At 41.1% G+C, this 144,179-nt stretch overlaps 2 protein-coding genes across 4 annotated transcripts; both read left to right on the forward strand.

Moving 5' to 3' along the window:
- The first annotated feature begins 44,390 nt into the window (after window positions 1-44,390).
- TOPAZ1 (testis and ovary specific PAZ domain containing 1) lies at window positions 44,391-78,926 on the forward strand. Its single transcript, XM_039713598.1, has 19 exons — window positions 44,391-46,051; window positions 47,445-50,145; window positions 52,521-52,582; window positions 55,073-55,203; window positions 57,176-57,237; window positions 60,382-60,491; window positions 62,665-62,750; window positions 65,144-65,207; window positions 66,338-66,489; window positions 66,696-66,788; window positions 67,074-67,189; window positions 68,059-68,125; window positions 69,087-69,261; window positions 70,805-70,905; window positions 73,885-74,050; window positions 74,868-75,032; window positions 76,046-76,249; window positions 77,314-77,497; window positions 78,151-78,926. Exons 1-19 carry the CDS (start codon window positions 44,890-44,892, stop codon window positions 78,359-78,361), a joined length of 6,012 nt encoding a protein of 2,003 aa, XP_039569532.1. The 5' UTR covers window positions 44,391-44,889; the 3' UTR covers window positions 78,362-78,926.
- A 4,991-nt stretch (window positions 78,927-83,917) lies between these two features.
- Window positions 83,918-104,910, forward strand: TCAIM (T cell activation inhibitor, mitochondrial). Of its 3 annotated transcripts, none has more exons than XM_039711470.1 (11): window positions 83,918-83,973; window positions 85,833-85,908; window positions 89,153-89,288; window positions 89,827-89,980; window positions 90,878-91,124; window positions 92,729-92,851; window positions 95,584-95,681; window positions 97,297-97,388; window positions 99,402-99,634; window positions 100,134-100,265; window positions 103,627-104,910. In XM_039711470.1, exons 2-11 carry the CDS (start codon window positions 85,880-85,882, stop codon window positions 103,850-103,852), a joined length of 1,470 nt encoding a protein of 489 aa, XP_039567404.1. In that variant the 5' UTR covers window positions 83,918-83,973; window positions 85,833-85,879; the 3' UTR covers window positions 103,853-104,910. The 3 variants fall into 3 exon arrangements, with proteins under 3 accessions (XP_039567404.1, XP_039567423.1, XP_039567414.1); XM_039711489.1 differs by having other exon boundaries at window positions 83,924-84,115; XM_039711480.1 differs by having other exon boundaries at window positions 83,924-84,094.
- The last annotated feature ends 39,269 nt before the right edge of the window (window positions 104,911-144,179 follow it).

Genomic DNA, 144,179 nt, shown 5'->3' on the forward strand with positions numbered 1-144,179 from the left:
TTTGTGGATATTTGAGGTCTCTTTTCCTTTGAGGCAAAACTTCTATTTTTGTGGAGATAAAGGATGTTTAAATTAGAAAGGAGCAGTACAAAATAAAAATGATCAGCCTCTGTCCTGAAAGAGGGTATACCACAGCACAGCATTTATCAAGGACTGCATTGTTACCAGATGCAATGGTGGGATATTGATGGGAAGAAGGATGTTTCCAGATCTTCACAGGCCTTGCATATGAGGCTGCAGTGTTGGCAGTCAGGGAGATAATACCACACCTGCATTTTATTCTAAAGTGTGATTATACTGATGCTGTTCTCTATTGCTGTAAATCAGTTTCCTAAAATATATGGATGGCTTTTTCTCTTCTCAGACATGTACAATTCAATATTTCTGAATATTTGGCCATGTAAGCATTTGACCCTGTGAAGCAGCTTGTATGAAGTACCACGGAGTGAGCTTTGTCATTAATGGTAGCAGCTCTGTCCTGCTGCTGTTTGCCTAATGGGGAAGAGGGTGCTGACTTGTCTCAATATTGCACTCAGCAAGCAAATCTTCATATTATTCCTCTATCAAATCAAAATGGGCAGCAGCACCCTAGACTAGTATGGTGCCTATCAGAAGTGTACGTTCCATCTGAACATGTCTCAGAGAGTATTTATTTTCTCATTATAAAGAATATTCTGGCCCAGTGTAAATGTCAGTGAGCTCAGTGCACTTTGTGCAATGAAACAGATGGATCTGAAACAGTAGAAAGAGGCAGGCCTGGGTCCTCAGAACTGCTGAAAAGCACATACTTACCTCTTTTTGTTTTTTAAACATTGTACATTTGATTCCCTCTGCCCACTAATTTGAGTCTTGGTCGGCCTCAGAAGGGCAGTAACTTTGCATATACCTCTTTCTCTGAGAGGGCAGGAAGTTACTCTTCATGAAGAGGATGATCTAGCAGGTTGTGCTGTGGGGGTGTTTGTTGGTTTCTTAATAAATATTTCCTTAGTCTGGATTTTAAACATCCCCACACACATAAGGAAAATGTGAACGAGATGTTGTTCGTGACCAGATTTGTTGGTGGGAAGGAGTCTCCTGTAAGCAAACCAGGCACTGAACACATTGACTGTGTGGTGTTCAGTCTGGTTATCTGCAATCAGTAATGCTTAGCAGGAGACAATGAAGCATCTGGAAGATTATTTTGAAGTACACATGTATTGTTTCAGTGAAAACATCAGAAAAAAAACCAGAAAATCCTTTTGTATTTTGTTGTGATCAAACAGAGTCCCGCCATCAGGACATCCAAAGGCAATCCTACAGTCCTCAATGTTAATGATCAACATTGATTACAAGGTGATTTTTCCAACAAAGAATCAGCTCACCTAAAAAAGCATCTTGCTGTGCATATATAGCATGTACCAGCCTTTATTAGAAATAAGCTGATTATTATTCTGCTACTGGCTTTTATTTTCTTCTACTCCCTCCCTTGCAGGAAGGCTGCATACAAATATAACAATCGATTGAGAGGAGATGTTCTTCCTTCACGAGATTAATTACAAACACAGGGATGCTGTGTCTGGCCCGTGTGTGTATGATTGATCTTGCAGGAGGAAATGCAATAGGAAACTAATGCTTCCTTTTATCCAGTAAGCAAAGTTCAGAGATGTTTGCATTCTGCTAGGTAAGCACAGCTGTCCAAAGATGTGAAGATGGATGGACTGTCCTGTCAGCACAAATTCATGCCGAGGTAACAGGCTATGCTGTCTCTGCGGACCTCTCTCTCTGGCCAGGAGGCTGTAGGGCCAGAATCGTTCATTTAGCAAATAGCTTAATTGTTTCACATATTAATTAGTAGACGCAGGCAGTGTGCTGCGAGGGGCAGCAAGGGGAAAGGTGCTGGTGCACCTCGCTGCCGGGGTCGGGGGTGAGGAGGAAGGCTCCTAGTGACACCGGGCATGGGGCAGCTGTCGCAGGGCAGCTGCTCAGAAATTGCAAGGGTTTGTTCTCTAAAACCTGGCTGGTGTAAGGAGAGATCTGCGTATTCACTCACTGCATGTGGCTGTGGAAGCATCTGCAGAAAGTGCAGCACTTTGCTGCCCTTGTTTCTATTTGTATATAAATATAATCTTAAAACCTCTGGATTTGGCTCAGGGTACTTCTGCAAAGGTTTGTTCTGTTCTTGGGCACAGGCTAGCACTTGTATTTAGGCTGAGAAGCGGTGTCAGAGGTGACAAATCCAGCTTAGTGTGACTCAGCTTTCTTCCTCAGAGTATTTTAAATAATGGATGTGCTGCTGCTGGCATTAAACTCCTGCCACAGCTGCTGAAATATATGGTGTCTTTAAAATACTGCTACAACATCGAATCTCTGCTCAGGCAGGGGAGGAGGCCTCCACCTGGGATTGGTTTTCTCAAAAGGAAAAAGAAATCTGAGGAAGAGGGGAGGAGAGGAGGAAAAAGCCTGAGCCATGATATCTGGTAACTGTGAGGATGCCCTTCACCTGAGGCAGTGAGCAGTCAGCTCCAGCAGCGTGTTGATGGAGAATCCTGAAATCGATGCTGCAGTCTGCGTTATATTTATACAAGCATATGCACTGCGCTGATGACGAGGGAGAGAAAGGGCTGTTCCCTGCGTTAAAATAATTAGTGTAATAAATACAGCCTGGCAAGCGCCAGAGGAAGTAGGGATCCCTTTGTTCACATCTCGCCACTTAGAGCTGGGTAAGCAAGTCTTGTGGAGTTAACCTCAGAATTTACTCACGCTTTTATTCTCTGTCTAGAGGTCTTGAGCAGGTCGTGCTGCTGATGCCAGACTTAACAAGGGACACTGGATCTCTCCTTCTTTACAGTGATGTTGAGGAATTTATGGGGTTCTTTTCTTTTTCTTCTTTCTGTCCACGCAAATCCTGGCTGGTAAACGAGGATCTGTTTGCTGTTTAGCAGTCAGTTTGCTTGACTTGACAAAGGTTATTGCAATAATTGATGTTCCTCTTCTAATAATTAATGTTAATGAGTCCACTAAACAGTAAACAAGACAACAAAGAACTGTTAATGAGACAGTCTTTACTCATTTGTTTAATCTTTTACTAAGATAATGGGCTATAAATATGTCGCTATTCAGCCATCTTCAAGTCCTTAATGCATGGGGAGTGTTTTAAAAGGAGATTTGAGCTGATTTTTTTACACTTGCATTTAGTAAATTCAGCTGACTGGGTAGGTGGGGCGCCTGAAAGAATTGGGAGACCTATATAATTAAGTGCCTTGACATTCTGCTTCTGAAGGACACTGGCAGATATCCAAATGCTATGTTCTGCTCTCAAACTATTTAATTGAAACCATACAAAAGGGAGGGGGGCGGAGGGGCAAAAGAGAGGGAGATCTTGGCAAAAACCTTATGTGCGTTTTTTCGCTATTGGATTGACCAGACAAGGCAACAAAGCTGATAAAACAGGATTAGCAAAATTGCATTGTTGGATATTATATGCTGTGTGACATGTACTACAGCAAGGGAATTTGGCAGGATTAACCTGCAGAGGATAAAGATGTACCAGACAAGAGGGCTGAATTAATAGACTGCTGTGACCAAAGCAAGAAAATCTATTTGCATGGGATATTAGGGGTGATAATAACCTTTCAGGGTGGGGTTGCAGTTAATGCCCCGAGTATAGTGCTGACCCCATGCCCAAGTCCTGCTCACCACCTGCAACTCTGTGTACAAAAACCAGTTCGTTGGCACAGCTTCTTATTACTCTTTCCTGTTTCTAAATATATATATATAAATGTATACACACACAAAAAAAAAAAAAAAGCTAATTCCTAGGCAGGATTATCTGTGTTACCAAGTGGGTTTGTGTTGGTGGATTTTTTTCCCCACAAACTGAGAAGTTTATTTTCCTATTTATAGGAGATGACTTTCCTCTCCTAATGCACTAGTGTTATCCTAAAGTAAATATTTGGGTTTGGTGGTTTTCCTCAGGGCTCCTGGACCCAGCCGGCCATGGGGGAATGCTGCTCCCTCGCTATGTGTTGTTACTCAGCTGTTCAGGAGATTCTACACTTCCCTGCCTGCAATCGTGCTGAAATCATAAAAAAGCTTTCAGACCATGTAGTGCCAAAGAACCTGAATGCTATTGCCAGTAGATGACTAATAAAATCGTACTAAGTAAAAAAGGAAGAATATTAAAATTAAAAAAAATTTAGATGTACGCAAAGACTACATTGGACTATTTGACCAAGGGGATACAGAAGCAGAAAACCAACCTCCGTCTTTGATGTGTTAAGGAGAGAGAGAGTAGATTAAGCGTTCATTTCTCATTTGTACAATATATAATTCTGGGTTTTAACTTGAAAAGGCCTTTAAATTTGCTTCTTCTGAACTACAAGCAATGCATATATGGTAGTGTGCTTTTTTAAAGTAATCTGATATGCTTCAGCGCAGATTGTATTCAAGGATTCAGAAGGATTTCAGCAACCTTGAAAAATGCTTGTATCATTTGCTTTCCCTTTTCCCACCCACAGTACTAGTGGCAGACTTTAGTGTTCCCAGGGAGCAGAGAATGTACTAAAAGTATTTGGCATTGCTCTGTGTGTGACACAGTGTGGCTCACTGAGTGTGCTCAGTGCCACCACAGACAGTGAAGGATCCACTCTGGTGAGATGATTCCCCTTCACCCAGCATTAGCATGTCACTGTTGATCAGCACCAGCCACAACACAAGTTCAGCTTTCTGGTTCTTCCTGTCAGAGTTGAAGGCTGGTGGGAATATTAGATACACTTAAAATGTAAATACTCTTTTTTTTGTTTGTTTCAACATGTTAAAATTTCGAAAACTGCTCTTTAAATAAAACCTCTGTTAGTACAACATTACTGGGACTTTACAAGTGTGCACACATGCACAAATGTCAAGAAATTTATTTCCATTTCCTACAGCAACTAGATTGCATAACCTGTCTCTCTGGAATATTTTTTGCTATTGCATATGTTACTCGTTTCTCTGCCCAGGGACTATACACATCTCCCTTCGCTGCAGGGACATGAAGTTTCCCTTGGATTAAATTGGGCAGTGGGCATGGAGTGGGGGGGATGCTTCCTACTTCCAAATCCAACCCATTTCAGGAGAACTATTAAAAGCAGCACTTCTCCCTGGAGGTGTGTTGGGCTGTATAACACTTTCTTTCTATCCACTGTGCTTAAGGACTTCCTCAATGAGTCCTCATCCCAGGGATAGTCCTGAACTAACTCACAGAAACTCTGCCTTCTTCTGGACATTGGTTGCTGAGGAAGGTCTCTAATACACAAGATCAAGTTTATTATTTGCTTATTTTTCACGAGTGCCTAGATTAGTTAACCCAAAAGGAGTTGTTGGTGACCCCTTAAGAATGACCCAGCCCTGACAATTGAGTCATTGTACCACCAGTGCAGCATTTTGAGGGGAATCAGGACGAACCGCACGTCTGTTTCCACCTCTTTTTGTCTGCTTGAAAAGCTGCAGGAATACCTGGAGCTCTGCTCTCCCCTAGACCAATTCTGTAGTGCTGCAGCATTTGAACCCTGAGCCCTTGTGCTGCTCCAGAGACACACTATGTGCATGCTGTGATGGTTGGCATGCTCACCAGTGTCAGTCCTGCACAGGGAGGGAGATTTCCTTTTCCCTTGAGTCCCAGAATCCTTAACTTCCCCAGTGATTTTACAAGAAGCTCATTTTTCCTGGTCAGCAGTGGGTTGTGTCCTTCAGCTTCTGAGAGCTCCTGCGGGATGGGTGCCTTGGAGGGGAATGAAGAGCCTGCAGGCTGGGACATTTGTGGGGTGGGGAGCACCTTCCTGAATGCCAGTGTGCTGGGAAGCTTCTGGGGATGGACCACACACGTGCTGGTGTCTCACCCACCTCAGAGGAGCAGACAGGGTGCAGGCATGAAGGTTCATGGCCACGGTGCACTCAGGAAGCAAAGCAGTCCCTCGGGCCCTGCTCTCCTTTCGACAACATCCTGGGATCTGTGAAAAAGCAGCCTGCTTCTCCCATGTCTCTGAGGGCTTGGCTGAGTTTCTAGGTTGCTTCCTCCGCCTTCCAGCCTCCGGCTCTCATGAGATGAGCGCAGGGAATGAGTTGCAGGAGTGCAGCTGTACACGTTTGCAGTACTGTGCTGCAATGGCCACCTCTGCAAAGCCTTAGATCTTGAGTGCCAAGCCAGTTTGCCACTTCTATTTCTTTTTTTTTTTCCTTGGAGGCATACACCCTTGACACGTTTGTATTTCAAACAGACAGGGGTATATAGCTGCTGGGGTCGATGGATCTAACCCTGTCACTTTGTTTTCCAGCACTCGATGGTGTAGAAGATGGACACAGAGGAGAAGGACAGAGCACAGAGGAGCCCAGGAGCAGGGAGCCTGGCCAGGGGCCCCCTCAGGTGCTGTGCAGCAGCTGGTGTTGTGAATCAGGCCGTCACCAGTCGGAGAACGGCTACTTCACAACACCAGGGTCGCACCGCACCACGCTTCGACCGCCGGCTGGACAAGAGCAGCTTTCCTGTGGGCAGGCAAGGGACGTGGAGCACCTCCTGGCTGCTTCCACGCGAGCCCAGACCTGCAAAGGTAATCAGGTGCTCAACTCCTATTTAGGCACCAGCCTCCCACTGAAGTCTGAAATAGAAGTTAGGCCCCTAAATATCTCTGTGGGTCTGGCCCCGAAACCCTGCGTCGCTGTGCAGTGCAGAGCTTCAGCAGGCACAGGGCAGCACTGTCAGCAGCATGGCCGCTGCCTGTTCGCATGCCATATGAAAATAAGCTTTTATTAAGCTGTGGAAAACAGGAAAAAAAACTCCTCTGCATGCTCCACATGTGATTCTCCCTGACAGTTGCATCTGTTGTCCTTGCCTGTGACTTGTTCTGATCCCTTCCCTACCTCGACACCCAACCGCGTAGTCTTTGTAAAAGGTCGTGGACGTACCAGGAAAAAATGGGCTCCTTGTTATTGATACTGCACCTGGTCAGCCTCTGCCAACGTGCCTCTATCTAAACCAGCCCTAGGTGTGTTGTGATGAATGAAAAAATAAACGGTGGCATTAGACAGAAGTGGTACCAACAACTGCAGTCCTTAAAATAAAGAAAATGTTGCTAAAGCAGTGCCTCATAAATGCCTAGGTGTAGAGGGACAGTGAACACACTCAAACCAAGTGACCCGCATGTAACATGTGCCCTGCATTTCAGATTTTAAAAACAGGCTCTTCTCTGCCTCCTCCTTTGTACCACACCACCAGTGTGATGCTAGTTTGAGAGGAGTGGGTTACAGAAAAGTGCTTTCCATCCAAATCTGGGTCATGTACATGGAGGGTGGCACACACCTGATGGCTGGGGTATACAATCCCTTAAGTCAAACTGAAATGCTGTTCCATTTTGATCTCAAAAAGCAGGCATGTAGTCTTGGTCTCAGGATGGGGTTTTCTTTGGTGTGTTTTCCTTCCTCCCAGCCCTCAGGATGGCTCTGTGTTCTCAGGTGTGTCTGGCTGTTCCCTTCTATGATATAAACCACTAGATATGTCTAAAGCAAAGAGTGGAGAAGTGCAGAGAGAAATAATTCAGGTAACATAGAACCAATGACAGTTTTTGTGAAAGTTTTCTTCATTATCCTAACTCACCTGATGATGGCTGTAAAAATTATTTAAATTCCATCCTGGATGTACTGTTGCTGATAGGGAGATAGATGTAGGGGAGAGTCAGGATATGCACAAGATCTGAAATAGTATGGGACAATCTGGAAATGCAAATGAAAGATAACAATTGTGGTTTCACTCGACCCATCTAATCTTTCTGTTCAGGTGGACTCCCTGCACAAGTAGCCCTGAACTCCTTTTATAGCAAAAAGTCAAATACCTTGAACAATGTGAGAGGTGTATGGGAGGCTCATTCATACATTAGGAGGGCAACCTGTGGGTTTTTGTCATTGATGGAAAGAAAAACTAGATCATGTTTCTCGTTCATGCACTATGAATGTGTGAATCCAACATGCAAGAACACTGTTTTATTAAACTTGTTCTCTGCTAACACAAACTGTTTTCTCTGTGTGGTAATCTCACTGGTTGTTATAACCTTGTTTTAAAGCTTGAAACTTTTCTCTACAGAGTTTGTTTCTTGGGGCAATGCACAAAATTCTTTATAAACAAGAGGCATCAAGGAAATAGTCCCAGCAACCCTTGCATGCACACACACTGATTTACCTGAGCAGCTATTCATATATGGAACTAAACACCATTTCATCTTTTATTGTGAGCCAGAAACCTGTTTGAGCTATTCAGTTTCTGTCAGCAAATACACATAACATTTGAAATACATTAATGTCTAATATCCATTGTCAGGTGACCTGATAGACTATCTCCATACTTCTCCAACTGTGATATGTAGAGACAGGTCATTTTCAGCTCCTTTTGTTAAAGAATTTCATGGGAAAAGCCCACTTCAGAGGTACCTCTGGAGCACTTACTGTACTACAACTCTAACTCGGATGCATCACCCTTTATGCTCTTCTAAAGTGATTTCCTAGCAAATTAATGCAGGCCATAATGCAGCTCTGCAACTGAAAATCAAGCACTCCTGCTTGCCATCAAGCAGCCTAATCATGTCATCTCATGAGGAGGATTGCTGGTTGAAAACCTGACTGTCAGCTTCAGGTGATGGAACCAATTTCTGTTTGCTCCCTTCAGCAGTTGGCACGTGCTGCAGTCAAAGGTGAATGCACAAAATATAAATAGTTCAGTATAGGTTTTAAATTTGTGGAGTGTTATTCTTAATTAGCACCTACAGTTCATCTTCACGTCAACCCCAGTCCAAGATGCTGAGGTGGAAACACAGGTGCTCACCAGGTTTCTGGACAGCCCCCCAAAAGAGAGGCAGGCCCCTGCAGTGTGGGTACACTCAGAGAGTTTTCTGGTGCTTTACAGATCCTTTCTCCTACTTGTGTATTATCATTTAAAAAAGTGGAACTTTATCCTGCAAAAATACCCCATTAGAATTGTTGAAAGGCTTGATTTTATAACCTTAATAAAACACTGTGCTCAGCAGTGAGGGATAGAAAGAAGAGCAAAGGCTCTCAAACTTGAAATGCTCTTGAAATGCTGGGCTGTATTCTCTTGTGAGATTTTTTTATGGGGTTGTTATTCCAAAAGTGGTTCTTATATCTAAGCAAATGCCATTTAATTTCACCCTTGAACCCTTTGAAATTTGAATGTGATGGGTTTATTTTCCCAGCACATCCACGCTGTTCTTCAATTGTTTTGAATCGGTTTTTTGTTTCCTTCTCGGGCTCACCAGCAGCTCACATACCACTTCAGAGAGCAGCAGCCTTGTAAATTTTGTTCTCTTTTTCCCTGCATACAACAGCCAAGCTGACAGGCACAGTAGGGCTCACCATCTCTCACTTTCTGTGTTCGCATGCACGCTGCTTTGTTACTGTGGTGTTCCTCATGAAAAGTGCCATTAACAGATTTCTTCTTCGTCTCTTTAATTGGGCTTCCTCTTTGGCAAGCAACTAATGCGAAATTAAAATGATATTTCAGGCAGAATTGCAAAGCAAACAGTAGGTGGGGCTGAATTTTGGTACCCACAAACCTGAGTCAGGTTTTATTTCAGTTTCAGCTATAAAAGCTTCACAACAGGAGGGGAAAAATACAGAAACAGTCTTCAGGCATCTTAACATGGTGAGCAAGAGGTGAGATTAAGGAGGAAGAAGAGAGGCTTGTTCACACTTACTGCTTTAAACACAGCATATTAGGTATATTAGATAGGTATTTTTAGAAAAATCAACAGTCCTCACAGTATATAGTCAGGCCCCAAATGTGCACATAAAAGGGTCAGAAACATCCCCATTGTGCAGTGGAGTGGCACCACAAAGAGCATAAAAATCATTAGGCTAAAAAACCAAGGCTAAATAACTTTCACTCAAAGGTTGATGTAAACAACAGAAGGGAGCAAGCAGTCTCTGAAGATCACATAAACTACTTGAAGAAGTTTTATAACCTATCCTCTAAGGAGATTCTCTCTACTTAAAAGCCAAAGCAGCAAAGACTTTGCTATGTCATACTCTTTGTCTTTATGTATATGGGAAATTCCAAAAATTAGGATACTTCTTAGAAAAACAGTTGCCTCCTTCCTTAACAAGACTAACTACGTGTGCCTCAATAAATGAGTTTTTAACGTTGCATTTGATTAGACCTAGTTCTCCAACCATGCATTAGCAGGAAAGCGCTGCCCACGCATGCAAGCTTAATGCACGCAGCTCTTGCTGTCAAAGACCATTTTGGAAAATATGATGTGCAAAGCAATCTAGCCAGCTGCATTCTGATACCCACTTCATGCCAGGAAAACTCAGAGGGACATGGTCTGGGTGTCAGGAGGGAGGCTGGCACCAGGTGGTCACTCTTTTCCCACTGCAGCTTTGCCCCTGCTGCTGCTCTGTCTGCAAAGTCTGGGGCGTGGGCTTGGGATGGTGTGGTTCATTCCAGGTCTGGAATAGTACAAAATAAGCAGAGCTGGGAAGATGTCTGAGGTCTATATTAGTACTTTGAGTATATGGCATCTCCATGATTCAGCTAAAAAATTTGGCAGTTTGGGAAGAAAAGCTCCATTTTAGAGAATTCTGGCATATGTCAAAAACTCAACATCCCAATACGTTGCCTGCCATATGCCTTTAGTGAAGTGGTTATTAAGATAACGAAACCTTAATTCCTTCCCTTGCATTGGGGTGTCATGTCCTGAGCTCTTCCTACCCTGGTCTCTCTGCCTCTGGGGATGTGTAGCTGTGGCAGCATGTGTCCCTGGGCTCTTCAGGACAGCCAGCATCCTCTCTGCTGTGTGAATAGCAGCCGTGGACTAAAACAGCTGTGAACTCTGCAAATGGTGTTTCATTTCCAAATCTCCGTCGGAATCTCACCACTGCAGATGTGAGATCTGGTGGAGGTCTGAGGAGGCAGAGCTTTGTGCTGGGTTTTGTAGGTGCCCACCACCCTCAGCTGATACTGAGCAGGACAGTCTTCTGGAAAAGGTGCTGCTATCCTCATACACCTGGCAGTCCTAGTCCTTGATAAATGGCAAAAGGCTTAAGCCTTTTTTAGGGGGTTTATGTGACTACTCTTTACTATGTTAGAATAATGGTTTCCATAGTAACAGCCATGTGGGTCAGCACATACCCCAACTCTGAAGATATGTTGCTGAAGATTCTTGGAGATTAAAAATCCCCAAATGCCTGGGGAGCCAGGCACATGCACAGGGTGTTAGCAGGGAAAGTACTCCTGCACTCCATAACCTCTCCCTTTGCTGGATTTCAACACATCTAGTTTACTGTTTTGTTGTTCCAAATAAACTTCTTGCTCGACTGTGGGGACCTCCAGAGAGACCTGTCACACAATGACAGCATCTCCCATGTCAGCTGCAGTGTGTGATAAGTCTCTGGTGAGAAGCAGCAGCTCTTTTCCTCTAGGAATGGGTTTTGATCTCTTCCCACTTTCTGCTAGTCTAAACCCAAAAGTATTGAATCACATGCTGGAAGCTGTGTTGCTGTAAGAGCCCTTCTAGTTTTATCACTCGGATTAAAATCATACTGGCTTCGAGCCTTGAATTCAAAATGGCAATGTCTCTGCTGCTTAATGACAAGGTAAGGGAAGCAGAGCTGGTGACTGCTCCCAACAGCACATGCAGAGGAACAGCATCACTCATCCTGTCATGGGGGAGCTGTGTCTGCTGTCAGGAAAAAGAAACACAGAAATCCTCTCTGCCCACAGCAATGCAGCAGCGAGCATGCAGGCAGCTGCCTGCGTGGGAGGTGGTGCGTGCCCCAGGGCCAGGGCAGCCACAGGCTCAGTCCTGGGCAGCTTTGGGTGGAGTTGGCTTGTTTTAACCTGTGAGAAAGACAACCCACATGGTTGGGGTTTTTTTTTTTTCCTTTAGGAGTTAAATTTGTGGTGGGGAAAAGCACACCAAAAAAGCCCCCCTGTCCCTGCCAGGATGAGTAAGCAGATTCCCAATGGCCAAATACTATTAACACTGATGCTTCCATCATGATGAAGCTGAGCTTCCCCCTCAATCCCTGTCCTTGCCTGCCACATCACAAATTCAGGCATCTTCAGCAGGGCTGCAGCTTCATCCAGAAGAAGCTGAAGATTTATTATTTCCAAGGCAAGACCCCAAAAAATACCAGATTGCAAAATACAGATGTTTATAGTGACTGAAATACTCAGTGACCAAGAAAACCCTCACATGAGCTTTCTTTTTTAATAAAGCAAACTGCTCTGCCTTGTCATGTGAATTAATATCCCCACAGCATGGCTTTGTCTACTTACTCCTTGCTGATGTTGTTTTTGATCACTACTAGATGAAAATGAAATCTTGGATGCTTTGGGGCTGCTCTTAGGACAGATCCAATGAGATGAAAACGCATTTCAGTAAATATCACTGAAGCCAGTTTTTGTTTTAATTTCCAGGGACACACAGGGCTCCAATTCCCTGGAGTCAGGAGGGATTGCAACTGAAGAAAGGCACACTGAAAACACATTGGAAGTGTGTCCTTCCAATCCTCCACAGCAAATGTCACCTAGAGGCATTGCTGTTACGCCTCTCTTTCAATCAAACTCTTCTTTAGAAGGCAATGCTTTGGCAGTCCAAGTCCCTTTCTTCACAGGCTTTTTGAATATTAAATGATCCCTGGGCACAGACAGGGGCAAGGCTGTAGCACCCTGGCACACTTGCTACTCGCTGGACCCACAGCATCTGTCCTTCTGTCAGTCTGTTCCATTAGCTCTGTCACCAGGTTGTTCAAAGCCCCGTTTCAGTGGCTGTTTGTCTGGCTTGCTCGTGGCCTCACAGGCAGGTCCCCAGCTGAAGGGGAGCACGGGGACTTCACCCTGCACCGAGGTCCTCTTCTGACTCTGTTATGGGGTAGCCTCTTTTCTCTTCTTGAGCTCGTGTCCCCACATCTCCAGCTGGGAGGTGTACCTGGCTGGGGGGTGGTATGAACATCAGATAACATTCTCTAAGTCAACACTTGTCATTACACAACCAGCCTAAGGCAAAGAGTGCCAGACCAGATGATTCGCACTGTGTAAATCACTGTTTCTCACAATCTGTTTGGTTCAAACCCAAGACAAATCTGACTCTGCATCTGAAGAATTAAGTCTCTGAATTTAAGCACATGACTGGTGTCCACCAGGTCTCATAGCTACATTTGATCAAGGGGAAAAAAAAGTACTTTTTCCCATATGTTTATAGAAGGAAAAATCCATATTTGGAAACAGTTTGATAGAAAAAGTCAGACACTGTTATTGAATATAACCCAGATTAACAGTGACAGGCTCTGGGATTTTCTTAGAGGAAAATAAAAATCCAAACAATTTCTAAATTACACTTTTCTGACAAAAATAAGCATTAAGGCAGAGAGCAAAACTTTTGCCCACACTGACCTTGCTCTGCAGTACAGTGGCAAGGGTCTGGGTGCCCTGAGTTGCCTCCACAAGGGAGCAGGGTGGGCAGCCGTGGGTCTCTCCTTCTGCCACTCCTGTTGCCAAGGGAGCTTAAAAGGCCAAGAAATTTGTCCCCTTTCAGATTTCCTTTCAGCATTTCCCCAGCTTTCTCTGTATATGCATCACACACAACACAGCAGGGTTATGACCCACAGCAGGGTTTCTTTAAACACTCAAAATTAGTAATAATTAAAAGCCCAGACTATCTCCACCTTGCAGAAATGTCTCACAGAAATGGATTTAAGAGAGACTGACCAAGTCCCACCACTGCAAGGGGAAAGTCCCACCACTGCAAGCTGGGGAAGAGACCTATGATGCTCTACAGCCCAAAACTGCCTCTCAGCCACCTGCTTCAGCATTTTGGCCCAGTTTAACTCTTGATGGCTACACCTCTCCAAAGACTTCCAGATTAGAGAAATAAACAAATTAAGTTTGCTGCCACATCACCCCAAAAACCTCGCAGCAAGGAAATGGTGCTTTGACCTAAGATTCTTAGCAAGACCTAATGAAGCTGTCCACCATGTGTGAGGCTTACTGGGTTGTCTTTTTATGTGCAGGTCAGCGCAGTGTAAATACAGTGATGTAAACATATCAGTGAAGTGATTCAGGACCTATGGAGTGAGGACACTTACACTTCCCTCCCATCCAAAACTGTAGGTTGGGAGAGGAGGAGATAGCTGAGCACCTTTGGGAAGCAAAAATATTTATATGGTGTTCATTTCAATTGCCCTGCGATGGAGCACAGCAGCCTGGGTGAGTCTCCTGCTATCCCATGGCACGGTGTTGTTTCAGCATAGTAAAATACAGCAGAACAAATACCAACCCCCACATGGGAGTTTCTGAAACTCTCCAACAAGACTTTCCTCTTTCCCCAGATAACCCAAGTTCTCCTACATGGCCATAGCAATTTCACCTTCATTTAGAACAGAAGATACTGAAATGGAAACTTGGGCGGGGGGGAGGAAAGCCCTTCCAGACTCAAATCAAAACAAGTCACTTTTTTGCATATTAATAAGTCTCCTGATTGAAAGTGTTCTGGCTGTTCAAGGAGGAATATCAACAGTAGATGCTGCTAATTTAAGCCTGGCTAATTAAAAGCAAAATGAAAAAAATTACTCCCGTAGAAACACCCTCATGCAAAATGCACTCACCCAGCACATTTCATCAAGCTGTGCTTATTATATCTGGGTTTAGGGAAACAATCACATTACTTCTTTACTCTCTTTCTGGGTTGGGTTTTCCCACTGCACATTGCTTCCAGCACCCTGCCCCTCTGCAGAGCCAGCAGCAGCAACCAGCAGGGCTTGCAGGACATCCACAGCTGTGACCTGTGTGGGGCCTTGACCAGGCTGTCACCAGTGGCATGGGGCACTGAGTCAGGACCATCCCTGTCTGTAAGAATTGACATCTGCCACAGTGCCATCAGGAGCTTGTCATGGGTGTGCTCGTCTCCTTACCCAGCTCATCAGAAGGAACATTGAACTGGAGCATCCCCAGAAATGACCCCCTAACCACATCTCACCAGTCTGGCTACAAGGGTAGTGTGGGCTGTTGTGGCAAAAATATGCTACAGCAGGGACAAATGGCATTCACCACCACCCCCCGGCCTGGCAACCAGGGTGGTCATCTCAACACAGCAAGTGATCTGGTTGGGAACAATCCTGCTTCCCCCCAAAACTGATTACAAACTACTCATAGAATCATAGAGTCATTAAGGTTGGAAAAGAACTCCAAGACTGAGTCCAACATTTGGTGTAACACCACCATGTCCACTAAACCACAGCACAAAGTGCCACACCCAGCTGTTTCTGAACACTTCCAGGGATGGTGACTCCAGCACTTCCCTGGGCAGCCCATTCCAATGTTTAATCACTTTTTTAGTGAAGTTTTTTTCTTTCTGATGTCCACCCCAAACCTCCCCTGGCACAGCTTGAGGACATTTTACCTTGTCCTGTTGCTTGTCACCTGAGAGTAAGAGGCCAACCTCCACCTTGCTACAACCTCCTTTCAGGTAGTTCTAGGGAGCAATAAGGTCTCACCTGAGTGTCCTCTTGTCCAGGCTAAACAACCCCAGCTCCCTCAGCCACTCCTCACAGGATTCATGCTCCAGACCCTTCCCCAGCTCTGTTGCCCTTCTCTGGACTCACTCCAGCACCTCAATGTCTTTCTTGTCGTGAGAGGCTCAGAACTGGACACAGGATCTGAGGTGTGGCCTCACCAGTGCTGAGTACAGAAGGACAATCCCCACCCTGGTCCTGCTGGCCACACTATTTTTGCTGGAAGCCAGGATGCCATTGGCCTCCTTGGCCACCTGAGCACACTCTGGCTCATGTTCAGCTGGCTGTCAACCAGCACACCCAGGTACTTTTCCACTGGGCTACTTTCCAGCCACTCTTTCCCCAGCCTGTAGCAATTTCATTTGACAGCAGCACATACAAATTATGTAAAAAGTCTGGGGGAAAAAAAAAAGTCAGACACAGTGTAGGAGGAAGGAAGGCTGTATCCCTCCTTCCAGAGCACTGGCAGTGTCCAGCAGGAGTCAGGAGAGTGGGTGGCAGTGAGATGTGCTTTACACAAGCAGCAGTTTTCAAACAGAGCTATTGTAGGAAAAGCTGCTGCTGGGCTCTAAAAAGCCCATCAAGAGCTTTACTTTAACAGCTTGGAAGGCTTGGGCAGCATTGCTACTTATGTTCACTGGTTTGAAATAGATGAGGGGAAGGGTTTGGTCCATAACCATGGGTTCTACACACAGGACGTCCCTGCAGTCAGGCAGTGCCCATCCACAGCTGCTCTTCTCCCTGAACAGGGCGTGTCCTCTGCAGCCCAAGCAGGGAGGAGAAATGTCTCCATGAGTCTGCTGTCGATCAGCAAATTAACACTGAAATGAGAAAAGGGTTTCTGTCCTCCTTCTTTCCTTTTTTGTCTTCCTTTTACAGTTATTTACTGTGTCTCTCTGAATTTACATCCCAAGGGCTCTTGTATGACAGAATGTAATAGTATTAGTCACCGTTATACACATTAGAGACCATAATATTTAGCGTTCATAACAATTTCTAGCTTAAAAGTGCCACACAAACATTAAAATATACTGTATTTTTCCCTGTGTTTTTAAGGGATAACTTGTTCTTGCCTGAAGCTATACAACTTCCCTTTTTATTATCCCTCGCAAGAACTGGGGTGTTTCTGTCACCACCTCTGTCACACAAGAGAATACCAGTTTTGTGGCCTCTCCGTCACAGCAGCTCTGAAGAAAAGGAACTTCCCTGGCTCCTTCTTCTGCTCATCCATTCAGAGTCCCCACACACCTGCCATATTCCCAGCTCCTGAAATCCAAGTCCAGCATTAGACAGCACCAGCAGCAGTCAATCATTCTTTTCTTTGGCAGCTTGTCCTGCTGCCTGTATTATAAAAATGACAAGATATTAAATTTCTTTTTCCTTTTCTGCTGATGCTTTTCTCATGGTGCCAATAAGCTCATTCTCTGTTGAGCACTAGAGATGTGTGCTGTAACCCACCTTACAGCCCCGTGGTTTGAGGCATGGCAGGGTCCAGGAGCTTACAGCTGGTACAATGGAGGTCTGCAGAGCTCCTGGAGGTAATGGTGAGGCTGCCCTGCACCATTCTGGGGAGGAAAAAGACCTTATCCAATAAATCTGCTTTCTGAGAGGAATGCTGAATGCATGTAATGAAAAAGCAGTATCTATCATGTTTATGTGGCAATATCCAACTTGTGATACAGTCTCATAAATTTTATTTGTGTATTTTGGAGGCCAGAAGAAATACAATTTATATAATTAGTAACATAATGTTTTACATCCTATGTTAATGGTATTATATGACTTAGTCCCATAGAGCAGCATATGAAAAGTAGTTAAGAATTTAAAATCTGTCCTCTAAGCATCAGTGATTTTTCTGCCTGCAAGAATCAGAAGTTTTCAGAATCTATAAAGCTACTCCAAGTGTTCTGCAAAGGAGGACTAAGATAAATGAGCTTGTCATTTGTCAGTACATGTCTGCATATCTTACCTTTCCAAAGCACCTCTGCTTTTGGGAACCCCAAATCAAAAAACACCTCTTAATGCTATGCCTCAAAAACCATTTTTTGATCCTGTGCTTAGCAGGTCTTAATCTTGCTTTCAATTTTACTGCCTTTAGACAACCGAGAAAGGAAGATTAAAAATATGTCTCAGTTGGAGACATCACACAGGATTTGTATTCATTCCCCAACTGTGATTTGTAGTATGATGAATTCTCAAGAAATATCATAGCTTGGCAACTGTATTCCTGAAAAAGAATGATTTAAGCTGGATAGAATCTCTCTTGGGTCATCCAGCCCAGTAGTGATAGCTATGCTATGGCCTTCATTGTGCTGGAAGGTCTTCCATGACAGAAAAAACAACAAAAAGTCTGTCATGATATGTATGACACACACACACACCAGATTTGACAAACCAAAATTCCAAATCTAAGAACAATGAAGCATATAAATATGCCAATTCAGGAGTCATAACAATCCACAGTTTCCACAAATTGCACACATTTTTCTTCTACCAGCCCCAGCCTTACACGCTTCATGCATTTTAATGCACACTTGCAATGCAAATGAGTTTCCAATAATTCCTGTTTGTCAGCTGAACAAAAACCAAAAGTCTCAACCAGAAAAAGTTTCTTCAGCCTCAACAGATGATCAGCTGTGCCTTCAGCCTCAGCCTTTGCAGGTGAGTCAGTGCCTGACTGGCTGGAACACTGGTCCTCAAGCATGCTGCTTTGGGAAGGGTGGAAAACTTGAAACAGGAAGTTTTTCTCTCAAATTAAATTTCTTGTCTATGTGCAACTGCCAGGCAAAATTAGTTCTGGAGACCATTTTGAAGTGGAATAAATCATGCTGCCTTTTGAACCACCAAGAAGCCCCTGTAGTTTCTATTGTGTTCAGTGAGCTTGTAGACATCTCAGCTGAACGGGAACCAGAGACCAGGGCTCATACAAGCCCATGGGACCCTGGGCCCTCACCTCCTTCCTTAGTGCAGGCAGCCAGTGGACAGATCCTTCCCTGATGGGGAATCCCTGATGGAATCCCTTCCCTATTTCCTCTGATGTCTTCTGCTACTCCCTTAATCTTATTTCATGATGACTGGGGGAAAAAGAACGCACCATGGCTTATATTTCACCAAGGGCTTTGTAAAATTACTCATTTGCAACAGAGGTAAGCATGGATGGATTCAGTACAGCTTCTCAGCCACACATGAAAATTTCTCCAGTCTGATTATGGAAGCACTGAGTCTCATACATACATGTGCACATCCCTCTTCTTTTCCTGGTTGTCTGCAGGGACAGAGCCCTGTAACATGTTGCCACTACCTTCCTGCATCTCCAGAGCTCAGCTACAAGCCAGAAGGTGCCTGCAATTTAGGCCCAGTAAGGCTGGTACCCACTCTCAAACTCTCTCCTCTCTTGTCAAATTAATATTTGTGTATTTGATTACCTCAAGGGAAAAATAGGGGGATAGGAAAGAAAAGACACCTCTAAGTTAGTTTTGATTGACTACAATGAAGTGCATGTCAGCTGGTCTAAGTCAGCAGCACCTGTCCAGGGTGCAAACCACTTGTGTTGAGGGTCTTCATGGGCTCTGCCTCTAAACCTGTGAAGTCTGAAGCTCTGTTTTGCAAGATAATTGAGCTTAGACCATAGGACAAGTTGAGCTTGATGAGCCTGACATGCTTGAGCAGGGAAGCTGGACTTGGTGACCTGCAGTGGTTCCTTCAAACCTTACCCATTCTGTGACATTGTGATATAAAAACAGTTTGGTGCAAATTATGCGCTGTGGTCTCCCTGTTTAAACTGGATTTTATCACGACCCCTACTACATGGCTGTCTCCAGCCTAACCAGTGGTCTTTGCTCCCAGGCTGGAGGAGATGTGGTGAAGCAAAGTCTCTGTGCAAGCATAATTTCTAAACTCCTCCTAAGCCTTTCTCTTTGCTCCAGTCACCCAGGAAGCTCCCAGGAGGCAATGTGATCACCTCGGCTCCAATTCACTTCTTCAGCAAATAAAAAAATTAATTATACAGAGTACACACATCCCATTGCTGTAAGAGCATAGAGGATCTCCGTGGAGAGGACCTGTGGAGCTTGGATATATGGGATCAGGTCCATTCATATGTGTGCCACGAAAAGATCAGCTGCATGAACCATTCTCATCTTTGGTTACATCTACCAAGTCTATGGAGTATGGACTTCACCAGCGGTCTATCACAGTTTTGAACACTCTTACCAGCTGTGTTTGAAAAATCCTCCCCCAAAGTAGTCATGGGGTCCCTAAGATTTTGCAGGGATAGACAGAACTTGCTGATACTTAGTTGTGTCATAGTTTAACCTCAGATGGCAACCAAGCACCACCCAGCCCCTCACTCGTGTCCTCAGTCCCAGTGGGATAGGAAGGAGAACTGAAAAAAAGTAAAAACTCATGTGTTGAGATAGTAATTGAAATTAATAAGAATTGAAACAAAGTAGAATGTAACAACAACAATAATAATAAAGTGGTGGTGATGATGTTGTTGTTTGTTATTTTATTGTTACTATTTAATGAAAGCAGAAAAACAACCCCAAGAAAAATAAATCCCAAGTAAAACAAGTGATGTTTGATATACTACAGTTGTTCACCACCCACTGACTGATATCCAGCCCCTCCCTCACTGAGCAGAGATTGGTACTTCTTGGCCAGCTTTCCCCAGTTGATATACTGGGCATGATGTTTTGTGGTATGGAATTGCCCTCTGGCCACTTCTGAGCAACAGTCCAGGCTATGCTCCTTCCCAGCTTCTGGTGCACCTCCTCAGCAGCAGAGAATGGAAAACTGAAAAGTCCTTGACTTAGTGTAAGCACTGCTCAGCACCAACCAAAACATCAGCGTGTTATCAACTTTATTCTCAAAATACAGCACTGTACCAGCTACTAAGAAGAAAATGAACTCTCCTGAAACCAGGACAAGATGGAGATCTTTAAAGTATTTATTTCTTTGCAAAATGTCATCATTTCAATAGGGAACACAAATGTAAGACTCCTCCCACTTTGGGACAGACATTTTCTAAAGGCTTAACTGGATGCCTGTACCCCCTGGGTACCCAGCACTCTCCATATTAACATTTGTAAATGATGCTTTGAGGTATTTCAGATCTTTTAGGGCAGAGAGATTTCTCAGAAAGGCAAACCGAGTAGGCTGTGATACACTGCTCTGTCTCCTCCCTCAGCAGCTCTGTAGTACCTGGATATTGCACTGACAGGCAGCTGGTGAACTGCAGGCAGTTAAGAACAGCCCTTTTTTAAGTTGCTGATTCTTGTATGCAAAATATGGGTACACGAGGCACCTAAGATCTAATATGAGGTTAAAACCAGGTCCTGACCTTGTGCTGGCACACAGCAGAAGCAGGTAATTCATGGGTTATTGTCAGGAGGCTTTGCTCCAGTGACACACTTAGAGAGCAGCTGTGAGTAGGTGAATCCTCCCCATTGCAACACAGCATCAGGGCTGTTCGGGTTTACACTGTACCTAGTAAAGAGATGGTAGAAACTGCTCAATTTCTGCCCAACCCACAAACCTAAAATAGACTCTGCAAAAAGCTATAGCCTTGTGACCCCCTCTTGTGCAGACTGAATTAAAGATATAATTGAAGGTGCCCTATTGGCAAAGCTCAATGTCTATACATACTGTGTTTGGACAATGCAAAGAACTCATAAAAGGCATTGAATAGCTTTAAAACTATAGGTGCATGCCACCTGAAGAAGGAGGCATTCAACCAGAGCCTGTTCATTCCCTGTGACCCAGATGCAGGCTACTAACTGAGCAAACCAAACAGGAGAAGTAGGCAACAAAGAGAATTTGGAGTGACTGAAGCTCAGAATGGGTAGAGAGGTCATAAAATAAATAAGGAGATAAGGACCAGCCGTGAAGCAGAGACATCACGCAGAGCATCAAAATGAGCAATCGCCAGTGGGCAGCACATCCATCACAAAGACATGGTGTGTCACAGGGATCTCACAGGTGACATGGGGAAGCAGAAGAAAGCCCTGCACTGCTACAGGACCTGCTCCAGGCAAGGGGTTGTCACTCCTCCAACAGAAAACAGGACTGTTGGTGAGTAAAACAGGGCCATAGGTGAGTATGAGCAGTCTCAGCCTGTTTCTGGGAGACGGTTCATTTAATGCTGCTCACAGCATAACTGCAGCAAGAATGCAGAATTTCAAGTGTCAAGTAAGTAAATTTGTATTAAAGTAACTGCAATTATACACAGCCTGCACTCACTCCCACGGGAGGCTGTGGCAGGTTTGTGATGGACTTCACTGAGAGCAGAATTAGGATGATAATCGATACAAGCACAGCCATCATTTTGCATTTTCTTGTAGCTGCCAAAACCTACCATAGTAAAAGCAAAGGGCTTTTTAGATTACAGAGCAAAGGCCTGCAGAGATTTCAGCTAGTCTCTGAATAATGGCATGTGATCAAGTCCTTTTGTCAACAAAAAAAAAAGAGAATTTCCCAATACGTGAATGTCATTCCAATGCTGTGATAAGTTATTTGTTTCACTGCATAGTGTTCAGTGGCACAGAAGGTTTTGGTCAATCAATGCATTTTTAATTTCTCACCTCTCATCTAAATACTGGTTTGTCCCTTAACTGTGTTAGTGGCACATGTATCTTTGGTCTAATGAAAGAAAAACTAATTTTAGTCCTGTGAATAACCTACTGTGCTCAAAAATTATCCACTTCCTTCAATTACACAAACAACCAGGTAACTGAAAAAGTAATTCAATTTATTACGAATTTGGTTGCTTTTTGAGGTTTTTTTTTTAAAGGTAATAACAGAAAGAACTCATCCAAATGGCAGGAGGCCAAAGGGAATTAATGGGAGGCAACCAGGGCTGCAGGTATCCACCAAAGGTTGCTCCTTTGGTGCACCTGAAGCTGGCTCAGAAGAGAAAGGCTTGCTGAGCACCACTACCAGAGAAAAGCTGAGGCTGTGAGACTGAAGTCATTATTACATCTGTGAGTGGCCAGTGCTAAATACGACCATATCTTCCCAGGTAACTGCAGCAGATCCCATACTTCTGATCTGAAGACTATGCATAAAATAAATCCCCATTTGACTGCTGTGCCTGACTAACCTGAAGAAATAAGTTCTCTAACAGGATTTATTTTCCAAGTAATTACCTTGACCTGCTTCAGGATGTGCCCATGTTTGCCAGGGGGAGCAATACACAGGGCATGCTTGCTCCAGGAGGAGCTGAAGGACATGAAGGAGCTTGAAATGGAGAAGAGGCTCTATCCAGCAGTAGGGCATGCAGAGACCCAGCCCCAGGCAGGGCTGAACTCCCTTTTGCACAGTGCTGAAATTAGAAAAATATTCATACACAAGAAGCATTTCTTGTAGTGCCTGTTGTAGAGATTGGCCAGGAGCAGGTGAAGACAGGGAGAGGACAGTGACAAAGAAAATCTTTACCTTAAGCTGCTATTTGCAAACTATTCAAAAAGAAGAGAAGAAAGGTAATGATGAGGACATGAGACTTTAGGCTGGGGAGTTAGCAGATTTTTTACCTCTGCTGTATGTTGAAGCTCAAGGGAGTTGCCAGCCTGCTGCCTGAACAGAGGTGAGAAATCAGGGAGTGGACCTTCATGGTGGCCATTCGTGACAACAGGGAATGGAAGACAGAAAAGGGTATCCAGCTCCCTAGTTTCTTACCAGTCCCAAGGCAAGCACCCTGCTCTGTAACAAGAAAAATCCTTTCAACAAGAGCTCTCAGGATTTCTGCAGTTTTCACAATCTTTGGGTTCCCTCTATAGTCTTGGGGAGATACTGTCTCCTTTTTCCTAAGCTAACCTCTTCACTGCAACGCCTCCTTCTCCATCGACTCTAGAGCAAACCTTTCCTCTTTCCCCTGCATCCCTACTTAGAGGGGCTCCTTGGTACCAGGGGGCAGAAAGGGATATGCCCCCCCTTGCTCCTGCACGTTCTAGAATTTCTCCCAGAAAGACAGAGATGAACAGAAAGAACTGTTCAGGCTCACTTATTCTCTGACTCTGTGAGGATGCGATACTGAGATGAAGGGCTGAGACACTTCCAAATTGTCCTGGACTTTGTTTCTCTACCAAAAAAATGCCAGTACCTGGAAAGGTGCACTTTTCTCCCCTCCCCACCTGCTTTCACCTGCTTTTCTCCACTCCCCACCTGCATGCAGTCAGGAGGAAGGATATGGCTGAAAAATGGTTGCACAGTTCTCTTGGTAGGAAGTCCTGGTAATATGCCAATTGATCATTGGGATTAAAAGTGTTTCAATTCCCAGCACTTTGCTCTGTATACACACTCTCTTTTGACAACATGATGTCCTATTGAAGCTATTCTGCAAATCTTTTTGCTCTTCGCGTGGGAGGTGTGATGGGCAGATTTGGCTCTTGCCTTGTGCCCTCAGACAGGCACAGGGATAAGGGGGGTCATGGCTGATCTCTGCCTCTCACTGGTTGCCCTGGGGTCAGCTAGATTAATGTTTGCATTTTGTTTGATTCATTCACCATGCTATCAGGGTAACCCAAGACAACACGGGTGACATTTATTGTGAGCTGGCCCCTCTTTCATTAAGAATTGGCCTAAATCCACACACATTTAATGGTAATTGCTAGGCAGGCAGCACAGAGCAAATACCTTTTATTTCAAATCCAAGACAAGTCAGTGCTGGCTGATAGTTTGTTGGCGCTTTCCTACATTAATTAAGTACCTCTCATCTAATATTACATGCGGTCTTTCTGAAAACCTCTAGTGAAAAGTCTATTTGTTAAAAGTGCCAGTTGAAGTCAAAACAACATCCAATATTGCAAATTAGGATTCCAGATTCCAGGATGAGATCTATTAGTCTTTCCCTGCTTAACTAATTAAAAACATGGAGGGACAAAATTTGTTTTGTCATTCTTCCGTCCGTAGGAGTCCTTACAGTAACTAAGAAAAGAAAACAAAATTCCCCTTCATTTATCTTAAGATATCGGCTGGCTTACCCATCTGTGAGCAAAGAATGTTTTTGCTTAGCTTGCTTAGCTAAATGAATCTTGGTTCACTTGCTTGCAGCTGAAGACAAATTAGGCTGATTATACACGAAAGGGCATACAGTACATCTAGGAATTAAACTGCGACTGGGTATTTAGGATGAATGAAATGAATAGGCAGCAACAGCTTTGCGTGGCTCTGAACAATCAGCAGTCCCCTTCTCTTGCAATCTTTTTAAAGCACTTTCAAAATAATCCTCGGTGTTATTCTTGTGTGTAAGTCGCTGGTTTGCAAGTATGGATTTTTAAAGAAACAAAAAAAAAAATCCCCATGCAAACTTTTCCCCCTTTGGAATGGGAAGCATTGCCGAGCTCAGCAGCTTGCTGCGACTGCCTTTCCCACTCAGCGGAGGAATTCCTGACACGCTGCTCCGTGCACACATCGTAGAGGCGAGCAACAGCATCGCCCCCTCCAGCAGTTTTATTTCCCACATCTCTTACCCCGTAGGACTCTGCAGGATGTGTGCTGTATCTGCTGCAAGTGCTTGACAGGTGGTATTTCACATTCACCGCTCTCGCCGGTATCGGGAGCGGGCTGAAATACTGAGTTCTTCACGTGTCGGTGGTTTTCAGTAATTAGCATAATTCAGCCCAAATCACAAACATCCTCCCTTGAAAAGAATGATAATTGGTGACAAAATCCATGGCATGCAGTTACATCAAATGCAAATTTGGGCTAGTAAGATAGATGCTGGGCTGCACTAGGAGAATTAAATGCACCACTCTTAGCAAAAATAATTTTTGCTAACGTTTTGGGCATAATGATTTTTGAGAAGACATTTCTAATTTTAGTGTTTAGGTGATAAAAGGAGGGATCTGAAATACACAGATTAAAAAAGTCTTATTGGACTGTTCTTGTGGCATACCACTGACCATTCCCTGTATGACTGCTTCTCAGTATGACCATGAAAGACCAATAAATCTCAAACAAAATGGAGATTTAGATGTTCAGTTCCTCTTTGAAACACACACCCTCATTTGTTCTATTCCAGATACTTGCTGACATGCAGTAATTCCAGTTTTGTGCTCTCTCCCCTCACTGTGCATGTAAAAGGAAGATTGGAGAGTCTCTCTGGTTTGTTTTTTGGTGGGTTTTTTTTGGTTTGTTTTTTTTTTTTTGAGCCAGCAAGGGCTTAGGTTCATGCTATCTCTTTTGCAGTGCTGGTTTTAGAGCTCCATGACCCAAGAAAGGGTTCAGGAACATATTTGATACTGTGATTGGTGTCAAGAGGGGAGAGAAAAGCAATCCCTCTAGCAAGAGAAAACATACCTTTCTTGAATAGTGGGTGTTTCCCTCTACTGAAATCAGATGAAAACTGAAAGGTAAATATTTGTACCCAGATAGGACAAACGTGTATTTTGAAAGCAAGAGACAACTCCTGGGAAAAGTGGTAGAGGCTTGAACTGTACAGAACCCCAGCAAGGAAATTCCTTCAAACAAAGAACACTACTAAGGTGTTTAGAACTTGCTGACCAGAAGTTTTTCTACATTGTGATCATCTTAAGCCTTGAAAAATTCCTTGGGTGCACATGGGCAACTGAAAGACAGAAATACTGCACTTGTTTTACCCACTATGACACAGGGAGCCCCAGCCAAAGTAAATTGTGAACCCAGGTCCTGGGGGTCTCGCTCACAGTTACAGCCAAAGCCAGCTTTTCTTCCCAGCTCTTGTTTCCAAAGTGTGACTGTTCTTTCCATCTGTACTTGCTTTCCTGCAGCTTGGCCATCCTCTCTCCCCAGCCATCCCCTCCTGTACTGCCATGGCCATCCTCCCTCCCCAACACACGAGGACTCAGTCACAATGGGTGTGATACCTAAAGCCTCCAACACCTGTTATGTTTGCTACACTCTGTTCTAGCAGCATGGACAGTCATGGTAGGCTGACTCTCTGTCTTCTCATCTCAGCTGCCCTAACACATATTAAGGCTCTGGAGATGCAAGAGAGCACTTTCCAGACCACAGGCACAAAAAAATACCCAAAACTACAGCAGCACCTGCAGACCCGGCCACTCCCTGTTGACGGAAATGTGATTCTCATCTCAGTAAGAAATCAGAACAAAAGTTTTCTTTCAAAAACTTTCTGGCTACAAAAACATGGGAAGCAAATATAACAAGTCAAATCCCCAGGCTGAGATAGCATTGTCAACACAAGGCAGGATATGGCATTTGGTGTGAACTCGATGCTATTTTATTAAAAGCTGATAGGTGCTTATGAATACAAGTTAGCAGTTTACTTTTATCTAACAGGGTTTTTTTTTCCTCTGAAATGGCAGGTTCCTATTTTAGTATATAAACTTGGTTTTGATGTACTGATGTAACACAGAATTTATCACCTGTGGAGAAAACAAGACAAACCATCATAATACTGGGGGGTTGTAACACAATTATTGAGCTTTCATGATATAAGCATCATAGCGAAATGATTAACTACATACAGGAGTGCATATCCAGCTTGTTTTTGAAAAATCACATTGCAAACACACACACACACACACACACATTTCTATAACAGCCATATAAATAGACATTCAGTCATATCCTAACTTACAAAACATACACTACTGACAATGGTCGTGATAAACCCTTGTCTAACACTGAACAGCTTTGTCTCTTTCCTCTCTACAACTCTCTACCATGCAGAAAACAATTCTGCATGTGCTGCTGAATCCAGGCTCTGAAATCTGAAGACTGTTAGACCACCATGCTGTACAATCACAAAATGCAAGATTAAAGTGTACAGAGGCACCATATTACTCCATTATCAGTAAAGCACAAAAACATCTTCCTTCAGTTATTATTTATACAGTTTAAGAAGATGGATTTCTTTACAGAAAAGAATGTTTGAGAATTTCCAGCCTTATAACATAGTAATGTTATGGGTATCTAAAGAAAAAAAAAGCATAAATGCAGCAATTCATTTTGTACATATTTTGTATATAATTATAGCTTTTTAAATTTAGGATGAAGTTACACCCATCAGATATGTGAACAATTTGTAAAACAACAGTGCTTTCTTGGTGTCATGAAAGACTTTGAAATTTAATTTAAATCTTACATTACTGCTGAAGTACATTTAATGTAACAACACAAAGGAAAATAGCAATGTTAATAGCTGGCTTGCTTTAACAGCCATCAGTAAGTGATCCTCACAATGACTTCATGTGGCACTGAAAGCTGCAGTATCCCCAGAAGTCTACATGCAGGGAAATATTAAAAAGCAGTCACACAGAGAGAGAGAAACTAGGATCAGAACAGAAGTAATCGCAGAAGCTCCATTTCTTTTCCAGCCCTAGAGACGTGCCAGTCCTCTCATCTTCAGCATCAATGCCATGTCAGTGAGAGCCCGGGGAGCCGATACTCCAGGGGCTCGGCGTGTGTCAGGAAATTCCTCCTCTTTTCCGCAGTCTGGGCTGCACTGACAGTAGGAGCAGCTCAGGGAAGGGAGGAGGGCAATGTGCTGCAGGGGCCTGGGGAGGTGGGAAGCAGCTGGGAATAACCCAAGCCACACTGGCCTTCTGCCTCATAGATGTTTGCAGGAGTTTCTGTGGGGAAATCCAATATACAGACAAAACGGAGTGGCTGTTTTCTACGACATGCAAAACCAGGCTGCATGGCATGCATGTGAAATGAAACCTGCCTACTCATGATGGAACTGCAGTCTCAGTTCAGCTGCATCACTTTCCATTGCTGTTGTATAAAGAATAGCATTTAAAACCTGACATCAGCCCTTTCAGTCATACAGGGCTTCCCCAGACAGATGACTAAACAATCACCCAGGTAAGAGGTTTAATGAGCACTTTGAAGGCTAGCTTCATCTAGAAAAGACCCCTATGCATATATATAAGCTTTGGCCAGAATTTGAAGTGATTCTTAAAAAGCTGGTTGTCAATAATCTAAGATTTCTTATGCAGGGTCTTCTCCTCCACTGGAAAATATGGAGGCATTTACAAATGAAGCATTTTTTTAAAGGTTGAAAACTGTGGAATTGGTATCACTGAGATGTGCTGACAATCAGCAGGGCAGGTCATTGTTATTAGCCAGAAGCACTGGCTGTACCCACTGCTTTCACCATCCCAACCAGTGGGTAACTGGAAAGCTTCCCTGGGAAATCAGCTTATGGAGACACCAGCAGGTGTCTCATGCAGTGAACACAAGCATGTTCCTCATGCAATTACAGAAGGACAAAGATGGATTTTGGGCTTATTTTGACTAACATCTACCTGCATGTTGTGCATTCAGATAATGAAGGGATGCCAAATCATTCCCGAGCCCAGCATTTGTGTGTCCCTAACATTGAGCAAACACAATCTTGCTGACCTGTGAGCCACAACTGACAGCTTGGAAAAGTCCACTGTAAGGAACCGCAAGCCCTCCTGAAAACTTTTCCCAGGATAAAACTGAGTTGCCTACTTTTCTGCAGTGATTTTTGGGTTTGTGCATGCTGGAGCTATTTCCCAGCTGTGTGAAACTCAACATAAATCCTGGGTCTCTTCTGCAGAAGATTGAAAGCACAGACTGCTCACAACACTTGTGACCAAATTTGCAGACTCATTCTTTCCCCAAACCATTAAAAATACTGGGTTGCTAATTCAAATCTAACCAGCAAATCCTTCATCCAGGATTTCCTGGGAATGGCCAAGTGGTTCAGGATTCCCAGCAATCCTATTTTCCACGAGGTTCAAAAGCTAGGAAAAATAAATATGTCAAACAAGGATTTTAAAGTAATAACGACGGTGGTAGAAAACACAAGCCCAAAATGTTGGCTGTACCCACTATCCTGTAATATTTTCGCTTTCATATTATCAAAAGATCAAGTTCTTAAGCCTGCTGAACTCGCATGGCTAGGAAAACCTGAGCTCAAACAGAAGCTGCTAATGAGAGGCATTTCCTAAAGCTGCTTTAGCAGGTGCTTCCTGCTGAAATGGGGAGGGTCACGAATGGAAATCTCATTTGGAAAGTTTCTAACCCCGAGGATAATATTCAGTGGTGCTGCCACTCTCACTGCCATCTGCACTAGAAAGTGGTTCAGACTGAACTAGATAGCACTTGATCCCACTGAGTGAGCCCAATTGTTTGCATTCTTGCACAAATGTGTGAATGGCAGCCTTCCGGCGAAGCAAATGCTGGGTCTGCTCCCTTCAAAGGCTTTGCCAGTGATCCTTGCCCTGCTGGCTTCATCCTTAATTGGCCTACACGGTGGGGAGCAATTAAAAATAAATGGTAGCTTGCTGTGCTGCTGTAAGGGGAAGTTTTGCAGCTCCAGGCATGAGCGCAGCTACCTTAGTCCATGGCGTATGCCATTCACGGGGAATGGCACAAGGGAAAGGGGAGAGACCTGGCTATTCTGAGTAAATATCAAGGGAAAAAAAAACCTCACACTGTAGTCTGCAATAAATCAGCATTAGCTTTACAATTAAAGGTTTGATTGTCTGGGGCCAAAGCATGTTTTCCCTTGTGTGTCTGTGGAATGTGGGAATGGCATTCCCTATCATGCCTGCCATCCAGAAATGGGATTTTTCATACCATCTTCACAAGCCCCCCTCCAATTCAGTCTCACCAGAAGAGAGAAGAATGGCTCTTATCTGCTTGGGAAAAAAATGAGGTTTCTTCAAATGAAATACCCAATACCAGAAGCTGTAAAACTAGTCTTTAATGAAAGACAACTAATCTCAAAGAAAAGCAGTGTCCCATAACTGTGTCATGAGGCTCTCTGAAACTTTAATCATAAGGAGGGAATTTTGAACCAGCAATTAACTTGCTACAGTCATCTGTATCAGGCAATGGTTTCTTAGATAATTTCCTACTACTTATTAACGAAAGTCTGATACAAGGATGAACATGATCATTTATGGAATTAAAACTTGAATTAAAAATACATATTTTTGCTACACAGCAATCCATATTTTCATTACATTTAGAAGTGGATTAAAACACAAAAATAAAAGGTAGAGCTGAGAGTCACTTGATTTTCCTTTACTCCCTGAAGATACTTGACACTGAAGGTGGTCAGCTTCAGGTACTAACCACGAACTCACGTTAGCAACAACCATTTCACAAACATGACATGTATGCAATTTCTTAATGATAGGGTTGCACATCATTTTTTGCATCTTGCTGCTTTACTACAAAGCATCTCTGTGCTTCCTGTATCATAAATGTGTGATACCTTCAGGGATGTCTCTTTGTTTCATGATGGAATAAAAAGGGATAAAGTCTGCCCTAGAAAATCTCCAGGACATCCTTTTCTTTTATCTCTCTTTGTTGATACTAAATAGAGGCTAACAAAAGGCTTTACTCAGCTGATGCCCTGAAAAAATTGTGATGCAGTATATAAGAGCTTAGCATCTCTGGAAAAAGCTACCACTCTTTTTAAGCAGATTCAGTGAGCATGGAACAGAGCTAGTGTAGGACACACACTCCTTGTTGCACTCATTTTTACACACAGTGTTTAGAAAGAAATTCTAGACATACATCTAAAAATTATGTCTCCCACAGCTAACTTGTGATGTTCCACTGTCTCCAACACACATGCTGGAGTGGGACAGAAAGGTTTATTGGCTATGGCAGGGCTACTGGGACTAGATGGCCTTTAAGATCCACTCCAAGCCCTTAACATTCTATGATCCTATGTACCAGTGCAGTTCAAACTCAGTGATATACAGATCTCACTCCTCCCAGGAAATTACCTAAAAAAAGCAGTACAGAAAGATTATTTTTTTTTTGTTTCAGTAGCTTTCACCCTCAGGGGGAACAAGTTATATAAATTGGATTTCTGCATAGAAGTATCTTGTGTCTTGTGCTGCAGTGTAGCAAACCACCTGAACTGCACTGACAGCATATGATTTACTCAGTTGCTGAACTAGGACATTTATGTGCAAGCACATACATTTGCTATGTTGTTTGCAAGCACCTCCAAAACTCACCTTCTCCAAATCTGCAAAATTTCAACAGCAGTAGGATGCTGTGGGGGTGGCAGAGACACTTTTCATGTTCTCTCTATAGATGGCTGGAGAAGAAAGAAATGTCACTCATCCCAGGTACTTTCCTTTTAGTCCATTAATTCCTGATGCAGTTGCTAAAGAGAAAAAGTTAAAAATTAGGCAAATCTCTCTAAACCAGATCTGAGCACAGAAGCAGTGAGGGGCCAGTTGCTTAGTGATAATCACAAAGGCAAAGAAGAAAATACTGCAAGCCCTGCTATAGCTACGTGATCAATGTGAGGAAAAGACCATGGCCTTGCAAGGGAAAAAAACATTGAGCTGGTTTTGTTTTGTTGCTTGTAAAGATTTCTTATATGCTCATTCTACCTGATTACACTCAACACTGACAATCAGGTTTTTTTACTCCAGGATTGATAAAAAAATTACTACTAAATAGTATTAGGGGTTCTAATATATTGCTACCTTTGTAGTAAGGTCTTTAAAAATCAAGTTGTATTCCAAAGCATAGAGTAATTCACAGCTTTTTTGAAAATGCTTTTTCTTCCTCCCATATACTTCAAACACAGCATTTAAGCACTATGAAACATATTTAGATGAGGCACAAAAGATGCCAATCATATGAAGGCTGTCCTAAAAAGTTCATCTGTTCAGACTATTAGACAAAATCTGTAAGAAAACTTTAATATTAAAAAGCTACTTTTGCTAGGGCAGGTCTTGTCAGCCATGAGGTCGCTTATGAGATCCCTTCCCCACTGCTCAGGATCTTTGATTCCCTATTAGCCACTACATGGGTCACAGGCAAACGGTCCTCCACATGGCTGGAAGATATCTCCAAAATAATTTCTGACTGTTGCTAGTCACTTCCTGTTCGAGAAGCACTAGCCAGAGCTTAGTGAAAACTCACCTTTTGTTGTGTTAATTCCTGATTACAGTGCTTTGTGGTTCCAGTGGCAAAAATGTAAATTTTAGAATGCAAACTATAAAAATTGCAGTTTTACTTACCTACCTGCTAAGTGCCTTCCACATTTACAATTTGAAAGAAGGAAGTGAGATGACAATTTTTTTTTCTTTACCAAAAGGTTCTATAATTCTTGAGTCAAGAATGAAAGAGGAGCACTGCCCTGATCCATCTAAGAGGACTGACAGAATGAAGGTGCACATAATTTCTATACCCGGAATAATTTGTGTATTTATACAAATTATGCAAACCTTGAAGGAATACAATACAAAGCCGAAAAAGCAAATGAACTAAAGATTAACAAAAACATAACAAAACACCACAAGGGGAAACTCAGATTGCACAGTACCTATGGGTAAACAGGCCACTTCCACACTGCACAGTGGTGACTTCCAGCGTCCTCTGGATCCCTTTCCCTCCATAAACTTTGCATCTCGAGTTGCATCTCACAAAGGGCTGGAGGAGGGACGGTACTGAACGAGGAGCTGTCAGTCCTGGACACATCCCTCGCTCCTGGCCACCAGTGCAGCACCATCTGCTGGGAGCACACACACTTTGGACAAATCCTTCCAGCACCAGCGTTTGTCCTCACCCGTCCTAAACACGACACACACAGAAAATGTCCACCTCCCTGCTTTTCTGCCCTTCTTTTCCGCAAATATGAAGTGATTAAACACCACAGGCTAATCAGACTATTACACTTGAGCAACTGGCAGCTCAGAGGACTTTGCAGAAAGCAATAGGCTACACAGAAAGCTGGCATTTTAAGGTCCCATTCAAGTTACACAGTTACAGGTTAGTGATGCCAAAATGAAGCCAGGAACAGGAGGAGGCAGGGCCCATGGACTGAGCCATGTTTTTCAGTGTCCAACCCTTGCAAGGAGACTGGCTTCAGACATTCAAAATTGAGACAGAAAAGGTAAGGGTTAATTCAGCTAAAGGAGCTACTAGGTATCTAAGCTACAAGGAGCTACTAGGATCTAAGCTAGTGAGCATAGATCTTGCTGAGTTACTACGTCAGTGTTAAATCTGTGGAAAAATCAGTCACATTTCCACAGTCAAAACTAAGCTTCATTATAAAGTAGGACATCAACATCTTTATTAGCTATGAAAAACACCATGCGTCCTCTCTACGTTAACAACAAGAGCCAGCTGGAAAATTTTGGCAGGCTTTTATTTTTTCTCTCAGAAAAGCATCCATTGGAGGAGTCTGAACCTTTGACAGAAATTAGAAAACTTTTACCCTGAAAGGATACTGCAGGACAGAATTTCTGCAACCTCAGAAGGGCTGGTTAAGGTATAGGCAATACATTGAGACAACCACACTGCTGCAGTTGTGAGAAATACCTCTATTTGTCCTTCCTCAGTAATCTCCTCATCCCATCCTGTTGAGTGGCACAAGCATGGCCAGAAAGACATTAATGAAAAATGTCAAACTTTTTGCTACAGAAGGAAATACAGAGTAATACTCCTGGAGGTTCCACAGTTTTGGGGAGGGACATTTTTTGTGAAACCTTAATTCTTGGATCTCCTTCAAAAGCAACCCAAAACCTCCAAAACCCAAGGATCCCTTAGTATGATGTAGCTTAGAATGAGTTGAACTAAATGGTATCATCTTAAGCTATAAACTTTACATTGAGTAAAAGAGAGGAAAGATGTCCAGGAATTCTCAGTGGAATGGTAGGCATTATCCAGTATCAGCTAACCAGTTATGCATGCTGTAAAGTGGCAAAATAGATTTAAAGACCGGAGACACTCGGAGAGCCAATTCATCTAGTTTGTTTGAAAAACTCTTCCCCTTCTTTTGGTAACCCCATGGACTGAGTTAGCACAGACAAGGCTGCTTGTGTGTTCAGACTTTTGGTGAGAATTAACTTTTTATTCACTGAGAATGTTGTCACAGATTAACAATCAAGAAAGGGTCATCCATCATGCTTTTCAAATGAATGCTCCCTGTTTATCAATGAATCCAAATATTAGTAGGTTTTCATCACTATCTGGCCTCAGACTTACAAATTTGCTACACCACTGTGTCATTTGCTCCACAATTGAATTTGCAAGCAGGGCAGCCATTCGTTCCTGAAAAGTCCAATCTACCAGCCATAGCTTATATTTCTCCTAAAACATTTTATAAATCTGGAAGACAATTTCTATCATGAAGATTTCATAAAATAGCAGAGAAAATTGAGTGTATAAATCTATATAAATACCTAAATAGTAAAAATCTCTGGCATTTTAATTCAACATAATTTCATTTCCTTCTTATAAATATGGTTTCATTTCACAAAAGATACTTTTTAACATAGGCATTAACAGAGTTTGGACTATTGAATTATCCAAATGAATAATTTGGATTATCCAAATTCCTGATAGTCCTGATTAATTTATTTTTCCAACTATTTTTAGTAACAAAAAATGAACAGGAGGGAAGGTCACTGTGGCCAACAGCATTTTCTGAATCCAGCTGGAGACTGCTCACAGCAGCTATGTACAGTTTCAGAAGACAAATCCACGAGCCCCAAATATTTCTCAAATGCTAAATCAATTAGTCAATGTTTAAAGGCCAAATACAACAAAATTCTTTGTTCAGTTGCCCCTGTGAATGTTACCACTGTTATCTCACATGTACAGGGCACAGCAGCAACTTGCACTCTCTCCATCAGCTGATGCCTCACTCTGAGAATCAACACCCAAAATAACTGTGCCTGATCCAAAAGCCTACAGTTTAAGTGACAAGCCTCTCCAAAAGGATGACATGAAGGGTTACCTGGAAGGGCAATAAAATGTATAGGTTGTGTGTCCTAGTGAATACTATTGCAGTGTATATAATTCCTTTTCAGAAGAGTATCTCTGTATCTCCATTTGACTAATGAGGCGTGCTGGTTTAGTTTGGTTTTGATAGCAAAACCAGACTATATACTATAGCCTTTTTATAGGTTATGTAATAATTCATATTATATGGCTTGAAGCCTTCATGCATGGTAGAGCAGCAAGTAGAAAAGGGAAAAGAAATTATAGTGTCCTCACAGAGCATGCCAGAATTTCCCTATCTGTAGTCTCCTGCTTCTCCTGTTTCTTTTTCTTCTCCCAAAATTCAGAGATCTGTACATATGTGAAGCCTGGTTGTGGAGGCAGAGCACACACTCCAGCTCATGGGGCCAGCACACGCTGGTCAAGCAGATTTACCTGTCACCCTGAAAGTGAAAAACAGACACAAAACCCAAACTGAGTGTTCAAACATGAAAAAGGTGAGATTATAGCATGGAGAGATTTGTTGTTTGAATTCCAGTTTTCATTCACATTGGGGTGTGTACTTAGCATCTACTCACACATTAAAGGGCAAGACCAAGAAAACCCATCACAGAACTCTCCACAACCCCATGTGCAGCCTCTTGGCAGTGCAGTAGGTTCAGCTGCACCCACAAATTCCAAAGTGAATGTAAGGACTAGGTGCAGCCCCTGAACTGTTTACAGTAATTTTCCCATCCCACTCCACAGAAAACATTTATTTAGAGAAAGAGGAGGATGAGGGTATCAGAAAACAGGTCTCTGAAAAAGCAAATGCTGTATATAGTGCCTCACTTTTTTAATGAGGAAGCAATTTGTTAATTCACCTTTCTGTTTTAATAAATACAGCCTGTAAAGTTAGGAAACATATTGTATTCACAGAAGCCTGTAACTACTCCAAAGAAAAAAATGTTAGTTAAAAACATCTAAACAGATTCCTGATTGGAAATAACTCTTTGTCTTTGGTACACGTACTAATTTCCTCAGCAGACAGAAAAAAAAACCAAGCTAACAGCCCCCAGAAAGACCACAATGCAGATTTATGTGACAAACCACCACTACCTGAAGATGAAGTGTAAATGTTATGGGTGAGTGGGGAAAAGACAAGGTACTGAGTGTATCCTGCAGCACAAGCAGAGGTTTCGGCTCAGCATTCACCCAGCCCTGATCACCTGAATCTCTGCCAGCATCATTCTGAGCCCACATAAGGCAACTGACTGATTTCAGTTGTCTCTTTTCAGACTGTTGAGCTTGTGAAATGAATACAAATACCTGGCTTCTTTCACGGTTCAAAACAGAGTAGGAAACTCAAACATAAGCTGCAAAGATAAATAAATACCTATTTGCATGTCTACAAAAACAACTTATATCAGTCTAATGCAAATAAATATATTGTTTACATTTATTTGAAATTTCACTACACAATATAAACTACATATATAAATTATTTTCCTTTAAATTCCCAAGGACCAAGGAACAGACCTGAAAAACATTCAGACGTGCCATGTAAGGAAACATATTATTCCACAGAGGGATTAATACTGATTTACAGCTTGTGTGCCCCAACTTTAGGAAGCTGTTCCCTCAGGGACAACATTTAGGGTCTTCTCGTCATAAAGCTCTGCCAACAATTTTAACTCCTGTGGAAGCTCTCTCCCCTCACAAGCATATGGCCCCCGCCACGCAGTCTGGCCTCAAACCCTGTTCAAGATCTTATAATCTGCAGCTTTGTAAGCAGTGGGACAAGACTGGTGTTTGACATCTCTCTTTTCTGTGGATTCACTCATATCTAATAAAGAGTGAGCCTTTTTTTTTCACGGATGATTTCTCATCTCCATGTATGTCCATCTTCCTGAAATATGCACGAACTTAACAGCCCTGGTCTCTATACCATGACAGCCAAATTTAGACAAAATTACCCAATACTTACTCAGAGACCAGGAAGGAATGACTGACATAAGCAGGCACACAAATAGTGAATGTAACACAATTGCTGCAGCCAAAAAGGAAATTGATTGCCTTGCAGTTCTGACTTGTGTTGGACTGTGACAACAACATTGCTATTCATTGAAAATTATCACTTATTGCCAGTCTTCTTACAGGTGAAAGAAATTACAGCATTTGAAAGAAAGGCTCCTGAGGTGCAAGGAAGGTACTGCGTAGATACTGTAACATCAGAGAAGACCTACTCTTCTTCGTTTCTGTACCCTGTGCTGTGTGAATATGTAACCTCATTTCCTCATTATTAATGCAAAACACCCCAGTTTTCATCTCGAGCAACATGCCAAACGTTGTGAATGTGAAACTACAGTTTTAATTACCATCATGAATTAAAGTCTTTAAACTACCCCATGTACAGTCTCTGCTCAGAAAGTCTTCATATCTTCATGAAACTAGCACTTGAGATGGCTCATTCAGTTGTCCTCAGCTGACTGACCTGAGGACCAGGAATATAACTACTCACTTAAGAATTCTACCAATGTGATAGTAATGTTAGTAATAGTAACAGGAATATTATGCAGAAAACCTACAGTGGAGTCATGACTCATAATGGGATTTCAGAGCTGTTGTGTTATATTATTAAATAATGTTTTCTCTATGTTGTGTCAAAGAAATTGCTCTAGAAAGTGGCAAGGCTGTCCAGCAAATAATTCCTCCTATCACAGTGAAACATCTAATTTCTTCAGTAATTACATATTTGTCTACACCAGCAAGCACAGCGACATTCTGATCAGCTCTCCTCAGTAAGAGAGTCACTCAGTAACTTGCTTGCAGGGCAATGACTGCAGAAATCATACTTTCCACAATTACTGTGCTCAGTCTGACCCACCAAATGACAGCCAAGCCAAAGAGTGGAAAGACACTCTTGCAGTTAGCACAGCATGGAACTTGGGCCATCACAAACACATCAACAATCCTCATGCTGATAAGAAAAATACTTATCTAGGTGAAGAGGTGAAAAAGAAATTGTCTGTCCCAAATTCTTTCTGGGGACAAAATTCTCTCAGTTCTCTCCCCTTTTCTGTCCCCTACAGAAGAGGAGTAATTTAGATTTTAAATGAAACTGTCTTCTCATACACAGAATGCAGATAGCTGAGATACCACTCAGAGGTTATGACCCAGCCACTCAGCCCACTAGACTATGAAGATATGCAAGTGATGTCAGTATTAAGCAAATAATCTAGGCTGGATGCATCTCCATGTTGAATGGGTGCCTTGGTTTGACTTAACATTGATGAATTTTACCTCCAACCCTCACTACAGCACCTAGTATGTGCCTGGTTTATCTGAAGATCATTTTCATTGTTTTCAAACAGCATAATTAATAACATGTGAAGAAGTAAGCAGATGAATGCAAATGTAGGTAAATCTCTGATCTACTATGCTCTTTCCTACACAGCAAGCTGTTGCACTCTTGTATATGTGAACCAATAATGTCATCTTTCATGCAACTCCTCCCATAGATTACCCTGGATATGTCAGTGGGAAAATGTTCAGTGGTAAAATCAGTATACATTCCAAAATGGTTGCATGCTGCTTTGGTTAGGGAAGCTATATAATTAGTGCACTGCACAATAGTCAGCATGGTTTCATCAACTCTAGAAAGTACTTCCATTGCTACAGAGCAATACTACCTCAAAAAAATTATAAAAATGTAAGACATTTCCTAGATCTGCAGTTCTAAAAACACAGAGTACAAACACACTCCTCAGGTTCGAAACTATATACACAAACTGTGTAATATACTGGTGGATGTGGAGCAACCTGATGCTTATGGATGAATCACCCAAGAAAGAAAAGACACAGCAGGTTGTTCTGAGGCTTCACACTCAGCACGTCAGCCACTTTGACACTGCTAAGCAGACAAAGATGTAAGCTCATCCTTAATGGATGACCATGGCACAAGAAACTGAATGTAGAAGCCAGTCTCTTTCAATGCCTAACAGCAAGATGAATTAGGTCTCAGATTAGGGTCCCAGCTTGCGATTGATCACTGTCACTTTTCAAAGTTCAGGCTCTCTTTACTTTTCTTAGGAACACTGCTAAAGACAATCCCCCACTGTTTCTTCAGTCAGTCTAAACCACAGGAAAGTTTTCTATCACTGTGTTTAGTCTTTACCACTCCGTTCTGTTTGTTAAGAGTGGTTTTCTGAAGCCATTTGGGGTTGTTTTTTTTTTGTCTGTGTTCTGTCTAGCACTGTCTTCCCTGATTATCTACTAGTTTACTGCATTCTATCTATACCTTACTGCACCCCTACCATTTGTAATCCAATGCCTTTTCTAGCTCTGATGTACTCAACTTTAATTTCCTCTTTTCCTTTTTTTTAACTTTCTCATCAAGAAATCACATTTTATAATCTTTTTTTGGCAGCAAGATGGAGGTGTCACGTACTTGCTGTGTGCAGATGCTTTCCTCCTAACTCCATCTTTTTCATCCAGCTACTAGAAGGTGTTGATTCTAAAGGCAGACTTAGTGGTAGGTGCATGGTATGTATTATCTACGTGAAAGCAAAGATATGTTTTATTTAGAGAATTATAAAAATAAATCAATACTGAATGTGTAGTTCTCTACTTGACTAGTTAATCCCATATTGCTTGTGTATTTTTTTTATTTCTAATTCCAGATAGGTAGGTAGCTTATTCTTAAACTTCTAAAGATACATGAATGAAAGGGAGTAAAACAGAATACAAACTTTACAAAGGAGCTCCCTTGTGGAGCCTTAAAACCTATTACTGCCACTTTCTGTAAGGTTCAGATCAGATGTGATCATCTGGAAAGTCAGTCTTCCAGAATAAATGTCAAGCAGAATAGTTACCAAAAAAAAAAAAAAAAAAAGGCAAATTATACAGATGACTTTCAAGGCTTGCAAAACCCAGTGTGACAGGTTCTTATCCCGCCTATGACTATCCTTTGACAGAAACAGAATTGCCAGAGGGAAATACTGATTCCATACAATCAATAATTTTGATTTTCTTGCTGTCACAATTCAGTAGCAAATTAGGAATCAGAGGATCTACCAAGAAATGCCAGATGGTTCATTACAAAATATAGCAGCTGTCCTTTTTCCTCCAATGACTCATTTTAAACTGGTGGAAAATGAAGTTACTTTAATCTGCCTTGTACAGCTGTATAATAAAAACAGACATGAAAATAAAGATTGAGGTATTCAGCTACTCACTGGATTCACCTAGCCTGCCACGTAGTGTAATCACTCAGCAGTTGCACAAAACAGACCATGCATTTCCACCAAGGTGTCTTTACTCTCCCCACCCTACTGGCCCTTGTCTGATGGAGTTCACAGTGTCAGGGCAGACAAGGAAAGAGCTGTCAGTATGAACTGGGTCAACACCCACACAGGGGAGACACCAAGGACATGAGCTGACCATGAACACTGTACCTCAAACCAATACAGGGGCAGTTAGCAGCATTCTCATTAGATGCCATGTCACAGGTGGCTCCTGACTTAGGAGCCTGGTAGTGAAAAGCAAAAGCAATTTTAGAGAGATATACATGAATGGCTTGAGAGAAAGAGCAACTTCTTACTTCAACAGTTTAGCAATACATCTATTTCCAAAGCACCCCTGTATTTGAACAGAAAACAAGGGATAAAGAAGTTACTTAAAAATCGTATCAATGTTTACTATCTTTGGGTTCTAACTTTGCAAAACCAATAGCTCAGAACTGTTAATAAATCCATGGGGTTATAAAAGGATAGTTTCTTAGACATACCAGACTGAAAATCTTATCTTTTTCTTTTTAGTTGTATCACTTAAGACCTTAATTTGGTGTGTTTTAAGAACGCAACAGACTAGACACACTCTTCAGAGCTCAGTCTCAGTTATTACAGCACAGCCAAACTCTTTTCACCATGGTTTGCTAGACATAACAACTCTATCCCTCAGCCAAGCATAAAGATGCGAGCAGTGTAAAAAGAAGTGGTCCAAGGGGACATTTTTCACATTGCTTCACTAAAAAAAGGTTCATTTTCAAGTTAATTCTTTCCAGTTCCCTAGCTAAAAAAAAAGACAGTTTAATTCCTGTTGCTAGGTGAGTATATTAGCAAAGCCTAAAATACAGCCCAATAAAAAATTTATATGATCGTCTCACCTATGCAGCTGGATTATGTGTTTATAAATTTCAATCTTTCAAAAACTTTTGGAAGATTGCTCAAATGTATCATTGTTAGATCTGCAGCCACAATTTCTCCACAGCAGCAATGTAAATTACATCAGTTGGAGAGATAAGTGCACACACTCCTCTGAGAAAACAAAAAAGAAAAAAATTTATGGGTTTTACATAAATGTAGCCACACAAGTTCCTTTTTCCCACTTGAAAATTCCCACTTGAAATTGCCATCTCTAAGTATACTGGTAATTCTGGGGGAGAAAATATTTTGGGCACCACAATTGCCTTTTTGTTTTCAGACACCTGGTACCTCATCTTTCTGTTACTGTCTTGAAGTGTCTAGAATGAACAAGAAATCAGTGAAACAAAGGAATGGATCAGCAAAAGTTGAATTAGTTCTAAAATTTAGATATGGCATTGGGATAACTATAAAACTGAAGAAGAACAAGAATTTATCTTTATTTCTAAACAAGATATAATTTTAAAATGAAGTTTAAACATTTCCTTGCAATATTAGTAATTCAAATGTTGTTGGAATGTGAAAATAACTAATTTTTCATCCTTAAGCTGTTTATATTATTTTTTCCAAAGTTTTTTCCATGTTAATAACCTACAGTTTTAATAAACACTTGACACAGGATTTCTTTAAATATGCCTATATATTAAAATTCTCTTATCTTTCAAGTATTTTTAAAAGATGGTTAAATTGATCCACTTTGCAAGACAATGTTTATACCACCTCTTTTTAGCAGTATTGTAAATTGAATGCAATCTGTTTTTTTAACATAATCCACAGCTGCTTCAAAATGTCCTTTCTGAAGCTCTAGTGCTTTTTTCAAAGTACTTTAATGAAGAATGCCTTTAATTAGTATTCATTTCAAGTAGATTTTTATTCATTTCAAAAAATCTGGTCTGAGGAGATTTCTCATCATTGCAAATAACTGACTAAATACTAACATCCTAAAAATTAGAGCTAGCAGTAAGATCATTCATATGCCATTTTTTCCAGATTTCCTTTACTACAGCTTTTCAGCATATCTTCATCATGCTATAAAACTTAAAAGACTGTTACACACTGAACAAAGTTTGAAATGAAAGGTTAAATGGTTAAATGTCACCAGAGCTGAATGTTTTATGTAATAGCAGCCGTGCAGAACACTGACAATCTTAAATATTGTGCAGTTACCTCCCTTTTATTGGGTCCCTTCTGTCCCAAGGACCAGAAGCACAATACTGATCTGCAGGAGAAAATGCCTAAGAAATCTGTATTTTCTGCTTTAATTAGCTTTAATTAGTAATTTTCTGACTTTTTGTACTTCAGCATGTATGTGCAATCTAAAAAGACCATAAGAAAATTAAAGCTAACAGTTTCCCAGCCTCCCTGTTGTTCTTTCTTCATCTGTGGAGAGATTTTAGCAAAAATGCAATGTTCTCTGTCTTTATTTGGACTGAAATGTCTTATCTCTACCTCTGGATGGAGAAACAGAGATTAAGTGAGTTACGTGGGCTGAAGTCATATAGTGAGCCAATGCCAATTAGTAAATACACCTTTCCAACTACTCTTTTAACTTCACAGTACTGCACTTCTAGCAAGTTGTGATATAAAGCACCTTATTTCTTTGCATGGATCTTAAACTAGGATGTATGAAATGGGAACACCAGAAGGCACTAAGCCACGGTGAAATGAATTTGAGTGAGGTATTTCATCCCTCAGAGACCAGCTGAGGCAAACACAAGGGAACTGCTTGTAGGACACAGTCATTTACCAACCATGTGCAATTTTGCTGATGGCATTATTGGCATTAGAGTACCACTTTATTAGGTTTAGTAATTCAGGATTTCCATAGCACCTGTCACTTAGATTCAGACTTTGTACAAAATTGGTTTTTTAAGCTAAGTTCTACTTGTTCACATTATCATGCAGTGGATGGTTCTGAAGCTTTGTTGTTCTCCACCTGTGTTGAAACTATCACTGCCATTCAGAGCCCAAACACCAACTTCTACTGTTTTCTGACTATATAATCTTTTTGAGTGATTTTCTCCCCCTAACTCAAGGCCTAAGAAACTGTGTTATTTGAAATACAAAGCTGATGTCCTCAGAACAAGAGAGACATGGAGCTCTTAGGTCCAGTGGAGAGCTTTAAAGTTGATCACAGAACTAGAAATCCCTCTTACAAGAAAAAACTGAGAGAGCTGGGTCTATTTAGCCTCCAGAAAAGATGGCTGAGAGGGGCCCTCATCAATGTCTGCCAGTATCCAAAGGAGGGGTGCCAAGAGGATGGAGCCAGGCTCTTCTTGGTGGTGCCCAGCAATAGGACAAGAGGCAACAGCCAGAAAGTGATGCACAGGAAGCTCCATTGGCACGTGAGGAAGAACATCTTTGCTGTGCAGGTAACTATGCACTGGAACAGCTTGCCCTGAGAGGTTGTGGAGTCTCCCTCACTGGAGATACTCAAGAACTGCCTGGACACAATCCTGTGCCATGTGCTCTGGGATGGCCCTGCTTGAGCAGGGATGTTGGACCAGGTGACCCCACTCTGGTCTCTCCCAACCTGACCCATTCTGCCATTCCATGAAACAACCGCATGGCCTCTCAGTGCTGGCGACCTTCTGAAGCGCTGTGCCGAAAGAAGGAATCACTGAGAGGGATGGAACACCCGACAAAATGGGCGAACCTGGGTGTTTACCCACGCTACTCCGAGCTCGGGGCGAGCTGGGCGTTTGCTCACAGGCTCTGGCAGTTCCACACCGAAGCCCGGTACCCTGGGCGGCCGTGGGCCCACGGCCGGGCCCGCAGCCCCGCGGGGCACCTCGGGCACCATGCGGGCAGCACGACGGCTGCGCAGCGCAACCCAAGGCGCTCCCGCCCGGCCGGGGCTGCCGACACGGGAGCACGGCCGCCCGGAGGAGCCGCGCTCGCCACCCCCAGCGCTGGGGTTTCACCGCGCAGGCGGCACCGCTGATCCGGCGAGAGAGCGAGCGCAGCCCGGCGGGTGTTCCCGCCGCCCCCCGCCTCGCCTCGCCTCGCCCGGAGCCGCCCTCACGCCGCCGCACCACCGCTGCTCCCCGGCGCGGCAGCAGCTCGGCTCTTTGGGCGGGCTGGCGGCGCTTGGACGAGGGGAACGGATCGGTAGACGAGGGCAGATAGCGAAGGAGCGAGAGAGGGTGGGAAAGCGGCGCGGGAGGCTGCAGGCAGCGGCCTTCTTGAGTATGAAGAGGCGCGGGGCCGCTTCCTTCAGCGCCCTGGTCTGTGAGAGGTTGCTCGGGGTGTGCGTTCGGGGGCGGGGGCAGTGAGGGTGTGAGGAAGGGCTTCTCGGTGGCCGTGGTTTTTCTCTGGGCGGCCTGGGCTTCCTTTCTGTCGGTGTGGGCGCCCCGGGGTGTCCCCGCCTGGGCGGAGTTGTGCCGCTGCCCGGTCGGGCCTGCACCCACCGTGCGTGCCGGGCTAGCGAGGCTGCAGCGAAAGGTGCGCTGGCCAGCGGGATTTTGGGCTCTGTCGCTGTCTCTGCGCCACCGAGATGCCGCAGTTGAGGTCAGGGAAGGTGGTGAGAAGCAGCGAGGTGAAGCTGGTTGAGCCGGAGGTCGGCAGCCCCGCCTCTCCGCCGGCAGGGTGCGAGCCGGAGGGAGAGCTGGTGGTCCTGCGGAGTCGTCGTCTGGCACCAAAGAGAAAGCCTGAGCAGCCCTTGCCTTCCTTTCCGCAACCTGCCAGGCTCTCTTGCGCTTCCTTTAAGTGTCGTGCTTTTCCTGTGCCCATGCAGAGGGAGCAAGGTGAGAACAGACAGAAATTCCCACGTAAAAAAACCAAGGGAATCCAGCACAGGAAGTCTCCCCGAAGAAGCAAGGGTGTAGCTTCACTAGTTTCAGACGCAGCTGAGTGTGAAGATTGGCAAGCAGCAGCCCCGGGTGCAGCAATGTGCTGGGAAGTGACTCTGAGAGGGACAGGTCAAAGTCAGCAGCCGTTCCAGTTCTCAGGAACTACTTTGCAGAAAAAGTTCTCAGGAGGGATTGAAAGGAATGAATGTTGCTCAGAAGACCTGAACTTCTCAGGTTTCCACAAGGGTTCAGGGAGCTCAGGAACAGAAGGCAAACATTCCTGTATGGAAATAAAATTACAAGTCCCAAACTTGAAGAGGGAATTTGAGAGCACAGAGAGACACGGAATATCCGGTTTTCCAGAGCCAGAAGTTCTTCAACCCAAAAAGGTCACATGGAGTACTGAAGTGAGATGTACTGACTCTACGATGATGCAGAATATGCAAATCCCAGATTTTAGGAAGAATTTGGGTGCTCAGGAAGTTGTCCTTGAACCAAAACCTCAGGAAGAGGTTGATATACTAGAGAAGTTGAATGGCTGTCTGTTAGTTGGATCAAGAGCGCTAGGGACACAGGAAAAAGAAGGGAGATGCTTGGGCAAGAAAGGCAGATCAGTGAGGAAACCAAAAGTACATGGTCCCAAGGAGAGGGGTTGTTCTGCCTTGCTTAAACAGCGTGCACCATGTCCAGAGTCCAGGAAAGGAGCTCAGAGTATGAGGAACAGAAATGCCTTGCTGTCACAGCAGCTGCAGGATCTGAGTGGACAAGAACAACCAACAACCAGAAGAAAGACTCAGAAGCATTGCCTGAAAGAAGAGCAGCAGAGCTCAAGCCCTCAGAAGCGACCAGACAGCCCAGGAGAAAGTGGTAAGCACATTGTAGAAGTACAGGTACAGAATTTGGGCTCCCAAATTGGTCCTGCAGTAAGATCCCTTTAAAAACTGGCTGCTGACTTAGTTTGAGAAAAGCTAGGGTGTGTTTCACAGTGCTGTGAATACCACCAGTCTTAGAAGAAGACAGATTTTCAGAAAGAGGAAAGGCTTTTCCTGAAGGAGAAAAGCAGCCTGTTTTAACATGAAGGAGAGGAGACCAGTTAGCCTTTCAAGGGGGTGTGGGGAGGGAGAGAGAGAGGAAGGGGTATGGATAGCAACAGGCGTTGGGAGGGAGTGCTGGGAGTTTATGTCTCTCAAAAGCATTCCCTGTTTCTGCAGAGGTGGTCAGCCACTAGCAAGAAAGGGGGCAGTAGTTTCAGCAATGCCAGAATAAAGGACAGTTAATTCCTCATTCATCTGTTTATTTTTGATGATGTATGATGATATCTTGTTTCAGTGTCTGCCTTTATAGGATGCTGGGGTTTGCTCTCTAAAAAACAGCATTTTTTAGTTGCTGTTTTCTGAAAAATCCCCAAAGATGTAGAAGAACACAAACAATGATTGTGTTTTGATGAATTTAAGAGAATGTTGAGTCAAACTGGAACAATTCTGAAAGAGGAGTTTTTAAGGTCTCTTTCTTTTCAGGATGACTGTCTAAAACCATTCTTTTTACTTTTGAAGTGGATACATTCAAATGACATATACTTACTGTAGATCATTAATACTTTATCTAAAAAACATATTCTGAAAGACTGAGGTATTAACCTTGTGTTTTACCTTGAAAACAAAGGTCTAAAAAAAACGGCATTATACTAGTATGCTCTTGAGTCCATTCTCTAGTCTAAATTTTCAGATATACAGTTCTTTACATAATCTGTATTTGCTTTTAAATAAAAAGTAGTAGTCTCTAAAAATGCAAGTCCTTCAATTTTTCTGGATTTTCTTGATCAGTTGGATGCATTTGGTTGGACTGTGTCTCTGAAAGATATTAATAAGTGTTCCTACTGCAGAGAACCTGTTGTGTAAACAAGAGATTTTAAGGCTGAGCGTGCAAACAGCATCTGTATTTTCTTGCCAGATTTGCTCTTGTTTTCCACTTACGTGGAATACACAACAAATACACAACTTCCAGTGTCCTTGTGACACTGTTTGGTTCTGTTCCACTTTGCATTTGTTCCTGAAGGTAATACATCCTTTTTACTCTAAGTGTCCCAAAAGTGTTCATTAAAAAAAAAAAATCATAAAACTTCACAGAAATATTTTAGCCTTATACAGTGTCATGTTCTTTAGCAGCCTTTAATGTTTGGGGGTTTTGGTTCTCTATGAAATAGGGTAGTCTTTTTCTCTTAGAGTTTTCTTTAATGACGCTTCTTTGGTTTTTTAATCAGCAGAGGAACAGTTGAAAGCAATTGAGCAAGACTCTGGTACTTCACAGGCTGTAAAGAAGGTTAAGACAAAGCGAAACAGGGTAGAAGATTCTAAGGAAAAGGAATCTCACTATTCTAGATCTTCTACAGTTTCTACTTCAGGTGACACTGAAAGCAAGAGCTTTCTAGGCCATGCTGTGACAGAAGAGCCTGGTGTGCAGTATAGAAAAAGGCAACACAGATCTGGTCATATCAAGCACTTGCAAAGTTTAAGTGGGACTGCAGCTGGAAAGGTGATGAATACATCTGCAAAATGTGGTGCTGAACATGGCAGTAATGTCCTAAACCATTGTAGTGGCTTGCTCTGTGCAGCTGAAAAGAATCCATTTGTGGTATTGGAGGACTGTAGTTACATCAATACCTTAGTGAAGCCTTCAGCTAGTGGAACTACCAACAGTTACAAGTTAAATGGATTCTTCCATGTAACCCATGGTACTGGAGACCTGAATGACAGAATTTGCAGCACTAGTAGAGTGCAAAATGAGAGATCTCTCATAAAAGGTGGTTTATCACCTAATAAAGAAAAGAATGAAAATGAAAAAGGCTGTGTTTCACGCTGCCTGAGTGAAAGCAGTAAGTGTTTAAGGGGAAAAAAGTGTAATATTGGTAGAAAGCCTAGAAAAAAGATGAAAATCACAGAGAAATCTGCAGACGTGGCTAGTAAATGCAAGAAGTGTGAGTTACAAACAGAAGCAGCAGTTTTCGTGTCAAGCTCATTTTCAGGTTCAGGACTAAATCATACTTTCTCAGCTTCATGTGATCATACATCACATTTTGATACAGAAAAAAATACTCAGGAAGTACAAACTGTATCAGCCTGGAGAAAGAATACTACCAAATTACTTGCATTTGAAACTGGCTTTAAGAAGACATCTGAGCTCTCTGCAATAGTAAAAGGAGAAAATTCAAGCAGTATGGCACATTATGCAGCTGCCTCAGATAGTCTTGGAGCGTTAGCTCAGATCCGTGGTGTTTCTGATCGTCAAAAAAGCAAGACAGGAGGAAATTTGAACAAAGTTACTAAGAAATTGCAGCAGTTTACCTGTCAAAGAACAATACCCATGACTGGTAAAAAAGTTTGGCCTGTTGAATCTTGTGCCAGGACTTCTGAATGGTTTCTTAAAAATCATAGGTTCATCTCAGAAGGAAAAAGACTTTTAAAGGCTGCTTTTGAGGATTCCTCTGATAAAAGCACTGTGAAAGCTGTGGAACATAGTGCAGTGACTGGGAATGTGAGACAGCTAGATTTGCATACATCATTGGCAGAAATTGGAAAAGAAATTACACATAATAAGATTGATCCAAATATTGACTGTCAGGCTTCACTTGAAACAATGGAATCCTCTTCTGTGGATATTTATCAGACTTTGACAATGAACAATGAAAATGGGGAATCACCAGTTAATACAGATAAAAGTGCTGTGGCTTTTGACCATGATGATGTGCAAGAAGTTAAAGCAAACTTGAATTTTACAGCAAAACAAAGAGATGAAGCTGAAGGAGATGTAATTGAAAGAAACATGTCTGTGACAGTCCAGAATGGTACAATAAAACAAGAAGATAAAGATGAAGGAGTTGTGACAAACAGAGACCTGTCTGTGACAGTCCAGAATGGCACGACAAAACAAAAGGATAAAAATGAAGGAGAGGTGACAAACAGAAACCTGTCTGTGACAGTCCAGAATGGTAGGACAAAACAAAAGGAAAAAAATGAGGGCGATGTGACAAATAGAAACCTGCCTGTGATGGTCCAGAACAGTATAACAGAACAAAAGGATGAAAATGAAGGAGGTGTGACAAGTGGAAACCTGTCTGTGACAATCCAGAGTGGTACTTTTGCAAGTAACACAAACAGTATAAACTTCAGCCCTAAAGTATCAGTAGGGAACCAGACATTTTCTGATTTAAACCTAATTAAACCATTAACCTCTGGAAACTTGACAAAATTCAAAATTCCTTTATGTAGAAACAAACCTAAATCCAAGAAACGGGAATCTGTCCATTCATTTCAAAGCAAAACTTGTAGTCCACTGCAGCTTCTTGAAAGCACCAGTGAAGGAAGGCAGAAGACAGGTGAAAAGACTGTCTTGGTAAAATCTGAGCAGCGTCCTCTTGCTGTCATGAGTGATGCTACATCTCCAGTTTCCATACAGAAAAAAGCAGATGAGATTGATAGTAAGGACTTCCAGCATAATGGCTCTGTAAACCTCTCTGATGAGATGTCTGTGCTCCCTGAAAGTTTTTCTACGTACCCACATCCTCTTCTTGATGGACAGCCAGAGCCATCTGTGCCTGATTTCTATGGTACTGAGTGTGTGCTGAAATCTAGTTTTCCTGATCATTCTTGGAATGCAGTCGACCACCTTGTTGGATTAGAAATAAAGGGTGATAGAAAATCAAGAGGGAATTTTTCACAATGCAAAAGTCAGAATTTACCAGATGTCCTTGAAGCTTACAACCAAGATGTTCTTGTCATTGATGTGATTCAGGATGACCCTGACCTTTTTGGAACCAGTAATGAAGAGGAGCCTGCACCTGCACGCTGTGAAAATTGTCCAGTGAAAGCATCCTCTGCAAACTGCAGTAAAGACACAAAGGTCTATATTAAGCCTGAGTCTCCTGTTACCTCAGAAAAGACATATTCGGTAGAGAGTAGTTTTAGGTATGCATATAATTATTTTTTTATCACAATATTCCTAAGTACTTTTATCTCATTTCCATATGCTTTGGTTGTAGTGGTCAAGCTTCCTTAGAGAATTTCACTAATTTCTGTTGAAATTATTTCTTTATTTGATTTTGAGTGTGTAAGTTTGATTGAGCTATGACAGTATTCTGAATGCAAATACATTAATTTGTTCTTCATAAGAGCTGGGATAAACTGTGAATTGTAGGACAAGGTAGTCCTAAAGGGCTTGTTTAAATGAAGTGAAATATAAAAATAGAAACAAAGATAATTAAAAATAATATTCTTGATTTGAGATAGCAGATATCCCTTTGAAGGTAGTTTTCTTAGTTGTAAAGTGGTATAATATTTAGAAATGTTTTTACTTTTTAGGTGTAGCTTATTTTTCTCTTGAATCTGTAAGAGTAAATGGTTGTCACTATAGTAGTGTTCTGTTCTGCCATTCTTCTTCCCTCTTTTTCTCCTATCTCCAGACATGTGAATATTTTTCAGATGTGTGGTTTGACTAAGGTGTTGTAGAGGTTTATCATCCTGCATCTTCATTCAGCAAGTTCCTGGTGTAAATCATTAGTGTTAATGTTTTGCTGGGTTTTCAGATGATAATAAGTCACAAATGAGATAGTAATTCTTCTTGGAATCAACTCATCTATTGTTTAGTCTGTTTTCTCTCTTAAGCTTTGATACTTGTGTTCAGTGAAAAGGTTTTAAGATTGAATTTTTCATTTAAAAAAAAAAAAGCTTAGATAGAAATAATGCAAAATTTTCCTCTGAAGATCAGGGTTTTTATTGGGATGGGTGTTTTAAGTTTCTTTGTGTGGTCTTTCTAGGTGGCTTTATATTACCTGTATTTTAAGTAACACTTCAATTATTTTCAGGATTGTACCACCTTATAACTGCATTCTTTTTTTTTTTTTTTTTACCCACTGCTCTCCTTATCCTTTCCTTTTCATTAAAGCTGTGTACAAAAGAGGAAGGGAATCTTCTTTGAGGTGCTCAACACTTTTTTGAACATGAGAATATAAAACTTTTAGATGTTAACAGAATAAAACAAGCCTTAAGAGAGCAGGGCAAGTCTGTAGTAGGAGCATCCAACTTCTTGAGAAGCACCTAAGCTGTAGCATAGTAAATATATTAGAAGGAGCATTCATTTCTTTCTGAGACCTGTTCAATTTGTTTGCCATTAGCCAAGAAAAATAAAAATGCATGGTTCTTCTTTCTTAGAATTTCCCCTCGATTTGCTAAAGAAACAGGCAAAATTTCTTGTTTTGCTTTTTACCTTCCATAATTTGATGCAAATATTATTAGATGATGATTAAACATAGTTGGTAGCAGTCAGGAACATACTAATATTATGATTCAATATGAGAATATATTAATATATATTATTTATATTAATATTGTGATTCAGTATGAGAATATTGAAATAAGACAATAGACCTTACCACAGTTTTATCAGGTAACTTATGATATCACCAGATAATACCAGATCGTGGCCAGTTCATACTTTTTTATTTTGTGTGGGGGTTTTTTTGAGGGTTTTTTTTTTGAGTTTTACCAAATACAGCTGGGACTTCAACAGGTTATTTCTCTTGTGCTTGCATTTTATGAAGAGAAGAGTGCTGGTCACTTCTGAGCATCAGGAAAATATTCTGACCTGAAGCCTGAATGAGGCAGTAAAACTAATTTTTCACGTATGCTTTTGTTTGCCATTTTCTGTTGCTTTGACTGGACAGCTTGCTGTCATTACACTTGGTGCCATTCACCAGGTACAAGTTTCTAAAATGTGTGATGATCATGATCATGTTTTATATGTTCTGTGTAAAATTTAAGATATTTGTCCCTCCTGTGCTTTTCTAAGGAGAAGTATTTATTTTATCCTACCTTATCTTTGAATTAAGTGAATTAAGTATCTTCCTATGAACAGTTCTTTTTGTTACTCTTTTTAAGATTCATTGTTAAGCAAATGATGTTGAGTGTAAAATTACTATAAATCACATTTTTTTGAAACTGATGAATTGGCTCATTAGCACAGTATTTTCTTGATTTGCTATAGAGAGAAAATTTCCCTTCCCAGTATTTTAGGCAAAGATTAAATGAGATCATGAGCTTTTACTGAAAATTTTGGGTTTTGAAATGTCTTGGTTTTACTTAACATGTTTAGGTGTACATCTGAAGGGATGAACATAAGAAAGCCAAAAGAGAAAGTTAGAAAGAGTCTTAAAACAGTGTGTTGGTTGTACGTGTTCTGTCCATGGCTAAAAGTGTTACTGAGAACTTTTGATTTTATGTAACTGATAGATTATTATGCTTTTGTGCAAGATGGAAATCTTAAGTACACTTTTTGTTCAAAACAGATGCATGCAAGAATCTGGAAAGTCAAGTGATACTGAAAATTCCTGTAATTTGGTGTTAAAAGGTAAGGGTCTCTGGAAATTTTTGCTATGTAATCAAAAGAAGAAAAAACCAAAAAAGATGTGACAAAACCAAGGCTTTCTGTTTTCCAAAAAAAAAAAAAAACAAAACAAAACAAAACAAAACAAACAAAATTAAAAAGAAAACCAACAAAACAAAAAGACAAAAAAAAAACCCAACAAAAAAACAAAAACACAACCACACCTTGTTTTGTATTATCTTTTTATTGTTGCAGCAGTTCGTTTCCCAATGCATATTGAGTCAACATCTTTCAAAATGACACCAGCCTGAGTCATACAGGGAACATGTATTTCTCTGTAGTACTTGTCTGTTGGTAGGACTAGTGGGTTGGAGTGAGGCTTTTTTATTTGATTTTGGTTGTAGGGTTTTTTGACATTTCTCTGACAGTTTAGGCAAAGAATTCTTTTAGTTGTTGAGATCATAGTAAGAAACTGAGTCCTGTAATAGTGCTTTGGAGTTTAGGTCAGAGTTAGATGTGGTTGTTCTGTTGTGTTTGTCAGCACACAGAATTTTGTAGTCAGGTTTGTTTCCAGGTCATCCTTTTGGGGCTTTTTGTGGATGCTATTCCCATTCCACGGAGACAGTGTTTTGTTTTTAAAGGATGTCCTTTTTTAACAAAGTAAGGTTAATTCTGATTTGGTGGGGTTTTTTTTCCTGTTTAAAGCAGAGCAGTCCAGCTAGGAAGTACATGAATGTGATTTATTTTGTTTTCTACAGCTTGCATGCCAGAGCTACTGGTATACCAGGGCATACCTAATGTAGAAATTTGTACTAGATAGGTTGGAAGAATGGGATTTTGACTTTCAGTAGAAGCCCTTTACTGACAGTGGTGAACATGGAGAGTGCTGAGACTGGTTTTGGAGGTTCATGGTGTTTCTCTTCTGGTATCAGTTTATCAGCTTATTGTTAATCTTACATTCTGACGTTACGTGTTGATTTTGCTTCAGGCTTGAAAGGTGTCTGTGACAGTACCTCTTGTGCTGGTTTTCCACATGAATGTGTTATGTTCACATAGAAAGAGTGATTTCAGCAAATTGTGCCTCCTGGAATGGAGAGACTAGAGGCTATTAGGGGAAGAGAAGATTTCAAGCTTCAGGTATTAGAAGCAAAATAAAAGATAATGAGGTTTTAAGAGCTCAGATACCAAGAAATAGACACAAATTCCCTGAGGAGGAGTCAAATTGAGGAGGAGTCAAGAGGAAGTGCACAGTTATGCCTCTGGTCATGTAAGAGAGAGACGGGGGGCTCTGCCATGCATTCTGCAATGCTGAGGTGATTGAAGCCAGACCTGGCAACAAGTTCTGTACTATTCAGTAACTTCTGCATGTTCTTTGTTGTTTTACTTCATGTTCTAGGAAAGTTTGAGGCTGAAAGTCTTTGGTTCTTTTTGTGGTGCCTAAAGTCCTTCTTCCCAGATCTGACAAGCAGGATCCCATCATAATCTTAGATGAATATGCACAAAGTAACATACTGTTTAATATATTATTTTTGAAAAAGACCTGCACAGAGCAAAAGAAGGGTGCCTGGTTTTACTAATTACTGACTATTTATGTATTTATTTAGAAATAGGTGTTACTGCTTTGGTTTCCTGTGTTAAGTTAGTGAAGTCATGGCTCCTTGCCTTAGTGGCTTCACCATTTAAGAAGAGGAAAAACCACTGTAGTTAAAATATTCTGGATGACATCAATCTTCTTCACCTTTCAAGTGGAAATCTTGTGTATGTTGTCTTCAGCCAGATGTGTCTTGTACTTGGTGATCATAGTGACCAGTGACTATAAGAGGAAAGCCTTTCCAGTACTAACCTGATTCTTTCTTCCTGTGTCTGGACAACATGGTGCAGTTGGAAGTAATTTGTGTGACCCAGTAGTGAATTTCATTTCTATGCAGAACTCTTCTGTTGTACATAAATAGCCCTTTCAGAAAGTTGCAGCCAGGTGTGTCGTTCATTTCCTGTTGCATCTGCAAAAGGTGCTGAGATTTCCTGACACTGAATTCTTACTGAGTTTACTATATTACAAGAATTTAGAGTTGCTCAGAGCTTTCTATATTTAGTTCAGGGTTGCATCATGTCAGTATTATTAACTTATGCCCTTTACTAACAAAGACTAAGTATTTTTGCTTAGCAAATTGCCACTCATATTTTGGCTATGTTTTAATAAAAAAAGCTTAACTGAATTTATTTCTAAAGTATTGAATTCTATATTCTGTAAGTAAATGTGTTGTACTGTTCTACAGGGACCATTAAAGAACATACAGCTTGGATAGAATTTTAATTGCAGATTCAGCCTAATATTTATTTGAAATGGTTCCTGCCTTAAGCATGAAATATTTTTCCATATAAATTTCACATTTAGGAGGTCCTAGGAGTTCTTAAATGTCATTAGTTCTAAGCCTTTGTAATATTTAGGAAATAAAAGCTTTGTTGTTTTGTAGCATGGGAAACACATAAAGCAATGCATTTATACATTTTCAGCTGAAGATGTGAAGACCCACAACTCCTCCAGAGGAAGCAGTCCTTCAGGAGATGTTAGTGAGGACTTTCTTAAAGATAGTCAACAGAGCAAACTAGATGATCTTTTGACAAGTTTGGACGTGGATGAGAAGGTACTGAGAAATTATGCTTTCTCTCCTTAATAGTTTAAGAAATTACAATCCACCTAATTGCATAATTTTAACTACTAATGCTGTTTTATCAACAAAATCTTAAATTTCCTGAAATTGAAAGAATATTAGCATTTCATGACTGTGTATTGGCAATGTAATCTTTGCTTAACAGAACTTGATTTTTTTTTGTCACCAACAATTAAGCTTCAAATTGGAAGTGAAACAGGCTATTGTTACATCAGTTGTTGCAGTAATGCTGTATTCCCAATGGTATGAAAATTACTGTTGCAGTGTACACCTATGAGTACTGCTCTGCATGTATGACATTTCTACATAACATACCTAATTGTAGGTGTTGCTGTTAAATGCCTCTCAGTATCAGAAGGATGGGGCAGTGTTGGAAAGCTGGGGAGCTGCACAGCCATTGTGCATTGAAGAAGAGTCATTCTGGGCTTCATTACTTGGGCAAAACAGCTTTTAACATAAAGATTTCTAGCTGTTCAGAGGGAATCATTTTCGTGCTTACTGACTTTATCTGACCTTTCTCTGTCTTCCCTCCTCTAGATAATAAGTCTTGGTCTTTTAAGATTTGCTGAAGTTTTATATTATTTGCTTCTTTGATAATGATGTGGAATTTACGTCTCACTGCCACTCATACGCAGTTGCTGATAGCATTTACTGTTTTCCACTACTTCAGGAGTGGCTAGTGGTTTTAAGTGGATAAGTTAAACTGTAAAATTCACAGGGTTAAAATTGGGAAGTAATTGGGAAGTTAATCAAATAGCAGAGAATCAGTTTCCCTTTCAAAATTGTTTAAAAGAAGAAAAACATTTCCTTCAGCAAATGGAATTGGGGTGGCTAACATGGAGTTCACAAAGTTAACAGTGCTATTTTGTTTGCTGATCTTTTGGAGAGACAAAAAGGGTCTGTTAAATTGTAAGGTTTGCTGAAGGTGGGGTACTTGTTGCAGTATTACCAGGTCAGTCCCATTTGGGTTGTTTCATAGCTTTGTGGCTTTATAAAACCAGTGTCCTAGTGCTTGCTTTTCTGTGATGTGTTGGACAGTAGAAAATATGTAGAAATAATTTCACCCAACCCAAACTCAGACCACAAAATGCATACTAAGCCCTACCTAAACCTGTTCTGTATGTGGATAGAAAATAGCAGTGCACACCTGCAGGGGGAATGCGATGGCAGAACACTTACTGCAGGTACTCTACCATCCAGGGAGATTTTCAGATTATGCTTTTTGATAGTTTTTCCAATTAATAATCCTGTGAAAAGGGCAAAAACTACACATGGAGAAAATGCTAAAACTATTCAGGAGCTGGTAAAATAAAGTTTGGAAATCCAGTGAGAGCATATGCATCTCTCTAATTCTTTGGCTATAATCAGTTTGTGATAGAATATGAACTCCTAAGTTACTTCATTAATAATGGATGAAACAAAGCCAGGATTCTCTGACTTTATTCTGTATTAGTCTTTTCAGATTCTCTCCTCCAAATATGTTTTGTGATGTCTTTTTCTCCGTATTGTTGGGGATTTTTTAACTGTCCATGATTGTGTAGAGCTGAGCAAAAGGCTTAAATTCCTCCTCGGTGCTGTTTTAAATTACATTAAACTTGATGGAATAGCTTTTTTAGTGTTCCACACATTTGTCAAGCACAGTTAAAGTTAGGCAGTGGGTGTAAAAATTGCTGAGATTATCATGAGAGCAAAGAGAAGACAGTCACATTGTCTTTTTTTCCAATTAACAATCACCATTTTAAAGAACACAGTGTATAAAGGCAGTAGGTCCATTAACAAAGATGTTGTAAGAATAGTCCTACACACCAAATAACAGTTTCTACAGTTAAGACTGTCTTATCACACTTTGCAATGATCACTAACAGTTTTAAGTTTGTAGAGTAAAGCATAACAGGCTTAGTAGTGCTTTTCTGTACCTGAAAATAACTTTTAAATATCTTCACAGTTCAAGCTTGCAGATGCAGTGTCTGATGTTGAAGAAGAAAATAAGAGTGAAGCTGGAAAAAGGTACATATAGAGTGTCCTTCATGTAACCTGCAATATTCCCTAGTTACTACACAAATAAAACATGATGTTGTTACCTGAGCACCACCAGTATTTAATTCAGTTTTCCGTGTTACAGTACCTATGTGATGAAGAAAATAAATACATGAAATAATATAATCTCACTCCACAAAGTACAGAACAAATGTAGTCATAGCCTGACAGGACAATAGGGTATATTTTGACTTTTGACTGGTGACAAAATATATTAACCACATGACAATGTCTCACTTTTGCATCTCTATGTGCGTGTAGCATAAGATGCATTTCTTGCCACAGTAGCACTTAGCAGAACTTAACAAAATGAAAAAATAGTAATAAATAAGTAATTAAACCTCCCTTTTTCTTTTCTGCTTATGAAAGAATTGAAAGATCTCATTCAAATTCAGGCTGACAAATATTTGTACAACGGTAGAAAAAGGTGCTTAAAAACATGTCACATACAGTTAAGGACATGCTTTACTGTTCTTCTAGCTTCAGGCTGTGTTTGCAGTGTTTATTGTACACATTTCTTAGTCTGATCTACAGAATCACAGAATCACTGAGTAAGCTGAGTTGGAAGGGATCCATAAGGATCATCAAGTTCTATTCCTGGCCCACCACAGCACTATTCCCAAGAGTCACACCATGTGCCTGAGAGTGTTGTCCAAATGCTTCTTGAATTCTGTCAGGCTGGTGCTGTGACCACTTCCCTGGGGAGCCTGTTCAGTGCCTGACCACCCTCTGGGTGAAGAGCCTTTTTCTAATATTCATCCTAAGCCTTCCCTGACACATATTCAGGCCATTCCCTTGGGTCCTGTCGTGAGAAAGAAGATATCAGTGCCTGCCCCTCCTCTTCCCCTCGCAGACTGCAGTGAGGTCTCCCCTCAGTCTTGTCTTCTCCAGGCTGAACAGACCAAGTGACCTCAGGCATTCCTCACCAGGCTTCCCCTCAAGGTGCTTTACCATTTTCATTGCCCTGCTTTGGACACTCTCTAATAGTTTAATGCCTTTCTTATGTTGCGGCACCCAAAACTTCACAAAATATTCAAGGTGAGGCTGCACCAGTGTGGAGCAGAGCAGGACGGTCCTGTCCCTTGGCCAGCTGGGGATGATGTCCCTGATGCCCCCCAGGACAGAGTTGGCCCTCCTGGCTGCCAGGGCACTGCTGACTCACATTCAACTTGCCATCAACCAGGACCCCACGTCCCTTTCCACAGTGCTGCTCTCCAGCCTCTCATTCCCCAGTCTCTCTGTACTTCCAGGGTTGCCCCATCCCAGATGCAGAATCCATCACTTTCCCTTGTTGAACTGCATATGGTGGATGATTGTCCGAGCCTGAATCACTGTCAGACTGAGAAATTTGCATTCATCAGCAGTCCAGAAATGACAGAGAATTCGTTTTTGTAGGAAAGGTATACTTAAGATGAAATTCTTAAGTAATTAGAAGAGAAATAACATACTAGAGTGTTGTGGTTTAGGAGCAGTAATCACCAATTGGCTACTGCAAAAATTGACCCTGTCCTGGCTGGAACTAGAACATAGTAATTTTCAAAATAACCAAGAAACCTTAGCTGACATAGAAGAGAGTGCTGCTTTTTTTTTTGCAACAGCGCTCACATTTCTGCGACAGACTTGAGTGTGACAGAAGTCTGTTAGTGGAGAATACTGCATCTTTTTGTTAATCCACTAGAGAGCTCCAAGCTCCTCCTTCTGCTATAAAATACCCATTTTAATTTGTCTTAGTAGCATAAATAGTGCTTTATATTACAGAATAAGCGGACTGTGCTGAACAAAATATGTTTGTGCAATGAGTGTGGTTAGAGAAGAGGCCTTCCTTTGGAGTTAAACTATTTTCTCTAGTTTTACTGAAAAATGTTACCATTGTGAAGTTTTATCTAGAAGAAAACAGTTGTTCTTATTTAACAAACTCCTCTTCTAGTGATGCTGTTACTAAATAAAATGCTTGTAGATGTATATAGTTTTCAATTTCTGGCAAAATTGTGTGTAGTTTCATGTTTAGACTAAAGAAATCTGAAGGGAAACTGCTATGAAAATCCCGTTGTGTCAGAACTGAGGCTGGCATGAGGAAGCAGATAAGATTTTATGTGATAATTTGAAATTTCTGAATAACTAAAACTGCAGATTTTTTGTTCCCTCTGGAAACCAACCCAAATGCATTGATGAGAATAAAGATTCATCTTGAAAAATTTGGGTTTGTTAGATGGAATTTCTTCCTCTCTGCAGTAGCATTTTTATTTCAAATTGTATTGAAAACCTCCCAAAGTTTAGGAACTATTTAAATTATCTTGACTATGAGGAGTATTAAATAACTTGAATCCCTTATAGGAGGTGGCAACTGTTTCTGTCTGCAGAGGAGCAAGCAGGTTAAAACCAGGATTGTACTGAACCAGGATTCTTATTTGAAAGGGAGAAGGGGAGGAAGATCTCATGGAAGGGGATGATATTTTTCCTGTGGGTTTGTTTCCAAATATGAAAGAGATTACCAAGTATTTTGCTAGCAATATTTTTAGCTTATTTTTGAAAACACCACATTTTAGTCATTTAATTCTCTGGAATGTACATATTTGGGAATAAAAGCAGAACAGTATTTAATTTGGCTTCCCTTTGAAATCACCTAAATCTTCTGTCCAGTAGTCAGTTTTTAGGAAAGAAAACAGTTGACTCTTTAGATGTAATTTGAAAAGCCTTGGGGTTTACTCTGTGGCACATATTACATTACAGACTAATGTAAAGTAGATGCTTCTTCAGAGGTGACAGAAATCATCTCAGTCTTCTTGTCAGCATGGGAGGGGGGGAGTGGTTCACAGGTGCCTTTTCTACTTATTTATTGAATAATAAAATGTCGTATGGTTATGCGTTAGGGCAGAATAATCTCAGCTAAAATCATAATCAGATTGGACCAGGCAAATGAGAGTAATGAAAGTAAAATTGTTGGGACTGCTGGCTATTTAAATTTATGGCAAGATTTGAAGTGTTGCATAAAGTGTTGAAGAAGTTCTCATCTTTTATACACTCAATCCCTCTTTTAAGGCACGCAGTAGATGAAAGAAACCCCTGTTAAATTTGATTAAACAAACTAACAAAATTTTGGTTTTTAATATTCAGCAGTGACTGTAAATACAAAGTGAACTGTGAATTGCTATCACGAGTGCCACTGAATGACCGAAAAGTAGATCTCTTCAGTGGAACTACAGAGATGAAATCCTGGACAAATGGTATTGTATGCTGTGTTGATGAGCCCTTCAGAATTATTTTTTTTGTGCTTTATTTGCCAATGAAATCTTAAGGACTATCTTCAGTTCCTGAAGATGTTGGCTGGAATTTTACATTGAATATATAAGCAAAACTGTAAGATTTCATAGTAGGTTAATGAGAGGTTTGGGGTTGAGTTTTTAGCAGAATTCTATTCTAGAAATAATTCTATCTGATATTTATGCCTTTCAGATATTTTAATGGTACAGGAATGCATGCATTCTTAGTAGTCTGACACATTGTGTTTGACATGTGTTATTAGCAAGTAACTTGTTTTGCTTTATTTGTGGTCAGAGAATGTGACTGCAGATTTGGTTGGTTGATTGTTCTTAATAAGACTTGCTAAAATGGTTTGCCCACCTTGCTGAAGGTCAGAACTTTATTGTTTATTCCAATTCAAATGTTTTTGAGGCTTTCACCAGACTGGGTCAAATAATTATATGGATTTAATAAGTAGCACTTCATGTTGACCCAGTGTATTTCACACGTGGGACAGATGTCTGTGCCACCAGAGAAATCATAATGGAACTGCAGTCACTGCACATAACAAATCTGACATTTAGCTTTGCATAAATGCATGGTTTATTTGGTGTACAAGATAGAGAAGAACAGGAATCAATTACTTGTGGCTAGGTACTGCATGCTGTTTCTTTGCAACAGGTGCTTTGGAAATCAGTGTTTTTAGAATTATAATTAATATGGATATTTATATGGATTTCTTGAATTAAGATCAGTGACAGGGGTTCTTGTTGAGTTTCAAATTGTACTGTCAGTCTGAGCTTGTAGAACAATTTTATCATGTTTAACAGTATTTTCAGGTAGTGCAAGAAACACATGCTATAAAAAGCGATTTTGAATATGTCTTCAGTCCTCAATTGTTTGAAACTGTTCATGTCTTTGGCCTTCAAAGCATATGCAGCTTCTGAAGAGTTCTTCAAAAGTCTACCTTCTTAAAGTTATTTGAAAGTTACCAAAGCAAGAGTTTCTGTGGTGGGACAGGGCAAAACAGCCTTTTATTCATCATTTATGCAGGCAGGCATGGCTATTTAGCTTTAGGGCCTGCTTCCCTACAAGTCTGACCTGCTGTCAGCAAGAGAGAATGCAACTCTTGAAAGGACCTGGTCAAAAACTTTGTGCTTAGGGATGGCAAGAAGCTGGAGGAAAGATGAAATTCCCAGTGGTGTTGTTCTATAGCTAGTGGTTAGCTCTTTTCTGAGTCTTTTTCTTGTGACTAAATCCAGTCCTGAACTTACTGAGTGGTCCACTGTCATTCACAAGTTTTTGCAACGTGACAATACATAACATTTAATACTCACTGTTCTACATTATGCTCTGTCCTTCCTATCCTGTGATAGCCCTATCTGTTAGGAAGACATGGAGATTAAGAACCATGTGCCTAGTGCCAGTCTCTAGAAGAACATTTGTTATTGCATGCTCTTTAGTAATTATGGTTTGCCAGAAGGGGCTAAGCACCCTGTCTTTTGAACACTCAGTTCTTTGAAGGGGCCAGATGGGAATCCTAGAATGCAGGGCATTCAAAAACTCTCATTTGCCTTTAGATATGGACTTGAAAATCTGAACTTTTATCTTCCATTAACATTATTCGTTTTTCAGAGAAAGAAAACTGTCATTCAATAATAATTAAAGTTCTAAAACCAAGTTTCATGATTAAGAAACGAGTAATTTACACTGGGCTTAAACTTTCTACTTGCGTTGCTTAAAACATAAAGAGTATGAAAGGTTTTCTATCAGTTTGGAAAAAATAGCTCAAATTTAGGGCTAGTGATTTTGGAATGCAAAGATTACTGATAAAGTGGGTAGGTTTTGAAATTAAAACTTCTGGATATTTTCATTTCTTCTCTTATCTTTGTAAGTTAGAGCAGGAACCTTGGATAAAGTAGTGAAGTTTTTAATTTAAATGTGCTTACTCTTGAAGTTTGTGTAAAGTCTCACTTTTAGGATAATTAAGAAAACTGTAGTTTAAATTACTGGCTTTAGACTGCATTAATCAATTTTTCATTAATCATTGCTGTGACTTGAAGGAACTATAAATATAAAGGAAAATAAGATGGATGAGAGTGGTTTCCGTATGATTAATTTTTATTATGTGATTTGTGCCCTCATCCTAATTTTTAGGTTGCAGATCGTCAGGAAGAAGTACTTCACTGCCATTGAAGAATTGTGCGGATTTTGAGCCATGGCAGATGGAGAAAAATGCAAGTGTGAGTTGTTAAATCTTAGATTTCTGATCCTTTGGCACTAAATTTCTTATGGTTATTCAGACAATTCCCCATGTATCAAGTCAGAAACTGTGAATCTGTATATGTTTATGTTTTTACACCTTTAAAGATGTTATCACTGAGTAAGTATAATTTCTGAGAACAAAATCAGTAATGACGGGGCTGCTATTCACAGTGAAGTTTTCATGATTTCTGTTTTCAGCTTAAGCAAAATCAAATAATGGTTGTTGCTTTATTGATGTTTAAAAGCAGACAAGGTTTCACATATTCAAGTTTTTTTTAATGTGGCTTCCTAAAGAAATGTGGTTCTAGATTATCCTTTTATTACTGTCTCTAACCACCACTAAATAACCTCTGAACTTTTTGATCAGTTTCAGCTACATTGAATGGGAATTATGCATTTCAAAGCTTCCACAGCTTACATGAAACATCCTGTGAGAAGGATCCTGATTTTGATCTCACTTAGATAAAGGCTGCAGTATATGGGTTTCTCCCTTACTAAACAATGGAGTGAGCACTGACTGGGAGATGCTGAAGTATTTAGTAAATTCCTGTGCTTGTTCTTCTGAATAAGCACCCCTGTGTTGTTGTAGTAGGATCATGTTTTTACTGGAGAGTTGGTTGGTTGGGTGTATAAAATGCAGAGGCCTTTATTACGGTTTTATTACATTGTCATGTTAAATGAGTCATGGAATCAACTGATAGATGACAGAATAGTGTGATTTATACTGCCTTTTGAAAATAGGAATAATCTCTTTAATGTACCTTTATTCAAAATCTATTACAGCTGACTCGAAATTTAAAGATTCTGACATTTTTACATAGTCTGTGTAGTTACACCTTTCAAAATTGGAAAAACTAAATCAACTGAAGCCTTCTAGAAGGTGTAAATGAATAACACATTTAGTTTCTTTTATTAATGTAATACAGCATGTCCCATGATTGAATACTACTACAGGTGGTTGTCCAAGCTATTTACTAATACTTGGAACAGTCAGAGTTCCAGGTGCAATCTTGCCTTTTTTGGGAGTCAGTCCAAAGAAGGAGAAAAACTGATTCCATGAGAAAGTAAACTAATTTCCATACTGTAAGCTAAAGTTTATTCTGGAAATGCCCTCAGCCACCTGGGAGTATAGATTTGGATTAAGTGAGTTAACCTGTTCCCAAGTGACACTTCATGTATATTAATGATCAGAAATCTGGTAGGATTTTATGAAAGGTATATCTTGGAATATAGCGCAATATTGCAATGCTTCCAAATAAAAAAAATAAGGTTTATTTATATTTAGATAAATATATTTAGATGTGTAATTTTTGTATTCTTTGGCTTAATGATCTAAACAGGTTAACGACTTTAAAATAAGATGTCTTGGCCATAAACCAGTATCTTCTGCTTTGATGATAATTCATTTGCATAATGGTTTTCATAAGTGAATCCTGTGTCATTTTGAAGTTGCATGTAAAAATAAACCTGATTCAGTTATGTATTACCATGACTACTAATTTATAGCATTTTCTGTCTCTTGATGTTTAACTGTTTCACAAAATAGTATATAAATATGACCAATTTACATTGTTGTGCAGAAAGACTGTAAATGTTCTAGAAGTAACAGGGGATTTCTAAAACAAAGTGTTGAGGGGTGGTCCCTCACTTGGAATTCTATTATATAATGCCAGTAGTCTTTATTTCTTCATCTGCAGAGATGGAGCAAAATGTGTAAGTATCACAAAGCTGGCAGCTTAAGATGTTACGACAATAATGTTCCAATTCTAAATAACATTAAAATATTTAGGTGTGGATTTCTTTTCTTTTTTTTTTAGTTAATTCAGTCTGTCGTGAAATGGCTCATTAAATCAAGTTAGTTCTGAGCTTTTTGTTCTGTTCCTTATGATGATTCTTTGTGCCAGTCAGTGTTACCAGCTTAATTTCTGGATGATTTTTTGATTTCTTAGTTGGTACATTGATGAATTTTTTACTTTACAATGTTTCACTTTCACATTTTTGCTTCCCTTTCTTTGTTTACAGTCTGCCACATTTATACTAATTCTGAAGTAACTGCATTTTGAAATTCTCTTTTTTCTTCTTGTTTTTGCTTGCTGTGAGTATATGTATACACATGCAAACATTTGTGGTCCCAGCAGCCTCTTTTCCAAACATTGCATCTGCATTATTTGTCTGTTTGATTTGTTGGCCTTTCAACAGAGCCTTTGCCTACAGACCCCCATTACCTTCTTATTCCATTTATCATTACGTGTGGCTTACATGGAAGCAATGTAAAGCTCATTATGTAATAGAACTCATGCTTGTGAGTAGTTCTTTCGTTCAGCATAAACTGAAGTTACATTTTACTATAATTTTTTTCCCTTTTTTACAGATTTGCATGGCAATTCTTAGGACATACATTAGTATCAAAGAATCAGGCCTCCTAAAACGTGCAGGTATGGTATAGTAGTAGCTGTTCATGTATCTTTGTTGCTTAGCTTATTTAAAGCAAATTGAATAGGTTGTTGAAAGAGAAATGGTTGCCACTTCATCAGTGAATAAAACGTTCTTCAAATTAAAGAATACATTCAATCCCTGCATTTTAATAGTTCCATTTCCCAGTAAGGAAATTTAGATAAGCACTTAGTTCAGGAGGTTCTTAGAAATCTTACTTCCACATAAAATTAACATACCTGACTGTAACTAGACTTGGGAGTAGAAATATGTAAATAAGGCAGGTAGGAGGCTTAACAGAACCTAAATTTTATTAAGGTGCTTTTGAACACCCTGGCCAAACATCAAAAACCCAAGAACTTGAGAATGGAAGCTCTAGAAATTAAATGTTGCTACTGCACCCCACCCCCAACAGCTTTAGTTTAGTCCTTACACCATATATGCAAACGATTTTGATTAACACATTTTAGGGACTGCAGTTCATTCAGGTCCATCTGAGCTTTTGAGTTCAGTCAGAAAGGGCTTTTGTTTTGTTTTTACTCTGGACAGTGATTCCTTTTATACCAGTCCTGAGCAGTCTTAAAGTTTTTAAAAGCTTCTTAGAGTGTAGCAGAATGAGGACAGGGCATTCAGTTGCACTTCAGTGTGACACTGCAGTGTTCCCGTGCTGAACGCAGGAGTGTTTTAATGTGGGTAACACTGGATTCCAGCAGGCCACAGTACATGTTTGTCAACTGGAGCAGATTGTAAGACCATCCACTGTAACAGAGCACTTCTGGAGCTTCCTGTCTGGAAAGGCCTGACTGCCTTGATGCATGTAACAAATCTAACCTGGGGTTGTTCATTCTTCTTGTGCTGCACCAAATCATCTAAACTTTCTGGGAACCTACAGGGCTTACAGTGCTCAGCACAATCATACAACATATTTCAGAATAGTCAGTCTGGTTCTGGTAAGGTTAACACTGTATTTCAAACTGGATCCTTTCACCTGTTTTTCCTCCTATCCCTGTTCCACAATGTCTTGGACAATTAAGCATTGTTACACTGCTGTCTTAAATGTAAGGAAATAACTTGTTTAAATAGTCAGCATCAGTTAATCCCAAAGTGAAATTCACTTTAATTGCTTTTTCAGTCCAGATATTTGTGCAGTATTACAAAGAAGTTAGTCCTGGTGTGGATTTTGCTTCTGAAGTGCTGAACAATCTTCTTGTTTCATTGCTCAATAACTGCTTGTTGCAGGAAGTATTTCAGATATTGAATGTAATTGTACAAATCAAGACACTGGTAGGTGACTTTGTAATATTTTTTAAATCTTAGTTTTACAATTTTAGTTTTTTTATTACTATGCCATTTATTATTTAGGTTTGTTTTTACTCTGGTACTTAAATCTTGGGTGAGGGGAGTAATTCAGAATACCCTATTACAAAATCTCTACGCTTTCTTATTGTAGGGAGTTGCAAAACTGAATGTGCTTTTTCTGTCTCTATTAGCCAGCTGTAGATGTTCTTCTGAAAGTTTTTGATCATGTGGCTTCTTTGAATATAAGAAATGCTGTGCCTACATTAATCAGTACCTTCTGCAAGGTATGAGTTTCATTTGTACTACTGTTGCTTGTTGGAATTTCTGAAATACGTTGCCTGTTTGAAAACTCAAGCACACCAATTTAAAAACCAGTACTGAAATAATATTAAGAGTGTTACTGTGAGTAACTGAATTTGTGGTATCAATTTTCATTTATTCCTTCATTTTTGACTGAAATTGACTGCGATGTGCCTTTCCCAATGTTGTTTGCCACTTACCTCTGAAGATGCGTTAAGTCATCAAAAGTTTTAACATGCTTACTTTTCTTATCTTGTTTGATCTTACAGCTCACTGATGCTGGTATGTTCCTTGAGTCAGAACATTTTGACTACATTATTAAGGTGCTTCGCCAATTGCAAGTTTCCAGTTGGGAAATTAGTACTGTTATAAACATGAAATCCAGGTATGTCTTTAAGGAGCTATTCTCTAATTATAGCTGCTTAGCTCTTTCTTCAGCATCTGTTTTTATAAATTTATGTGGAATCTTTAAAAGATGTGTTGGGTGAAAATACTACCATATCATGCTTAATTGTATTTTAAAGTGCAGTCAATCTACTGTGTTTTAAAGATCAAGTATTGTTAAATCAAAATTTAGATTCTGACCACAATTACTAGTTTTTTCCATATCAGTCATCATTGTACAATTTGCTGCCAGCTGTGATAGAAGTTTATATAGCTAGCCAAATTAGAAACATCATGGTTTAATATGTAATTTATAATACTAATATATCATTTACCCACTTAAGCAAATGGTACTTCTGCAATAAACAACCCTTCTAGGATTAGTTATAATCTGTAGTTTTCTATTTTCCTTTTCAGTGTGACTACATAAACATTTGTGCCAACACTGCTAGGGAGGAGGGTCATTTTTTGAGTACTGCTGGGATATGCTGCACAAAATGTCAAATCTGTTCAAAAACTGCTAATACTTCCCCATCTCTTGAACAAGATTGTGATCCTTTTTCATTTTTGTATCATCTGCATCATACACACACACACAAATTGAGAAACTAAATTTGTGATTCATGAACATACATTTGATTCTTAGTGGAAACCAAATATGCAGCATCTGTGAAAATAGCTCTGCTCAATTATTTGTTTAATACATGCAATAACTTCCCTTGGCAAGATTTTAAATGAGCTTTTCAGTGTGCAGTTTGTGTAATGTGAAGCAAATAGGATCAAAAATCACATCTGTTTAATGTTCGTATGTGATAATTTGTTGTTCAATAAGATGTGTTAAAATTCAAGTATTCTTTTTTTATATGGAAGAATTAAGGAAAGGTGTTTTGAAAAGACATGGATTTTTGACTTCAACTTGGCAGTGGCTGAAATTCAGGTACAGTATGTGTGTTCTTCGTGACTTCTTTTAAACCTACATGAAATAGCAATTTCTATACATTTTTTAATTAGTGGGCTTTATTATCAAGTATAGTGAGCTTATGCAAAGCCATGTTTGGGAAGGGTTAATGTGCAGGAGAAAACTGTCTTTGGCCTTTCTGTAATGTCAGTATTTTCATTTACATACTTGTAGTTTTACCTTTGTTTTGCATCAAATTCAAAGATTTTGTAACTTTAAGCAATTATTTCCTCTGCTTTACATTGTTGTGCTTGTAACTAGTAGTGGTACATCATTCCTCACCAAAAAAAAATTATTTAATACATTATTTAGCAAATAGAATTCATATCTGGTATAAAAACACACAATTGTAAAAGCAATTGACAACATTGAGCAGTATTTTAAAGAATAAGAAAATATTGTAAAACATTCTTTATTTGGACACTTGTGTCTTTCATATTCAAGGTCAGATTACTCATTATGCATAATTATAATATAGTTTGCATATTCTCACACATCCTGTGTAGATCCGGAGATTGAACTGTAAAAAGGGAAAAAAACAGTACTGATTTTTTACTCCTTTAACACCAGCATTATCAAGTGATCTGGCAAGCAAAAGACTAATTCAAATAGAAAATAACCATAAATTCAGCATGCATCATGGGAAAAAAGTACTGAATAAATGCCAGTTCCTGAATAGGATGAATAAGTTATGAGCTTTCTCAATTGGGGTCATGACACGAAAAAAGGAATTTAATTTCTTGAGGGATAGAAGTAATTAGCAGTCCATGCAAGTTTGGCAACATGTTAACTGCCATATGACCATGAAGGTTCTTGGCAATAGCTGCATTTTTTTTCTACTTTAAGTCTATCCCAGGTACAGATCCCAAATTTCACTATATCTTCTGTTTGGTTTTCTGGAAGCAGTTTTGCTTATATTTATCCTTTGCCTCCTTTACAGCATTGCAAGGAAAAAAGGGATTGGACTAAGTTGGGAGCTTTGTATCTTAATGCAAGAACTGGATGTGAACATTTTGAGGATCTTCAGAAATTGTTTTTATCTATTGCTGAAATTTTAGCCAAAGATTCTGAGACAGACAGACCAGGAGTCCCTTTTTGTGATTTTGCTGATATAGGTAAAATTAAGATGCAAGAAGGCTTTTTGTAGAGGTTTTAAAAGAGATAAAAAATTAATTAATATAGGTTTTTTATTATTAGTTAATTTTATGTTATGATATTCTGAATCTTTTGAGGTGTAAATACAGTCAGCTGTAATGTTCAGTACAAGCTATTTTCCAGTAGAAATAAAATGCTTACACTTGAGGAAGATTCTGAAGGAGGAACAGTAGAGTTTTCTGAAATCAAAGAGAGAACCCAGAATTCATAATCTTTCAATAAAAATGGCCTATGCTCAGGACAATGGCAAATGTGTTTAAGTATTCTCATGTAAAGTGTCACATGAAAATGTTACATTATGTTAATAGCACAAATAAGCTTTACTGCTGTAAGTATATATATACTTGTGTGTTTTAGAACACATTGAGCAGGTTACATCCTGTATATAATTTGTACCTTTTTTTTTTGATAAGTTGGATTTTTAGAATTATTTTATTCTCCAAAGAATCAATGGTTTCTGCAAGGGCTGGGTGCTCAAGAACCCAATGTTTTAATAGTTCTGGTAGGTTTTCTTGCCTCTTTCCTTCCCATGCCCCTTCATTTGCATATCTGTATCATTCTTCCTAATGAGTTTGCAGATTACTGAAGCTTGGTGAAGTGTCAGTGGAATATTAAATTGTTTTGCAAAGGATTGCTTAGATATTTTTCAACTTGTATTATCTACTAAAACATAATGAGTATTTATTCCAGATATGTGACATGTCCTTTCTGACCACACACTTTCATATCATAAAAAGCTTCCAGTTGTTTCACAGGGAGAAGATTTTGTTGGAGCTTGGAACTTAGTCTATCTTTCCTAAAGCAGTGGCCTCCCAACTGATAGGCACCTCCATCAGTAAAAATTTTTGAGCAGTGACCCACAATTTATTTATTTATGTATTATATACATGTGCTACTACACCAATATATTAAATTCTCTATAAGCTGTACACAAAAAACAGGAATTACAAATACGAGATAAATATTAAACAAACACTGTTTTTTAAAGTATTTTACTTATTTTTATTTTCTAATTGTACAAATCAATATTTCCTTCACACAGCTGAATGGATTGTTGTACTCACACCCTACTTTAGACCACTGCTCAGAAATTCTAACAGTGCTTTCAAAGAGGTTGTAATTACTCAGTTCTGCAAGTACCAGAATTTCTTTGTGGTGCTAGAAAATGTAAAGCTTACTTTACAAATAATGATGTTACTAAATTATGCCATTACATGTCCAAGCATTTTGTGGATGACTTAGACTACTATGAAATATTGTCTGAATAAACTACAGTTAGAATAGAATAGAGTTAAAATAGAATATGGTTATAGAATAAACTATAGTTATTTACCCTACTTCTGATGTTAAGACTTAGGAAGTTGCTGCTTTCAATGGCAAATATTTCAGAAAATGTATTTAGTATTTTCACAATTGCTGTGTTTTTGAAATGTGTGATTTCTTTAAAACTGGGTTTACATATTAAATAAATAAACAAATAAACCTTATTCTTTTTCTTTCCAGTAATGAAAAATTCACAGCATAATAAAGCAGATAAACTTTTCATTGGAAGGACTGGGATAAGCGTAATGTATTCGTATCACAAAGTACTGCAGTGGATAAAGGTATGCAGTGCTACAGGAACCTGACTGGAAGAAAAAGAGAAAAAGAATTAGTAATTTCTCTTCTGAAAATTAAACTCTAGTTCCTCTAGTGGAGTGATTGGGTGTGCCACCTGCCTCCCTGCCATCTTACTACTTCCTAACTCTCCAGGTGGACCAAAGCATTTTATTGTGCCTTTCTGAGCAGTAGTCTCCTAAGGAGCCTGTCATAACTTACAACATAGAAACTGATTGCTCATGTTCATTTTGTGATTTTTCTGAGCTGATGTTGAATCTGAACTGAGACAGATCTTCCTGAGATTCTGGGGTGAGGTGCTGATGGAATTATTTCCCAGAAACACTACTTTCTTCTGTCTGACAATCATGTTGCATTCTGAGACCTTCCAACTGATAGTTAGAGAAGTTTGGGCAATTTCCTGCGCTGGTGCTTGTGCATCTGACATCAAATAGAATGAATAAGGCCAGGAAGACAGAAAAGCAGTATAGCACCTCTGCACTTGGTGAACTGCCTGTTCCCAGAACTCTTGAAGTGCTTTTCTTCCACTGAATCTAGGTTTCTAAGTTCTGTGAATCTTGTAAAACTCCAGTGTCACAAAGAAATACCTTTACAATCATGTTTTTGCTGTCAGACATTACACAGGGCCAGGGCTAAGAGACTAGACTTTCGACTGGGTGTTTTACATTCCTTACACCTCAGGCAGTATTGGTCATAATTTCACTGCAGTAAGATCCATTTCAATGTTAAATTAGTCTTTTTCTTCCTGGAAGGAACCAGTGCATACTATCTCTTATAGAAAGCAACTTGAAAAGTTACAGCATAAGAAATAATATAAACACCCAGTGATTTTAGATTGTGATTTGGTCAGTGATCCCATTCTGAACTTGGGTCTGATCCCTTCAGCTAATAATTATGCTGTACTGGGATGTTCCTTATCCCCTACAAGATGATTTCTAGCATGCATTGTTATGAACAGAAGGAAATGCTCTCAATCCCCTGTTGTCTCTTGAAGTTTTGGGTTGGCTTTTTTTAGTGAATTACCATTAGGGATGCGAACCTTTCTGGTTCGCATTGAGGAATTAAATTGTCTTTTGTACAACTCTCTCTAGGGGATGACCTTCAGGAATTCTGTTACGTAAAATATCTGTGCACAGCTCAATCTGTTTCCAGGGTCAAGCCAAGTCCCAGGAGATATATGGTAGAGGTGCTTAGTCTAGAGACAGGTTACCTGTTCTGATGAACCATTGATTTTGCAGTATCAGCTTCATCATTGCATGGTTTTCAGCAAGTCACTTTCAAGCTGCAGCACAGTGTGGTACTGTTTAAGAGTAAAGGGAAGGAAAGAGGGTCTTTGCACTTGAGTAATACTGCACTAGAACTCTGGGCATTTTTGTTCCACAAAATTTAGCAGTTAGAACAGTTAGGATACTCCTGACCATAGAACAGAGACTCTAAACTTGTGGCATTGAGGAGTGGTAGTGCTGACATGCCCACTGAAGAGTTTAGTTTGGCTTGGGTTTTGGCTGTCTTCTTCAGCATATAGTGTTTGTGTGTCTTCAGACATTTTAGCTGTTTTCCAGTCAATCTTAAGGGAGAGCCTTATCTTGGATTGCACAGCCCCTGATATTTCAAGGAGATTCATCTTCATGTCCTTATTTCAGAGGTCCAAGATATGAGAAGCACATGTAGTGTTATTCTTGTACAACATGAGTTACTAAACGTAGATGCTTCTTACAATACTATGATCTCTTTCATGTCTAGAGCAAAAGATCTTTATTTCTTTGAGAGTGTTGTGTTAGGTATCAAACCTACTTCTCAAGAGATTACTGACCAAGATCCTCAAACAGCTTTGTAGACAGCCTGTGTTGACCATATTAGTGTGTGAATGAGGCTCTGCTCTGAATGATTTTTATCAGAACTGGCAGATCCCAAATTAATCTCTGCTTCAAGAAGCTGTCATTCTTACCTCTCTCTACCTGTTTCACTCCATTATATTTATCAGATAAATCCCTAATCCTGGGCTGATGGGCTAGTATCTACTTGGTCCATACCTTTTTTGCCCAAAAGGTAGTCCAGGAAGTAAGATAGTAGTGAATTTCCTGTTCCTGCTCTGCCCAAATTAATTTTGGCTTTAGGACATGCCCTGTGCTGTTTTATGAATATGTTGGACTGCCTGAAACTCTAAATGTACTTTTAATATAATTTTTCCTTCAAGAAATCAAACCCCTTTATTGCAGAGCTTTGGTGGCTCTTGGGGGTAAAATATGTATGCTGCCTGACCTAAAGAGAATTTTCTTGGTAAGAGGTAAAGAAAGTTCATAAAACAGATGTACTTAAAAAAAACAACATGCAACAAACAGCCAAAAAGTTGTTAAGATGAAGTTTCTGTAAAAAACCAGTCTAAATACCAATCTGGAATCTGATGATAAAGTTGTTGGTTGTTACAGTGTTGGCCAGATAGGCCCAACTTCTTCCTGTTTTTTGTCCTCCTGTTTACACTCATAAGTTTTCTTTGACTTATGCTGGAGTAATTATTTCAGTTTAACAATTAAATCTCTGTTGAAAAATTAAAATTCTCTGTATGATCTTTTAGAATGTTGTAGATTGTGTAGTATTGAATGAAATCAAAATTAAAAATATTAATAAACCAAAGTAAGCACTTGCAAATTAATTGCAAAGTATAATAAAAATACTGTATTGAACATTATATAGTAGAAATAATGTTATGGGTCATAGTGTGTTGGGAACTCTTCGACAGTAGGTTGGTAGAATTTTTTTGCCTACATGATAAAAAAACCCTAAACCCTTAATTTGAAATTCTACTGGACTTCAACCCTGACTCATTTTGGAACAGATAACTGCATCGATACCTATAAATCTGTCACCAAATTAAATCTGTTCTATTTTCTGTAAATATACTCTGTGTTCACTGATACCATTGCTTTCTCTGACCTTCCCTCTTTCCCTCTCCCTCTTACATCCAGGGAAGGAAGGTTTTGGATAAACTGCATGAGCTACAGATAGATTTTACACTCTTGAAAGGACTTGTAGGTACAGGGAGATCAGCATCCAGATGTCAGATTGTTAATAAAGCCACAGAAATCTTTCTTTATTCTGGAAATTTGGATGGAGCAACAAGGGTGTTGAGAGGTAAGCCTGTCTTAAAATTTTGACTTAAATTTGAACAGTTCACTTCTATGACAGATTTCAGATAAAAGTTACAAGCTGGTCTGTGTTACTAAATATAGTCAGTAATACTGAGGCAACAAAAGAAAGGTGATCATCTTACTGGTTAATATTCTTCTTTATATGTATAAGAAATATTACAACTAATTTTTTCAGATGTTTTCACAGTATTCTACAATCAACACCATTCTACCTAAAAATCTGCTGTAATGAGGTAGGAGTGCAGCTTGGATAATGACGCTGTCCCATGCTGGGAGTGTAGTTTTCCTTTCAATCAGGGGACATCCAGTGTCACATTTCTGGCTTGGGTCAATGCAATGTTCCTTTGCACCTCACAGTATCCTCATTTAATATAATTGCTTTAGAACAGTACCATATTTCTGCAATTATTATGTATGGCTTTTTGGAACTCTGATGTGCTGAAAAGAGAAGAAATTCAGAAGTAAAAAGAATGGAGTGTGTGCTGTAAAGTGATATTGAGGATGTAAATTTGCTGTTCAGTTTTATAGCTGTACATAGATACACACATATCTATATATGGCACTGACAGTCCATTTTACTGCAGTGATATTTCACAAAAGGGGTGATTTACAATATAACAGTTCAGAGAAGCAGTCTAAGGAGTATTGGTCATGAGAAACAAATTATTAATAAGTCAAGCTGCACTTCCTGTGCAGTTCTGAAGTTTGTGTCATGGTACAGTAGATTCTTAATGCCGCAAAGTCTCAACAAGCAGAAGTTCCAGTTCCTAGAAATAACACTGCACTTTTGTTTGCCACAGAGTCAGAGTGGATCACAGATGCACCCATGTGGCCCTGTGATAAAATGGACATCCTCAATCGACATAATCTGTTATGTGCAATAGCGCACAAATACTTGAGGAAGAGTTTGTACAGGCAGGCATTTGAAGTTCTGCAGAACTTACCAGGTTTGCAGAAACATTCTGGTAAGTAAAGAAAAAGATACTGTGTAAAGAGCTAAAAATGTAACAGATGATTCTGTGCTGTTCTTGTAGTGTTTTCTAGCTAAAATTTGTTGAAGTAAGATGGGTTTATACAAGCCTGTTTCTATTTTCCAAAGAGTATAGTGTCAGTTAAATATGTGTTGTGCTCTGCAGCTCTTGCTGCACTTGTGCACACACACTTGGATGTGTACACACACCCATCCTCTTTTGCTCAGTTACTACACAGGGCAACAGGAAAAACTTATTACATTTTTAAGGATCTATACAGTGAGATAAAACAGGAATATTTTAATTTTATTTTATCTTAATTTCAGGTGAATCATGTGGGGATTTTTTTCTTTAACTGAGCTGGCTAACCTAAGTGTCTCTTACATACCATGTTAAGAACCGAGTGCTCTTTCAGGCTTAATTTATCTGACAAATTTTGGATGAGTACTTCAAAATGAGATATGTACTTACTTAGGTTCCACTGAGGAAACCTCAGCTGATTCCTGTGTGTAGGTCTCAGTCTACTGCCACTTTTAGGTATGTTAGGAGAGATTGGTTGGAAGACCATCTACTTTAGAGAATACTGAAAGGATCTAGTTCTTCGAATTATGAGGTAAATACAACAAGGCTGCTCTGCCCTGCCAAAAACATGACAGAGTAAGAGTAGAAACAGAAAACCAAGGGGGTTTTTATTGGTGGAAATCTTAAATCTGAGAGATCTGATGAAGATTATATTTATAGGCTGGAGCAAGTGAATGTATTTTTATGTGATTCTATTGGTTTTGGCAGCAAATTGTTACTTGAACCTTAACACTTGACCTTCACAATTTGAATGAATTACTGTATGAAAAGTCTTTTGATTAACAAAGCATTCATGTTATCACAACCTTGTTCCATCTTGCTGATAAGGGCAAGAGTTCTGATTTAGGTACTGATTGAGAAACGACCCTTGAACTAGATTTGCATTTTCATTAATTCAGTAGTTAATATTTTTAATTTCATTTCAGATATTATAGAGGCTTCTCAATACAGTTGCCTTTTTAACAAGCTGATAAATGCCTGTTTTGAGAACAAGAACCTTGCGGTCTCATCTTCTGCAGTAGACTTCATGCTTTCCAAAAAAATTGCTATTGATTTTGTTTTACTTAGAGGATTAATCACAGCTTTGGGAAGAAGTTCTTTATGGTCCAAAGCTAGGACCTATTACAAATGTAAGTTGCTTCTTAAACAATATTCTCCCCTTACATTCTTTAGATAATGTGCTAATAAGGTTTCAGATAATGAGTAAAAAGAAAACCAGTAATTTCTGTGTCACTCTCAGGAATTTATTTGTGACCAAAAATACTTATTAGGAAATCGTGAGTTGAAAATAAGAATCAGTGCATACTACCTGGCGTGGAATAAATGTAATTGTGATAAAATTAATTTTTTACATTCAATTCCAGAATTTCAAGTACGTGAAATCTGAAATGGTTGAAAAGTGTATCATCTTCACATTTTCATCTAGGCAAATTAGATTTCCTTGTACTTCTCTCTAGAAGTGTACCAACATCTCTGTGGTGGTAAAATTATTAATATTTAAGATTTGAGAAGTCTGGCTAATTGTTTTATCCTAACTATAAGAAAATTCATTTCAACTAAAAGCTAATAGTCTGTGATTGTTTTTGACTCCCCATTTCAGAGCTAAGGTAATACTGGGTGCACCACTCTGCAGAGGGTCTCTCCATACGGTCACATTATTACTGTTAGAGTCTGTCTTAGAGTCATTGAGGTTAGCAGACTGCTTTAAGAGACCATCCTTTCTGGGATGGATACTTGATTTTGTTAACATTGGAATTCGATTTTTTCCTCATCTCCTTTTTTTTCCCCTTGAACCCCTTGTATGTTGGGTTGCTGGGATCACTTGACAGAAGAGAGGGGAACAAAGCAGGAGATGCTGTTCAAATGTTCTCTCATTTGACCATGATTAACAGCTTCTGTCTGACCTGCCTAGATTGTACTTGTGTTATCACAGACTTGCTGTCTCCAGACTTCTCACAGAGCTTTTTAATCATAACTGATAAAACTCATTGAAAAAAAAAAATCCCAACATTTTACAACTGTGAATATTATGTGTGAATGCTGTGTGCTGTGTTCTCCAATCAGGCCATTTCATAGGTGAAGATCCATTAAGGCTTTGGGGTTGGGGTTTTTCCACTTTTAGTCACACAGAAGAAGACACATCTGTGTTTAGTATTGGTAATCCTAATTCCTCATTTTCTACATTTACTCTCAGATGCTTTATCACTGGGTTGCTACCCAGAGCTGCAGGGAAATTTATATCATAAATTCCTGAAGATTCCCTCTTACCTGTCTGAAGTTGAGATGCTGTTGGCCATTGAAATATTTCTTGTTTCAAATGCCAGTGATATTCAAAGTTCCAGGACTACTATGCAGACTCTTCAAATAGTACTGAAAAGGTTTGTTGTCAGATGTGTACCATTTTGATTGTGTTTATTCATGTGATCGTGTAAGTAATGGATCTTGTTTTCCTTATCCTTCCCAAAGAATACCTCTCTTCCTTTTGTTCCTTGGATAAGTGAGAAGTTTTTTTATCTCTTGTTCCCATGTGTATGCTTTGGTATGTCTGTTTGTTTTCTTAAATAGTAAGTTCTGCTCTTGCAAAAATGTAGGCATGTCACTTAGGCACCACCATGTTCCAAAAGTAATTAATTATATACCAAAATTGAGTAAACCTTCTGGATTCAAGCATGTACATGAATTCTTGCTATATCCAGTTCATTAAATGGTTTGCGTTCCTTTACTGAATCTTCCAGTCCAGAGATATTTTTTTGTGAAATGTGCTGTGAATATTGCAGAGCTACTTTGCACTGGTTTTAAAGCTTACTACTTTTCATTACCATTAAAGATGTTAAAAATACTCTTTCTATAACTTTTTAATTCTTCAGAACAGTAATATAATCTGTCTAGAAATTAGCATAATACTTATCAGTGAAAAATACACTGATTATTTTAATGTTTTTGTAATTTTCCTGCCAGTACAAAGTGTTAGACAAGTGACACATAGGCCTGTATGGTAACTAATTTTATATTTGTTAAAATTCCTTTACAGATCTGAAGATACAGTTCAGAATAACAGTGCCTATCACGAGGCAGTGGAGAGGCTGACGCAGGCAGCTCATTTATCTGATCCAAAGCTCTTTCTTAAGCGTTTGACAATGAATGTTAATATGGAAGAAGTTTACAGAGTGGAGCATTCATTTGCTCTAAAATGGCTTCAGGAGAATATGAAATGGGCTGAGAAGGTCTGGCTGTCCCAGTAGTTACTAAATAGTTTCTGCTGTATTCAGACTGTGCCTTACTGATTTACACAAGGTTTCAAACTCAAGTTGTGGTTTTAAATACTGTATTGATGATAATGCAGATAATAGCACAGAAAGAGCAATTTTTTTCCCTAACCATCACACTGACTTATATAGATGTTTTGCAATGGCATCACCAGATAATGAGGAAGCTGCAGCCTCAGAACCTACATTCTCCATTCTTACAAAGATTTAGCACTTAGCTTGTTTCTCCCAGCAGGTAATCATACAAGTGTAGTATAAGCATAGATAAAAGTGTAGGTAAGTGCATTGGTTGAGTGCATCTGCTGTTCTTGGGTGAGACATTTTCCATATTCATTCATTCATAGTCTGCAGTAGTAATACCTATGTCCTTTTGTCTGCCTCACAGTAACTTGTGAGGTCACTGTCCCACCTGTTTGCACCTTAGATCTTAATTTCTTTGCTCCAAAAGCCCAATAAAAAGCACTAAGAGTAAAGTAACTTCAAAATCAGTTGAGATATGCCTGATTTAGGATACCTTTCTTCACAGAACTGAGAGCCTACACATTGCTCACAGCTGAAGGTTTAGTTGACAATTTAATTAGATATTTAATATATTAATTAGATATTAGATATCTAATTAAATATTAGATATTTATTTGATGTAGATGATAGCTTGTGTATGGTTTCACATTGGTATATAATGATACTTCCACTGAAAAGGAAAACTTGCATTCTCCCTTGATTGTGCTCTTAGAGAGAGGTAGGTTTGCCCATTTTTTAGGTTCTGCCAACTGCATGATGAGATGGAGATGGAGATTTCTAGCACGCTTGTTTCATCATTCCTGGTTCTTCAGGATTTCTGCTTTTTTTTCCACCTGAAAATTCTGAATCACATTCAAAGCATGAGTTGCATAAGTCACATTCTACAACCTGAGTAAGAAGAACCAAACATTTAATACCAGAAAACCTCTCATGACAAAACAATACAGCCTCTGTCAAAGTTGATACTTACTGAGCTCACCACTTTTGTAGTGTTAGTTTAGATCTTCAGCACCAACCTTCACAAACTTGCCAATAATACAGCTCTTTTGGTCCTGCTCTCCATCCCCTCTAAAGCCTTTTGTTCTGAACACTTCAGCTTTTTTGGGTATAGAAGTTCCTGAGTTTTTAGGCTGTTCCATCATAAGTGAGATTAAGATGGGAGCGCAGGACCTCAGTGTTTGAAAAATGTCTCTCCTTTGATGTAGCATAAGTTTGTTCTCAGCTGCTGCAGCATTATTTCACATGTCCTTTGCAGCTCTAAATCATGAAAGCCATCATGACCTTAGTACTGGATGGTTGTGTGGAGGGTTTAGGTGTCAGGTTTTTATCTTTGGGGGAGGTTGCCATTCCAGTCTTGCAGTTTATGTCATTGATCTGATGTCATGAATCTGATTGTCAGTTGTTGGATTCCTGACCTGCTGAGGGCCAGGTCCTGAACTTTCTCAATACCACTTTTCATCGAGTCTGTTAAGGAGTTGCTACTGGAAGAGAGAGGATTGAATCTGATGACCACCAAGATCCCTACTTTCCTCCTGTGCCACCTGTACAGAAAAATACTAGGATAGAGGCTCTTGTTTTTTCACAGGGTATCATTCTTCTGTAGGGATCATCTGCCTGCCTTGTAAAAAATGGTAGATGCAATACCAGTGGTACCAGATGGCATTTCTGTGGGAGCCATTCACCTCAGTCTTAGAGTAAGTTTGCGCTGGTCCAAACAAACTCTGGGTTCTGCCCCTTCACATTCATGGAGATGATGACTCTGCCATTTGTAAGGGTATCCACCTGGTAAAATCTAACTGGATTCTGCTGATTTTGCTTCCCAGTAGCTGGAAGACTGGGTAAGAAGTAATCAGGTTTCAGGTGAGGCATCTAAACTGATGCTCATGCAGGCACTCCAGCATTAGTCTAAAGAGCAATTTTGAAAGGTTCCGGCAAACTAAAACTGGTAGTAAGAAACAAAGTTATTTTTGCTAATTACTTCTTGTAAGATCCTTTGTGGCTTAATCTCCCTTGGAATTAGACAGAGGCTATCTGAACCTCAGCTAAATCCCACATTTCTGTGAGTGGTACCCGATGTGGCTAATAGTGTGTTTGACAGACACAGAAGGACAAAATTGTCTTTGTAATTTGTATGGCTACAAAACTTGTGATGTTTTAGAAACAGTAGAATTTTTTCATCTATAAGCAGCCTTGAATTTTCACTTAGATCTTCCCCAGAACAAAACTCCAAATGTTGCTTTGTTTTTCAGACAAAGGTTAATCATTGACCTTCAAGCTTAACTTGGAGCTCTGTAAAATATTTGCAGTGTTTTGGCTCCATCTCCTGAGTATCATCTTCAGTTGACAGGATGTAATCTCAGTTATGTTTTATATTAATAAGCAAAGCAAGCTCCCCACATCATTGCTCAGAAGTTTTGTTACAACTGAAGCTTCTAGTGTGTGTCAATATAGTGTTTCTCTGTTTATCACCATGATAAACCAGTAGGCAATTGAAACAACTTTGCTGTTAAGTCCTCTATTTCACTTTTTTGTTCTGTCTGGGTCCACATGAAATACAATGCAAATCTTGTCATTTTGATGTGTATCAGAAGGCCAGAATAACATTCTCTGTGTAACATTCTCAATATTTTGGTTAGAGAAATTCCGTGTGCCAAACAGGACAAAACTCCACTGTGAAATGGAAATGAGCCCAGAAAGATGGAAAAAGTATCCTGAAGAATAACATTAAGTACAGCAGAGGCAATGCAGTTTTGCAGAGCCTACTGGGGACCACTCAGTAGACAATATCCCTATTTTTGCTTTCTCCCATTATAAGTTAAGCTGAAAGAACTTCTGTTTGACATTAAACAACATATTTGGTATCATTTTTTCATAGGAAATAAAATGTATGTTTACCTGTTTACAGAGAGAGAGAGATGGAAAAATGTGCAAATAAAACCTTCCCTGTGCTGTGCTCAGTAGCTTGGAGTAGACAACACCGTGCTCCTTCAGTATGTTGCTAGATGCATGAGAAATTCCCTCTGTGAAAATCTTTCTTCAGTTTTCACTGATTACACACTATGCTCTTGGGAAAATTATTTTTGTTGGGTGTGGACAGTTTCTTGTAACTAAAACAGAATAATGTGGAAGACTTACCACAGTTTTATTTCAAAATATTGATAATTTTGAGAGATTCAAAATGCAGGACAGAGGTGAGAAGCTGGAAGTAGGACCTTGATGGTTTATGGTGTTTTATAAAGAGCAATGGGGGAGGAAGGGGGAGCATTTTGGAGGAGTTGTTAAGTTGTTAATAAATGTTTTTTTAATATTTATATAAAGCATTCAAAATATCTGAGTCTGTATTGTCATTAAATTATTTAATTATATTCAAATTCCTGTAATGAACACTCTTAGATGCAGCAAGATAGGCAAGCAGCAAAGTAGAGGTGGAGAGTTTAATATCTTGTAAGCACTACAAGAGCCTGGAGAATGATACGCCGCATGAGGAGGTTAAGAAAGTGTGAAATCAGTCAGACTATGCAGTTCTTCATCACTCCAGAGCCCACAATGGAGCAAATGCTCATGAATAAATTGGGCTGAAACTCCCAGCTGTGGAGATGGCCAGCTTCCAGCTTTAACTGGAAGTGGAGGCTACAGCCAGGGTTACAGGCTGTGCTCAGTTCACTGAAGAATTCAAATGGATGTTAGTAAGAGTTTCACTTGAGGAGAAATAGTAAAATTAAATATCCCTGCTGTAGTAGTAGAAGTTTAATTACTAAAGTCTCAATGTCATTCTTCTCAGCGTAATAAACTTTAGCCACAGTAAAAGCAATTATTCACATTTCTTGTCCTTTCACATTCTCCAGATGTATCTTGCACCTTTGTAGTTTTATTGGAGAGGGGTTTTTTTGCAAATCCAGCTCTATTATTTTTGAGTCTAAACTCCTGCATAACTCTTTTTTTTTTTTAATTACTAGAATGATGTGTTGTATCAGAATGATACTGACATGCTTGTCTCAGAGTTCTGGACCATTGCATGTGATAGGATTGGAGAAGCTGTTGCTATTTTTTGACCTTCCACAGACCAAGGACCAAAACAGAAATGAGTAAGGAAGAAAACAGTTCAAATTGCCACTTGTAGCAACTTAGAATTAAGACGCAAGAATGTTTAAAATTCTCTGTTAGGGCTCAAGAGGTCAAAATACAAACTTTTTCAGATTATAATTTTATCTGGTATAAAATTCTGTTTAGAAATCTAAATCAGCATTTGCTGACCTAGTGGGATGTGTTCTGGGTATGGATAGGGAATATTGTGACCAGATAAAGCCACAGCAGTACTCCCACCAGCACAGTAAATGTTGAGACTTAGATAAAAAGCAGGAATTAATTCCTGAGCTGGGGCAGGATGGGGGTGCTCTGTTTGAAAATGTGTACCCTAAGCAGTGGAGCTGGTATCTGGCACTGGCACTTGCTGATGACCTTTCCCAATTTATTTTATTCCTCAACAAGTTAAAATAAATTCCAGGTGAAACAAATAGCGTGCTTTTCTGTTGAATCAATTAAATTTATTTTTTCATTTGCATAATTGTCCAGCCAATTTGCTCACATAACTGATTGTCTTCTACTAGGAAGTGAAAAACACACTTCACGTTACAGATATTATGAAAATCACCCAAGGGCTGTGAGAATGTTAACTTGATTTAAAGCTTCACTGAACTACAGATAGTTCCTAAACCTTGACAGTTCTCTTTTTAACCTTTTCTGGCAGAAATGCAACAGATTGCATGCAAATAACACCAATCCCTAGCAGTTAATCTCCCTTTGTTCTGGAACACTGGCAGCAGTAGACATTTTTGCTCCGAGGTTCCGTGTCCCTGTATCAGGTGCATTTTGATACCAACTACCTTGGTGTCACAAAAAAATAAATGTGTAAATGTACGTGTACATCGAGAGTTACTATTGCAGAACATAGTCTAAGCTGTGCCAGGGGAGGTTTAGGTTGGACAACAGGAGGAGTTTCTTCTCAGAAGGGGTGATTAGACACTGCAATGTGTCTAAGGAGGTGGTGGAGTCACCGTCCCTGGAGGTGTTTAAGGAAAAAATGGACGTGGCTCACAGTGCCATTGTCTGGTGGCCGGGTGGTGTTCGGTCACAGGTTGGACTCGATGATCTCAGAGGTCTTTTCCAACCTAACTGGTTCTGTGTAACTGCAGGAGAGCAGCTCTTGCATTCCCCTCGGGACTGCAGAGCTCACACCTGGTTCTTCTACTTGGTGGGTTGGTTTTTTTTTTCTGCAGAACAAAAGGCGACGTGAAGCGCACGCAAGCATTTGGCTGAATTGCTCCCATCCCCTCAGCAAAAGGGCAGGCATCCCTTCTGTCGGGTTATCCCGTGTTTTCTGTGTCCGTGAGGCAGCGCTGCAGGCGCTCCCGCACCGAGCACCCTCAGCAGCGGCAAGGGGTCGCTTCCCTCAGGCGCCCCCGAGGGGCGGGGCCTGCGGGGCGCGCGCCTGGCGCCGGGGGCGGGGCCCGGGGGGCCGCGGCGGGGGCGATGGGGCCGAGCCCGGCGGTCGCCGTCCGGCCTCGGCGGTAAGCGGGGCCAGGCGGGCGCCCTCTCCGCGCCTCTCCGCGAGGGGAGGCCGTGAGCGAAGGCAGCGCGGCCCACCGCCCACCTGTGCGGGGGGTCCGCTCGGACTGCGGCCGGAGGACGGTGCGAGGCCGAGCCCGGGCGGTGGGTGGGGGGGATCTGCTTTGAAGCCGCGCCGCGTCGCTCGGTGACCGCCGGTGGGGTGGGGGCCGGCGGCTGCCCGTGGGTTCCTGAGGGTGCGAAAGGCCCGTGAGCCGGATCGCGGTCAGCTCTGCCGCCCTCTGGGAAGACCTTGCCTTTAGCGGACCTTAAAGAGAATTCTAACAGGGCTCTGTTGTCGGTGCTGTAAATTATCAGCGCTCGGAGCACTGCCGCTGGCTCCCTTTCCAGCAGTGAGCGTGTCGCGTTCACCCGAGCTTATTCTCTGAGCGCTGTCGTCTTGTTGGTTTTCACGGTGTTTTCTCGCTGCTGCCTCAAGTGTGGGTAAACACCTGAGACAGCGGCGGGGTGGCGGCGATGTCAGACCTGGGGGTGCCAAAGGCTTCTGCGACATAATTCGTGTTTGGTTGTGTTTCGGCGCGTTTGTCTTTGAGGTGGGGTGCAGGTGAAGCTCAGTCGAACCCAGGAGGTTTTGGTTTTCAGCTAAGCCGTGTACCGATTTCCAAGCAGTTAATAGAGCATTTAAAGCAAGAAACAATGATGCTTTTGTCTGGTTATGTAAAGCGTCACCGCGGATTAAGTGAGATTGTTGAGTTTTTTCCATCTTCTACCCAAATGCCTGAAGCTGAAATTACAGTGAGGGAAAACTGTTTTATGACCAGAGAACTTGTTAATGTAGTTAACTTAATTTATTATTAGGACTCTTGTTACAGACAGTGAAAATTACATGATTACTGTTTTGCCCACCTATCTGAAAATCAGAAAACAAAAATTACCAAATGTTTTGGGGATATTTTAGCTAAGTATATTTCTTTCCTCCCACTATCTGCCTCTAGTGAAAATTTAGGTTCTTGGTTAAGTATATTAGTATTAGTAATAGGCACTTTTGAAACTTGAAGTGTTTTGCGAAGTAGGCATAGGAAGTGTCATTCTCTATTGGAACACAGATGATGTTTCTCTGGTAGCTGTGCATCTTGGGTTCTTTAAAACAGCATATATAGCAGGCATGTTATTTTGATAAGTGCGAACTGTATTTAAAAAAAATACTTGAAAACATTGCCAATAGGGAGCTTACCTCATAATCCCTAATAATTAGGTGTATATTTGCACTCTGACATGCCAAGTGGTTTGTCTGCTGTTGGCAAACTCTAGCCTGTAGTTACCTAGGTCAGAAGTTGCTGGAAAGAATTGCTAATTCATTTTTATAAATGTCAGCAAACCTTTGATTAAGATTCCCAGGCATTGCTGTATGTCAGTGATTTTCTCTCTGGTTTTATATTACTCTCCCATAAAGTAGTTGGCACATGTGTTTTAAAGTATTAATATTTGTTTGAGTGTAGGACTTAGTAAAAGTTTGCATGGAATTCCATGTGTTAGTGCTTAAAGAAAGCTTCTATTTGTTTACTTTGCAAATTCTTAGAAGTTCTTTTTCATTGACTGGAGTACCTTTAAATGTTCATTCTCAAATCAAGATACTGTAACTACTCATAATATTGGCAAAACTCACTGTTACTAGAGGAAACTGGAAGCATTCTTTCTTACACAAAGCTTTAGGTTTTATGTGTGCTTGCTCAGTTTATATTACTATTGTAACTTTAAATGTTATCACCCAAGATTTAGAAAGGGTACTGGTAAGTAACAGGGGAAAATATCCATGTGCATTTCTAAAAGGATTTTTTTTTTCTCTTTTTTTTTTTTTAAGTGAGTTAGTGGATGGCTGAAATTTGGCTCAACCATTAAGTTGCTGAAATGTTTTGCTGCTTGAGAACCGTGAGAAGGTATGGCATGTTACTGACCTAATTTACCTTTAGCATGTGTTTCAGTGTTTGCTTATGACTTGCATATTTGTGAAACTGGTTTGGTATTTTTGTTTCATGCTTATTTCTGTGACATTCTCATCTTTACAGCTTGGAGCTTTCAGCAGAGCATCCACAGTTGAAAATCCTCCAAAGCCATATGCCTGTCCTCAAGTGAGACATTAAAAAGGCTCTCAACAAAACAAGAGTTTTTTAATAGCTTAATTATGAGAAATATGAGTATGATATCTAACATATTATTGTATTACTGAGTTATTAAAGCTTAGTGCTTCAAAATGTGTGAATACGTCTGTAACTATGAACTTAATTTAATGGGGCTTTTCAGTGCCAAAGCTATACGCCAAAAAGTTGAACTTTGGAAAGATGTGAAGAAAAAAGAAAGTTGAAAGGAATTATTTAACCAATAAATTAAATCAGTCTTGGAGTATGATTGCATAATGTGTTCTAGTAGAGATTGTGTTTCATGTCTTTCGTGAAGTAGAGGCGCTGCCCTCAAAGTGGTTGTGACCTTGATTTTAATATGACGCCTTTCTCTGCTCTTCAGATCTAAATGAAGCTCTTGGAACAATCTTTGCTCCTTGTGAGTGAAGCCATAAACATCTTTCTTGCATTTTGTCCCTCTAAATCCATTTTAATTCACTTACTTTGTCACTCCAGTTGAAAGATGCCTCAGAGTTCTGTCTTTCACCTTCAGTGAATGAATTCCTCCTTCTGTCACGCAGACTAATTTTGGCCCTTGAGCATTTCTCTTTTAAGCAAGTTCAAAATAGACTTTTGGCTGGAATCCTAAGCCTTCCTTCTAGCATGACAGTGTTGTTTAGATACAAAACAAGGGAACTAAAGTTAGCCATACTTGGCCATTTTTCATCTAGAATAACAGATGGAACTTCATGATTAACAAACTCAGAAGTATGATTAATGGTTTCCAGCTATGTTGAACTTTCTTTCTGAACTATTGGAAACATCATGCAGTGTAGCTTGAGAGTGGATATGGGAAATGATGTACAAATAAGGTGAGCAGAGAACTGAGCTACTTTTTCTCCTAACACTTGGTCTAGGAGGATGTGAATTTCTTGCCTGTCAGTCAGCTGCAGTCAGAAGGGTAACTGGTTAGTTTACTGTTCTCCTTTGCTGAAAATATTTTTGTTCATTTTACTGTTTTGTGTACACTTTCTACCCGAAAAAAGGAAAAATTCACTGGTTTTTTTTTTCTCAGCAAGACAATTATTTTGGTGCTTCCATATCCAAACTGGTAGAGCGTGTGACCAAGTGGACTTCTGTCCAGAGTGCTTTGCCTCCTGTCTTGCCTAGTCTAATAGAGGTGTTTTTCTTGCATCACTGGGCAACTGTGGCACGATTTTGTCATTAAGAGCTTTCACTCTCTGTAATAACATTATATTGCTGTGGTATTTCACCATCTCCTGCTATTTTGAGTAGGATTGTGGTCTGTAGTGGTTACTAGTCTTAGTTTTAGAATCTCTGAGATGCAGCCAGCACGGAGGTAGAAGTGTTTGCCAGTGATCTATTTTAGCTTTTTTTTTTTTTTCAATCTTATATTTCATCTACATGCATGAAAATTGTTATTAAGTCATAGCAGATTTGGAATTCCATTGGTCTTCTTAAATCATGAGGGTTTTGTCCCACTTTTCTACAATAACTTCTGTTTTCAGAAAGCTGATTTTTAAGATTCACTAATTAAATATTTGCCCACCTCTTAGGCAGAAAAAATTAGTCTTCACTCCTTTCATGTTTCTAATTGAAGAGCTGGGAAGGTTGACAGAAAAAGGTAAAGTAAGGGTCACTGCTTCTGCTTGACAACTCAAATATTACCATTTATCATTTGCCAAAATAAAACATTCTGCTTATTGTCTGAGCACAAATTTGGGGATTTTTTTTTAATTAATTATATCATATCAGTTGGGAAAGTCTCATGTGTCTGTGTCCAGGATGATTATTTGGTCTAGGATGCTGGATACATAGCTCTCTGTAAAACAGTCCTGCTAACTATTATTAATAAAGTTACTAGTTTTATGTGAGTTGGAAGCAGCTTTGTCCATAATCTGCCATATATCTTCCTATTTGGGGGTTGCAGTTTGAATGATACTGTGAGGATTGAAACTGCATCGACAGAGCCGAGTCCCCGCCCTTCTGATTTGCAAACTAAAATGGATGTTAATCACTGAAATTGGCCTAATCAATTTGTTAGCTTGTGAAATTGGCTGAAGGATAAACCTATTGTTGTATATCTCCCAAATTCACATTTTCTTGCTGCTTTTATGTGTCCCCTCTTGTTTCTTAGTTTGCTAAAGCTGAATATTACCTTTGAGCTATTGGAAGGATATTTTGGTGGTTTTTAATGCAGGACTTAGGTTTCTTTCCATTTCAGTCTTCTGTAACACAAATGTGCTTGTTACAGAACTGTTCTTTAATTTCTACATAATTGCAGGCATTCGATAATTTGAACTTTCTGAACTTCTTAGAACTTCTTCAACTTAACTTTTCCTTCTTATGTTAGGTAAAACAATCTTTTTCTCCTACCATTAAATTTCTTTTAGTCCTGGTTTATTGTAATTCAGTGAAGGTGAAAGTGCAAAAAGTATTCTCTCTTTACTCTCTTGATGTTTTCTATAAAAGAGTATGTTCAGGAAAGTAGGATTTTTTTAATGTATGGAGCTCAGAAACTAATGCAGAACTTTTTTTCACTGAACTGTGATTATTATTCCTGGGTAAAATTTAATATTCTTTGGCACTGCTTGAAAAATACTTGGCTTTTTAACTTGGTTTGGCTTTTTAACTTGGAGGTTCAGAGGTATGTAAAGGGTAGCTTTTAAGAGCAGCTTCAGCAATGTCTACAAAAAGTACCACTAAAGCCAGTATTTGCAATTTGAACTACTTGACTGGGAATTTTTATTTGAGGCATATTTGAGAAAGTAGAGAGAAGTTTCCTGTACTTATTTATGTGTGTTATTCAACCATTAGCATTCACCATTCCTCAAACCTATTGGATTGGCACTGTCAAAACACCACTTTGTTAATCCCAAGGGGAAAGATCCAGAATTCAGACTCCTAATTTAAATTCTCCAGTTTTAAATTATTATACTTGCAAATATAAATGTTTACTCCACTCTATCACATTTTAATGTAATTATATCAGTTTGTCACTTGATTGGTAGCATCATGCATAAACATTTTACTACTTTGTTAGGTTGTGTCTGGACAAGATATTGCTGCAGTGCATTCTTCAGTCAAGAACTTTGTCAGGCGCTGATGCCATCAATGCTCTCAGACCATTCTATTTTGCTGTGCATCCCGATTTCTTTGGCCAGCATCCCAAAGAGAGGGTAAAAATACTTTAGTATGCTTTCTTTGTAAATATTTCATGTATCGAGGATGGAAATTTTCTAGTTTTTCTGCTGTCAGAGAGAGAACAGTAATGTTAGAATTAATTATGGTTGGTACCAGAGAACAAAAATATGCACTTCCTTAATTTTTAGCAGAGGTAGGTCCCTTGAAAGTCCCTCATTTGTTAATCATATTTTCTAATTGTTATATAGAAAATTCTGAATCCTTCCAGGCAAATTTATAATACATTTTACTTTATCCCTTTGAAATGCTGTGCATTATATTTGAATCAATTAATTTCTTTATGCTTTAAAGCCAGTGGGTTTTGGAATGTACACAAATGTACAAGTGTGTACACCATACAAATTTATTCATGCAAGGTAATTATAAATGCTGACAATATTAGTATTAGTACTTGTTAAAAGCAACTGACATTTGTGAAACCTAATTCTGCCTGTAAGATTAAAAAGGGTTAGATGAAAAACGGCCAAATCCATCATCTGTAATTTTTGTTTGTTTGTTTTTGTTTTAAAACAGGAAGTAAATGAAAACTCTCTGAAGAGGCTAAATGGCTATTTGGAGAACCTACAGAAACCAGGATTTCGTTCCTTTAAGCCAACTCAGCTTACTTTTTATGTAAGAGAAAGAGAACCAAACTCTTCTAATGTTCAGGAATCCTTCAATGCTTCAGGTGCTTTTATATCGTGTAGAATGTATCTTCGTGTATTTAAATTCCTTCAGACCATTGCTTAGCCTTGTGCAGTCATAACAACTTTTCAGCTGAATAAAATCCTGTCAAACCATGAAAATCTGTCAAACCATTAGATCAGGCAGGTGGGACCATCCCATGTAATTAAACATCTTAAGCTTTAAAAAGCCTTGAAAGACTGAGACATTACTGCCCTGAGGTCAAGTTACAGTATAAGGAAGTAAAAAAAGGTAGATGTAAATGATAATATTTCTGCTTTTGATACCATTGCCATGTTTAACTGGAGTGACAGTTGGGTCCTTGTCCTCACTGGAGTTCATGTGTAGTACACAATGTCAGGGCACTTGTAGAATCAGTAGGAACTTACTCTCTAAGCAGAAACTGAAGTTTCAATTTACTTCATTATCTCTTATCTTTGAGACTACAAGAAATATTGCCAAATTTGGAATGTTGCTTTTGATTAACTTTACAGTTTGTCTCCAGAACCAATGTGCCTTACCTAACAGAAGAGTTTTACATTCTATATCCTGACAGTCAAAACACTTGAGCAAATTGTGAGGCACCGTCATGCTAAAAAATAAAATCCTGCTGTTTTTCAAGAAAATTATAGTGTTATGTCTGGTCTCCTTAACGTAACATTTGAACTGGAAGCTGTCTTATGCTCTTGAGTCAAAAGCTCACTTTCTAATTAGGGAAATTAGGCCCAGTAGCTAAGTGATGGGACATAGTTAAACTGCATGTGAATTTTGCAGTGAGTATTGAAATAACAGTATCATCATAATTTCCAACTACCTGTACCTTGTTTAGCTTCTTCTGTAAGAAGAAATAAATGGGAATGCATTTTAAATAATTTTAATTAAATAATACTTCTTTTTACAGGGTTTCGAGCAGTCAGTTTTACGTTACATACTCGGGATCTCCTGAGCACAGTACTAGATATTCTCAACTCCTGCAGTTTATCTACAGAGCATGTTCAGAGTTTGAATGTGAACTCTCAGCCCCACAAGGAAGCAAAAAGCACAGTGAACAGACCTATCAAGTGGGATAAGACTTATTATTCATTTACTGGATTCAAGGATCCTGAGGAGGAACTAGAGCAAGCCCAGAGAGTGGAAACAACTTTACTGTATGTAATGCTTTCATTGAACTGAAATTTTGAAACCTAAATTGGTCTTATTCTAATACTGAGTTTTTTAAAGGTAGGCAATAAATATTCTGAACAACACAAAACTTTATTGTCCAACATAATTAATTGTAATTTTGCCATGTTTGTTATATAATTGGTGTTCAGATGAGCTCCTGGAATAACTGCAGTGCCAGCAAAGCTGAAGCATTCTTGTCTCCTTGCCCAGCAGTCATGTTTGGTTAGTCTAGTTTTGGTTGATCCAGTTTTTCAGATTTGTGGAATATTGATGGCAATTCCAAAGGAGGCAGGTGCTTCACTTAGCTCCAAATAGGTCCTTACCTCTTACAGGACTTCTGTAACACAAACCTATATGGCTGTTAACTTTATTGTTAATACATGAAAACTAAGGTTAAAAGGTTTTAATATGAATAGTATCTTAGTGTTGTGCTTCTCATCTGCTGTTCAGCAGGAAAACTTGAATATTTAAGTCAATGCAGTTATAAATGCTGAACTTGCATCACAGTGTAGGATGTTTTGTAGTAAAGTTGGTGTTTTAAAAAAAAATTGTATGTGCTCATTTTCGGGCACATGCACATTTTGGGGCCTTGAAAAACTTTTTGTAACAATGAGATTTAAGTGCCATTTGAAATGAATGCAGAGCTGTGCTGGAATGATCTTCAGAGCAAAGTATGTCCCTTGTCCTGCATACCACCTCAGAAATAAAACTACTCTAAAATACACAATTATAAAGCACTTAACTGAGATTTAACATGCTAGAGAATATTTTTACTTATTTTTACACATTTACAAGGAATGCCCCAGACAGTTACGTATTAACAGTCTTGTTTTAATACATTGACAGCTGGCATCAGGCCTCCCTTTTAACTTCAGTTTGAAATTTTTTTTTTGCTTCAAATACAAATGAGAATGCAGCTATTTGTTTGCAAAAGTTAAGAGTATAAAAATTAGTTTATACTATGACCAAAAGCTAAATCTCTTAAATAGTAACCTTTTCCTAGAAACAAAATTACCTGCTGAAATTTTAGATGTACTCAAAGAGTCATGTTTGTCTGGTTGTGATTATTGGCAAAAAAACTATAAAACTTTGACCTGTTTAATCTAAGTTCATGTCAGCTCTGTAAAAGTTACCTAACTTAGTCCTTTAGTACCACCTCCCATATTTGATAGTCTGCTATGATCACTTTGGGGTTTTTTTGTTAGGTTTTGGTGTGTTTGGGATTGTTTCGGGTTTTTTAAAGGCACATATGTGGAAACTCCTGAAATTAAATCACAGAGTTCTGAAGATCTCCCCTGAAGTCATACTGATCTGTTGTTTTATGCCTTTTACACATGCATCCAAGTGATTTTGATTGTTAGATTTCTTAGGCCACTCCAAAGATACTAAGTGCCAGGGTTTCCTTTATAGATATCTTAAGGTGAAGCGTTTAGCAATTTCATCTTCTATCCTCTATTTTTAAAAAATCCCTTTACCTGATAATTTGACTTGAAACATATTACCAGTAAGAACTGAGTTACCTGTGCTGCTTACATGATAAATCACAGCAGCATCCTTCTACTGTTGAGTATTTTTCCTCCTCTTTCAGGTCCTGGCTAGATGATAATGAAGCAAGTGCAGTAAAAAAGCTGAAAAAGAGTTTGCCACTCAGAAAAGAATTAGAACGTTTAAAAATTGAACTTTCTCATGAACTGCAGCTCTCCGATATCAGGTAATTCATTAGATCAGTTGAACTTGGATTAGGACAGTCAAAGGAAGGAAGTGTTGTCTAATACTATGCTATGAACTTTAAAAGCTTATTTCAGCAAAACAGCTATATTTCATATATGGAGAAGTGTTACTGCACTGAGTAAATTGCTAGAAGTGTTCTACTGGGACAAAAATTTCCTGTTACAATCTGCTCTGAGAGATCTCCTATTTGTAACTGAAAACATAGGCTGCAGTTGAGGCAAACACAGAAATAGAACTGGTTTGTTACAGTTTAAATGCTGGTTAAAATTGCATTTCCTGAAATCAAGTTAATTGATTTACAAAGGTAACTAGACCAGCAGTGAAGTGCAACTTTGCCCATGGTACTGAATGACATCCTCTGAATGCTTAATAAAAATGTTCTTTCTTTTAGTGTTTAGTGTCTCACTCTCTGGAGGAGACTTGTTTGTTTGAAGGATCTGAGTGCAGTTGGAGATCTTGAGTCTTCAGAATATTTTTCAGAAAATAATTTGCGATCCTTTTTAAATTTTTGTGCCTTTGAGTGAGGATGTTGTGAAGTGAGATATTCAGGGTGGGGAAAGTGGCAGTGAAGGTATTCAAAAATGGAAAAATAAACTTATTTCAAGAGCTGGTCTGTTAGGTTCTATTTTTTTAACCAGGAAAGAGAGAATTGGAGCTCCTAAAATCATGCTTTTGTCCTTTCACCCTGCAAAAGACCCTGGTTTCCTTTAAGCTGAAGCCAGGTTTTTTGAACACACTTTCTAATGCTGTGCTGTGGTGAGGGTTTTTAACATTCTGAAACAGTCTTCAGTATTGAACACGTAAGTTTGATTTTATTCATGGCTTATATTAATTTTCTTAAATAGCTTGTGCTTCTAAAATACATTAAAATTATTGTGTTCCATGAGGAGTTATTTATCATCCATGAGTTACATTGTTATAATTCAGAAAAGAATGTGAGTTTTGGAAATCTGACAAGCCAGTATCTTAATAGGACACTATGACCTGTGGTTCTGGAGCCTTGTGCTAGTGTTCACAGAGATCTGAAAAACAGCTGGGTCACTGGCATTATTCCACGTGTAAGTTTAGGACAGATGAAGAATTGGCCACCTTTTTCTGCTCCCGTCTGGTGCTGCTGAAAGCAAAGTATTATTGCTAAGTAACAGTAAATAATTGTTTGAATTACTTGGATTTGGTTAAATTGCCTCACAAGTGCTGTGGCATAGTGCCATTCTCTGCATCCCACAGAGTGAGGTTTTGCCAGTAGGGTTTCCTTAAATGAGAAGATGTGGGTGACCCCAGCCAGCAGCTGAGTACCCATGCAACCACTTGCTCATTCATACACCCCCAGTGGAATGGGAGGAAGAGAATAGAAAGAGCACAAAATTTGAAGGAAGAGCACAAAATCCACAAGAAAATTTGTAGATTCAGATAGAAGTTTAATAGCTGAAATGAAGCAAAACTGAGTTCAAGCAAAACAAAAGGAGAAATTAATTTTCTGTTCCCCATTGATGGGCAGGTGTTTAGCCACTTCTGGGCAGTTGGGCCGCATGTGTGATGCTTGCTTGGGGAGACAAATACCATAACCATGAGGGTTCCCTTCCTTCTTTCTCTCAGGATTTATTGTTGAACATGACATACAGTCTGGAATATTCCTTTTGTTAGTAGGAGTCACCCAGCATGGCTGTGTCCCCTCCCAGCATCTTGTCCACCCCAGCCTACTTCCTGATGGTGGGGGGCATAGTGGGGAGAAAAAGTAAAGACCTGAACACTGTGCCAGCACTGCACAATAGCCAAAATATTGGTGTGTTATGATCACTGTTCATAAAATATGAGTGTTATGAAGAAAATTAATTCAAAACAGACACAGTAAAGGAATGCAAATTTTCCACTTTGAGACAGTTTTATATCAATTAAAACATGATCACTGTTCATAAAATACAAAATATGAGTGTTATGAAGAAAATTAACTCAATTCTAAACAGACACAGTACAGTAAAGGAATGCAAATTTTCCACTTTGAGACAGTTTTATATCAACTAAAAGTCTGTAAAAAGGTGTATTTTTCCAAAACACTGGGACTTCACAATTTATATGCTTTTTGAAATTTGCTTAGCAATCAATCTGATTGGTCTGTGATGGAAAAAAATGTCAAAACTGTGTGTATTAAAGCCAGCAAGGTAACACCTGGCTCTTGTATGGTTCAACAAAAATTACTCCACTGTAAAATATGAATAATACATAGCAACTTTCCATTGGAATCATGGTAATGTTTTGGGCTAGGAACAAAAAAAAAAAAAAAAAAAGAAAAAGACAATGTCCTTACGTACTGTATTTGCTCCTCTGGACAAACATTACACAGTGTCCAAACAAACTGCATGGTCCATGACCAAACCAAATACTGGGTTGTCTGGTGCTGTTCTCTTACTAACTCCCTTCTTTCTGGGGGAGAGATTTACAAGTTCTCTGCCTGGTTTTATTTTTTTTTCCTGGTGTTCATTTTCTTTGTTTGGTTTTTGGGATTCACTTTAAAAAACACTGGAATATTATTTAGGTTTTTTATTAGTTCAAATAGCACATGGCATGGACAGCTTTGGAGTAGCGTTTGCTTTTATTACTGTTGGGGTGCTATTTTTTTTTTGTGTTATAAGGCTTTGAGTTGCATCTCAACTTCTGTGACTTTTTTTTTAATAATATTGAGGATTAAATACTTTCAATTACATTTTTATTTAGGTGGCAGAGAAGCTGGGGCATTGCTCACCGCTGTAGTCAGCTGCACAGTCTGGGCCGCTTGGTCCAACAGCGACCTGAAATATTAGAGAATGTTAAAGGTATTTCTGTTGTTTGTTTCATGTATCCTAATACAGTATTGATTCAGAAATGAGCATGGGTCTTCTGTGACAAGGGAGCTCTAGTTCTTTTTACAAATTCTTTTGATAACTGCAAAAGCAAACTTGTCAGGCTTACTGAAAAGCTGATGAGAACTTACATTTAAAGCTACTGGGTATTTTTTGAAGTGACCTTTCCTTAGAATTGATTGACTGCACTCCGCTTCTAGTTTGCTTCTTAATAAATGCAAGTGGAGTCTGTTGAAGGCACTAGGCTTAATATTAGCAATGAAAGTAAAAAATCTAAACTGAACCTCTCAAAGTATTGAGTTAACAATAGATTGTTGTCCATGGTAGATTCAAGACTAAAATGTGAGTACGTCTCTAACCCTAGCGATGATTTACTAGAATACCTTAAAATGCTACTTGCTTTCTTTTCTCATGTGTATCCCATAAAATAGCTATATTAAAGTCAGTATTTTCTCAGGTAAAACTAAAATGTTCTGTAAACCACCTACCATTCTTCTCATACATCTGTTTGACCTGAGGCAGTAGCTGCTTCCTCTGATTGTAATTCTGTATTTTATGCCTGTCTGCAGATACTCAGTTTTGAGTGGCTTTCATTTGAGGGTTCACCTGATCCTTTGCCAAAAGACAGAGTGGGAAGGACAATGAGTAGTAGTTTTAAATTGTATCAGATTTCAAATTAGTTTCTTTTCCTGAGCATGCTAAAGATAGAAAGCATTACAGAACTTGTGAACCTGTTGTAGTCTCCATTTTTGAAGATATTTAGTAATGCACTGGATAAATACCCATCAGTAACTATACAAGTACAGTTAATGCTGCTTTAGGGTACAAGGATGGACTAGATGCCTTGAAGTCAGTGTTGCTCTTTCTTTGGGATTTTGGAAAACTGATTTCTGAGAGCAAAAGCTTCTACTTAAGCCTGGTCTTGTAGACTAATACATCACACTGAAGACTTTTGTGGAAGCTTACTTTGATAAATAGTTGCCTGTGCTTTTATCCTAAAGAATTCTTGAGGATCTTTGTATTCAACTTAAAAAAACATACACTCAAAACTGATTTATCGACCTAAAAATCCACCTAGAATTAGCCTTTTATGTTCTCTCTATTTTAAAAAAGAATGAGAACATAATGTGCAAATGTTTCTTACAGCTTGCATGTTGCTGAGAGTTTGGAAATAGAGTTGAATTGCCTTAAAATTATTTGACCAACTTTTAATTTGCATATGCTTCAAGCATAAAGCATGCATTTCCTACTTCATACATGATTTATGCAGTCTTTGAATATCCTGTCTGATGAGATTTTCTCATAATTTAAAAGCAGTCATATTAAGAAAAAAAATCCAATTAAAAATCTATCAAGTTCAAACAGAGAGAAGGCAGATGCTGGGTCACGTTTGTATGGAAAAAAAAATCTTAAACTGGGCTTCTCAGGAACCTCTCAAAACTTTGAGAAGTAACAGAAGCACCTAGTCATGTGCATTTATGCTGCAGAAATACATTGCTTGTGATGCTAGCAGCCTGGTTAAGCCTTCAGTAATTGCAGGAATGATTGCAGTAAGCCAAATCAGTGAAGAGCTGTGTTCAATCTCTAGGACGCACGGTGGTATTTACAGACCGCTCGGGTATGAGTGCAGCAGGTCACATCATGCTGGGGACCATGGATGTTCACCATCACTGGACCAAAGTAAGAAAATTTCAAATCAAATGAAAATGCCCCTTGTTGTGACATCCTTTTTTAAACTATAAACAAAAAAATTAATAGGTGCAGATAACCAGTGAGTGTTTTAAAGCACACACTTAGCTAATGCATTTAGCATAATGGTGTACACTACATTTGAAATTTAATCCTGTGTGTGCTGTTACTAACAGTCTTTGCTAGATCTTTGCTTTCATTAGTAAGTCAGTACTACTTCTGATTAGAGATAAAGAAAACTAATTTGTTATGCACTGTTCCAGTCTGTGCAGTGAGTCCTGGCAGAATACTTTGTGATCCATAAAGAGCTCATTCCCATGAAGAGCTAATGGATTTTATTCTGATCTTTTGTAAATATGAGATTTAAAGGGAGCTGTGAACTCATTATTTCAGTCAGTGACTCTAACCAACCCTGACATTCCATTTTGTTCTTTTAGGCAGCTAATGTGGATGTTGCAGAATTTTATCTTTAGTGACTATGTCAATTCTGCTACTGCTTGTGTAAAGTTCAGGGTTGATAAGCTTTCTGACATCCTAAATGATAGCATTGTATGCAAAGGACCAAAAAGTAAATATGTTGCAATATAAACATGTCTGTTGAGGAATTTTTCTTTAATCTTGGTTACTGAAACATTACTGATAATTCTATCAAAAAAATTTCTTCATAAAGAAGAAATATTGAGATTATTGATGGAATTTCATAGTTGGGAATTTCACCCTGCTAGAATATCAGAATATTCTATTTCTGTATTCCAGTCAGTGAATAATATGAAAAGTTAACACTTGATCTTCTTTTTTTGGTGGTACTTTGAATTTTTCCCTATATATGTTTCACTAAGGGGGGGAAAACAAACCATGGTTTGTTAGTGTGAACAATTTACTAAGAACTTAAACTGAGAAACCAGATTTAATAGAAAATTTTGAGATTTGAGAGTGTTGATAGTCATTGCAATAAAAGTGTTCTGATTGTACTAAAATAAACACCGACTTCCTTGAAAACATAAATGCTTGAACTTTCTAACCATTGCTGCAGGTTTTTCCAAAGGTATCATAAAGCCACACAAAATGCCATGCAGATGGAACAATGTGTGTAGTTAGTTATAGTGATGGTATTTGCTTGGGAAGACAAAAGAGTGGTATATATTTGAACCTGAAATCAGAGGTTTTTTATTTTGAAATGCAGTGACGATTATATGAAATGTTACACAGAAATTCCATTAAAATCTTGATAAGGTTGGTGAGCCAGTTTCTAGAGAGCATATGTCCAATTCTACCTCATTTTAGAAAGCAGTCCTAAGTGCCATTAATTTTTGTTACTAATTACCAGAAGAAGGAAGCAATAGAATACTGTCCAAGTCAGTCTGTAGAATGCTTGGTCAGAGCTACAATATTTAAAGGATTTTTGCTGGTTTTTTCTGTTACAAATGCAAATGCTGAACCAAATTTTATTGTGCCAAAAGCTGTTCTGACTCTACTGTCAGAACTATCTACTGTCTGTTCTGCTGTTCTCCTGAGTTTCTAAAGAAATAATTCTGAAATCACTTGACTTGTTGCAGCAGCAGCTTTTTCTTTTTTGTATGAGAAGCTACTTTTAAAATAATATCAACAGGGTAGATGGTAGGTAATGACTGCTGCATGAGGAATAGCTCAATCACTATAACTGTGGTGATAAATGTTTTATATAGGCATCAGATTTTTTTTAATCTGAAACTATTAATTTCTGAATATATAGAGGATAGCCATCCATGATTTTATGTCCTTTTGGTGCCTTTATGTTATAAATACAGAAAGTACTTAAAAGCTTATTTGATTATATCTTGTCCCAAAACGTATGTACTTGATATTTCCCTCCTATGGTATTCTTTGATTGTAATTTTTTCCCCTTGGGTTCCACGTTTGCATTTTTAATTGTCTCTTTTATGGTTTGTTGTTATTTTTTCAATTTATTAAAATTAACTTTTAAGCTTTGTAACATAGAAAATGTTCGTTCATGTGTATGCACAGGTTTTTGAGAGACTGCCAAATTATTACAAGCTTCAAAAAAGGCTGCTGCTTTTGGAAGAAAGGATAAGCCAACTTCTGGGAGGCATCCAAGTAATATATATTGAAGAACTGCAACCTCTGTTCACTCTAGAAGAGTACTTTGAGACTCTGAACTCTTTCTATAATAAACTCCGTGACAGCAGATTACCTTTTCATCCTCGCAGTCTGCGAGGCTTGCAAATGATTCTGGAAAGGTACGTGTTGGCAGGGAAGGTTGATTTCTTTCAGTTTTTTTGTTTTTTTTTTTGTTACACTGCTTATTGCTCTCACTAAGAAAAAGCGATATAATCTCGGATTTTCATTATTGCGTTGTTTCTGAAGTTTTTAAGTGCATTTTTATGGGTTAAGAAGGAATCAGATTGAAGAAAATCCTGCTTAGTTTCATTCAAGCTAGACTCAGTTCTGTCTGGTTTAGAGTGTTGTGCTGGTTTAAATCAAAAGTTTTGCGCTATCATGATGGTGTTTATATTTTTAGAATATTATTATCAGCTCCTTTTGAAATGTAATTTTAAAAAATAATAACCTACTATATTTCTCTATTCTCTATTCTCATGAACCAAACTTGATAGCTTTTTACCAATTATTCTGATTGTGATTAATTTATATTCTTCAGATTTTTTCTGAAAGTAATTTATATAAATAGTTGCATTAAAAAATGATACCTTGTTCTTTACTTCCATTGTGTTTCATTAGTGACAGATATGCACCAAGCCTACATGAACTTGGACACTTTATGATCCCAACAGTCTGTGATCCAGCAGCTCTTCAATGGTTTATTTTTGCCAAAGCACAGGAAGCAAGAGAGAATTTGAAAAGAAAGGAGGAGTAAGTGTTCATGTGACTCAATACACTTAGCTCTTTAAAATCTTTGCATGTCCTGTTTTTTATTTGGAGAAGAATTTTTAAAAATGTATTCGTACCCTTTTGCTGAAAAAATCCCATTTGCTTAGAACTTTAGAAAATAGAGCTTTACCCGTCAGCTTTACTAAGTAAAGAATTACAGCATTAGTGAATGCAAACAGTTATTAGAAAATAGCCTCTTTCATCTTGTACAGACAATTGTACATCATTCAGAAGTAAAATACCTTTGCTTACAAGACAAAATTGCATAATTCTTTTTACAGTTATGTCTCCAAAGAAGAGGTGGAAAACACCTTCTTAATGAATAAGAAAAGGAACAATTTTTATTGATGTTAATTAAAATGTGACCCAAAAAAAGCAGTGAAATCTAAAATCAAAATAACTGAGACCAACTAGAGACTCATTATTTTGAGTTGTTGTCAATATACCTGTTGTCAGGTAGTTGACAAAAATATTAATTAGTACCTAACAAGGCAAAGAAAAAGAAATGGGGAAGAATGATGAGAGAAACATTGTGGGTACTCTCTCATAGATGACAAGGGTGATTATGGTAGGGAGTCACAGCATCATACTTAATATTGGGGCCATGGTCTGTAATATCCATCAGAACTGTGAATTTGCTTCTAGACCATGTACCCTGTATGTGTGCTTGAGGATGAAGTAGAGATGCTGGGGTTTTTAACTAAAGCACTGTTACAGGTCAGTGGGTGGTACTTGTCCTTTCAGAGGCCGTTACTGAAAGGCTTTTTTTCTGCTTTGGAAAGCTTTTAATGAGTTGTTGAACTATCACACTGTCATCAGTATACATGATGTATATCATGATATGTTTATGATCCAGATATGTTCCTGTGAAGTTATTTTAGGCATGAGACTTGCTGAGGGCTCTATGGTTTTAGCTCTGTTAAAATCTCATTACTTGTAAAAATGTTTTGCAGGTGAACTTCAATAAACATAATTTGTTGGAATTTTTCCACAACCCTAGTCAGCTTGGAAGTTAAATTTTTGCCATATAAATTGTAACTATGGAATAGCTCTCTATGTAACTGTCCACATGTGACAGCTGGGAAAGTATAGTGCATAGATTTTGGGAGGGATGTTGTAGCAAATATATGCATTTGTATCTGGGTAACTCACTCTCCAAAAAACCTTGCACTACCACACTTCATAAAGATACCAATCCAGAAAAACTGTGCCCTCAGAGTAAAAGCAGCTGTGTTGTAAGAATGTGAGAGCCAAGATGCATATCTTGTGTGCTGGAGGATTGCTGGTTTGTATGAAATAGTAAACAACTGTACTGGGTCACAATATCTGTCCCCATAATCCATTAGCTTGTGGAGAGGCTTTATGCACGGGGCAAAAAATGTGGTGGGTTTTTTACTCCATATTCCTTCCCAGTTTGTGTCTGACTGCACTTGAGAGAATACTTGAAGCTGGAAACATTATCTCATGTTAATAGCAATCAGTAGACTTTTTCTTTTCCCCCCTCTTAATTACCTTACTACTTTTTGAGCCAATTTGCATTTTGTGGCTCCAAATATGTAATGGCAGCAAATTACGTATTTGAATCACATATGACGTGTATGTGGAAGAAAGTGGAGGTATTCTGTGATTTATATACCCACAGCCTGATTATCTTATTTGTTGTTCTTTGATTCTTCTGTGATAGGAAGTACAAAACAGTCATTCTGTATCACCTCTGCCTTTGTTTTGCACCTGTGTCACATTTCCTCTTACTTGTCTTGTATCAAAGCTGGAAACTCCTTTTCCACTTAATGCTTCCTTGGACTTACTCATGTCCTTCTGATTTTACTTAGCCTCGTGTGGTGGTTAAAAAGGCCCTGTGATGTACTGGCTGTACTTTGCACATGGACTTGAATGCTTTGCATGCAGTAAACAGCATAGAGTGGCTGTAATTCTCACCTGAATGCACAAGGAAATCCAAACACTGCTGCTCTAGAAAGTTCTGTTATCTGTGTGGATAATGTCAGTCTTCTAGTAATGCAGGATTCTCCTTCCCATGTTTCTTTAAAGTATCAGGTGTGTGTGGTGATAAAGGTGCAAGCCTCCCTGTGGAAGTGACAGAAAACAAACCTGCAGTTCTCCAGCTAACTGGAATTCCTTCAAGGGAGCCTAAGATTCCACAGAACTGGAAAGCTTGGTGCTTAGGTATTTGGGAATGCACTCAGGAAGGTGCCGTGGAAATGGTCCATAGAGAGGACAGGCTGGCTCTGGGTTAACTCACTGGCTGGCTCCTTGCTGACTGCCACAGTGGGCTGGCTCTTGGGGCTCAGCAGAGCTCAGTGCCGTTAAGTCCACAGAGGTCCCAGCCTGAGCTCTGGGGAGTAGTGGCGAGGCCCTACAGTAGCGTTTTCATGGGAGGCAAATGGTGTCAGTAGCTGTGTCTGTGCTTGGCTTGGGCTGATTCACATCCCTGTGGTGCTGCTGCTTTGTAGCTCCTCCCCTGTCTAGCGCAGGGTCTGTGCTGTGGGGCAGCACTGGAGCTGTGTCTGCAGCCAGGCTGGCTTGGAAGTGCAGCTGTGTTCGTGTGGCACAGTGCCTGAGCTGGTGGGGCTGGCTGAACCTGAACTTGTCTCTTCATCAGTTGATCAGTCACAGCTCCAGTGCCTGAATTAAATCTACACATTAACTTTCTGAGTAGTTTGAGTTTGCACTCTTATTTGGTGTCTTATTTCTCTGGGGCGAAGGAAAAGATCATCTGCAAGCTTTGGATCCAAAATTTGTAGAATCATTTATGTTGGAAAAAACTTCTAAGATCATTAGGTCCAAACACATCAACAAAGTTCTACAATTGGGAAGTTACTATACACTTAATATGCATCAGTTTACTGTACCTATCAGTTGTTGGTTTTGATGACATACAGAGTACTGGTTTAATTAAGACAGAGTAATTATGAACATGATTTTATATTTAAAACCTAAGCTTTCAATGTTATTTCAGCATTTTCATTCCTTACATTAAAAATGGAACCTGGCAGGATTTTTATTTTTGTGTTTTTCCCAGTTACCTAGTGAGCAAAAAAATGTCAGGGCATGGGCTTTGAAATGTGAGTCCATGGGCATGTGGTGCCCAAAGTCATGGAAGAATGTTCACTCTGACTTCTGAGATAGTCACGTGTCACAAAAACCTCAGCTCCACCATACCTGTATATGAATTGACACCTTTGTTTACATGCATTTAATCTTCTTATTTCAGTATTTCTTGTTTTACTATATGTTCAGTATACATTGAAATGCTTATTTTAAGGCGGGGGTTTTAAGAGGTGAAGTTACAAGTTTGTCACTGTGTGTTATCTCCATTTGCTAGGATGATGATTACAGAGAAGGAGCTAATCAACACTTCTACAGAAAGGTTTTCTTTGGATCGGCTGTATAAGGAGCCCAGTGTTTCCAGTGCACAGATGATAGATTGTTGTAAGCGGCTGCTGGAGGAATCCTTACCCTACCTGCAAGGCATGCACCTTTGCATTTCGCATTTCTACTCTGTGCTGCAGGATGGAGACCTGTGTATACCTTGGAACTGGAAAAACTGAGGGATGTATCTGATAATCAGATGAATTGTTTTATTTTCTGTAAGAGGTTATAAATATGAATGTTTTTAAGAGTAAATTATTTAAATCTGTATTTTGATATCAGTATTCAGCTCACAAATTTTCTTCCAGCTGCTGCTGAGGAAGGATTGCAGTTCTAGACAATTTGCACAATGCGCAGTAACGGTAGTCCTGGGAAAGACATCTGTACATTATCCATACTACTGTAGGAGTCCCAATGTATGGTTACAGTTGTGAAACTGCATTTTTGTAGTGAATTCTGAAAATACATTAAATTTCAAGTCTGCAAAAACTCGCATGTGTATTTTTAATATACGTGAATATCACCAGATAAATCATCTTAAATAAAGTGTGCTACTCCAGCCTGACATTACGTGCCATCTTAAGGGGTTTATTGAATGCAGAAATACAGAAGTTATCTGGTGACAATGCTGGCATTTCATATTGCTGCCTATCACTGAATTAGCAAAAAAAGCAACAAGGGAAAAAACATTGGAATGTTTATCCTGTGCAGAAGACAGCAGTACATTGACCTGGAGTCTACAGCAGAATTTCACTTGCTGGTCCAAAGTTGTTGCCTTAGAATTCCAAAATATGCCAGTTACACTGTCTGTGGTTACCTTAAAGCAGATGTCCTTCTCTTTTTGTTTTCCGGCATTTGCTCCATAAATACTGGCAATCCTCTTTACTTACACTATAACAGATTGCAAATCCCATACACAACACTTAAACCCTGAGTAGTTCAATGTGACATCTAAGGGAAGGAAGCACTGATTTGTGTGGGATTGTCTGCAAAAGTACTTCTCAGTAAGAACAAGGAGTTTGCAGTATGGCAAATGCGTGGATCCTTACTGGTACTTTATTCCTTGAAAAAAAAAAAGAAATAAAGTGTGAATGCATGTCAACACTTTTTCATTGTAATACATGCCAAGATGCATTTTGGTATTTGGATTACTGCTTAGCAAAATATCATTTGAGAAAGGCCAACTGCTTAACATTTCTGGATTTGAATTTACCATAAATGGCAAAAAGAAACGGAATTGTCAAATGCTTACTTGCCTTGTATTTTTATTTGTATTGAGCCAGGAAATTGGTGTGGTTCTCTGCTTTCTCCTGTTAGAAGGCTCAGTATCGAGTTGTTTATTAAGATGTCAAACTTAAAGCAAAAACCCCTACTGTGATCTCAAAAATATCTGCTCTAAAATGTCAGGACAGAAGCGGTACTTCCTCAGACCTTAAATCCAGGGGATTTACTGGCAAGGCCTGGAGAGGTTTTGAAGATCAATTGACAGTTTTTTCCAAGCAGTAAACTTCCATGGCACATGCCCTCCCTCAGTCCATCTGAGGAGGACTGCTGCTACTCTCTGTGTCCCACCTGAGCTAAACAGGTGAGCCAGTCTCATCAGCTGTAGCCCAGCAATCTTCCCTCATGCAGCTCTTTGAAAGAAGGGTGTCTTTGGAAATAAAAAGACTGTACTAGTGGGGTTTTTTCTTGCTTGGGTTGAATGACCCCCTACAGAACTTGAGGAATGAAGCAGCTGTCCAGTTTGGTTGTAGAGGAGATGATAAAAGGTCTAAGGGAAGGTGAGTGGATGCAAACAAGAGGCTGAAGCCATCTTGTGAGGACTAACACTAATGTCACTGCAAGCAGTGACTGCACCTTCTCTGTGCAGCACAGAACAGACAATTGGAACTGGCTGGAAAAGACATAAAGGGCCTTTATGAAATAGACCATGGGATGTTTCCACACGTAATGGGGACTTTGACATGGAGAGGGGTTGGAGGAGGCAAAGCTTGACAAGGGGGAATGGGATTGAGCTTAAGTGTAGAAGCAGTGAAGCAGTTGTTGTAAAACCTTTCTAGTCTGGGATGCATCTGAAGAGTCACCATTCCCTCTAAGGGAAAATAGCCAAAATCCTCTGGCAGAATGCGTCAGCCCTCAAAGGGTAGCATGGCAGCTCACTTTCCTGATGGTTCATCCAGGCTAGGGACTTGAGTCTAATAAACCGGAGTTCCAGTCCTGGAACCAACAAGGTGGCTGTCTCACATGCCAAGGGGTGTGCCTTCCCTCTCTATTAGGTTTTTTTCCCTGAGGTCTGCAGGAGATGCATTATGAAATCTCTAGAACTGCTCAGAAGTTTAGCAGTACAAAAATGAGAGTTGATTATAGGTCAGTAATACAGCAGTGTAAGGTCAGGGTGTAACTTTTTTATAGTGCACTTTGTGTAAGGTGGTTTTGCTGCTGAATGATCAAGTTGCCTTTACAAATATATGGGGCTCTTTACGTTCTTTAACATACTTAGAAAAACGGTGGGGGAAAAGGTGCATGTTGTAGGTGTTTATTTAGTCATGTTTGATTTATTTTGAAGACTGTCACCAAAGTAACAGAATTATCCATTTAGGTAAATGTATGGGTTAAATCTGTCAGAATTACATTTTGATTTCTAACATTTTATATATGGCAGGGGGTAAAGAGGAGTTGGAATTCTGAAAATCTTTTATCACAATGGCAGTGTGGAAACAGATGATGAATTGAAACTCTTGTGTTTTTAAATAGTGCACAACACCTCAAATTCTGTTCAACAGACAGTGCTGTCTCAACTCTGTGGAAATATATTTGAATGAGTACTGACATCTACTGTAGTTTTATCTAGTACACCACTCCTGCCTGCTCTGTGACCAATAACTGAAAACGTTTGGTATGAAGTGTCAAAAATCATCCTCTTTAAAAACAAATCCTAATATTAAATTAGGTGGAGTTGATGTCTTGCTGTTTTAAAAATTATTGTTTGCCTTAGATTTGAGTTTTTCTACTGTTCAGAAATTTGCAGCATTCATTTGAAAGGTAAGTAAGAAACCCTACCACTGATCAAAGAATTGAAATGTGTGTTGGTTATCTGTCATGAGTCAATAAACCGTGATGCCCAGATCGTGTCATTCGGCCTCTCAGAGTGGTTTAGTATTTTAGTGCAGCTGCCAGAAGGAAATCCAATGCTAAAATAAAAGAGATGGGGGCTTGAGACAAAATTTATCACCTTAACAAGTTATTTTGATGCTGTTTAATGCCGTGACCTTGAGATGCAGGCACTGGCAAACAACATTTTCCATTTTGTCAGGTGTTGGTGTAACATTTTACAGTATCGGTTCTTTGTGAATTCCAGTGTTACAGAACTCCTGCCTGTGTTTTAACAGCTGTGTATGAAAATTGCATGAAATTGCATGCAATAGTGCCCATTTTGTCATTGTTCTTACGGGTATTAACAGCTGGGATAACAGTCTCCAGCACTAGTAGGCTTGTATTCATGTTTTGTAAGACATTCAAAAGATTGATAATGAATCTGGAGAAAGACTTAAAAAAGGAAATTCTTCCAGAAGATTAGAGCTGATGTATCAAAGCATACCCAAAATTCATCAAAACTCTTCATGGAAAATGTAAATCTCATCTGGTTTGTGTACATGACAGCTTGAAAAACCTTTCTGAGGAAACTGAAATTTTTACACTTAGTAATTTCCAGTTGTTTTTCTGAAAATATGTAGTACTTATCTGAAAAATGTTATCTCTGTGACTCCTTGGACATACTCATGTACGATACATGTGTAGTACAGGTATACAAAGATGAGACTTTCCTAGTATTTCTTTATAAGCTTAACATTTTGCAAATTTGTAATAGAGAACAAGAGCAGGTTTTGTTGGGTATTTTTATAGAAACATAGCCTAACTGAGAAAGAGAAAACATAGCTGTAAATACAGTAAAAATGGTAATTTCAAAAGCTGAGAGAGCAGTGATCCTTTTCAGATGCATATAAATACGAGAGTAATTTGACTTTAAAATACAAGATTAAAAGCTGGGGTCTCAATTCTGTGCATGGGAAAAATGTCTAGATATCTCCCTGGAAAGCCCTGTTAAAACTACAGTACATACTGATGTAATGGGGAAATAATCTTGGTTTGCAGTTTGTCCTTTTCAGCTACATATTCCTTACACAATTGCTTAAATGCTGAATAATTTAGTACTTCATTTTTGCTAAATCCTCCGATGGGGTGCTGTGTCTAAGTAGCCAGACTGATTGATTATGAGCTCAGCAATCTCTTTAAGACAAAAAACCTTCAGAAGATATTTAATTTAGTAGAGTTGAAATTTAATATTTTCTTGCCAGCTTTTATATTCTGAAAGTGTCTCTTCTGTGATCATCTATTTCCATAGCTTTTGGTTATTGTGTGGCTCCATATTTTAGTGACTTTAAATGATTTTTAACCCTTTTGCTTTTCCTGACATATTTACCAAAAGAGGTTTAAATGTCTATGCTGTGAACTGTGCTAACCACAAACTCCCCCAACATGCCTGAAACTGGGCTGCTTACCCTCTTTGTAAAGTTCTCTTGGATTTTAACGGGGAATAAGTTTCCTCAGAACAGGGAATAAGATTTCTCAGAAAAGTGAGAGCAGCCCAAATTTGTGCCAAATGTAACGGCTGCAATGGCAACATGAATGGTTCTTAACATCAAGATTAAATAAAAAGAGCAGGGTTAATTTTTTTCTATTTAGTACCAACATCCCTACCTAGCTATTCAGGACAACACAAGGCAATATGCTGTAGATTAAGATACCGGTCAGTTTTAATTTCTTTTTGATTGTTTCTCTTTCATCAGCTCCTTTGTCATTTGATTTTTTTATGTTGCAGGGACATAGTTGAGCAGTCAGCTAATGCCTGTGGTAGCTGTGTGCACCCTCTTTCTGTAATGGGATATTCTGGGACCATTTAATAAAAGCAGCAATCGGATGGGAACCTGATGTCCTCCCTAAGACTGCTCTGTGATCTGGCGGCCACAGTTCAAGATCAAGGCGTTTCCTTCATAGTGCTTTGTCCAGCCCACACATTATTTTACCCACTGGCTTGTCATGCTCCTGGGAACTTCTCATTTGGAGCTGGGTTTTTTTTTGTTTTGGTTTTTTTTTTTTTTTAAATGAGATGTTTCAAGTTCATTGAGTCAGTGGGTTGTAGTTGTAGACCGAGTTTCTGAATCCTGCTTGTGTTATCATCCAAGGGCATGGCTAACTTCTGTTTTCAGCTTGCATCGATTTCAGACAGTCCTTTGAGACAGAGCTCCAACTTTTATGCAGTGCCGAAAAAAAAAAAGAGTAAATGCACAAATAGAGCTGCAACTTTTATGCAGTGCCAAAAAAAAAAAGAGTAAATGCACATATTTTGTGAAAAGGTTTTTGTTTTTTCCCCTTAATATCCTATTTTGAAAGGAAGAGCTTGCTTTGTCCTGTAATTTTACTGTCATGACATGAAGGAGAAGATTGGTACATTCTTATTGTGCTTCAATTTCACACAATTCAAAGCACTATGAAGTACTTAACAAGGAGCACTAGGTGTGACTTTAATTTGATCTCTCTCACCAGTTGGCAGCTAGGGCACTGCTGTGCACAGACTCTGTCATTTGGGGGTCACCCTGCTAGCAGGGCACAGTGAAGGTGACATCTCAGAGAAGCTGAGCTACCACAGGCGAGCCAATGTTGTCTTCATCAGGACTGCCTGTACAGCCCCAGGGGAGGAACATGAAGAAGAAGATTGTTACATTCTTCCTTGGTACATTCTTATTGTGCTTCAATTTCACACAATTCAAAGCACTATGAAGTACTTAACAAGGAGCACTAGGTGTGACTTTAATTTGATCTCTCTCACCAGCTGGCAGCTAGGGCACTGCTGTGCACAGACTCTGTCATTTGGGGGTCACCCTGCTAGCAGGGCACAGTGAAGGTGACATCTCAGAGAAGCTGAGCTACCACAGGCGAGCCAATGTTGTCTTCATCAGGACTGCCTGTACAGCCCCAGGGGAGGACACCTGATCACAGCAACCTTCCAGGTGGAGTGATCTGAGGAGCCCTGCTTGTCTAAAAAAAAGTATAAATAAATAAGTAAAATAAAAATTAAAATAACAATAAAAATAAAAATAATCACAGAAAGAGAAGTGAGGAATACCTGAGTTTGTAGCAGTGCTGAATTAGAGACAGAATTAACAGCTTATGGTGTTTTGAGTCAATTCTCTGATTCAATTTTGCATAATTCAAATAAGAGAAGATTCCTGGAGGATGATGTTGCTGTCTTCAAATTCCTCCAGCCAGGTGATATTTAAACACAGGGCCACTAGTGTATTGCATGATCAGATGCACATTCCTCTCTGTTTAATCTTTGAGCTTGTAAGACCTTTCTCTAAAAGGTCACAAAGTGTTAATCTAGATGTGACTAACCAGTTCACAAAGGTTTTAGTAACATGGGAGCTTGTCTTGGTCAGTATTTGTGTGATGGCTGGAATAGCTCAGTCTCTTGCACTCCACAAACAAACAAACATAAAAATCAAATTAATGAATAAGAACTTAAAAGCCCATATGGCTGCAAAGTTTTCTTCACTGCTCAGGTCTTTGTTGCTCTGGCATGACAGACTTTGGAGGGAAAATAAGCTGTGCTGTAAATTGAGGGATAGATGTGCATCCTGGTTTTAGCCAGGATGAGATGAAAAGTGAGTGGGACAACAGGCCCTGCAGGTCGAAACCCCTCATAGCCAAAGTCAGTAGGTCAGAAAAAAAAATTACATATACTGTATAGTTCTTTTCCTCTTTACTGGGTATAAAAACCATAACTGTAATCTTCTGGCAGAAGCCACAGTTCATCTACAGTTTGTGCTCTGGCCTAAAAATGAGGAAAAGGATCAACCAAGATTAGGATTACTTCAGCTTGGCACTTGTGACTTTTTACCCACCTCCTTCCTAATGCAGCTAAGATTTCTAACTATAATTTAGTAGCATATCCCTAACTGGGTGGCAGGGGAAAGCCACAGAGACCTTGCTGCATTTGCAGGTGTCTTCAGATGTCTTCAAGGAGTCTTAAAGGACCTTCTCAGCTCATGAGTCTCTCTTAGAAGCCTTGACATTTAATCATGCCTTTATTTGAAAAATCTCTTGAAGATACTCTCTCAAATACTGAAATGAAAATATATTCTCTCATCCAAGTAAAGCTGTGTAAGTCTGCCTAGGGAGCATGGTGTATCTGCATACAAGAAATTGCAAGCCAGGGTTTCCAAATCTGCTTTCTGCTTCTGACAAAAAAAAAAAAAAGCTTTGCTGGGCACAGGCACAGTGTCCTAAACCCTCATGCTGTATCACAGGCCCTCAAAATGTAGTCTACCTGCCTTCAAATACGTTCTTGCATGCTGCTCATCTTGGTGGTAAACTGTAGAAGTTCTGTACAAATACTGAGTCATCCATGGCACAGGGTACTTGGTAACTCCTCTGTTCTTTTTTGGTGTAAAGTTTGTGCTGATTTTGTCATTCCCTCATTGTTTCCTTCTTTTATTATGTTCATTTATTCCAAAGATAAACCAGCCTTTCTTGAGAACAGAGTTAATATTAGGTGAAACTCAATTATGCAGTGATTAATGGAAGCCTAGGTGCAGTTAGCAATTACTTAAAATGGGCTGGGTTTCCAAGTGATTACATTGTTCTCTACAAATTTATTTTGCAGACAACCTTTTATACTGAATTTTTCTTGGATAATAAATTTGTGAAACATTTGCAGCATCACCCTGAGGCACTAACAGAAATTGCCTCCCCACTGATAAATAATTTAGATGTGTAAGATGTTGTGTAGACCCCGTACACACAAAAGACCTCATCAGTTCCCAGCTTCTGGAGGGAAAAGGTGACCAACAAAGCAAGGAGAACTGCCCTGGAAAATCTGAGCATTCACACCATGGGACACTGTTAAAGTCATGGAACAGGTAGGTAAGAGGCACAAAGAGACAATATCTGAAGAATAACTTGGAGTAGCTGTAAGCTGTGCTAATGTTTCCCTTTCTGCTTTTTCAGTCATTGTGCACCTCCTGCTAAGCAGATTATAACCTTGGGATTACTCTTTATATGATGAGTATATTTAGAATGAATATTTGTGTCCTATAACTTTAGCTATAGCATATGTTATTAAAAATTAATTTAATGGTCCTCTAGGATCCAGCTCTGGAGGCAGCAAACAAGCGTCTCGGTTATATATTGTCTTCAATTATTCATTAAGAGCTATGAGGAGATTTTCTAGAACATATCTCTAGGAAAGCTCAGAGCTGTTCTAATGCCAACAACAAAGCTCTGCTACTTAGTTTAACAAAAATGGACAAGATTTCCCTGTTGGATTTCTCTGTTTGAGCTGTGTAATATTTTATCGCGTTTAATAAAGTTTGTTATAAACGTGACTAGGTACAACAAAAATCCTCATGGTGAGGCTAAAGTATCATTTAATTTTGAATGGACATTTTGCCAACAAGAATTTTAATATATCACTATTTGTGTGAGCATAATAAATAGTTGAGGACACACAAAGATTCTGTATTAATTATTTTCTTGTACACTGGAGCCATTTCTCAGCAGTTTGCACTCCCAGTTGCATTTATTCTATCCTCACTGTTGTTCTGGTTTGGACTTTGTAGTTGTTGCTGATTCTTTTTTGGTAAAGCAAAGCTGTTTTCTTCAAATACTGCCAGTGCTGCATCCTCAGTGTGGGAAAGGATCTCATTCCACTTTGTGCACCAGATGTACAGGTGCATAAATATACAAGGATCTATGGGAAGAGTGTATCCAGTAAAACGTCAACATTCTGAAAGCCTGAAACACTGAACACTCTGAAAGAGTTGAATCTAGGATGCTAAAATACTATTGTCTGAGTTTGTTCCCATATTCTGTTTTCTTTTTGGTTGCTCTATTTTCTTAAACATATGCTCTTAGCCATAAGTAAACTTTTAAAAGTTTATTAACTGTTACAGAAGTGGGTTTCCAGTGGGGAATTGCACCAGAGTTACTGTAAGCTAAATGTACAGTTTAATTGCTGTTAATTTTGTGATGACAAGCCCTTGTGTGGCTTCAGTGAAGTTCTTTCTCATTTACATGACAGCCAGCTAATGTGTTTTATAATATTTCCCCTTTCCTGAAGGATTGCATTGCATTTCTATAATCCCTGTTGGATGCTTTGCATCCAGTAATTACTGTTGAAACAATACTGCACCAAGTGTCCTGGATTTCTTTGTAGATTTTTCATTCCTGCTACGAACAGGTCAAATGCACAGATTTTGTGAAAATTTGTTTGGGTTTTTTTTCCATTAATATCATATTTTGAAAGGAAGAGCTTCCTTTGTCCTGTAATTTTACTGTCCTAACAGGAGGGCACAACATGAAGGAGAAGATAGATTGGTACATTGTTCAGCATGGTTATAACTGAACTTTAAAGAGAGCAATGTTACATTTCCCTCCCACTGTAAGAAAGTTCTGAAGAGAGCCATACCACTGACAAATTGACTTGACTGCATTTTCATCATGCAGGGATGTGGCTTTCCTGTAGGATGCCTCTTGGAGAAAGGTCCTGTCCATGTGCATTCCCAGTGATGTGCTACTTCCATTAAGTTACACTTAAGGAAACACCTGGCCAGTCCTCTTCTATAGCCTGCCTATGTTCCTTCTAGACATTCTGTTTTATAAAAAGCTGGATCCTCTGCTAAATTTCCAGCAAACAAAAGCTGACTGGTGGTATTACATGATCCAGCAACTGAGAACAATTCAGCAGGCTCCAGCCTAGAGGGGAGGACTGTGAGCACGAGCTGTGCTGGGACCATGGGGACCCCCAGTTCTCCTTCCCTGGCATGACCTCCCCTCATGCTGCAGGAGGAACACTCTGTTGTCTGATGCTTGTGAGAGGAGATCCATGCATATGGAGAAACTGGATTTCTCCATTCACATCAGCTCTGCCATCTCCAGAATCAGCATGAGCCAGAGTTCTAAGAACCTGTTGGTCCATACAGAAAGATCAAGAAAGCAAAAGCACTGCCAGCAGTTTCTGACCATCCTTCAGGTCATGAGCTCTAGGGAGAAAGAGCCCTTGGTCCTCTGATGTGCCCACAGTGGAGGCCAGGTAAGGATCTGAGTCTGCCTGCAGGACTTGCCAAGACCTGAGTGAAAGGCGAGCATTTCACTCCTCCCTGCAACAAGCTGTTTGCAGCTCCCCTTTGAACAGACTGGGATGTCATAAGGGACGTGAGGGACAGCGCTGTGTTCTTGTCACGCTGGTTAGCAGCAATCAGTGCTACAGCTGATCTTGCATCTGCTGCTGCTGGGGGTCACAGGCCAGCCAGGGAGTGCAGGGACCACACTGGGCAGCGACTTCTTGGTAAGGTGAGGGGCTGGATGGTGCCAAGCCTCTCCCCAAGAACCAGGACACCCCACATGAGAGAAAATGCTCATCCTCTGTGGGGAGCCCAGCCAGGGAGCTGGAGGCTACCTGGAGATTGGGCAAGGAATACCAAGGGCAGGGAGAGCGTGGCTGTGGGCAGGAGTCCTGCAGGCTGCAGCTTTGCACCACGCTGTGTGAGCACAAGGGCTGTGCTGAGGCTGAGGGCTGCACACCTGCACAAGGGATGTTCATTCGTTCTACAGTGATCCAGGACATGTGGGGTGGCTGGGCTACTCCTGCTCACCTGCTTGTAAAAAATGTGCCAGCCTCCTGGAAATGCTTCCTTATGATGGGAATGTTTAGGTTTGGTACAGGGTAACTGTGAGAACTGTAGTCATCCTGGTATGGAGGGGTCACATCTAAAATGACCATACTGTCCCCACCCCAAGCTCTATGAATGGGCCTGCTCATGGGGCAGAGGTGGATGGACAGGCTTCTCCCATTTGCTCACATTTTATCTCCAGAGGTTTGCCTTACCTCCAGGTCTTACAGGTTGCTTTTCCTTCCTGAGTACAGCAATGATAGTCAGCCAGAGCCCCTAAGGTGCTGCCAATGGAGAACAAGAGTGTTCCAGAGGAACAGTGCTGTGTCTCATGGAAGTGGCCATGAGACCCCGCCATATCCCACCCAGTGCCCATCGGGCACCTCTCAGGATGGGCAGAATACCCACCTCTCCATCACCACCATGTGCTGCCCTCTTTCAGCACAAGGCAGCAGTTCCTCAGCACTCACTAAGGCACAACACTGTTCCCAGCCCATTCATGCTCTGCCATTGCCATTTCCCCCAGGGGTACAGCCAGGCCCCTCAGCTCCAGCCCCTTAAGTCACAGCAGTGCAGAACATGCTGTTTAGGGCTCCACTGGCCAGTAAAATTAATTATAGTCTGTCTTTCCTTTATATCACCTTCAAAGACAGAGATATCCAGGTTACTTATGTATTTGAGGGTTACGTTCAGTCTCTGTCCAGGTGAAATCTTTGGATCTTGGTTTTCACACAAAAAAAGAAAATTTCTAATTTTAACTTAGCTATTTAAATGACAAATCTACAATGGGGTGTGGTCTAATGCAGAATGAATCTCTCAAATGTTTTAACAAGGGAGAGTAGGGCATGTGGGACCTGGAGCTCTGTCCTGCCTGAGGAGCAGCCGCGCCAGCGCGATGAAAGATATTCCACTGTGGGACTTCTGACACATGCTGCCCCTACATTTCTGGTATTTATTATAGAGGGAAGGGAAGACAAAAGCTCAAGGGAAAACAAAAATCTAGGTCTGCCTCAGGTTATTATAAACTGAGAATTGATAGGCAGGCTCAATTGCCTGTTGCTAAGCAGCCAAGAGAATTGGTTGACCATACCCTGGGCCTTTTAAAGAAAAAACACAAAGCAGAAAGCTTTGTGTGTGTGTGTATGTGTCTGTGTCTGGTATATGAAATTACATGTAAATATCATATTGGAAAACAGACACACAATTTTTTTTGTTGTTGAATGTTTGTGAGATGCTGCTGCATGGGTGATGTGAAACAAGCCTTGGGTGGGCAGGATAACCTTTGCTTTAAAATAAAAAGAGAGAGAGGGATTCTGCCATACAGAAAGAACAAGCAGCACTTTCTTAGTGCTTGCCCATGGAAAAGTCCCTTTAGGGCATGATCTCGCATCCCCCTGGAAAGCTGAAGGCTGATGATCACAGGAGCTGATTCCTGGGGAGCCAAGTCCACCCCTCTCCCAGCATTATCCCCAAGGTCGCCTTTAGCATTATTTTTTTCCAAACTCCAATGTATAAAACAGAACAAAGTAGAGCAGAGCCCCAGCCCTTATTTTCACCACTGCTGTTCCCAGCTTGCTTTTGGCCAGAGCTGTGGGAAAGGCAGGATGCAAAACTCACACTGGGTGAAGTAACACCAGGTCCTGGGGAGAGAAGGAAAGCCCAGGCCCACCTGGGGATGACTACTATGCTGCTGGCTTTCCCCCTTTGTGCTCCTGGTAGTCAGACAGCCGAAGTGGGAGAAAAACTGGGTCTGCCTGGCAAAACAGTCTGCCAGAAGGTTATGGTGGGTTTTTTGTTATTGTCTTATTGTTCAGGCAAGCTAAAATGGCAAAATAAAATAGTCATTATACCTTATGAAGACAATGTTGTCTTGGGAACCAGCTTTCCTCTCACCACCCATTATTATTTCACACCCTTTTCCTTGTTGTGTTGCTTCAAGTGTGATTTGGCCTGCCTCAAAGCTAAAAACCCAAAGCCTAACTTGGTTTGCAATAATCAGTCTCAACGTTGGCGATTTCTGTGTTCTGACTCCGACATCCCCAAGTCTCTCCTCCACTCCAGGACCCTCCCAGCAGCTCCTCACTCACCAGCAGCACCCACAGGGTTATCTCAGTTCAGAAGGAGTCTGCAGCAACCTCACTCCTTTGCACCCAGAGCGAATCCCCTTGGAATCTGCTCACTATGGAGTATTCCTCCCTGTCCCAACCAGGTGTAACCTGTGCTCCTGCTCCTCACACGTGCCAAGCAGACCTCAGTCTGCAGGGGTTTTGGGGGTGGTGAGAGCACCCTGGTACCATTCCTGGCTCACTCAGTGACTTGGGGAGTGCGTGGGCACACGGGGCCATGGCTGCAATGTGCAAACAGGGCCAGGCACAAGGAGGGGACGCAGCGGAGCTGCGCCATCGGCCAGGGTCAGCCCACCCCTGCTCCCCCTCCTTCCCTGAGCACGGGCCTAAAAATAGATGTAATCAGGTTTCAAAAAGGAAAAGAATTGGAAAGGTCAGGTGTCACGACCTTAGACATGCTCCGAGGCTGCTTTTCTCCTGGCGTAGCTCGCCCTCGCTGGGCCCCCCGATGGCGTTTCCGGAGCAGGAGCAGCCGGGCCGCGCGGCCTGGGCACGGCCATCAGCTGTGGCCTCTGCTCGGGGCTCTTCCTTTTCATCCCTCCCCACCCGCCTTCCTGCCGCCTGCAGCCGGCTCCTTCCTCGCCTGGGAAAAGCACCAGTGGGCCCCCAGGGCTCCATCCCTGTCTCCTCGCTGCAGCCACCTCACAGGGCCAGCCCTCTCCACTGGGGCACCTGCCAGAGCCGCGCTGATTTTGGGGTGCTTGAGCCCCACCAGGTGGGTGCAGGGAGGCACCCAGAGTTTTCCTTTCATGAGACCACAAGTGTTGGCTTTCCATGGCTGGCCCACATGGCTGCGCTGCTCTCTTTGATTTTGTCCCCATCATAACAGAATAAAGCAGCACATTTCGTGTTGGGAACCTCCAGACGTGGAGCAGGGAAGGTAGAGGATATTGCATCTTTGCAATTATGTTCTCATTTTTCCCAACTGGTGAGAAATCCCTCCATCATCCTTTGCTTTTTCCCTGCTCAAATAACATCTGAAAAAATCTGGTAATTTTTTGTGTATGTGCTCAGTGCAGGTATGAGTCAGGATTCACATTCTGCTTTCTCTCCTTTTTGTGCAGTGAAGAGCACACAGTTCACCCTCTGGATCCAACCAAAGAGCCACAGAGACTATTCTCTGCCTCTGCCAGCCCTAAGTCTGCCCTGGCACTCTGCATGTATGAATGTTGCAGAAGTCACTATATTGTTCATCAGTGCATATGGGACTGGCATGGCAACAAAGCCCTTTCCCGTGCTTTCCATTTGCAGATTTTCGTGTTTTGTACTGGGAGTATTTTACTCAACAGTTTAATTTTTATTGCAGCAGGAAAATGTAACAGTGCAGCAAAACAATCCACGAGTGCTGTCAGCTCAGAGCATCCTAGGGGCAGACAAAATCTGCACCAGCTCCTGACCTGCAGATGCAGGAGCTGGCAAAGCACAAATATTGCAAGCAAAGCTCCCATAACACATTTATTCTGCAGAAGAGGGGGCAGGATTTGGGTTTCTGGGGATGCCATGCTGCTGCTCCCTCCTCTTCAGGGCTGGGGGGAAAGGGCAAAAAATGACATGTTAAATAAACCATGGCATTTCTGAGGTGTGAATGGTTATTCTAACTGCCTGAAATATTCAGCAATGTAGCACTCTGTCTTTAGCATTTTATTTGTCCCCTCAGTTTGTCCTTGTCCCCTGCTTTTATCCTCTAAAGCTCCCACCTCCGTGTTCCCGGTGTTTCCTTCTGGCTTGCCCATGCCTCCGCCCTCCTCCCGCATCCTGCATCCCTGGGATCCTGCCCTACAAAGCACAGCGGAGGATTTCAAAGCCGGTTGTCTCTACACCAGTCCACCCAACCTTGCCCAAAATAACCATGGCACACACAGAGGTGGTGGCTGTCACACAGAAAACAAGTGTTTTCCAGGAGCCACAAGTAGCTCTGTGCACACACTTTGCACAAGCTGTCCTGCCTTCAGTTAATATCTTGGATGGATGCATGGGATCTATAGCAGATATATTTTTTTAAATCCAAAATATTGATACTAGAAAATCACTTTGAAAGGGTATATTCCAAATAATACTCCTTTTGCTTTAATTAATTCTATTAAACAGTCATATTCTCTGCTTTAAAATGTCCATTACTTCTGCAGTTTTCTGCTTCTGTATGTCGTAAATCTTTTCTGAGCACTTGGTTTCCTCCATAATGATGTGTGGAAAACCTGGTGCATGTCATGTTATTTACTACTGGTTATTTGCTTCATCTGCAATACCAGGATCTGCCATGTGAGGTGGGATTTCCTTCAAGATCCTTAAAAACTTTAGCTTGGAATATAAATCAAAGAGATGCTTTAAAAAAATTTGTTAAAACTGAGCCCTTCCAGTAGGAAGTTTCCCTGACCCAGATGGGAACTCATGCCAGCTGATGAAAAAGTTTTTGTAGGAGACTGGCTCAGCCTGGCCAGTGGTGCCAAGTGGTACCTGAGGACATCAGGTGTTGAATGAGCCCTTGGCACTCCCAGTTGAGCACAGGGAAGTTCATGGCCATTGGTTTCTTCAATGTCCCCAGGCAGAAGAACCCCTGCTCACAGTCCAAAAGGAAGTGTGTGAGCCACCATCTCCAAAACACCCTCTGTGACCCCTGGAGGAAAGGCGAGGAATGCTGTGAGACCCCCAGGTTTAATGCACTCGTGCCCCTCTGACCTGCATTTTGTAAAATGGGATCCATTGGTCATTGTTTTTATCCTTCATACTGGCCAATTCTTGCTACAGCTGTAGATGGCAGCACACCTCCCCCTCGCTCTGCTGGATCTCTGGGCATCAGAACTGAAAGCACTCAGTGCCAGACCACACACAGCCCCAGGGAAGGATGTGGGAGCTCAGGGGGTGTTGTTCCCATGGGGCTCGCACAGACTGTGCCTCAGCTGAAGGGACATCATCATCATCATCACCTGTGGGCTCCCAGGACACCCCAGAGACAGCAGCACCCCAAAAGCTTTGACAACTGGTCTTATGGACTAGAGCATTGTGTGTTCTGGCTTAGAACACCCTGGTACAGCAGCCCCACACTGCTGCTCAGTGAGGAATGTTGTTTTGGGGATTGAAACCTTGCTCTTACCAAGCTGTCAAGGCTTGCTCTTCCCCCTGGCATTGTGAAGGATTGTCCCCCAAACCGTGTCTTGTCAGCCACATGACTGCTGGAATGTGTGGGGCTGTGTTAGGGCTGGAAGTCACAGGATTACCTCGTGTCAGGCCAAAAAAATCTGTGAATTTTTATTAGTATGGATTGTAACTTCTCTTAAATTTGCTGAAAACTTTTCCCAGAAACTGGCTTGTTGGTGCAGGGAAAAGGTGCTCCTATATCCACCCAAGCTGATCACCTTCAGCAGTTTGAACAGGGTAACCAAGCTGAGCTGAGAAGGCTGGACCCAAACCTTGTGACGTGCAGTGTGACCTCTCCAAGCAGACAAGAGTTGTGCTGGTGAGCTGGGTTCTGCATGCTTTTCTTGAGGTTTTTCCAAAAGCTTTGGTTGACACTGGCCATTTACCCACAGCAGCGGCATTGCAGAGCACATGGCAGGGGAACAGGAAGATGGGAAATGTGCAATGAATTGGGCTCTGGTACACAAAGCACATGGCCATGGCATGATCTGATGCAAACACTGGACCCCTGACACATTCAACAGAAGCCCAACATGGTTGTGCCCCATGTCGTTTGGGGCTCTGCTCTGAGTGGCACAATTACACACAGGCAGGGTCTGTGGGCTGAGCTATGAATTGTCTCTGTACTTTGTAGCTCAGCTCGGGGTCTGCACCATGAGATTGCCCCACCTCCTCTCACTTGCCCAATGAAGAAAAACGTGTGTTGGAAGTGAAACCTTCCTGAAGCCTGGTTTAGACAAGTTTGAAAATACTGAAAGATAAACACACTGACTAAAGGAGAATTGGGCTTAATTTAAAACATTTCTTATGAAAAACATTGATTCCTCACGGCATTTTTGCATGAACTCCTAAAGCTCCACCAGCTTCCCAAAGTGCGAATTTTGCTTCAACTGTCCTTGAGAAACTTTATATGCCAGCAGCCAAGTGGTGCTGCACAGAGCATAGCTCTTGCTGTGGCAGATGGAATTCAATTACTTAATGAATGTGGTGTCACAACCGTGATTTTCAGGCTCCTGCTGCCTCACATCTTGAACACAAAGAGGGTCAGGAGCCATCAGCCTGGGTGCAGCTTCTCTACTCTGTTTGCACTTGTAGAGCAGAAAATGAAAAGCAAATCCCTAGGGCTAGAGGTTTCTCTGAGGTTGTGTCTCCATAAAAAGTAGTTGGATTCCTTCTGGCTTGTAAATCCTGCTGCTAATCCTTCTATGAGAGGACAGCACCCTCCAAGGTGTGTTCAATTTGTCAGGCAGACCTGACAGATGTTAACAAAAGCTTTTTAATTACCCTTTGGGAAGTACTGATGAATTATCAGGAGGAAATTCAGATGGGGAATTCTCAGAAGGTGAGGAGCAGCTCCCAAGGAGGGTGGCAGATAAGCCTTGCTGAGTTGTTCAAAGTCAACTGGGCTTAAAAAGTGAATACCACATAGCAGAAAGTAAAAGAATTATGGCAGTGGGTCAGATCTGGTGTGTCTCCTCATCCCAAACCTCCCTCTAGCAACAATGAGTAGCAGATGTTCAAGGAAAGATGAGAAACGGGGTAAAAGTGATATCCTTGTATGTTCTCCTGGATTTCGGCACACGGCGGTTTTGGCAAATCTCTAAGTCCCAGGGATAAATCATACATTAAGTCTTTTATAATTCTTATTTCTGTGATGCATGACTGTGAGATTTTTGTCTTGAATCCTCATGAACTCATTCAGCCACTGAACTGGCTTTTCAGAAAGACTGAAAAATGGCATTATTGCAATATCCTGACCTTCTCTGCGGCTTTCCACATGACTGCTGTGGAAGGGCAGCCTGCTGGGCTGTCCAAATCCAGCCTAGAAGCCTATACCAGCTACCACTCCAGACACAGCCCGCTCCAGTTTCCCAGCAGTTCCATTAATGGTGGCAGGTCTGACCACAGGGGGAATTGTGTCTCCCTCTTGGAGCAAGAGCAAGGCCACAGCGTTGGGTTGCTCAGTCCTCCAGGGCTTAAGGGCCATTAAAGTCTGCCAGGACAGCTGCAGATTTCTCTGCAGATTGGTGACATATCCTAAGGGTTTCTTCAAAAAAGGGAATGCCTAAAAACACAGGGGAGAACATTTTAAACATGTAGTGCAGGGGGCTCTACCCATGTTCAGGAGGATGGGTTTTGAAAAAGACAGAGTAAAGAGGCAAATGCCTTTATTCCTTGCAAAATTCTCCATTTCAGCTCCAGACTTTGCACAGCAGAGGACAGAGCGGGGTTGTAATTTGCAGCCTCAGGCAGCTCCCATCCCTGTGCCCTTGGGGTGCCCTGGGGCACACACCCAGGCATCAGCCACCTCAAGATGCTTGAGAGGCAGAGGGGCTGTGGGTCGAGGAGAGGATGTGGCCACTCCGAGGGGCAGTCCCAGGCTGTAACCCACACCGGAGACCGCCTGCTTCCACGGGCTGAGCTGCTGGTAGGAGAAAAAGGGAAAACTTGGGGCAGCCTAATCCAGCATTAAAGTCCTCACTAATTCTCTCCTTCCTGAGGACACCTGAGCCACGGGGTGCTGTGTGGGGGCCGGCGGCTGCCGTCCCAGTTGGCTTGAGCAGCTGCAGCCATCTGCAGTCCTTGTCCCAGCAAGGTACAATTTCCTCAGGATGGAGCCCCGGGGTTGGGTTTCTGCTCCTCAGGAGTCAGCCCAGTCATGGGGAGAGAGGGATGCAGCTTTCTGGACAAAAGGAGAGGGAATATGTTGCATAAATAACCCTGGTGCCAGGTGGGAGATGCTAAACTTCTGTGTCTCTCCAGTAGCAATGCCTGGGAGGAGGGAGCCTGCCTGGAACAGAGCTCTCCCCTTACCCCCATGGTCTGAGCTGCTGGGAGCCAGGACGCTGTTGGAAACTCTGCAAAGGGCAGGCAGAGAGAAGGCAGGGAAGTCCTGTCCCATGGGGTGAATAGGGCAGGTCCTGCTGGAAGAAGTTCACACGCAGATTTTATCCCCAGTTGCTGCCAACGATAAGGAAAATTGCTGGGTCTGTGAAAAGGTGAGGTGAGGCAGCAACCTTCTGTGAATTTGTGGCTTTGCAGCTTTGCATCTTCACAATGTGGTGATGGACACACTCAGACCCAACAGTAATAGAAACTGACCTGAAAAAAATCAGATTGATGCAAAAACCTAAAAAGGAGAAAAGATACAAGGACAATGCACTTCACATTTTCCTGTCCTCTTGGATTGTTAGACCCACTGAGGCTGAAGCAGCTTTCCAAATGCATAAACAAACCAAAGAACTAAAAATAACACCAAATTATTAATTCACACACCTGTATATTCACAAGAGGTGCTTACTTTTCAAATGGAAGGACGGGATTTTTAAAATCCTTGCTATGTTATTTAAGTACACCATAGGCTGTGTTGAGCATACAAATCTATATCCTTCATCAGCTTTGCTTTCTACCCTGCACACTGATTTGTTTTTCTCCTTATCTTTATTTTCTAGTGCTTGGAGAATGAAATCAGCCCAAGGACCAGAGGAGCTTGCTGGCTCTTCTGCCCTCCCTCAAAGCAGCTGGGCAGTGCATGAACATCCAGCTAAGGGCTGTCACCAGCCCAAGGGGCAGAGGGTGAGATCCAGCCTGGAGGATGCTGGTGCAGGGCAAGGAAAGTTGAGAAAGGCATGGGAGTGATTCTCAGCTCAACTGCAAGACTGCTGAGTGTTCTCAGGGGAGGTCCCAGGCCAAGTCTTGGACCACAATCCCACATGTGTAACACTGGGATAATGTTTTCAAAGCTTACCCATTCAGGAAGGTTGTGACTATGAATGGTCATGAAAAGCTCCACCACAGCAGACTTCTGGTCCTTATAAGGGCTGCTGTCTCTCACTTGAGAGAAAAGGCTTAATTCAAATCAGCTGTCCCCATTGGTATTAAAATTGTTATCACCATTCCTCTTTTGGCTGTCTTAGAGCAATTGTCCTGGAACTAAAACTGCATTTTAAAGATTTGAACTGCAGTTTGACCTCCACAGCTCAGCCAGATTCCTTGGAAATAAAGGTTGGAACTTGCTTTTGATTTTCTACTCAGAGTGCTGGCCACGACTGGGCTTGAAAACATAAACACCAGTTATCAGCATTCAAACAAAAATCACTCGGAGGACAAATAGTGCCATTATTTGGAAGCCACAGCACAAACTGCTGGCTACCCTCCTTCAGAGCAATAAAACACAGATAGTTTCAGTGAAGAAGTAAAATTAGTGCCTGAGTTTCCTACCCCTGACTGCTATTCCAGACTGCAGTTTAATTCAGCTGTTTATGTGAAGATGCCCTATTGGGATAAGGCAGTGAATCTATCCAATGTTGCGGAGATGAATGCCTTTATTCTTCCTGAAGTGAAAATGGTGTCACGGGATCTCTCATGCCTCCCCACAGACAGAAGCATGATTTAAAATGCTGTCTGAGGGATCACATCACTAGAAGCACATATTACTTCCTAGCTCAGTGCTGGGGTGTTGACAGAAAGCAATAAAGTGTCCTCAGCCATGACATGCAGTGAGATGTTGTGTTCCCAAGTGCGGCTCAGCACCCAGGCACCTGTGCTGTGGCAAGGGACAACCAGGCTCTTCATTCCCTAGATCATGATGGCAGATTTGCACCCCTTCTCTGGAGATACTTGTCTGTCCAAATCAGTATAAGCACGGCTTTGTAAAGAGCTAATGAACTTGAAAGATCCCCGCTGCAGCATTTACTCAGCTCAGCTTTTGACTATAATTTATATTTCCCCGTCCGCACCGCTATTTTCAGACAGGGTTAGTACAAGGATTTCAAGTGTAAAGATCCTTTCTAAGCAGAAACTTCCCCATAATTTATCTCTTATTTGAACCATCCCTTGAAATGTGTTTGCTCAATTGTCAGCAACCCCCAGCTGACATCACTGGACATCACAGACACCCTGAGGAGGGCTGGAACCTGGGCCACTGGAAAACACATCACAGGGAAATGTGCCTGCCATCAGCTGGGAAAAGATGCAACAGCAGGACCATCCTGACCCGGAAAGGAGCTACAGCATGGGAAATGTGCCTGCCATCGGCTGGGAAAGATGCAACAGCAGGACCATCCTGACCCGGAAAGGAGCTACAGCATCCCCAGGGATCAGTTGTTTTTGCCATGGTCCCCAGAGAGTTTCCCATTATGGGGAGAAAAGAGAAGCATTTTGTGGTTAAGGAGAACGTAACAGTGGGAGTGTGTGGAGGAGCAAGGCTGTGCTGGCTGTAGTGGGATTGCACTGAGGAGAACAGGTCTGTGCCCAGAGGTGGAGAACAGCCCACATGTGGCCCACTTGGAGCAGCACTGTGAGGTGAAAAGCACTGCTGTTAGCAGTTTGTGACAGCCCAGCCTTTGGAAAACAGCCAGCCTGGGGGAATGGAGTGTGTTGTATAACCAGGTACACTTGCAGGAGGAGTGAAATTTTCACCAAAGTTGCTAAAACATTAATTTTCAGCCTGGCTTGATGTCCTGCCCCTCCCACTGCCCAGTGTGTTTAGGAGAGGCAGGCAACAGGCAAGCAGGGCATTGCTTTAACCAAGACATGAGGAAATTCCCATGTGTAGCCACAACATGGAAATCTCACTGCACTGAAGTCACTACCAGGAGTAAGGCTGTCTCACCAGCACCACACAACATGCTTGGCTTTCTTCCCTGAGGGCCCATCTCCTTTGGAATGAACCCCTTCTCTGCACTGCATCCATTCCCAATCTCCTTGTGGGAATTTGCTGTGTTGAACACCGTTTTGGGGCTAACTTGCTGGCACAGCACTTCAGGGTCAGCTCTGCTCTGTGACAGCTTGCTCAGGTCTCCTCCAGTGATGTTTCCAAGACATTAAGTGAGCTGAATAGAAAAAATTATCCTAAAAAAAAAGCCAAAAATATATTATTCCATGATTTGCTGTTTGTACAACATAAGCAAGAAGTAAATAGAATAAGTAAGTAGGCATGTTTGTGTAAGTGAGCTGAATAAACAAATTGTCCTGAAAAAAAATACCCAAAAATATATTATTCCATGATTTGCTGTTTGTACAACATAAGCAAGGGCAACATACACTAAGTAAGTAGGCATGCTTGTGAAACCATTGATGTGAGAGGGAAGAAGCTGAGCTGATGGGGGAATGATGGCTCCACAAGCATTTGTGATGCAAAAGGTTTTAATGGCATCACACTGGTTCCTCAGCAGAATCTGTTTCAATTCCTGCATTGCACAAATCCCTGTGTTGGTGGGCACAGCCCTGCATCACTGCTGACCATTCCTGCAAGTGAGGAGAACTGCTGGGCAGCAAACTCCTGGGTTTGTCTGCAGCCAGGCTGAGTGACACCTTCTGTGCAGCATTGCTTGTGCCACCAGAAGGAAAGGGCAGCTTTTCCTGCAGGTCTGGTCCCATGAACAGCTTCTGAGCCCAATCCCAGAAACAGCTCAGTGTGAGGCGTGCTGGCAGAGGCCGAGGTGGCAGACTCCCCTCTTGCACTCCTACAACTGCTGCTGCTGAAACACAACCCTGGTTTTAAATCAGCTGCAGTGAAACAGAAGGCTTTGAGAAAACAAACTCCTTGCAAACTTATCCTTAACTTCATTTCCTCTGGTGGCCCTCCTTCTTTCTAGGCTAGGTTTCATGGGTCACTCTGTATTTTAGGGGTTTTTCTCTTCTTCTTCTAATTTTAATTCTTGTCCCACCAGGGGTTGTTCTTTCATAGATCCCAACCACAAATTCTCAGATGGCAATGAGAGCTGAGACAGGGACTTGCCTGTGTTCTCTCTGCTTTTTTTCTTTCCTTTTTTTTGCTCAGTTTTAAGCTGAGCTCTTTACATATTCCATATTTTATTCATTTAGGAGGATTATTTTACACCACATGAAAAGTAGATTGTCTGCCCAGTCTGTAATCACGCTAAAAAGATTTAAACCAATAATAAATACAGGCCTTTTTCCTAAAACATTTTTTCCAACAAACACCACTTCTATTGAAATGCAGCCATTTGAGCACTATTTAGTTATCTATCAAGTTTCCAAACCCACAGTTGGATCATCCTTATCAACAGTCCCTTCTTACAAAGACAGCAATGTTCAACACCTTAAACAGGGGTAGGATTAAGATTCACTTCCCTTTGGAGTTCCACTGGAGCAAAACGTAACAGAACTGGCAGAGTTTCTGGATCAGACCCCAAGGAGGAAGGTGAGGGATGGGCTGTGGGCTTTGTGGCTGGTTCACACAAGCATGCAGACCATTCTAGACATGATTAATGTGTATTTGTTACTCTAAGGCAGTGGATTAAGTTCTTTTTGCCAAAAAATCTGTTCTTAAGTGCAGTACTCCCAGCCCACAGCAGCTCCACTGAAATGTCACTGGCTGGGATTACAGTTAAGTCTGACAGATTTTCATCTCCTCTTCCATTTCTCCTGTTGCAGAGAAAGGTCAGGTTTGCCTGATGCAATCCAGCCCTGAAGCACCTCAAAACTGGTGGGTAGAGAAACCATTCTCCCTGATATTTGTAACAGCAAGAGAAAGGTCCCAAAGCTGTAGCTACTTTTCCCTTTGTGCCCCAGCAGAGCAGCAGCAAGCCCAGACCTTCTCTCTGGCTTCCTCAGGCCTTCCACTCCTCCATGTGTGTGTCATTTTTATTAAAACAAAAACAAAAGCAGAAAGCCACACCAGTTTTCAAGGCCTTCCCCAGGGCTGGAAGTCACAGAACAACAGACCCACCAAAACACAGACTCACAGCACCACAGAATCATAAAATCATTGAATGGCTTGGCTTGGAAGGGACCTTTATCATTATTTAGTTCCAAACTCCCTGAAATTATCAGAGACATCTTCAATAGACCAGGTTTTTCAGAGCCCTCTGCAACCCTGACCATGAAGGTTTCCAGGGATGCTGCATCCATCCATCCATCCATCCATCCATCCATCCATCCATCCATCCATCCATCCATCCATCCATCCATCCATCCATCTCCCCTCTGGGCCGCCTGTGCCAGCATCTCACCACCCTCACTGTAAAAAACCTTTTACTCCTTCCTCACACCCAGTCCAAGCCTCCCTCGCTGCTGGGGCGGTGTCCCTGTCCCTGGGCGTGCCCGGTGTGTCCCGGTGCCGCCCCGTGCCGCTGGGTGCCGCTCTCGCCCCGCCGAACCCGCCGAGCCCTGTCCCGGTCCCGCTACCCCGGGCCCTCCGCCGCCAGCCCTGCTGCCATTTGTCACCCTGGGAATATAAATGAGAGCATGGACTCTGCCCGGTCCCCTCGGCCCCGCTGTCGGCGGCACGGAGCGCCCAGGGTCCGGCGGGACACACGTCTCCTGCCCCCGCAGCGAGCCCGGCCCCGCGCCATCCCCTGTTCCGGGGATCCCCGGCTTCCCTTCCTTCCCCTGGGGAGCGCGGGCTGCGGCGCGGGCCGGAGCTCCATCGGGGCTGCGCGCACTGCAGGGCCGGAGAGGCCGAGGTTTTAGTGGGAACAGCCAGGAGCTTCCCTGCCGCGGTACTCAGCGGGAGTCCGGCGCTCAGACAGCTTCGGGGGATCGGGATGTTAGAAGGAGAAGGATCAAGCCAGCGCGGGTTTTGGAGCTTCCCGTTTGGCACCTACATGTCAGGGCATATTTTCATAAAGTGAGATCGGTTTGTCCCTCTGGTAACAGAAGCCACTGCATTTTTTGGTGGTTTTTTTATTGAACAGAATGAACTTTTAGATGGAAAATACCGGATTGTGTAGCATGAGGATAATACTCTAAATGAACATCATTTTAGTAGTGGATGTTTATTTTTAAGCTGGCAAAGAGCAGATGGGCAACTATCAGCAAGCACAGGATAGTGGCAAGAGCAGCTGGACAATGCATTAGCTCTTCTCTATTTAAAAGTACCTAATTAGGACTTCAATATCAGAAGTCACTTAAAAATGGAAAGCAAGTTCTGACTACAAACATAAAACTAATTTCCCTGTGTTCATCACTGGGGAAGTTCAGCAACCAGCTTTACTTATGGACTTTTCAGTCTATTTAGAACATTTATACTGGCAGTTTCCAAAGAAAATAAGAAACAGGTCATGGAAACAACTCAGTAAACACAGACTTCAGATGTAACATCTACTGAAAAATTCATTAAGTACCTACCTATCTGTTTGACCCCAGGCCCATTAATCCCAGAGTGAAAGGTCTGACAACTCAAGAGGGTGTGGGCTTTCAGAGAGGTCTTTCTTCTTGGTCCACATGGTTTCCTCACAAAGGAAGCCCCCATCCTGCACATGCACAGCAGCAATGTCCCTGTGTGACTTTTATATCCATTGGAGATTGATGGATCTAGATATCCACTGACTTGTGGCCATTAAGCTGAGATACCTTTCTGTGAGGCTGCCAACTATGCTCAGTCAGAGGAATTCCTCCTGGAAATGTGTACATTGAGGGAGTGTGGATTGTATGGGACTTTAGTTGCTATAGGATTAACCTTTACTCAGCCTGTAGGCTGGGGAGGAGGATTTAAGTGATGTGCTGGAAAACGTCCCCTGGAGATACTAATCTTTTCCCCTTCTTTCTTATTTCACTTTAAGCCTTCTTCAGGAAATTGCTTGTGGTTTAAAACTGAGATCTCTGATGTACCAGCACATACATCTCCCAGAGGCCCAAATCTGCATTTCACACACAAAACCCACTTTAGCTAGCTCAGGTGTCTGTCAAAGCACCAGTGTGTAAACCAAGGCAAAGAAAAGATGCAGAGAATAGAGAAACATGCTCCTGGAGGCATGGCACATGAAAGAGCCCATCTTTAGAACTCAGCACGAGCTCTGAAAACCAGAATAACACACGACAGAAACTATATGAACAGCCAAGGAAAAACAGCGATTTACCTGAATGAAAAATTGTTGAAGGTTAGGTATGTCTTTTCTTGAGCAAGGTCTGTGAAGGTTGGGCATGACTTGGTATTGCTTGGATGGATTGAATTTCTAAAAGGCTGGGCTCCCAATATAGTCCAAATACAGCCCGAGTGGGAGTTTGGCCATTTATCACCCTGGGAATATAAATCAGACCATGGACTGTGCCCAAACTGCACCTTCTTGTAGGGTAATCATGAATGTGAAAAAGGCTTACGTGCTTCCAAACTGAGCAGCCAGTACTCAGCATGGCAGGCCAAAGAGAATTTAGTATCCCAAATCCTGCAGCAAGCTGTAAAGCTTTCAGTTGTATCCAAAACATATCATTAGGCCCTTTCATGATTTTTGGTAGTCAGAATCTTCCCAAATATCTCTGAGCATTTTCATTACTTCGTAAATTTTCCCCAAATAGTTTAGACAAATTATTTTCAGCAGATGGCTTGTTATGAATAGCTTGTGAATTTTTCACTTTGACATCTGTACTGTGTTTACTGGGTGGTTTAATCAGTTCCTGGGCTGAATGACTGAAATGTTTGCAAGGGAGGAAAAATAAGCACAGGATACTAAATAAGAAACAGTGCATTTCAAGGACAAACATATTCAGCTGACTGTTTTCACAAACACTTTCAGAGATTTCCAGCAATCGCTGGCTACCCTGTGGATTCTGAATGCTGTGATATGTCTATGCCTGCCAGCCAAACTCATCTCACAGCCCAAAGGGTAATTGTGAGCTTCTTCTCAATTTTGAGCAGCCATGCCATTTGGCCAGAACCCACCAGCAGAATTTTTGCTCCAAGTAGTTGTATTTTAACCACTGCCCAATCCTGACTGTCTCCACTCTGATGTGGAGGCAGTCTAACATTGTTAGGCAGAGTTGCATGTCCAAACTGTGCTTATCTCCTTGCTTTGTCTTCCTCAAAATAACACTGGAAGATAAGGTATGCTCTTTCTTTGATCACTAACCTCCAACTGGTGAACGTTGACCACAAGGGATAAGTATGCATTGAACAGAAGTCCTAATGATCAGCACGTGGTTACAGTTTCAAGGAATGGGAAAATTAAAACAAAAAGAAGGAAAAACAAAAACCATAAAACCCAACAAACAAACAAAACCACAAAAAAAAACCCCAAACAAACAAAAACCACCAAACCACTAAACATGAGGGAGGCTGAAAAGGAGGAAGAAATAAGGCCAGTATAAAAAAATTTCAAATATCTTCCACAGAGCAAGACCTAAACAAACATACATTTGCTGATGAGAATTAGCACATTCTTGCTTCACAGTGTCCTATCCTACCTAAAGATCGTTTAATCTATAAGAAAATTGCAGTAATGAGGAGCAAAGTACAAGGATTAGGATTGTCTCTGTTGTAGGTTTTATGGCACGTGGTATAAAGGGGTTCTAGCACGGCCATCATGCAAATATTAAACAAAAATAGCACTGGGAGGAGTGGCAGAAGGTTGTGAGACTGCAGCAGCAGTGGCAAAGCCATCTGCAGCAGCGCAGGCTGCATCACGCTCCAGGCTCCAGCCGTGCCTTTTCTCACAGCAGATGCTGCTGCGCCCACCACCTCGGCTCACCCCCGAGTCCCCGGCATGTCTGGCACGCAAAGGCTGGCCTCAGGTTTCCTGAAAGGCTTGTGATTTTCTGCCCTGAGTTGCCATCCAAATGGTAAGTAATAAACACTTTAATAATTCATGACCAGTCAGTAGTATCTTAAATAATTTAGCGAAAAATTTGTCATCTTTCCTTGCGATAGAAGATGCTGGCTGGAAAAAGGCTGAGCAAGGTTTTGTGTCCACCTCAGCCCTCCCCAGGAGTGAGCTTTGCCCCTGCCTGAGCTCAGCCAGGTGGGTGCAGCCTGCAGGGGAGCAATGGGAGCCTACCCTGACCTCAGGGAGGGGTGAGCACCGACCAGCTGGTCAGAGGAACAGGGGGAGCCACACACCCTCTGCTGTACTGGTTGTCTACACTCAGAGTTGTATTTGTGGAGCTGCTTTCCTACCCACTGCCCTTGGTGCTGAGACACTCAATTCCCATCTCATGTATCCCTGCTTTCTTCCAGTTAAGCATCCAGCTTCTCTGCAGCACAGTGCAGACCCTGGAAGTGGCAGCTCCTGCTGTCACCCAGGCTGTTAAAGGATCACAGCAGGCCCAAGGCAGCTGGAGAGGCAAATGGCCCTTCATTCCCACACAGTTTAATCAGCAAGTCCCAACAAGGAGGATGTTATCTTCCAAAAGCACGGAGAAGACCTTGGAGCTGTTCTTAGTCCAGAGAACCACTTCAGAAGATAAAACCCCAAGGGAAATAAGAGACAATAAGAGACAAAACACAGTTAAGTCAAAACCAGTAGTTTTACCTGTTTAGACTGTAGCACACACTGCAGCACAACCCTGGCATCAGGCTGAACAGAAGTAGCATCCAGCGAAGCGAGCCAAGGTCTCCAGGTGCTTGAAATTATACAAGTGCTTAAGAATGTAATTGAGAAAAGCACATAAGGAGCACAAGTGGTGTCAGCCTGAGCATAATGAATATATAATAAATCATACAGAAGCATTCTTTTTTATGATGCTTCCAAAGAAGTCTGTGCTGTTATTTGCAAGCAGTTCCAATCCTGAAAACTGATGTGATCCCTGGCATACAGGCTGTATTGGAAAAGATGTTGCATTGACTCCATTGAAGTTACGCAGGCAGAAAATGTGGTTCCCTAAAAATTAGCTGTTCCCCAAAAGCTAGAACATTTGCTGTGTCTAAGTATATTTTTTCATGTAAGAACAGCAGACCACCCCACTATTAAAAGTGTTTAAGACAACCCCAGCTTTGCAGTGGGCTCCAGCTAGAACAAAGAGGGAGCCAGCCCAGTGGAGCACTGGGAGAAGGATGGCAAGAGGAGCAGGACAGAGCATCAATGGGCTGCACTGCCCAAAAACCACACCAGAAGGAAGTGCAGCCCATTCCCGCCATCCATGAGGGTGAGAGCTCAGACATTTTGCAGAGCTTGCTCACAGGAAATGGTCCAGCTGAAAAAAGCAGGGGGATGTCTAGTAGCACCCTTCTTACCCTGAAAACACATCTGCAGCTAATTGGCATGGCACGTTTTTAAAAGCACCAAAGCAGGGCTTAGGAGCTTTACCCATTCCCAAACAAGTGTAAACTTCTAAGCGTTAAATCACTTTAAAAATTCCCTCTGGGAATTAAAAGTCACTTTGGTGACTCAACACATGAGGCTGCCATTTCTGAACTTTTTTAATGGCAACTCCAGGATAAGGGAGAGCAGAGGGAGACAAGCCTTTCCTTGCATGGGAGGGTTCTTGTCCACTGCAGGGAGTTCCCTCACCAGGAGGTGATTCTGTCCTGACCCAGCTGATCTTGGGGATCCAATGGCTCCCAGAAACCACCCCAGCCCAGTAGGAAACAGCTGTAGATGGCAGGCAGCTAATCTGAAGCAGTCCTGGGATTTCTTTGAACCAAAGGACTGGGACTTTACCCTGTAATGCCTTTTCCATAATGAATGACATGCAAATTATCTCTCATAGCGGGTAGTTGGTGTGTCAGCACTGGCATTTGCCCACAAAGAGAGCTTCTTTGGGAATTTCTAAATGACCTCACAAATGTATGTCCTTACTTACCGTGTCTGCTTGCCCACCAACACTAATACAGCACTAATTAACTCCTCGGAAGTTCTCTCCTAGCCCTCAGTTCCCGCTTTCTCCAGCCCTACTATTTCTTCTTTGATAGATTTTGTTGTGCTCAGGGGAATCCCAATGTTGCAGCCACCATGTGTTCCAAAAGTCACACGCATCTGATGACTCCAATAGTTTTTGACTTCTTTTTGAAGTGATCTTTCCTTTGCCTTACAGATTTTCCCCCTCAATAACCCAGAACCCTTTTTGAAAATATACAAGCTGACACAGTAGGTGGATGTCAGGAAAACTGTCAGTTACTGAACGGGCAGAAATCAGCCTTCTGGGAGATGCAATACATTATTCATCATCCTCCTAAGATCATCTAGAGGTCAGGTTATTTTGGCCTCAAGGTGGCAAAGATGTGCACTGGCTTTGTGGGCTGGCCACGCTCCCTGTACCTGGAAGCCTGTGGTGTTGCGCAAGGCGCTTGCATCAGAAACCTGAAAAGCAGAGAGGGCTTCATAGCTCTGCAGATCCCTGCTGGCAGGATCAGATAGCTCTGCACTGGCTTTTGGAGACACCCTCAGGTCTGACAGAGTCAGCACTTCAGGCTTTGCACAAAGGTAAAAGCTTTGCTGTTTTGCCGGTGGGGAACTACAGGTTTTAGCAGTTTTTAACTTAATTTTGGGATCTGTACGATCAGAGAATAAAAGTTCAAAACTTCATCCTGAAAGACAAATTTATGCTTTCCGTTCAGAGCAGCTACCTGCCAGGGCCAGCGTGGCGGGGTGCCCAAGGGCAATCGAGGCAGTGTAGATACTGCCTCAGCCCTCAGCTCCTGCTGTCAGCAACCCTGAGATGCCCAGATTCCTAGTGGAGTTCTGGAAGTTTTGTTTTGACAGCCATGGAGCCAATCATCCCCATGTCATGCCTTTGGTCAATATTCAAAGTATCTTTGGGAGCTGTTTAATACTATGGGAAGTTTAAAACCTTTCTCTCTTGCAAACAAAATATAATTAGCCAGTTAGGTGAAAACTTTTATGGTCCTGCATATAGCTACATCAAGGAAAGATATAAAATCAGTTTAAAAAATAGAGTTTTTTCATGTCTGGGGTTTAAAAGAAAATGAGTGAAAAGTGATCCAGCATTACCAAGTAGAAATACTGTTTGCATCCAGGAAATACAAAGAATTCCCTCATACTTCCAGAAAAGACACAGTATTCCCCAACAGCTCTGATACTGCCTTTGTTTTCACTATTGAAATAGCCACACTAGAAAGGCTTGAATTGGACCAGATTCTCATGTCCAAATTTGTACCTCTCATTCAACTCTGCAATATACATGCAGTTGAAAGGATTATGGAGTACCAGCAGAAATGGAAACACTTCAGAGGACTAACTGTAGTTCTTCAACCTGACGAATCCAATATAGTGAGTTTTTCAATTGTTTGAAAATAGGCTGTAACACCATAGAGTATTTATTGGTCTAACTGCAAAAGTTCTGCAATTTTAATTGCAGTTATTGGCTTTAATTGTTTTGTATTGTCCCCTAGAAGGAGCATTTAGACTGCATTTTCCAGGCTGCACAATGCTCACTGAAGTGCTGAGCATGGTGGCTTCTGCAGCAGCTCTCACTCTGCACAGAGATCTTCACTTGCTGCTTTTATCATACTTGAAGGCTGCTTTGTATATCCGTCAGCTTCAGCCAGGTCTGTGTTTGATCTGACGATCAATGCTTGGCGTGAGATCTGCCTTCAAAACAAAAACCAAAAAACCAAAACCAAACAAACAAACAAAAAAATCAGGCAGAAAGAAGGATCTGGGGAAGGACCAGATGGTCAGACTCAATTCAGTGCCTGGGAAAATTATGAAGCAAGTCCTGAGGGACTCTGTGTCCACCTCAAGAAGGACAGGAGAGTGACTATGAATAGCCAGCATGGGTTCTCCAACAGTAAAGTGTGCCTGAGCAGCCTGCCTGCCCTGCTGATGGAATATGGGCCCTGATCTGCAGGGATGAGGAGGGCAGTGGATACCTCTTTCCTTGGCTTTAGCAAGGTTTCCACCATGGTATCCCATTGCATCCTTGTAGCCAAACTAAGGTGACATGGGCTGAGTGGATGGACTAGAAAGCAGGTGAAAAACTGTCTGGGTGCTTGGGTTCTGGAGGGAGTGGTCACAGATTCAGAGTCCATCAAGCAGTCCACAGGTGGGTTTTGGGGTCAGTACTGAGGCTGTGATTGGTTTACAGCAATGTCACACACAGCCTGCACACTGAGGGACAGCACCTCCTCAACAAGCTGAGAGACAATGTCACAACAGGAGGAGATCAATACCCTGCAGAGCAGGGCTGCTGTTCAGGACCTGGACAAGATGGAGAAATGGGGCAATGGCACCTCATGAAGTTCACCATGGGAAGATGGAAAGTCCTGCACCTCATCTAGAATAACTCCCTGCTTTACTGGGGACCTACTACAGATCAGCAGGGACCTACTACAGGGCAGCAGCTCTGCAGAAAAGGACCTGAGGGTGCCTGTGAGCAATGGCCTGAATGTGAGACAGCAGAGTGAAGGCTAATTCCAGACTGGGTTTGCTCAGCTAGCGCAAAACCAGCAGGTGAAGAAAAGTGATCCTTTCCTTGTTTTCAGCAGTGAAATTGCACCTGTGCTACTCTGTCTCAATTGGGTTTCCCACTGCAAGAGAGTTATGAGTATGATGAAGTGCAGCACAGCAGCACTAAGATGGTTGGAAGACTGGGGTGTGGTGTATAAAGAAAAGCTAAGAGAACTGGGTTAATACAGCCTGAGAAGACTGGGAGCACAAGAGGCAGCAGTCAGGAATTGCAGCAAGGAAAATCCCACCTGGATGAAAGGAAAAACCTTTGTTGTGATGGGTGGGTCAGACACAGAAGCAGGGTCACAGAGAGGCTGGAGAACTGAAGATTTTCAAAACCACTCTGTGCCTGCTACCAATACAACAGTCGCTCTCACAGAGGCTACAAGAAATAAATATCTTTACCTGACTTATTTTCAAATTCCTACCAGAAGAGTGACAAAAAGTACCATTTTCTCAGTGAAGACTTGAATGTCTTTTAGGAACAGAGATGCTGTGACTGGCCCATGGGCAGTGTAAGGGCAGGAAGGTGAGTGCCTGGGGCTGCAACGCTCGGTCTCATCACCTTGGTATGGGACTCCTTGGAATGACTGAAAAAGCTGCTATGGCCACAGTTTAGCTGGAATTTGGCCTGGAGTGAAGTCAACAAGAAAGAAAAAAGCCTCTAAGATCAAAGCTTTCCTTTCAGGGTCAATTTACACCCTCAAATTGTCTGTTGTCTGAGTCAATCTAACAGCTCGCTGCTGAACGGGGAAGGTTTACTTACCTCCAAGGACCCCCGACCTCCTCGTGCTCCAGCTCCCCATCCCATCACCTCCTCTGCTCAGCACTCATCAGACCCTGCTGTCAGCTGCCTGGGGTGTCCCCTGATGAGCAGCAAAGAGCAGGAGCTGGAGGGAAGGAGCAGGACTTGCCCCTTTCTGATGTGTTGAACTGTTAGATTGGCTCAGCCACCTCCTGTCACCTCCTGCCAAAGGGCTGGGTGGGAGGAAGAAGGAGCTGACGGAGCTGTCTGGCTGCAAAAGAAAATGCTACCGCTGGAAAGGCACAGGAACAAATTTCCCTAACCTAGTGCTGGCAAGGTCAGTTGAACAGGCTCCTTGTGGAAGAGGTTCCCTGGGGTGTAGTGGCAGCAGACAGAGCAGTGGTCCTGTCAGAGTGCCACTGGCAATGGCAGGACAGGCACTGGTTGCTCTGCTTGGTCTCTGCACAGAGGATTGCAGGGTGCATTTACCACTTTCAGAGGGGAGGTCACTGACTCTGTTCCCTCAAGGGCCCACAAGGCCAAAACAATTCCCAGGTGGATGCTTTTTCATTATCCACCCAAAGCCAAGGAAGCAGGCTACCTCATAGTGCCTGGCATAGGGTCTGGTGAGAGGAGATTACTGACTAACCACAAATTTTTACATAAAAGAAGCTAGCAACAAGCGTGGGTCAGAGTGTCTTTCTTCTTTGTGCATCACAACCTGTAAGACTGTTCCCTACTGCTGCTGCAAATCAGTCAGTCAAAAGTTTCCTGGCTTGGTCTCCAAATAACTTACCTTTGATTATTTCTAGTTCCACTGTGTCTTGAGGCCATGGGACAAAAGCCAGAAGTCCTATAGTGCAACTGCTCTCTTAATTCCTTGGGTGTCTTCCCTACTGATACATAGCAGAGATTGGCAACTAATCTATATATAGTACAGCACTGCAGCGGGGACACAATGCCTGCATTCAGCATGCATACGTGATGATGTCAGCAATGGCTCTTTAATTGCATCATGGGAAGTGAAGGGAGAAAAGAATTGGAAGAAAAAAAAAAAATAAGAAAGGGCCCCTCCACTTTACATAATTTCCTTCACTGCCAGATGGGAAAGCATGGGAATGCTGGCCTTGCATCTCAGGAGCTCCCTCCCCAAAGCCTGGCATCGCCACATCTGTTTCCCTGATTTCCTACTCTTCTGATCTTCTTCACCTGCCCTGCACCCCACCACCTTGGGCGAGCTTCCTGAGATGCTGCTACCGCCATTTGATTTGGCTTCCTGAGGCTCGCTCCCTCCTTCCTTATTTTTACTTCTCCAGCTTGCAGTAGCACCCAAAGGCCTGTAGTTGTGAAACACAGCAGGGTCTGCATGCAGACACCACACAAGCCCCCTGGCTGCTTTTATTTAAATAAGGGAGCATCTGTACTGCCAGGCAGTGGTTCACAAAAGGGGCTGTCAGGCTCAGCACAACCCCGCTGCTCTGCAGCTAGCAGAGAACAGAAGATATACAAACTTCTCTTCACTGCAGACACCCATCACCATAAATGCACGTGGGTTTTAGGTGGAAGAACAGACAGCACCCTCCCTGCTTTAGTACAGCAAAAAGGGGAAAAGATCCTCACTGACAGCTAAGACCTACAGTGTCAGCCAAATCAACAGCTTTAAAACTTCCCTATAGAGTTCCTGCTCCTGCAAACAGGACCTGTGGTATCCTCCATTTTAAGAATGCTTCCCTTTGTCTTATCCCCCAGCCTATTTATAGCTGCTGTGGTGGAGGTGTACTGGGAAGGCTTCACACCAGCAGGCGCAGGGCCCTTCCACGCTCAGTGAGGAGGCACGTGCAAAGGGACATTTAATAGCCTCCAAGAAACGTGTGGCCCCTTGGGGCTCATTTTGTGGGAGGAGACTCTCACCCAAAGGGTTTTAGCTGCCTTTTTTCCCAGTGGCATGCAACGGGGGCTTTGGGCTGCAATGTGAGTCACCAGCTGCTTTTGTAGGTCCACTTTTATGAAGGACTGTAGGGATGCCACTGGGGTCTCATGTAGGAGAGGAGGCAGCTGCCTTCTCCCACTGCCAGAGAAAGCTGGCCAGACCAAGAACTTCTTCATTCTAGGCTCCCTGGCGGAGCAGTGAGGAGGGGAAAGGCCTCTTCATAGGTCATTTCTTGTTCCCAAAGTCTTTGCAGAGAAGCCAAGACAGAAGACTCCAACCTCTTGCATGTCTGTGAGTACACAAAAGCCTCAACCTGTAACCTGAGCCTAGAGGAACAGCATGCTGCAAGGTAGCAGAAGTTTCCTCTGAGTCCACCTTACAGCTTTCCCTACAGGAAACACAATTATAATCACAATAAATACTCACATGAACCAGAAAGTTTGATTAGCACCGTGCCTGGCTGCTTGCTTGCCCATTCCCTCTTGTAAAGGAGCACATTAACTTCGTATGCACTGTCTCTGACCAGTGTTGGTTTTGACATATAAAACCCTAAACATTTCAGGTCCATTAACTCCAAGCATGTTTCCCGCTAAGGACAATGCAGAAATAGCACTGCTTTTCCCTCTCAGCATTCAATTTATATCTTTGGAACTGACCTGTCTTGATCAGAGCAGCTGCAGGAGAGAGCAGCACCTGAATGTGGGTCAGGATTAGCGCTGTATTTTACATGGAATCATCTGAGGGAGCCTGCCACTGGCTGAGGTTCACGGTTTGCCAGTGCTCAGGGAATTACACTGCATGGCCCCCCGAGGGAGAAGTGATCTGCCCACACTCCCCAGGGAATAATGATGAGGAGGCAGAAGGGGAGAGGCAGTGTTGGATGCAGGCAGTCTTAAGATGGAGAAAGATGTAGGTGACCTTCACAACCATTCAAAGGGACGGGAGACACTATTGTCCCTCTGAACACACTGCACAAGCACTTCACCCTTCCCAGCACAAGGTCAGTGCTGCAGCCTGTTAGGGGACACTCACAGCTCCCAGTTTGGGGGCTGGTAATGAATAGCTGAGGGTGCCAGGCTTCCCAGCTCCCACCGCCAGATCTGGAGGGGAACAGCTGCCTGCGCCCAGAGTTTACACAGCTGTGGGGAAGCGTTAGCAGCTGACAAGCCACTCTCCCTTAGAGGCAGCATACACCACCTCTCGCTGCTAGGGGCACTCCCCCAGCCGAGTAAAAGCATCTTGCAGATGTGAGCAAGAGCGGTAAGAGAGGTAAGGAGAACTTCTGAGTTACAGTCAAGTTAACTGTGTGGAGAGGATAAATACAGAGTGAGGTATCGGAGCAGGAGCAGTGTCAGGAAACAGGAGGCTAATAACAAAACTTTTGCAGCTTTGCATAATGTTGGCACCTTTTTCTACCTCCACCTGCTCAGAGCTTGCATTTCTTGACCTGCAGAGCCTGTTTGCAAGGTATGTCTATTTTGCCAAGTTTTTCCTAAAAGGGAAAAGTGATCTGATGGGACATTTTGTTGAAGGTGAGTTTGAGAACATTCAAGACTACTCCAGCATTAGTTTTCACTCCTAGTCAGTTACTTCTTGTGATTGAGACATGGATTTAGACCATTCTTAATAATACACATCGCATTTAAAAGCTGTTTAGAACAGAATCAGGGTGAGAAGAACCAGACATTTGCATCTTCTGGCCTTGAGCCCATCCTTGGGGGGCAATAGTTGAGCTGTCATCATCAAAGACTAAAGCCAACACAGGTACTTAGCCTAACAAGAAATCTGATTGAACAGATGGTGAATAGGGAGAGATTTGAGAAGTCTGGAAGAGGAAACTGGCTTTAGAGATACAGTCATTGGGAGGTAAAGTGCTAAAAGTCCTTGTGATGCTAAATCCCACTATATGGTTAGAAATGGATTATTTTCAGCCATAATTTCTGAAAAGATGAAGCAATTTATCAGAATGCACATGAAAAGAAAAAAAAAGGAAGGTCATTTAGCTTTGTCTCAAATGCATACTGTCCAGTAGGAAAGCTAGAGCAAGACCTAAGCATAAAGGTGCTCTTGGAGACATGATAACAGAAGTGAAAAAACCCAAAACTTTCTATAGCACATCGAAAAATCTTTGCATCAGCTGCCTGCAGAGCTTAGTGCTGTAAACCAAGACAGTAGGTGCTTGCTTCTTCCTGGGAACAGAGGATTGATGCCTAAACCTGGGAGCGTCTCTGGGGTTAAAAGCAATGTCAGCTGCTTGGGTGCAAGATCCCTGCTTCCCAAAGGCAGCCCTTGAAGACTGTACGGATGCAAAGATGCATACCAACAAGATCTATAGATTTCACATGCACATGTGCACAGAGAAGGCTCTTTCTGTTCCTTTCTGGATCCCATCACACCCTAACAAGCACATCTTTAAACTCAAGGTGACCCTGCTGTAGGGGAGATGGATGGGTGGAGGAGGGGGTGTCAAGAGCTTGAATTAATATGCTGAGCAAGCCAGTTTCCAATGATTTATACCATGGGGACAACACTTACTGCTTCTTTGCTCCCCAACCCTCCACCCTGCTCAAGATCCAGCATATCCTACAGGAAGCTCAGCAACACATGCAGAAAGTTGAGCTTACTACTGTACTTACTAATGGATCCAATGACAGATATATGGTTGAGCGAGAGTCAGTGTGCAGGAGCAGGCATGGCAAATTTGGAATCTGAGGCAAATTTAAAAGTTTGTGCTTGCAAGAGGAAAAATGAGGGAAGGAGAAAAAACCAGCACAAATCAGAGCTAAAGTGGCTGAACTTAAGTGGCACAGTTGTCCATGGAGCACAGTTGTGGTGAAAACCTAAAAAAATATGGATATTCCTCTGAGCATAATGAGTAAGTTGATAACAGTGAGCTAAAATCCAAGAACAAAACCTTCCTCTTTCATTTGTCTGGCACTATTTGACAAATGTGAAATCTCCAAAGGCTGCAGCAGCACCAAGACCTTGCTAAAGACTTTCTTTGTGAGTAGACCTGTTGTAGGTGATGGTTTTGTACATTGATTTACTAGATGAATTTTTGAGCAGGAGAGGCAAAGATCCAAGCAGGTTGTAATGCTGAGTCTCTTGTCTCTTTGTTAACAGATAAACAAAGGAGGGGATTCTCAGGGGCAACAGGACAGGGAGAGTTTTAGATCTTGGCAATCCCTAGGAAAGGCTGTGCAGAATTTGAAGCTATGAACCACTGTATTGGCTTTTTATGATTGTGGTATAGCAATATTGGAGTTGGGGTTGTTTTCTGGGTCCTTAGGTGCAAAATAGCAACAATGATAACAGGAGTCCAGACCCCTCTGTTTCCCATTACCTGTGCACATTCAGGGACTTGCACCAGCTCCTCAGCTACTCCTGCTCACCCGTGTGAGCTCTGAGCTCACAACACTGCCTTGGCACTCAGCACAGCAAGGCAAACCACATCAGGCTGCTGGACCCCTTCATGCAGGTGGCATAGGGGAGAGCTCTTTCTGTGAATGTTTGCCTCTAAAATTACAGTAAAATATCCCCAAACTCATGATTACTCTACCTGGTTCTATTTAACAAAGCTTTTAACCTCCAGACCCCTGGGTTTTCCAGCTGTATTGCTTTTGGCAGGAACACCATTCTGTTTGTCCTGTAGTGCTGCTGGCAGAAAGCAGATGCTTTCCTTCAAGAAAACGGAGCTTCCAAGTGGAAAGCACATCCCGGTATTCTAAGAAGATGCCAGAGAATGACTCAGGTGCGGTGTATTTTCCACTAAAATTTAAGGGAAAAAAGAAAAAAGAAGAGCATTTTTAATGCATCCTTTAGCTGCAGTGGCTGGGCAGTTAGTCAAGGACAGACAAATGTTGCCAAATAGAGATTCTTGAACTAGGCAGAAGCTGGGCCATATCTTCAGAGCTATTTCAATTCTTGTTAAGTGTCTCTGAATATCAGACCATTCATGCCTAGGTTTCAGCATTGTTATAATGTTTTAATGGTTAATGTTTGAACACAGTTCTTACACGATCACAATACAGTTATGATTTCAACACAGTTTAAAAGATGGGTTTGCCTTTAGTACAAACCACACAATTTCAAATTCAGACCAGCAACAGTGTATGAATGGAGGACAAAAGAAAGATGAGAGAAGTGGGTTGAAAAAGACTGGAAAATGGGGGATAAAATGCGAGAAACCTCAGCAGAGTGACACAAAGGAAAGCTAGCAGAATGCAGAGAAATGTCTCAGACGCTCACGTAAGCAGGGAGATTTCATTTATTTGGCACAGAGGGACAATAGCCCTGCTAACCAGGATAGCTATTGTTCTTTTGTTTTTAACAAACAAAAAGGGAAAATGCGAAGCACTAGCTTCCCAGGGAAAAATCATAAAAATAAGTTCTCATCCTGCTGTCCAACAAGGAATGAGAAGCCTCCCGCACTTCACCTATCGCCCCCACGCTGTTACTCACTCACGGTGTTTGTCGGCTCAGAAAACAAATTAAATATATTGAGGCCTCACTCTGAGGAGAGCTGAGGGCGTTGTTATAGCAGAACAAACTTGATTGAATTGAAAACCACTGAGTCAATGCATTAAGCAGAAAAATGCACGGTGCTGTCTGCTGTGTAGCTGAGTGCACAAGTGCTCCAGCAGCCAGTGTTTCAGAAGGATTATAGTGCCCGTGTGCTCCCTTCAGCTTTATTTCAGCGTTTTTCATAGTGAAGACAGCAAGCCATCCATAACTGGAGGAAGCCTCAAAATGTTGCATTCCTTCAGTGGTGGAAATGGTTAGAGAAGAAAAGGAGGACTTTGATTCAGCAAGACAGAGGTGCTCCAATAGGAGGGTGACAGCTGGAGAATAAGGACCCTCTGTTCAGGGACAGTGCATTGCTTATAGCCTTTTACAAACTCAGGGAGGGTGTAAGATGTAAACGAGCTTCGGGAGCCTTGGCACAAACACAGAGGATCCTGTCAGCAAAAAGGACCTTCCACAGGGCATAGGTAGCATCGTGAGCCTGTTAAGGACCGTTTGAAGCAGTGATGTGCAGAATTGCCCCCTTCAGCCGGCTTGCTGGAAAGCAAACAGCTGTCACCGAGGGAGGCAGGGGTGTCAGATATGCCTGGAGACACGCATTGGGAATTTCTGCCCAATTAAAATATTTCTGAACACAAAAGATGACAGTTTCCATTGAGGGAGCTGGTGCAAAGCATTATCTGGGAAACCCAAACAGATCAACCTTGAGCTTGTTGTTTGGGAATTCCCGCTCTTCATCCGGGAAAGGACAAGCTCTGCAGCATCATAACTCTCTGCAGCAACCACAGGACAAATAAACAGAGCTGAGGCAAGGCTCAATGATTTTTTAACCTCTGGATAGTCAAAGCTGTGATGGATTTCACCTGCATGCTCAAATGTGAACGTACGGATATGTAATATAAAGAACACAGCCCCAGAGCCAAATCCTTTAGTGATACATAAGGCAAGTTCTCAGCAGAATATACTACTGAGGGGCATAATAAATATTCATGCTTGTTTACAACTTAATGCACCTGTCTTGGCCCATGGAACTTCATCAACGATTCCCATTGCTTGGTCTTGCATAAGGGTGTTAGCACTCCTGAGTTTCTCAGTTCTCTGAAGGGCTTTTTGAGATACAGCTTGAGCTGTGTTTAGTACCTGCCAGCAGAAGACAAAAGGCATTTTTAAGCAGACGATTTTAGTCTTATTTGTGCATCTAAGGCCTAAATAGCATTAGTTGTTTGTA

This window comes from Passer montanus, unplaced genomic scaffold, assembly GCF_014805655.1.
Source record: "Passer montanus isolate IOZ18808 unplaced genomic scaffold, ASM1480565v1 scaffold10, whole genome shotgun sequence".
Taxonomy (NCBI): Eukaryota; Metazoa; Chordata; class Aves; order Passeriformes; family Passeridae; genus Passer; species Passer montanus.

Excerpts from the sequence above, each read along its gene's own strand:
- TCAIM (XM_039711470.1), top strand. The coding sequence starts at position 85,880 with ATGTTTTGCTGCTTGAGAACCGTGAGAAG. Across the intron at positions 85,909-89,152 it reads TGCTTGAGAACCGTGAGAAG|GTTGTGTCTGGACAAGATAT; the intron begins GTATGGCATGTT and ends CTACTTTGTTAG. Across the intron at positions 100,266-103,626 it reads AATTTGAAAAGAAAGGAGGA|GATGATGATTACAGAGAAGG; the intron begins GTAAGTGTTCAT and ends TCCATTTGCTAG.
- TOPAZ1 (XM_039713598.1), top strand. The coding sequence starts at position 44,890 with ATGCCGCAGTTGAGGTCAGGGAAGGTGGTGAGAAGCAGCGAGGTGAAG. Across the intron at positions 67,190-68,058 it reads GTTATAAACATGAAATCCAG|AATTAAGGAAAGGTGTTTTG; the intron begins GTATGTCTTTAA and ends TTTATATGGAAG. Across the intron at positions 68,126-69,086 it reads TGGCAGTGGCTGAAATTCAG|CATTGCAAGGAAAAAAGGGA; the intron begins GTACAGTATGTG and ends CCTCCTTTACAG.